Below are 144,179 nucleotides of genomic sequence, written 5' to 3' on the forward strand. Positions count from 1 at the left end.
TGTCACCATTTTCTTATCATTTCAGCTGAATGCTAACACCACAATGTGACACAACGTGGTCATATTTGAGTATAATGTTTACCACGTTTAAAATCTTATTTCAACATGTAAGCATGTCATAAGGTTAGCAAGTATTTGGGCATAACATATGATTTATGTTGATGGTGTAGATAAAAAGATCCTCTAAAAGGAAAATATAGAAAGTCCTTTAATGAGAAAATCTTTTTCTGGTCCATTTATCCTCAAATAAATGTTGAACTATGGCTGGTCCTGCTCCTTGTCTAATGTAACCTGACTATTAGCAAATGAACAGATCCTATATACAGAACGGCGTCACAACAATGAAGTAAATAAAAAAAAATGCAAAGTTACAGTAAATGCCTGTAAATGGGGCCAAGGGAGAAAAGAAAGGCAGTTAGGAATCCATCAGAATGTCATTTTGTCCCTCTCCGCCCATTCAGATAGATATCAGCAAACCTCTCTCCCATTAACCTGTTCACAGGCTGCCAAGAGAGGAAGTAGCATTTGTCACCTTTCTATCAACTCCCCCTGCCTATAGGCACCCACTCACCCTCAACCCTTTCCCCACCTCCTTCTTTGCTCTGTTGGAGTAAATTCCACAAAAGATAATTTCCTTTTCAAATTACAGCAGGCCTTTTCACTGACCCAAGGGCATTGTGATAATGCAGTGTGGGAGCTGAGAGTGTCTCTGATGAGGGGCGAGTGCAAATGCACCGGCCAGCACTAATGTCTTGTCAACACCCTCCTTGGACTCGGGCGGCTATAGGATACTGTGCACGGCCTCAGACTTGCTGAGCACAGTCACATTGTAGCATTTCAGCATGATTAGCTGACATTTGCTTCACACAAAACTTGTTGCAAAGGTACAGTGTGTGCTGTTGTGAATATACCCATAAAAAGGAAAATAAACCGAATTTGGATGAGGAAACCTCAACAGTATGTGTGAATGACTTACTGAAACACCTTGCAGGCCATGATGCATGTGCTAATCGCCTCTCAGTCCAGTCAGGCATGAGAAACACAGAAAGGAGGAGTTGTCAGGAACAGCGAGGAATACTTTGATATTAGAATTCAAGGCATCTACGTCTTGCCTTGAGCAGGATAATCCCATTATGCCTCAGGTCACAGCAGTGCTCACACACAGAGGGAGAGAGGCACAACTCACTTCAAAATAAACTGCTTACGGATGACGAGGATAACACCAACAGCCGTCAGAAATAACATCAAACTCCAACCTAAACTGAATTAGAACACCCAATTTAGGGATGAAAAATACCCCAGATATTGAAAAGAGAGAATAACACAATTAGATTTAAAAAAAAAGTTTTTCCAGCGAGACTTCTACAGTTCATCTTGGCTGTTTTCAAGATCGAGCGGTTTTTCATTACAGTCTGTCAGCTTTCATTATGGAATGAGAAAATCTAATTTTGCTTGGTGTATCTGACAGTTTTTCAAACTAATTCATCCTGTCAAGATAAAGCCCTGGTAAGCCCAGCAGATGGTGTTTGTGTAACTGAGATCTTAGTTTTGTTCTGTGTGCACACTTTGTTAAGTGCATACCCTTTTTGATGTAGATCTAAATTGTCTGTTTTTGTCTTTGGGAACAAAGAAATTTGTCTCCAAAATTGTCTTAATCTTTTTTGATATAAATGTGCCACAAAAAAAAGTGGTTTTTAGTTCTCGTTGGGTTTATATTAACATTTTCTTTCAACCTTATTAATTAAAACAGAAATTATTCAGTAAAAAAGAGGAATACTAAGAATAAGGCTGCAGCTCTATATGGTTGAACTGTATTATTGCACTCATATTGGTCTTCCATTAAAAATAGGATTGGTTTATTGGGTCATCCACTTCCAATAAGATGTGTGCACCTCCCTGGCCTGAGCTAAAAAAAATACCAATTTTATTTTTTATATTTTCTATTTCCGATGGCTGACCAGGGAATTATTCCTGGGAGGAGGAGTGGGAAGACTTTAATCAACAGCTTTAGACCCTTTAGTCTGAAAAACCTGAGATGAAACCAGCAATGGGATTATAACTTTGATACTACAACCCACATCAAAACATTTAATTAGTAGTCGTTTTATTTGATAATGTAAATGAAAACAACATTTTGGGAAACAATTTATCACTGGATAGGACATTTATCAGCAAAGATGTAAAATGGTATTGCTTGCTGTAATTAAATAGTTTGGATTTACATGTTTCACTTTGCTGCTGTGAGCTTCATTAGATGATGCATTTAAATCACACCTGTTATATGAACCTATCAATAGCAGCAAGTTAGCCTAGCTTAGCATAGCACAGACTGTTGTACCAGGGAACTGGAGTCATTGTGAGGTTGCCATGCAACAAGTGAAGACTCCAAGTAGCCATTGACAAAAAAAACTGTTCAGCTCCCTGTAAAGAACAACTTTTCATTTTTCCCAAATTATTTTGATCAGCTCAAAGGACTACTTCACCTGTGAAATGATAATGTGTATATCAACTGCTCAGTCAGTGAAAACCTCCTTTTCCCACCCTCCAGTAGCCGTTTGAATACCAACACTCCCCCGCTTCTAACGAAGGTAAAAGCCAACCATCTGTCAACAGCTCATGTTAGCAGGAGTTAGCTGTAAGCATTACTTTAGCAACAAGTATCTGTCTGCGCATCAGGAAAAATGTAAATGGAAGTCAAGGCAGAGCAGGAAGAGAAAATAAGAGGAAAACCAGAGAAAAGTCTCCAGAAAATAGGACTCACCGCCGTAAAGCCTTGCACGTTTCGAGATCATGTGACTGCTCACTAAATGTGCATAGTGCAATAACAGGCATTTAGGGCACAGATTAGGACTTAGAGGAAACATTCATCCTATTAAAATGTAGTGTTGCAAAAATGATTTTTGAAATAAAATAGAGACCTGAGCCTATAAGCGAACAAGACTGGGGTGAGATTGCATTGGTAACAGGTGGTCTCCGCCAGCACAACAGGTGACTTATCCTCAGTATGTGATCCGTGACCACTGTCAAACTCATCCCATGTGCATCCTGCCCGACTCATTGTGCTGCAGAAAATGAAACACTGAAGTCAATAGCGTTGCACAGAATTGTCAAACAGCCAGCCCTCAGATCCACACTGCGGTTTCCAAACACGCAGAATACATTTCCATTCAACTTTTGTGAAGGTCTTTCATGGCAGAGCAGCAAACCCCAGAGGAGCTATGGCATGAAAAGATCTTTCAATATTAATAGAATATTAGCTCACATAAAGGTGAATGACTGAAGGATTGTGTTTCAACACTGCAGGGGCGGTAAAGTGCAAGGAGGTTAATTCTCTGATCCAAGGGTAGATTTGTATCATTGTTTGTAGATAGAAAGGGTCTTTTCTCTCTTTTCTTCAGTGCACTGTGGTGGATGGCCTAGTCTGATTAATCTTAATGAATTATGCAAATAAGCCTTTATCTCAAATGATTTAGCAATGTTTCTGTATTGTTTTATTAATGCACTTTTGAATTACTCTGTATAATCACGTAGCCTTCCTCAGTCGTTCGCTGTTTGTAATTCATCGCCAGCTCTTTATTAAATCCATGGTGGTCTCCGGTGTATTGCATGCTGAAATGAGAAATTAGTCATTACTGTAATTTAATGATTTCTAACCAAACAAGAGGCAACCTGTATCGCTAAGCATAGAAACACCCCGCACGCCTCCCATTCAGCGCCTGTCCCTCGGGTCTGATCTGTAGGAGCGAGCCATCTACATTTTTGCTTAATTAATTATGTTTAGTGTAAGGAGTATTCTGCGGTGAATGCACTGTTTCAATTACAGGCAGAAATTGACTTACAAAATATAAAATTCCCCATAAAGCAGTGGTGTTTTTGGAGTCTAGACACCGTTAGAATTAAAGCGTTCTCTGCCTCAATGAGTAGATTTATGCAGACTTATCATATCAACCAACATTTCTCTGATAACCAATGGTACACTGATGTTACGCTGATGTTTGTCTTGCAGTGATTAACATGACAGCTATAGAGAAAATGTACATTTCAGATGTGTCTCTTATTAGCACATCAGAGGCGGGGCCACTTTATTAAATGCCATGGCTCCATGTCCCTAAGGTGTAAATGTCACATGCAGGTGAAAAACAAATATATCGGCCTCCTGCCTCTAACCTGCTTCCACAGAGAGGGGGGATGGAGCTGCATGTTGATATCAGTAATGATAGTCAGCACAGTATATATGTGCCAAAATAGATGGGCATCACTCTCGCCTTGGTGAACACAGATGAATAGCATAGCCTAGGCTAAAAAAAATATTTCTGTCTTCTTCCCTTTTTTGTCTCTAAGCCTTTATTGACATGGACTAGCAATTCCTATGGGATTTCTAAATGGCAGCGATATGCTAAAAATCATTCGGTCCCCCACCCACCACCAGTCGATGTTTGGTGATGGAAATCATTACGTTACCACCATAATCCAGCTTTGGATTTCGTTTTTGGAAATGCTACAAACAGGATTAGGGTTGTGTTTGGGGGAGAGCTAATTATGAGTCTCTCCCCGGACCAGATTTCAGATGGCTCAGTGTGAAGTCTGTTCATTTTAAGAAACAGTGCCGTGAGATTTCCCCCTTACACTTTTGAACATGGCCTATTTTTACACTTGCTGAATTTCACATTTTCAGTTCCAACACAACATTGATGTGAGCGCTCCACCTCTTTCTCCTTATTTTTAGTCAAATGATTTGCTTTATCTGCTTATTTAAAGTTTCAAAAGCTCCTGCATATACAGCACTTTGGACGAGTACACAAAGAGCCACAGAACAGTCTGCAAAAACCCAGATTTTACCGAACACTGATATCCATTGAGTTAGATTTATTGAGTTAATATGGACATTTGTAATCAATGGTAGTCACCAGGCTTTTAAAACAACAGATACCATTAAAACATGTTGGCAGAACTTAGCTGTGTTGACCGTTTATCATTACATTTTTTCTGGGTTTTATTGTTGTGGCATCGTCTTTCAAAACAAGACCTGACATCCTAACAAACTTAATAAAAGCCAAACACTTGTTTCAACTCAACAAAGAAAGAAGAGATATCTCCGCTCCATAAGGCTAAAAGGAATGAAAATGCTTATGATCCACTAGATCTTCAACACAGATATGAATCAAGAGTCTTCGGGGCTCTTTGTGGCGAGGAAATAACACAAAGGTTTCACATCACGTGGTTTTGTTTTTAGGGTGATTTTTTTTTTTTCTGGTGTAATCCACAGTCTTTTAGTCAATAAATATCTTCATGTTTGAGCTTTGTAGTCCATAGGAATAAAACTATAATACAAAGAGAGATTTGGTGGGCAGTAGAGTTCAGAGACAGCTACTGTTGATGCTGGATCTAAAGTCAGGAATCTTTTTGGATACGTAGTCTTATATGATGCTCGCCGGGCCTTTTCCTCCATTCGTTCAGTGGAATGTCCGTGATTATTGTCCTTGCTGGTCCCTGTCTCCACCAATCCTCCAAAAACACATGATATCCAAATGTCCTGTGCTGTTGGTCAAATAAACAAACGTCTGGTACCAAACAAGGCTATCCTCCGAACAGACGACTATCGTGTGACCTAGAAGGAGAAAAGAAGAAAAGAAAAGAGGTAGAAATTAGAAGATTGTGTCATGAATGGATGCTGTGGGTAAAGAACAAATTCACTCAAATAGTTTGAGTAACATTCATTCAACACCAATGCTTTCTGACATGAGATAGGGCAGAAACAACTGTGAAAGGAGTGGAATTATTAAACCACTGTTAAGCCATCTTAAATAGCAATGTAGCAACAACAAAAGAAGAACTGCTTAAATATGTCTCAAATTGAAAAATCTAGTCTGCCAGAATTATGGTTTTGTCAATATGAACACATTTTTATATATTTTTCTAAAATACTTCTCTGTTCCATCAACAATCTAAGATTATGCTTCATTTTGTTCAAATAGGGGCTGCATTCTTAGTTTTTTTTAAGATGCAAGGAATGTTATGCTCTAGATTAATTGAGAAATAGTTTTGCTAGAATGCCATCCAATAGTTTATAATGTTCCTTGAGCCAAAATGTAATTTGAGTGACCAACGGTGAAAAGCCTAAAAGTATTCAGCTGACAAATAAGAAAACAAGCGTATATTTACATTTGACAATTCATCGATAGAAAATGTATTTATGGCATTCTGGTGTAAAACATTGCTAAACCACGCCATGTTAGAATGCTTACTAGAAAAACCAAGATTGTAAACACAACTAACAAAACATACTACAAATCAGCAACTGAATATTGTCTTTCTGAGGTTTGCCTCTAAATCAAATAACCGCTGACTCATGTTTCTGCTGTGGACTAATAACTGATAACTAATAATTTCAGCTCAATTTATAAATGTCGCTCATCCAAAAAAGCTCTGGTTTTGGGTGCTGCACTCTTCTGAAACAGCCCATCTGTCTAAATTGTGAAAGGTTCAAGCTGTGAGTATATTCCCAGCTGGTATGTTTAAAATTCAAAGCTCTGTGGTGTAACGTAATGAGAAGAGAGTCAGCAGCTAGGAGTCAGACGTAATGCAAAGAACATCATGCTCAATGGTTATCATGCAAACAGTGGACATATTATTATTCATGATTGCCTACTGCATTCACACACATTTTTATGAATATTAATCCCAGAGATTGAAGGATGTAGTTTGTACGACTCAATTCAAGCACAGCTCTAAAAATACTCTGGGAGGAGGATTCTGTTCCTTGTTGCCCTTTAAAAAGTAGAACACAAGTAACTTTTTGACTTGCCCTCTGATGAAGGAAGCACTATAAATCCGACGCAGTAAGCACACACACACTTCATGCAAGTGTTTCTGTGTGAATATTTTCACATTACTATCATTTAATTAGCAGTTAGTGGGGGGTCACCAGTGGAACCAGCAGGGGCTTAACACACACAACCACTCTTCCAAGAAAAACAATTCTTATATTTGAGGAGGAGAGATGTGTCTGCTGCTTAGAGCTGCAGCTGTAGATACAGTGCTTGCTGTTTTGGGAGACGCAAATTAATTTACACTTCCGAGTGACAGTCCTCAGGAATCATGATGTGAGAGAGCATATGACATTCATATTGTGTTGCTTTGGCTACAGCAGCAGCAGCAGGCTGTAGACAAACATTCATGCATTAAGTAAAAGCGTGTTATATGGTCCCAACATAATCAGATGCCAATGTTTTTGGAGATGGCCTCCAGCATATTTCTGCTGGCAAAAATACTTTGGATCTGCTGCAGAGGCGTTATGATCAGCACCGTTATGTTGAGTATTGTTGTAATGACAGTTTTTATGTACACAGTTTCTATTTTACATAGGTTCACAGCTCTTTCTCATTATATAAAACATAAAAAGTAATAAGATACAGGGCCAGCTTAAAAAGAGGAATTTGAAGGGGACGTATTGTGCTCATTTTCAGGGTTATAGTTGTATTTTGTGCCTCTGCTGTGACATGTTTACATGCAAAAAGCTCTTTATTTTTCTCTTACTGCCCGTGCTGCAGCACCTCTTTTCACCCTCTGTCTGAAACCAGAGCCCAGTCTGCTCTGATTGGTTAGCTGGTCGGCTTTGTTGTGATTGGTCAACTGTTTAGAAATGTCCTGCCCCTCTTAGACTATCACGTACAATGTGTCGGGTACTGGCCAATATAAGAATGAATGTAACATAGTGATGTAATTATGTTACGGAAGTAAACCTAGGAGTTCAATCGAGGTGTTTCAGGCAGGGTGGAGTGTTTGGGAGAGAAACTCCATCCAGCGTCAACTTTGGGATTTTAGCCTTTGGAGACCATTTTCCTGCACAAAACCTATATAACAAACTAGAGGAATGGGAAAACCCTAAAAAGCATAATATGGCTTCTTTAACTTCATAAGTGAGAAGTGTTAAGGATTAAAAGTTGTTGGAGTAACTCCAAACAAAAACAATGCATAGTGCAGCAGGCACAAAACAAGTGAAGCCAAGTGGAGCATTATGAAAACAATTAGCATGCGGCGGTGTCTTAGTTTGTCACTGTGAGGGTATCGATGGGTAGACATACAAAGGGGAATCAGGGGAACAAACAGCAGCTCCTTAGTGTTTGATGCGTAAGCTGCTTTAAGATGAAAGACCACACTTCACTGGTCAGCTGTAGGTTCAAAATCCCATTGACAAAAACATCTAAGACCTTACCTTTGATGGAGAGTTACTGAAGCACATGCATGAGTAGCCAGTACTCAATATTATAGCGTCGTTAAAAATGTCTTAATTCTTTGGACTCCTTTGACATTTTATATTTAAAGATTTGATGCAGTGCCACATGTGCTAACTGCAGGTAAGGTCAGGCTCCTGTGATGTCTTAATGGACTATACAAAACAAATCAATCATCAATAGAGTGATTTAGCTCCTCTTTTCAGGCTACCAATCGACTAAATGTCTCATGCGGTCCTTCAGCCTTTTAACACCAAAAATCACTTTGTTCACGCAGTGTTTTCTGACTGAAAACACAGGGGTCAACAATCTAGCACACAGCATGGTCAATTACAATGACACTTGTCAGTGATTTTAAATACAAAATTAGACATATTTAAGGGCTGATTAAAACCAACAGCAGTAATTTGGTGCTAAACTTTTGACAAAAGTTTTTTTAACAATTAGTTAATTGAGGTTGGATTTAAGAGTCTGTGAGTTCAGCTTCTAAAAGCAAATATGCCCTCTTGTGTAAAATGATGAATACTTTCCTCACAGTGATTAATAACAACAGGGGAGTCTAAATGCATTGTATTTGATGATGTTTAATAAGTGCATCAAAAATATTTTGAGTAAAGGGTTAAAACACAGATCAGAGTGCAGTCATGGCAGCAGTGCCCTCTGCTTTGTTTCATGTACCAACAGACACAGATGGCCAGAAGCAGAAGAAGTCAAATAAAATGTTTTGGATTCACCAAGTTTATCTACTGAACTTAGCGATTCAATAGAAATCCTATTGCACTACTGCACCTATGAGCTGTCCTTAATCTGCAGGTCAGTTACAGAAACAGCCAATGAGCTGATCGTGTAATGAGCGACTGCCTTCATTAAACATGCATGCACACAATGATGTGCACATGGATTGAGAATTACATTTGAGCAAGTCCTTTCCATCTTCCAACAGAAGCGAAGGGAAATCGGCCAAAATAATTCAACCAAAACACATGTTACTGTTCAATAACGACATTCCAAGCTTCAAGTCATTATGCAGCTTGTTACAAATGTTTTACACACTTGTGGTTCAGTAAGGCCTTTATCCAATGTGTCTAAAAAGGAAATCCATCTCAGACAGCTATCCATCACTATCCCTCAACACATTCTGAACAAGCATCGCAGCACCTGTCAAGTGGAATGGCTCCGTGGTCCTTCTGATCCCTGATTGATAGTAAGTGAAAAGCAGGAGCTGCCAGGGTTATAATTCCTGACATTACCAGCAGGACTATAAAACTAGCTGCTCCCGGACATGCAGAGAAAGAGCGAACAACTGGCCTGCAGGGTGTTGAGATGCCTGATTTATTGATGGGACTTCATCATGAGGTGAAACGACACCATCATTTATTATCAACAGTGCCACCGCTGGACATCGAAGAAGAAATCATTTATAGTATTATTCAAGGCATGTACTGCATTGTTAGGTTACACCATTATTATGTTTTTACTTTGAGGAAATAACAACTAAAAAGCTTGCAGTAATAGAATCACAGAGTATAGCAGTATAAGCTTTTTGTGGCACAACAGATTAGCTTTCCAGATATGTAACATAACAATTTTAAAGATATAAAAATAGGAACAGAGTACTATGGTTTGTTGTTTGATGTCACATTAAATCAAGTATGTTTTCTTAATTGGTGTGCCTTCTCAAATCTTGCTTTTGAAGCTTGCTTAAAGGTAGGGTAGGTAATTCACTTCAGAAACACTTTTTGTTATATTCCATGGAATGCTCTTAACATCCCGATAGCAATGAATACATTAAATGCTTTGACAAAAAATCCATAAAAAATGTCATCTGTGGAAGCCGTAGCGCTGTAAAAAGCACGACCAATTATTTTAGCCGGCCCGGCTAAAGTAACTGGATGGCCTACCTGCCTGTCAGCCTTCCATCTGTGCACAAACTTATCTCGTGCCCTCATTGGTCATGTGCACATTCGTGTGTGTTGGAGGAGGGGCTCTGTAAGGAAGTGGCAGATTTTTTCCGGCTGTGTATTTTCAAATTCTAGCGCACTCGAGCTGGTTTCTCCAAAATGACCTACCCCACCTTTAAGAAGCCAGATAATCTACAGTATATAGTCTTGAAAACCTAGAAGCCTGTAATATTGATTAGACATAATCTTGAGACTTGTTCTGATAATGTATGATTTAATTGAACCCTGACTTTATATTAAAGAAGGTCAAATGTATCTTTAATGTTCTTGTTATGTATAATTGTATACGAATTTGAAATTGACCAATCAGAATAGAGTATTCTACCAGTCTGTGTAATAATATATATTTTTTAATAGCTTTATATTTGCTCCTGTTTAACAACTTCCTCCTACTTTCTTACCATGCATCAATGGACAACATTGATACAAATTATTTGTTTGTGTAATCTTACTCAGCAATAAGAACACTTCTGATCCTTCATCGACAAAAGTTGTACTTTGTCTGGTATTTAAGCCAATATATAGGATTCAAAGTTAAAATTTCAAGCCATTTCGAAAGACCCGGCATCAATTTTCTCAAAAAGGAACCGTCCCTTCTTCCTTTTATTACTCGGGTGATGCTAACTGTGCAGGAAGCTCGGGTACAGAGGGCCCCGCTCACACAGGCAGACCCTGGCCCTCTGTGGGAGGCAACAGGGTCACGAGCATGGAGTGAGCCCCGCTGACTCCCAAATCAAAAAAGAGTTGAGGTTCTGACGGGTTCTACTAGCCACCTGGACCCCTGCTTGTCTTTGCTTCTGTTTCTGCTTTCTCGTGGCTGTGTGAGAGGGCATCAATTATTAACCCGGCTAAAATAAAAAGCTCTACTTCGTCCAGGCCAGCTGTAGCCATGAATAATGGAGGAGGCAGCTCAACTACAGGCATTTGGTGAGTCAAACACTGAGCTGTGATGGATGACTAAAAGCCCAATATGACCCCCCCTCCTCTCCCCCGTCCACTTCAGGTCCACCACACCCTGACTCCCAGAACACAGGTCCAGATAACCTCTATTAATATCTGAAGTGTCACAGCTTGAGCCCCCCTGGCCTGCCTCAGCACATCCCGACGATTTGGCTTCCTGGAGGGATTTTTGTTTGTTGTTTGTTTGTCTTTCTCCTGCCTTTGCTTGCCTTTGTGTTTCTTCTTGCTGGCACTTTTGAAGTGATATGCAAGCCTGTTCTGACTTTTCAAAGGCAGGACCCGACTCGGGCTTGCTCTCTCTTTCATCTGAAACCATGAGGGTGCGATGGAGCCACGTGAGCGGGATGCTCAGGTCCCCACAGGCTGTCTTTTTTCCAATTTTACCAATGAACTTGTGTACTTTCACACTGATATTTCAGAGGTGATAATTGATTTTCCAATCGCTCAGTTGTCATGTGCTATATTTCTTATTTCTCACCTCAAGCTGAGGAGTCTCACGATAACATTGCTTCTGCATATATTTTACCTTGATAAAAAAATAAATGTTCAGCTGAAAGTTGATCTCAGATTGTATTAATTACTTACTTGTCACTTCGATTATTATTATTCAAGCGGATTAATCTGACAAATGTTCATTCATCCCTTCAATTAAGATGTCTGTGAAATTATATAGTAGATCCATGCAGAAACAAGACAAATGCCTGCTGTTGAATACATTAAAGTGACACATCATGTTTATTCATGAATCATTTTGACACTAATATTCTGTAGTTTGGTCCTGTGTTAATACAAGCCCAGATCTCAGCTTGTGATGAAAACACTGAAAATATATATTTATTTGTAAGATTATTAAGGAGAGCATTGCTAACATAGAATGGGCACTAATGTATATTCTTGAGTTCTGATCAATTTAATTGTCCTAGCATTTACACGGTGGGTGGCCTAATACCAAAAGCTTGACAGAACAAGTTCATAAATGTCATCAAGAAAAATATATACATTTTAAACAAATGTCTTTAAATTGATATTAACCAGTAGCTAAATGAACAATCTACCAATTCATTATTCAGAGGAGAACTGCTTAAATAGTAGGATACAAGCTAAAAAACCTGATGAGATGAAGTCTTTAGGCAGACCATGAACAGAAGATTTAGCGTCTGGACGCTAATGCTAAATGCTATCAGAGAATCCTGCGCATTGTCTGTTTTCTTTCGAACACAGACAGTAACTTAAAATAGTAAACTGATGCTCCAGTAGTGCATGAAGAATTATTTGGCTGTATCATGCACAGCATTGGATGTTTTTATCGTGTTTATTTGTGAGCAGCTTCAGCATAACATCTTTGTCTGTCCCCCAGTGTTGCCACAGTACTGCTTTGCTCACTTCACAATCTACTTGCCTCTACCAAATTAGCAACTAGAGTAAAAATACAATAAAATGTCTATACTTAAGACTCCTACAACAAATCGCGAGATGTAGCTAAATAAAAAGCAGAACCCCACTCATCCCTTTTTAAGTCGATCGCTTCAAGAAATACTTCAGTGACTCTGAGACCCTGTGAGTCACATCTTCCTCTCCTGCTGCCTCCTACTCTGCTGGTCTATGCTCCCTTGTTTCTTTCTTTTCCAACCCTCCTCCAATATTCTAGGGTCAGATTTCTTAACAACTTTTATCCGAGGTCATAGCCAGACTTTTTTGCATCATCATTTATAAATATCTACCATCAGCCTTGGAATAGTTTTGTGAATTAAACCCACCTTGGTTGTCTTCACTTTGTTTCCTGTACTGCAGCTCCATCCTTTGAGATCCGGCAGCACTTTACATTCCTCCCCGTCCATGCAGGGATGCATCTGGCACCACCACTTCTGTGCCACTATGGATGCTGAGAGCAAAATACAAGAAAAACAAAACAGTTTTAAAAAAATGGCGGCAATTAACAACACACTGTTGGAAAGTGTAGGAATAAGCTGTTTAAGCTTGCTTAATGCTGCACTTCATTTACCATCTAGTTGCTAAATGTGTCTATTTACTATTTAGTGCTGGGTAGGTGTGTGTTCAGAAGCCAGACCATTGAAATACTCTTCAAAACCTAGCTTGCAATTCACTTGGACATAACCTTGAGACTTGTACTGATAATTGTATTTAAACACTGACTTCATATTCAAATTCAAATGTATCTAATCGTATAAGTTATTTAAAGTTAAGGCATAATGTGCAGTGATCTGGTCAGTAATAAATAAAGAACAAAGTCCTTCATTCCTCCTTAACAGCAGTCTCTTAGCAAGACTTAACAACCTCTGAAATGTCCAAATTGACTAATCAGAATAGAGAATTCCACTAAGCCGTGTAATAAGAAGTTTTATTTTACATTTCCTCCTGGTTTCCAACTTCCTCTCACTGTTTTTAGTTATTCACCACTGTACAAGATGGCAATCCCTTGAATGTGTAAACAACAATAATGATTCTGATCTTTAATCGACAAGAAAGAAAACCTTTTTTGTTTTTTTAAATGGCGGCAAGGAGGCAATTATCAACACACTGTTTGAAAGTGTAGGAAGGTTCTGCTGGTAGGAGCAACAAGAGGTGCCTGTGGTTTCTACAGTATACACATCACAGGGATTGAAATCTTTTGATCTCGGAGGAGGTACGTCAGCCCTGCCCTGGTATGTTTTCAGGTCTGAATTACGGGTTGTGGGTCAATGTCAAGCTGATGAGTGTTCTGTGCAGGAGCGTGCAGTGTGAGCAGGGCGAATGTTAGTATGTAGGAGGGGTATTAAAGAGTGCAGCAAAGGTTGGCTTTTCAAGGTCTAAAGTTGCTCCAAGGAGTCCTTAGGGGTGAAGCATCATCCTCAGACATTTCATAAGTGAAACGAGAACTGTCGTAACGGAGGATGCCCCTGTCGGAGCCATTAAAGTGAAAAGGGGAGATAGGGATCGATTCACCTGTAACTGAGGCCACTTTTGACATGATATCAAATGACCTGGCCTGCTGTCTACTCTAGCTGAACACACATGGCGTCGACTCCACACAAAAGGGTGAGTGAATAAACCGGTGGGAGATTGGATTTTTGGAGATTATAAAAGCTTCCAGACACAGGAACAGGGTCACAGAAATCTCAACACTGTATCTTTTTCTCCTTCCCTACAATAAACCTCTTTTCCCAGATAATCAGGGAAATAAGCACCAGAGGCACAGTGACAGGTGTGACAGATTCTGTACCTGTGTCGCATTTCTACCCGAATTAGAAGTCAGTCATTACAGAAACTATAATGAGGATCCTGGCATACCGTCTACACAGGATGGAGCCGCTCTTGTTGTTCCCGCCACCTGTCCAGGGAAGCAGGAGCACTTGACAGTCTGGGATCTCTCCTCGATCTTGTTCTTGTTGCAGCATCGGTGTGCCGCAATCACCTCACAGGTTCCCGCTTTCACATGAACTGGAAGCACAAACACACACAGGGTTAGAATGCATCTGACGATCACTGCGACAGTAACTCCATCTTGTGACAAAAGCATTGACAAAAAATATCAGGGTTATAATGATATGTTATGTGTATGTATGTGTCTTTTTATGTGTTTAATGTACACAAGGGGTAAATGTTTTTGCTTGATTAAGCTTGTGTTATTTTAAATCCCATGAAAAGAAAAAGCCTGTTCTCTTTCTGACTTCACTGTCTACGTCACTTAACTGCAAGTCTTTGTGTTTCTAACGATATATCTTGTAGGATTAATTTATCTTTAAGGTGATGTTATTTCTCACAGAGCTGAGCACTGCAGTTTTTAGAAAACATGACTCAAACAGAAGCAAAAACTAAATTTGTTGGGGACTTTTTTTATATGCGGATTATTTGATATTAAGAGAACCGAAATACAAACAGTGCTCAGGCTCATCACACTGAAGGAACATGTGTGTCTAGTTAATGTGTTTTCAATAGTTCTGTACAACAATGGACATCTATGTCACAGTGGATTAAGAAATGAAATACCTTTTTGACATTCCATTCGAAGACAACTTCATATACACATTTTGAGCATGTTTTATATGAAATCAAGACCTTAAGGCAGGGGTGGGGAACCTCCGGCCCCCGGGCCGTATACGGCCCGCGAGACCATTTTGTTTGGCCCTCGAGGTAATTTATAAACACACGCAAAAAATAAAAAAATTAAAGAAATCTAGACCGCAAAATAATTAAACAAGCGAGTGCCTGTTTTTCCTGGCAACGGTCATGGTCCTTGAACACAACACGAGCCTAACGTGTCATCACGTGGTATATGTCTCGTCTGAGGGAGAGCACCAGAACGCCGCTCCGGGACTTCAAAAAATGGCAGTACCCATAAATCCGTACCGGTCCGTACACATGCTGCAGTTTTTGCGTGGCTGTGTCTTAGTTGTAAGCCCAGTGCCGATCTGTCATACTGATCATACAGTCAATAACGTTGTTGTTATTAGCATCTGGTTAGCTAGCTATGCTAACGAATATAAGAAGCCTTTTCCACAACCAGTGAGGTGAAGGCACATCTTTATATGATCATTATAGTTATCAAAAAATAAGAGAATACAGTAAACAGGTATAAAATACTATATGACAGTAAACAAAAGTTGTTATTAATAAACAAGAATACAGTTTCAAAGGAGAGTGATTTGTAAAATATCCATAAAGAAAAAGTAAATCTGCTTACAGTTCTGTTTCAAATGGGTATTGAGAGATGTTTCCATAGATCTCTTCATGTTGCTCTCAAAGTGCACCAGGTTGATGCTTTCAACTTCAATATTTAAAAACAAATCTTCCAGGGGGAGCAAGCCCCCGGACCCCCCTAGAGGAGGTTAGGTCCCCCCCCACTTAAATCATGTCCACATGGATAGGAAACTAAATACATTTGCACACATCTTGTGTCCATATCTTTCTGTTTGGGTGGTCATGCCACAACCGTGCACGTGCATGCGCGAGTCATGGTGAGATATCTGGATTAAGAGGTTGCTTTTTCTTTGCACAGCATGAAAGAAAGGCCAAATGAAATGGGCTGTGATTTTAGTATTTTTAAGCAGAGGTCAATAATTTGTGTGGCCCTCGGAGGATGTTGAAAAAATTGAAATGGCCCTTGAGAGGAAAAAGGTTCCCCACCCCTGCCTTAAGGACTGGTGCAAAGAAGATGATTCAGTGTCTTGAAGAAGATTGACACCCTTCTCTAAATGTGAAGCTACTGTTAGCTTAGCTTAGCACTAAGACTGTGGACAAAGGGGGGCACAGTCTGGCTGATGGTATTTGAGTAGTGTTAAGCACAGTCTTGTTTCAAAACTCTGATCACAGTGGCTACTTGAAATCCAGGTCACCCCCCCCCGGTGGAGGAGCCTGACTTTGAACCCCAGTGCAGCCCCACCTGTCCACATACCCTTGAATAACATACTTAATCCACTGACCTTGCACCCCCACCAGAGGATGAAAAGAGATAATTTAAGGATTACACTAATGTGGTAATACAACATCAACAACTCAAAAATGACTTGATTAACATCACTAAACTGCTTATCTACGTGAAAGAACATTACAATATCAATTACAAGGACACATATTCATTGCTATTAAGTTAGATCAAACATCAATACTGCCCTCTATTTTATATTCATTAGTTTCTACATAGACTCATCATTCTGAGCACGTTTGAGTATTTACACGTGAGAAGCAGGATTAGAAGGGTGAAATAAATAAATAAAATAGCATTTGAAAAGTTTTGACATTCCTTTCAGATAAGCCTTAATTATGCCTGTAAAGATTTTCAATTTGGGACTTGACTTGAGAATAGATTGCAGTGCGCTTCCATCTTCCCATTAGCTAGCAATCCTGAAATCTCATCTACAACATTAAAAACATTTTGCTTCCAATCAATAAGGTGCTATTCACATTCCCACAAAAGGCAAGACAACAATTGCCGATTGAGTGATTTTCACCGAGCAGAAACGTACTGATGCGCAGCACGCAGGTCAGGCTCCGTGCCCTTGATGTGATTATCTTTAAGCCACCAGCACGCCCCCGATCAAAGTTAATTTAAAAAGTTGGGATAACTCAGATAGAATATTCAAACTTTGTTTAAGAGATAGATGTGCATGGACAATAGGCAATTACAAGAGGTTCAACGGGTGAAGATAATTATTGTTACCTGATTATACGGTAGAATAAATAACATGTTAGCTGTAAGAAAGTGCTCAAAATGTTAACTGGCCGGCATTACAAATCATAAATGAAGACGGCAATGAAATGAGATTTCTCTTTTTCTCCACTGATGTAATGGAGTTACTGTCAGAGATAGCAAAAGTAAACTCAACCTTTACTCAAGTAGAAGTACAGATACTCCTGTTTAAAAAATACTCTGGTAAAAGTAGAAGTACTGACTAAACTTCTTTACTCAAGTAAAAGTAAAGAAGTATGGGCTTCGAAATGTACTTAAGTAAAAAGTACCCATAACTACCAACTGTTTTAAAGAGTAACTGACCTCCCTTTATATTAATAGAACAATAATGTCATTGTTAGCTAAGGAATGTTTCGATGCTGAACAACGGCAACATGACAACGTTTTCATTGGTCCCTCTTCTTTAGAGAAGACCAGGAAATGATGGATACACGGATCATGTTCAAATCAACAGGCACGCAATGACTCTAAAGATATATAATATATATATAACTGATATCACTCAGAAATAACTGAAAGCCTTTAAAATGTTCTTGCAAAATGTTTCGCTTCGTTAGATGTAGCATTGCTGTATTTACGACCACTCTGCTGTGATGTGAAAAGGAGGAGAGACTATGAGCTGGGTCTGGCCTGGGACTCTGGACTCATTAAGGTGCAGGAAGCGGCGGCTTGGGTTGCCCGTGTGGAGAGAGCAGCTGATTAAAATCGGAGCTGCTGGCGGAGGTCGCTGACTCTGAGGCTGGACCCAATACCACCATGCAGGGTGGACAGAATGAGGGTTCAGAGGGCAGGGCGCCCTGGTCCGCACAAGCTGGTAACAATCCATATGAGAAGAAACAACCATGAACTGTCTGACTGCTGTTGGTACAATAACCTGAGTGTCTGCGCTGCAAGACAATGGAGCGGGGAAAGTGTATTAAAACATCGGGAAAAGAAATACACTGAAATAATAAGAGAGGGAAAAGGTACACAAAGACGTGGAATATATTGGGCGGAAAAAAACAATGGAGAGAATAACTAATCCTAAAAGGAAAGGTTTGTCATTTTGCAAACACGTAATGTTAGTGTTAGATGACAAGGTACTACTCCATTGAGGAAGATAGATATTTTAGATTAGCATAACTCACTGTAATTACAAAATGTGTTTATGATTAGGGGTTCTAAAGAAAACTAGGCTAGTTTCAAGTCAATGTATATCCCAAAATGGTATAATTTATTTCACATAGATTCAAAAGATGTAGCGATGAAGGCTCCTAATCAGTGGCGGTTCTAGAACATTTTACATGGGGGGGCAAAGGGGGGGCAAGAGGTCATGCCATGGTGGCATGGGAGGGCAGACAGTACGTGGTATTTTATACTGTATATAACCTATTTATTGTTAATTCATGCCCTAACACAAGTGTTCTTAATGCACAAGAGAAACAAGGTGCCCTTTGAGTCCCCCAAGCTTACCTCAACCATTTTAAATGAAAGGAAACTACAAAATGTATTTTAAAGCAATTAATTAATGGAACAGGTTGTTTTGCATTACAATGTATATTTTGTTTTTAAAAAATTGGTTTTCTTAGTATTAGACAGACATATTTGCATGTCCTCACTAAGCATTATTACATATTAATTTAATATCAAACAAATCAAAATGGCCAATTATCCCAAAATGTTGCTGCTAATACAGTATAATCACATGCTTGTCAACTTTAACTGATCAAAAATCAATTCTGAAAAAATACTTGAATTATCTATGAAATTGCAATATTGTCAGTTTGTTTCAACCCCGTCACGCCATACCATTTACCCTCCTATTAAAATAATGGATCAGTCCGTGTGTGATCTGCATTGAGGGAATTACATCACAAAAGTGTCAGTTTCTTCTCTTACCTATATTTCAGTTTTTGGATTTTCAGATTAAGATTGACAAGCTCAACATTTCAATTTATAATTAAGTACACAAATGACATCACCCATCTCTTCAGAGAGCTGAAGGTGACCTGTGCAGCAGCACATTTCAATCAATATTTGTCAATACTAAGAGCTGCTAGATTGAGCTGCTGTAATGGAACATGTAAGGAGAATAAGAACATACCATGTGGTCCAGCTGGAGTTTCATCTGCCTCCTGATCCCTGCCTCTGGCCCTCTTTCTGACACTTCATCTTTATTCCTCACATACATTTCTTCTTCTTCACTAATGTCTTCATCTCCTCCTGGCTTCCTCCTGCTCTGACCCTCCTGGTCTCTTCATCTCTCTTTTCCTTTTCCTCTTTCTGTTCGTCCTGATCACTTCTCATATGTATTTGTGTTGTTGTTGAATCACTCCTATACTCTGGCCTGCAAGAGTCTACTTGTGAAAAGCACTGGTACAAATGCTTGTATAACTTTACACGTTAGGGCCATGTAGCCTAGCTAATATGTAGCATATCATAAATATAACATCAGAAAGTATTGATCAAGCGCACACAGGCAGCTGTGTTTGGATCCAGTTTTTACGGTAAATGATGTATCCTGGTTTCATTGATCTGGCCTCATTGCTGTGATGTGTAGTTTACGTGGATTTAAGAGTAGGCTATCGCGTAGTTTAGCAAAGTGATCGATCTCCCAGCTAACGCTGTCTGCGTAGTATTTTGAAACGTAACGCCCCAAACAGCGCCCGTCTGTTAAACGCTATCGATTCAAACGGCTGAGTTTTATTAATATTTAGTTTCAAGCTCTCGTCCTTAGTAAAAACAAAACTAGTGGAAAGGGAAATGCTCCCTGGGGAAACTGATCCATAGGTGCTGGGACAGCTCGCTCCCTCTCTACCCAAAGACTTCAAAATTGCAAGAGTAACCCCCCTGCACAAAAAGGGCAGCAAATTGGACCCAGGCAACTACCGCCCTGTTTCTATACTTACCTCCATCTCGAAAGTCATGGAAAAAATAGTATATGAACAGGTCGAAAAGTACCTTGCGGAAAAGAAACTAATCTATGAATTTCAATCTGGCTTTAGAACATCCCACTCCACTGACACATGCCTTCTTTATTTGAGCGACCACATCAAACAAGAGGTGGACGAGGGCAAATACTGCGGCATGGTGATGCTGGACCTACAAAAGGCTTTTGACACTGTCAATCACCCCATTCTGATTGACAAGCTAAAAGCAATTGGTTTTGATAAACTATCGGTGAGCTGGATGCAATCCTACCTGGAGGGGAGAGAACAGATGGTGGAGGTAAACGGTACTCTGTCCCCCCCCCCCTCCCAGTGAGCTGTGGTGTTCCACAAGGAAGCATATTAGGTCCGTTACTGTTCCTAATTTATGTAAATGACATGTCATCAGCATGTGACTGCAACTTGTTCCTGTTCGCGGACGACTCAGCCCTGCTGGTCTCTGACAGGAGCAGATTGCAGGTTAAAAAAACCCTCAGCTCCGAGCTCGGCAGAATCTGCACCTGGCTCGCCGATAATAAATTATCATTACACCTGGGTAAAACAGAGTCCATTCTCTTCGGTTCTAAACATAATCTCAGCAAATCCGACGACTTCTCAGTTGCAGTGGGCGACATTATTGTCACAAGTAAGAAGGAAATTACATACCTAGGATCTATTCTTGAGGCAAACCTCTCCTGTGACAAAATGGCATCCAATGTAATAAAAAAAGTCAATCAAAGAACTAGATTCCTATACCGGATCTCCTCTCTGGTAAACAAAAACACCCTGAAAACTCTGGCAGTAGCACTCATTCAAGGTTACTATGACTATGCTTGCACGTCATGGTACCATAGCACCTCCAAGGCGCTAAAAATAAAACTTCAAACATCGCAAAATAAACTGGTCAGACTACTGCTTGACCTTTCATCTAGAACCCACCTCACCTCTGCCCACTTTGACAACCTAGGATGGCTTAGAGTAGACGACAGAGTACAGCTACTTGCAATGGGCCTGGTCTACAAGATCCACTACACCTCTATGGTACCCATGTACATGTCAAAATTCTTCCCAAAGGTCAAGGAATACCATGATCATAACACCAGAGGGAGCTCCACAAATCATGTGAAACCCAGATTTGGCACAAAAAAGGGGGAATACACGTTTCGCAATTATGCCACATCAAGGTGGAATGCTCTTCCCACAACTGTAAAGGAAAGTAAAATTATACTTACCTTCAAAACCTCTCTTAAAGAGCACCTTCGGGGGAGAGCATTGCAAAACTGGCCCCGGTAATGGTACAAATCTCAACCTGTCGTTCAATGGACAGCTTCCCCCCCCCCCATCTATGTATATACTCGCATTTTAGACTCTGTTACTAACTGTATATCTGTAGACTTGGTATGTCTTAAATGTCCGGTTAGGATGTATTAGAACGAAATCTAAAATGAAAATTGTAAATAAGCAATCTGTATGTAAAAAACCACCTGTATGTAAATTGTAAATAAGCCATCTGTATGTCAAATATGTCTTATATGTCTTAAATGATATGATGAATTGGAAATGGGGGACCCTGATGTAAACAAGACGAAAGTCTTTCTCTGGTCTGCATCCCCTTAACAATTGTATGTTTTGAGCTGTACTGTACTGTACCCAATATACAAGCTGTTAATAAACTTTTCAATCAATCAATCAGTCAAACTCTGCAGCGGTGTGAGCCGCGGTCTGTGTGAACGCCGCTCCGCAGTTTAATGCAGGGCCGTGGCTGTGTTTTTAACGGGCCTAAAATGATATTTTAAATGATTCACTTTTAACTAATGTAATGCTTGTTTTGTAGCTTGAGAAGCTTGTGGAAATAGTGTAGGTTTGTTTTAGTACAGTTTTAGGGAAACAAATGTTAGGCGGCAGCTGGGGGGTAAGGCTCTACAGTGGGGGGGGGGGGGGCAGCTGCCCCCCCTTGCCCCCCGTAGATCCGCCCCTGCTCCTAATATTGTATTTAATTTGCTATACCTTACATTTTTAATACCTGTTAAAAAAAAATGTTTGTTTACATTCATGTTTCCATTATAATTACACTTTTTTCTTTTTTCATTTTGCTATTCGTATTTCAAAAGGTGTTGACTTTGGCTACTTAAGGGTTCTGGATGTTTCTTTGCTGGAAAAAATAAATAAGAACAAAAGGAAAAAGGAATATTTTGTTTTCAACACTTCAGTGGCAGCAACATTATTTTATGAATAATTGAACATTCATTTATTATTAAGAAAACCCTCTGGGCATATTTCAAACAACCAGATGTGTATATTACTGCTATTTGTTCTCTTGCATCGTCAGTCAAACATTGATGTATGCAAACATACCAGAGCTGCAGATGGGCAGGTATGTTTTGCTCAAGGACACTTTGACGGTGGTTGGAGGACCATTGACCCTCTGCTTCTCTGGTTGTAAAACGGTATGTCTAACCAGGGTGACCATGTCTTCACATTACAAACTAAACTCTTTATGTGGGACCAACTGTGTGAGCGTCGTGAGGTCAAACATACATGTACTGCAGGACATGGACTCCCTGTTTTTCTCCTCCATGTGATGTTTGTGTGTTGTGGTGTGTGTTAAACTTTCACAACGCCTGTGATCAATACATTTCTATTAAAGCACTTAGGGCTGTCATCAGTTAGAATCACCAGGTACCGACGTCAGTGTCACGGAGAGACAAAGAAAGGTAAAAGGACAGAGAGCACTAATGAGAGCTGGCATGAGGCCCAACCCTGCAGCCGATCAATAGCACTCTGAAGCCAAGCACTCTGCACTACAATCATACGTGTATGCATCGATCGCTGATTGATAAATAGCAATACGTATCCAGAACCTGCTCATAGCTGGAAAAAAATAAGGAGAATCCCCTTGTTCTGCCCTTTTCATTAAACAATAAAAATAACATGTTTGACATAAATACTAATATATGTTTCAAGTCCAGAACATGCATTAAAAGATGGCTCTCAACATTGAAATTGAACAAGTAGCAGGTTTTTTATGACAGTAAATGTAAAGCATGGTGAGTCAAGTTACCATGATAACTTCTTCTCAGAGTTTTAAAGTGAAACTTGGAGTATTACATTTGCCAAACATGGCAACAATACATGAACACATGCATGTCATCAAAGGGGCTGAAGTAGCTTTGTTTAACAACATGGTCAAATTATTTTAAACAAAAAATATGACTGTCTCCTTTTTCATGCAAAGGTGTTACCACAAACCAAAATGTTATCTAAACTCGACCGTGGTTGATTGAATGAAACTGGTTACTCTCTGACAAGCTGTCTGTTATCTTATTTATAAAACTACTATGTGTCAACCACTGTGACGTACACGGCACTGTGCTTTAGTTCGAAAAAGTGTGGCACATCTGAACCAGAAATACAAACCTGTCATTACTTTTATGAGGAAACAAGGCGTTTATAAATAAGACTTTGCAATGTGTGAATCCTCTGACACAAAAAAGGAAGAGTTGACGGATGCACTCTCTTTTTGATTAGCTTTTTTTAACAAGTCACATTGCCCGCTGAAATTAGTAAAAGAGAACAGTTTCCTTTGACTTTATTAAATATATATATACAGTATATATAGTTATTTATTCACATATGACGTCCTTGCATTTTATTCTCATAAACATGTTTTTAAGTCCCAAATGTCTAATAATTCATCAGAGATTTTGAATTATCTGTTCAAATAGCTGTCTGTCAAAGAGATATGAATGGATCACATAAATATATTTAAAAAAAATACTATTATCAATGGTTGCAGATCCAAGGACAAACTGACACAAAATATGTATTTTTAATATATTAACAGAGTTTTTAAGCTGACTTCTAGAACATCTGCTCCTATATAGGCCACATTTACATTAAAAGTAGGATGTAATTTGTCCTTTAACTCAAAATAAATCCGGTCCCAGCTCAAAAAGCCCTCGAGAAATCCCTCTGGAGACTGAATCTTATGGTGCAAAGCTGGACATTAATTTCTGTTCTGAAACTCCTTACCATTCACTGGGTAAAGTGCTCTCCTGCTTTCTTCCTAAAATAACATCTAAGCCACAGTCTGCCTTCAGTTTCTGCAGAAATCAAACAATTGATGTAACATGCAGGTAGACGGCGTCCAGAACAACACACTGTTCTCACTGTCAGCCGCGTGACCGCCCATATCATCCTCACCTGCCCAGTGGAATGTGAGCTACAGGGATGGAGGCACAACAGGGAAACATGAGAAACAGCAGCACGGCGTTGATTTGATTCCTGACAGCAAGACATCTCTTATCACAACCAACCAGAATCAGAAGTAAACCATGTGTAAAATATAATGCACAGTGTGAAGTAAAAACTTCTTTGCAGCAATGTTGAGCCAATCATGAAATGAGGGAAACTGGATTTGCCTTAGTCAATACACTGATATTTATTGAGAGACAAAACGGCCGGAGGATTAACAAAGCAACTCCCACTGTTCAATGCAAGCTGCCAAAATTAACTCTGCCCACACAAAGACGGAAGCGCTCGAACCTGGTCTCTGAGAAGGGGCGGAGCCCAGAAACGCGGGCCTTTACCCCAATCGATTACAGATGAACAGACAAAGAAACTCTGTCTGAGCGGGCAGTAAACCCTTCCCCCACACAGAGAAAGAGTAGTCACTCATGTGAAGTTTCTCAGGTCAGCTAAGCATCAGACTAAAATATTCCTTTACACACAGGAGGTTTCATGTGTGATTGTGACACGGGGAGGTATTCTGTTAAAAACACTATCATTAAGTCCTAGCAAGAATCTGTCATTGGGGTACAATTATGTATGAATTATTTGAATAGAGTAATTTTGGAGCAACAATTTTGTTCGCGTTGTAACAAAATTGGCAAAAAAAATTACATTTCTGAAACAGCGTAAGACATACCTGGAGATATATAATCTGCTACCATTGGTAAAAAAGTTCAGTTTTTAAATATATATGTTCAATGTGAGACTGAATGTTTTAGAAAAATTGATTGGGAAACACCGTAGCAAACTGCAAGCAAGAAAAACACGCCTTTAAAAAGTTTCACATCACAAAGAATTCATTCAAATTGACATCCATTACTTCTCAGAGTTAGTGTTACATACACAAACTTCCCTGTTGCTGGGGTGCCGCTAGAATTAAATATAAATAATTTAAAGTAGTGATAAAGCCAGACAGTATCACTCATTCTTAACAGGTACAACTTGATCAAAACACAATCAACACTTGATGCGTAGAGGTGTGTCTCCGCACAGTACGTTTGAAATGTAACTACACAGTTAATTGGGCTGGAATATATGTTGGATAAAAAGAAGAAAAAATGTACAGTTGCAAGGATTCAACACAATCAGTGTTGGTGTGAAAATGAAAATGTAGGTGTTAGGTGTGAAAATGTAAAGTATGTAGACTTATAACCATGAAGATGATGCCAGAAACCAGTAGAACATTTATTCTAAGCTAAGATAGCTAGCTCCTTGCTTGATATTTAACACACAGAGACATGAACAGTAGTATCGTGTTTCCCATGTTCTGTGTCTATCTCTATTGCCACTATTCAAGATGTAAAAAGAAAACAAAAGATTAATTGAAAAAAATTAATGTTGGCCAATTACAAATTCCCTTTCTTAAAATTCTGAAATATCCGGTATGATAATTATATTCTATATATATATAATTTCAGCTTAGCATTGTGGTTATGTTTCAGAGCCTAACAACCTCATGAATGATTTTCATATTACACCAGTGATTTATTGTGTTATGTTTTATGATCTACAATGTTATCTGTATGTGCACTAAGGCTGTCACAATATCAGATTTTCACTAGCCGATCATCTTGGTCAACATATCAATTACAAATATAACTTTGTTTGTTATAATTGTATTTTATGAAAGATCAATTACACTCATGTATGTAGTAGGGGTGTAACGGTTCACAGAAGTCACGGTTCGGTTCGTACCTCGGTTTGGGGGAAACGGTTCGGTACGGGTTCGGTACAACAAGAAAAAGCAAAAAAAAGTCCCAAATTTATAATTCTAGGTTTGTTTTTTATTTATTTTGAACAGTAGTGCAAGTTTCAGTTTAAAAATAAGGAACTTTAACATTTTGAATAATTAACTTTATTACACAGTTAAAAACAAACCACAAACAGTACCACACACAATCAGAAGGCCTTATTATCTATAATGGCTGATGTCAAACAAAAAGGTTCAATAAGCTGTAAAACTAAAAAGAATGTCTTGAAAATATTACAAAATAATAAATAAGATAGTGTTACAATCACTTTCAATCACAATCAATAAAAGCCGGGGTCCTCTACTATTGCATAAGGGCGCAGCATAGCCGTTGAAAAACATATGCCAAAAGCTTCCGTTATTTATTTTGGTCTCTCGGCTCTCATGTCTCTTGGCTTCTTAAGAACAGCGGGGATAAGCTGCTGTTGTCTTTTGCCGGGCTCCGGTGATTGGCAAATCTGGGTGATGCCTTCTGATATGATTTAGCATGTTTGGCGTGTGTTACCATTAGCATACCGCACTGCTGTCGAACAACGCAGACACACGGGCCTTTTTTCAATGTCGAGTAAAGCTGCTGCAGAGCCACTATTTCAAGTATACTACGTCATCGAGTGACGCCGAATGCTGGGCATTTAAACGTCAGCATACATGTGCTACCAAGCAAACCTCCTCGACATTGAGGGTGTTTCTCAATGTCGAGGACACTTCCTTGGTAGCACATGTACCTCTGAGTCAGATGCTTCAGAAGTGAGGCAAGAATCCTTCCTAGCCTCGGAAAACGAAGAATTGTGGAACAGGCTAAAAGGTGTGCTGGTGTGCGTCATATGCGAGGCCCCGCCTTAAATGGAGCGTGATTTCCGCCAAAGATTTGGAAATTGGTCCGTGCGCAAAGCATTGTGGGGATTTTAAGACCGCGGAGTCTACAGATGTGCAGCCTCGAAATTTCCCGCTATGAAGTAAGCCGGCCTCGGTAGAATTCCAAGTATGCTGGACATTGGAACAGTCCTTCGGCGGCACTCGATGACGTAGTATGCTTGAAATAGTGGCTCTGGAGCAGCCTTCCTCGACATTGAGAAACTCTGGCCATTTCTCAATGTCGAGTATACCTGCTGCAGAGCCACTATTTCAAGTATACTACGTCATCGAGTGGCGCCGAATGCTGGGCATTTAACATACATTTAAACAGTCCTTCGGCGCCACTCGATTACGTAGTATGAAATAGTGGCTCTGCAGCAGGTTTACTCGACATTGAGAAACGGCCACCCAGTGAAACGGCCACCGTCCTCGTCCGATCCTCCACTCGCACTCCATCGTTATTGTAGTCGACAGGGAACCCTGTTGTTCCCACACAGCTGATTTAAAAGAAGAAGGTGGTTCTTCTAGCTCCTGTGTGTTATCTGAAATCGCAATACTAACGTTTCTTCTTCTTTTATTTGGTCGTTTTGTCCATGGATGTATAATAAGAACTGGATACAGCGTGGGAGGCGGGTTCTTGTTCTTTCCTATGAGAGCTGCTCATTGGCACATGAAAACAAAATGGCCCAACTTTTGAGAGAGCGAAACGTCATGAAAGTATTCATATAATCATATGATCTGTTATTATTGTGCATCCATGGGTAAAGGTAAAACTCATGTAGTACTGAACACGTCACATGAACGTGCCGGGCGGCGCGGTCCTGTGGGTTAGTTGTGCGTTCATAATGCCGAGGAAAATAACTCTCATTATAACGTTATTAGCACATTTTACAACTTGAGGACCGAATGTTTTTAATAAGGGCTATACAAATGTTCATACTGGGTTGTTTATATAGTTTAAAAACAATTATCCAACGATTTACAGACATCTCTTTCCCAATGTTAGTCAATGGGAAAAAGTCTTTCCGGGCCCAGCGACTGATACGGAAGTGTAGTACCGCTGTATGGCCACAACGAATATTTTCCTCAGAGTCCGGCGCACTTCCTGGGGGCTTGGTTTTGTTCTGTTTTCTTCTTCTTCTTCATTTGTTGTTTAAGGGCGGCTGGCAGCTTTTAGGTGCAATACCGCCCCCTGGAATATATATAGTGTAATGGACACTGTCCTGAATGACAGACTTTTCTCCCTCTCGTAAAAAAAAGGCGTATTCGTCGTATGACTGTATGCACCGAACCGTGACATCCGAACCGTGACATCCTAATCGTGACGGTACGGGACGAATACGGATACCGTTACACCCCTAGTATGTAGGTGTTTTAACCAGTTAAGCCCCATACAGCCAGAACGTAAAGAAACTGAAATGACTTAAGAACTGATTCAATATAATATGTGTATTGTTCACATGTTATCAATATGTGATATTCTAAATATGGTCGTTTTACCAGTGTTACAGTACATGAAGAAACTAACATTTCTTTAAGGCTTTAGTGTATCATTATGCAGCCAACAGAAACATTGAAAGTCACCTACTGTCAACCCAGTCTCACGGCATTTCGTGTTCACCAACACGATTTTTAATCTATTGATTCGTGTTCACCAACACGATTTGCCCCTTTTTTTCGTGTTGCACAGCACGATTTGAAAAGCAAAGTATTTCTACTGCCTGCAGCACGTCTTTTTCTCCGGTCGGGTCGAGGAAGACCGGAAGCTGTGTGGTTCATAAAAACATGTTCTTACTCGATATCAAGCCACAGTTATTGCTTTTATTTGAAATCGTATAATTTCGGACTTTTGTTGCCGTCTGTGAGGAAAATAAATGGGGCTCAGAGCCTCAGGATACGGAAATCTGTATTTTTAAAATCTTTTTTTCCTTCTAATTTGTTATTCTTTTCAAAATAACACACTTTTATTTACTCACCAATAACACACAATTATCCTTGCTTTTATTTATTGGTTTAATTCCATAATCTTGGGCTTTTTTGGCGTCCGTCAGGAACTGAATTTCAAAATAAATATAACCGGAAACAGACGTACTATAGGCATTTCGAGCGATTACCCAAGATCCTCAGCTATGGTTTTAAGCTCGCTTATTGGATGTTTTAGCCGCAATGCATGCTGGGATTTGGTGTTTATATGATATGAAATCCGGAAAACATTTTAAAAGAATAAAATAATAATTAATTCCGAGCGCTCTTGCTTTTCTCTTTGAAAGTCATCACATAACGGCATTGTAATACACGGTTCGGCTGCATTGTATATTACAGATCTGCCGTAGTTCTTTATTTATAGAGCCCTGATGAGAAGACCTTTGGAAAAACTGAGAAAATGCCGCCGAAACTGAATACTTGACGTGGATCATAAATATATTCAACAATTAAACAACATCTTCAATTTCTCTTCACACAATACGTCTCCTTGCAGTATCAACACTAATTCGGCTGACTTTTACATTTGATCTAATTCACAGATAGGTTATATTTACACCAGAACGGTGCACAGCTGATATAAAAGGACTGTAGTTTTTAAAGATATTACTGATTTTCTTTGAATGTAAGAATGTAAATACTGAGTCTGAAATAGTATAGCAATATGCTGTAAAATTATGTGAAAGCATGCATAAAACTACACATCTTCAGATGTTGTACGAAAACATAAGTGTCCTACACTAATAATACAACGTTATTATGGCTGTGTGTACCTTGTGTGCACCTCCTAGTGGTTAAAGCACGTTATTTAATTATTGTGTTTTATTTGATTAAAAAAATATTAAGAGTACATACTTTCATAGGAGGAAAGTATAAATATAGAATATAAAAAATCAAGAAGATACTATATGTGATCTCTACAATAAAACAGTTTAGTGCAGAATGTACAAAGATATTAATAGGAGGAGGTGCAAAACAGAAAAACGAATTAACCTTTATTTAAACATTAAATAACAGATTAAGGTCTTCTTTTAAATAAGAAAAAAACTTTGGGGGTATCTATCTACAGATAAATATTAAGCCTGACAAAGTACTTAACGTCTAATATATTCAGGGGTGCACATAACTTTTTTGCCCTGGTTCTCAAAGGAGCACCTGGAGATGTTGCTTGGTGCTCATCCTTAAAATGAAATAAACCGTAACTTTGGAGGGGGTGTTGACTTTATTTGCCAGACACACGGCACATAACACGCAGAGGTGAACACAGAACACATATGCAGTGGTGAACACAAGACAACATTAGCACGACCAGTAATCCTACAAGCTGTCATCACTACCCTCCTGACTGTTCTCCTCACTGTCTTCCTCTCTGTCAGACATGGTAGCTGATGATGTAGGCCTACTTCTTTCTCTCTGGTTGAGTCTGTGATTAGCTGCTTGCATCCACAAGTCAATAGCTGGGTTTGGGTCGAAAGTCTCTGTTGTCATCTTAGACAAGTGGATGTAATCAAATAAGTATGTGAACATAACCAATAACCTACCATAGCCAATAACAAATGAAACTTATTTTATTTGTGTTGTTCATTCATATTTTACCTTAACATTTATTTATTTATGGATCTTTTTTTTATCTCTCCAGTTTTAAAGGATATTTTTGGTTACTGTCCTATAGTATACATTGGAATGATTTCAAACCTGTGTATCCCAATAATTATAAAGGAGTGCCTTGGAAATGTGTGTTTACATAAATTGTGACCAAACCGTTTGAACTTAGACTAAAGTGAACTATCTAAACACTCAGAGTCTTTACCTCACTGAACTGTAGTTATCAGCCTCTCAGTCTGACTGGAGAGGACTCTCCCTCCACATCATTGTAGAAACATCTTCTTCTTATATCCGTTAGAGCAGCTAGCACCAGATTCTAATAACAACAGCCCTAACAATCCTCCCTCTCTCCCACGCACACTCGCATTTTGGCTGTGAGCTGCGGGCGCCAGATAAGCCAACATCCCCCATTTTCATCACTTACAGCGCCCATCGTACAGGGCAAATGAAACGTGTAACCGGGGTGAAAAGGGTGTTACATTTACTTAATTATGAATGTTGTTACATCAAGGCCGAACATTAGGATGAGCGCCAACGGTTAAAACAATGTTTTTCCCTCCCAGAGCTGTCAGCGCAGCGCCTCCACAGATCTGGCGCCCTAGGCGAACATCTATAACGCCAGTGCTACGGGCCGGCCCTCAGTTAATATGCAACTCGCAAATATCTTTCTCTCTCTCTTCTCTCCTCTCTTCTATCTCCTTTCTCCTCTATTCTCCCTTCTCTCTCTCCCTCTCTCAATGTTGGTGCGCAAATGCGCCTTTTTTCAAATGACCCGGTGCTCTTTTTTTGGCGGAGGTGCGCATGCGCACCTGCGCACCAGTTATGTGCAGCCCTGAATATATTGCTTTCCTGCAATGTTAACTATGTTGAAGCACTTATTTTAACTGATATTATACATATGAATTATACTCTTATGTATGTAGATAGAATAAGAAATGTGCAGAATATGACAGTTTAATGGTGGAGGTACACACATATTGATAGATGTCTTGTAATGCACTGTTGAGGAACCTGTGACCCAAGTGTGTCATTCATTGCATAACTACACCGTAGTTGTGTATATGATATGTCAATACACCTTTGAAAATCTTGAAAGGGATGTGCAAAATAGCCATAATATACCGTCTTTAATGAACTATTAGTAGAGAATAACGAGTAATGAATATACTTTATTACTCGTTTCCATTCATGTAAATTGCAGATACATGTTTAGTCTTCTCAAGCACCAACTATCAAATATCTCTCCTGATTGTTGGCACTTGAAAATCACCTTACCTGAATTTTACTCAGGTGTAACTAAAGTCTGATTTAAGGGTTGTTTATATTTCACATAATTAATCAGAATCTGCAAAGTAACTCAAATAAATGCAGTGGAGTAAAAATACCAGGTTAACCTCTGAATTGTAGTGGAGTAGAATTACAAAGTAACAATGAGCTGTCATGTGGGTATTAATGCTGCGCATTATGGACACAAGCGATTTTCACCCATTTATTAATTATATGTTTTACATTTGATAACACCAATGTGTTTAATACTTGCAATTTCTAATTGTGGGAAAAACGAAAACGTTCAGTAGAGACGTCCCATAGAACATTTTGCGAAATACAATAGCCAGCATGTGTAGTTCTGGGGGGGCGTTCGATTCCAGTTTTGGATAGTCTGGCATGGTTTCGTTCCATTTCACACAGCTGTTTGACGCTCTGCGTAACCTTACGGGGACTGTAGTCCTAAACGATAGCTGGGGATTATGGGTAGTGTAGTGTCTTCGGCCATCCTAAACTCAGAAATGTTGACAATCGCAATGATGCGCGAAATGTCCCTTATAGGCCTACGTCTGTTTCCGGTTATTTTTATTTTGAAATTCAGTTCCTGACCCTGACGGACGCCAAAAAAAGCCCGATATTATGGAATTAAACCAATAAATAAAAGCAAGGATAATTGTGTGTTATTGGTGAGTAAATAACAGTGTGTTATTTTGAAAAGAATAACGATTTAGAAGGAAACAAATATTTAAAAATACAGATTTCCGTATTCTGAGGCTCTGAGCCCCATTTATTTTCCTCACAGACGGCAACAAAAGTCCGAAATTATACGATTTCAAATAAAAGCAATAACTGTGGCTTGATATTGAGTAAGAACATGTTTTTATGAACCACACAGCTTCCGGTCTCCCACGACCCGACCGGAGAAAAAGACGTGCTGCAGGCAGTAGAAATACATTGCTTTTAAAATCGTGCTGTGCAACACGAAAAAAAGGGGCAAATCGTGTTGGTGAACACGAATCAATAGATTAAAAATCGTGTTGGTGAACACGAAATGCCGTGAGACTGGGTTGCTACTGTATGATGTGTACTTGGTAATGTAACACTGCAGCAGAATTCTGGATTTATTCACGGCGCTAGGTACATGTTTGTAATCTCCAAGAAACTACAACATGACAAAAGGAAAAGCCACACAGTATTAAATATCAATGCCCTGTTACATAACCTCAGACAGGGACATATTCAGATAAGGTTATTTCATGGTTAGCTACACCACTCTGAGGCTGAATCACCAACATCAGGGAAACACTGATAAGGGCAAAATATGATTCCTTTTTTAATGACTTGGTTGCAAACAGCAGAGAAATCAATAAGCAGTTAATTACAGGCAGGATGTAACTGTTATCAGCTGTGTACACTCATCTTCACGCCTACTCAAGGAGCTGACATCGTACGGCAGAACATAATTACTGAAGTACATGACAGCTTATAAGTTTAATAATTAAGACAATAACACAGCAATTTACAGTCATTTAAAAAACACACAGTAATCAAGAACCTGCTTATCTAAACACCAAGTGTACAGATTCAACAAGCCCTTGATAACAAATCATTGGAAGAGATATCAAGTGCCTGAATATGTTAAAGGGGACCTATCATGCACTTTTGCACGTCTTTTATACATGAATATGTGTCCCCGGTGTGTCAGGGAACTCACCAAAGAGGTTTCTCAATACTCAAATTTCCCCCCCCTGGACTCCTCGGTCCTCCGGTAGTGACCCGGAAATGAATTTCAGCTCGCCATGTTGAAGGACATCTAATTTCTCTAAATGCACATCAAGGACCGAGCATCGAGCATCGAGGAGGCTCTCTGGAGGAGCTCTAACCGAGGAGACACTGATGGGTCCTCCACGGTCCTCCACGGCTCCTCCGCGGATGCATTTCCGGGAACGGTGGAGACGCACGGCCGGACTTATCTCAGCCAATGACAGCTCTGCATGCATCCCCTGGATATTATTTTAGAAACTGCGTTCATCGCATCGCGATGAACAGGCCTACTCTCTTTATTTGCTTTAGTTTAGTTATATCTACAAACAAAGAGTCGATATTTTTCTCAGACCATTTAGTGCTTCACATAATAAAATACACAACGGCTGTAGCCTGATTATGCTTTAGGAGCTGTAGGTGTGTGTGGTACAGTGTGTAGGTGCGTGTTGTACAGTGTGTAGGTGTGTGTGTTGTACAGTGTGTAGGTGCGTGTTGTACAGTGTGTAGGTGTGTGTGTTGTACAGTGTGTAGGTGTGTGTGTTGTACAGTGTGTAGGTGTGTGTGTTGTACAGTGTGTAGGTGCGTGTTGTACAGTGTGTAGGTGTGTGTGGTACAGTGTGTAGGTGTGTGTGTTGTACAGTGTGTAGGTGCGTGTTGTACAGTGTGTAGGTGTGTGTGTTGTACAGTGTGTAGGTGTGTGTTGTACAGTGTGTAGGTGTGTGTGTTGTACAGTGTGTAGGTGCATGTTGTACAGTGTGTAGGTGTGTGTGTTGTACAGTGCGTAGATGCGGCGGACAGACGGGTCTCAGTTGGTTTGGTGTCCTATGCTTACTTCTAATACTTATACAACTTTTGGCAGTATCCAGTCTCTGATTGTGTTACGTTATTATGAGAGTGCTCTCATACTTGTTTGATTCTGAAATTGTATATATTTATATAAATATGTGTGTGTGTGTGTCTGCATCTGTAGCCTGTTATTGTCTCATTGTACCGCACTGTCAATGAATCAAAGTAAATATATAAGTCATCATGAACACATCTGTCCATCAGACACAGGGCCTGCTGCTTCCCCTCCTCTCTCCTCGGTTCCCCTCCTCAGTCCTCCGCTCGCATCTCCTGTGGGCGGGACTAAGTATTGAGGATAGGAGTCGAGGAGGGGAGTCGAGGAGGGGACATTTAAGAATTGAGAAACATCTCAAGTGTCAGAAAACACAACCCTCTCTCTTTTCCTCCATACCCAAATCTCTAAAAACGGGGCTGCAAAGGATCTGATACAGATTTGAAAATGCTCTGACGTCAGGAACGAGGAGCTCCGCCTATATGGCTAACTCTCCACCTATCAGGGGAATGTGGGGTTGGGCCACGGCCGGCCATTGCCGCTCGAAAGCGCTGGTGGTACATATGCCAGGCCTGTAAGTGGCGCTGAAGTCTGCCACAAAAGCAGCGAAGAAGACTTCCCGCGCATGGATGCCATGGCTGCCCTTCTGTTTATTCTCCGCTGTGGCTCTTTTTCTCCCTCCCCGAGGCAAGCGTTTGCTCCTGCTGCTGTTATTCAATGCAATCCCTCCCTCGCTGTAATTCTCTCCGGTAGTCCACCAGCAGATGACAAACACACACCTCTCCGCATGTCCGTTAAAGTTTAAATCTTCCGGACAAAATTAGAAAAGTGCCGGTCAAAGATCTTCTTTGTTATTTATTGAGCTTTAAAACAAATTAATAATGACTCTATATAATCATAAGAATAAAAGACGGAGGACGGAGATCTCTTTTTCTCCCCCTCTTCTGAGAGCCCAGCAGCTGATCTCAAAGCACGCTCCCCTCTCCTGCAGGGGGGCGTGGTCAGCTGCAGCTCATTTGCATTAAAGCTACGTCACAGAATCAACCCCTGCAAAAACAGGGCTGGAAAGAGCAAATAGAGAGAAATGAGGCATGGCTAAAATGCAGGATTTTTGGTATTTTTAAAAAATATATATATGTATATACTTTATATAGGTATGGCCCTACAATATATTGTTCAAATATAGCATGATAGGTCCACTTTAACTTCAGAACAAATGTGATTTCATGACCACCATGTTGACATGCACAGACGGATCTGCCTGATAGCAAACACACTTCTTTATCTACTGAGGCATGAAGCAACAAGTCCAGCTTCAGTCGGCTTTCACCACCGAAGGACAGAGAGCTAAATATACAGTTTGTTTCGTCATGTTTCAATCCCGCCTCATGTAGCGTTCTGCCAGGCCGGCCATTTCCAGTCGGCAAAATGCAGAGACAGATCAAAACTCTGCAAACAGAGTCACATCCTGGCCACCGGCCCAGACCGCAGGAACAGCAGCAGCCATAAAAAAAGGTTTTAGGCCATACAATCGTACTGTGTGCTCCAGATCCTGATAACACATTTTGGACGACTCCAAAAACCTCTGAACACAGCTAACTGCAGCATATTTTCCAGGTAAAAAACTAAACCTGTGATGCTAAATAACCACAGCTGCTTGTCTCATACAGCCAAAGTACTAATTTAAATTAAATGTGCGAGTGGGGTAAAAATAGTTCCAGGTAAAACAATTCAAATGGTTTGCTGCCACATTAAAACATCTGTTAATGTGGCAATAAACACACCACACATACTGAGGTAATGGTTTATAGAACTCATTCCTCTTGCCTGGTGAGGAAAACAAAGATGACTCTTGCCAGTATTTAACGGGATTACCATATTTAGAAAAGATGGACTCATTTCCACTCAGCTGTAAACCATGCAAATAAGCTCACATCTGAGAGAGACACTGAAGCAGTAGTGCAGTGTAAAAGGGAAATGTCAGTATTTCTCAAACTCATGATATTCTCAAATTCTGTCTATTAGGAATATTGGTCAAACATTTAACTCTAGTCCTATATTCTAGTACTATGGCAAATGTTGACTTTTGCAAAAACAATGTTAAAGGACAAGAAGCACAAGGCATAACAAAAAGATTAGGAAAACCTTTATATGGGCCATTAAGGAATGAAATGCAAAACACATGTTGTGCTTTAGTTAGGTCATGGAGCCAGGGCTAGTGTTTAACCTCTTTCCTTCTCTTACTTGATCATCCTTAGAAATGGTCATTATTTGCTTAGCAGTGGTGTGTTATATACAACCTCTGAAATGTCCAAATTGACCGTTAAGAGTCAAGTATTCAAGGCAAGGCAATTTTATTTATAAAGCACCCCTCAACCCAAGGAAATTCAAAGTGCTTTACAAAAATGAAAGATATTTAGAGCATTAAGAAGTCCAAGCCATGTAAAAAAAAAAGAAGAATTACAAGGTTGACAAGCACTGTAAGTTACCGTTAAGGTTGCCAACAAGATTCAATCCATAAAATGTTTGATTCATTTAAATATTTCTATACATCTTTATACAAACTAAATATATATACATTCCATATTTATATTCTGTTTATAAAATTGAGTTGGCCTCAATCACTTACACTGTGTTGCATTGATGTACTTAGATTGAGTATGGACAACACATATTTATTGGAGAAGAAAACCTGCACACAATTGAATTGAGTTCATCCAATTAGTTTTTTTTTCGAGTGTTGCAATGCATTTTGTATACTGTGTTTTTTCCTATCCTTCAAAAATCAAGATCGTGCTACTTTCAATTACTTGAATACAGTTTGAGTATTACTTGCTCATTGATCTTTATTCTCACAGGTCCATTTTCTGGTGGCGCAATTTCTTCTACTTGTTAATCTTTAGCTCACTGAGAAGGATCTTTAGAGAAGGAATATAGAAACAGATGAGTGGGCACCCACACTCCCCGGGTGCATGCTTTAGCAGTTTAGATGAAGTCCACGTCAGTACCATTCATCTTGCTGCCAAGATGTTAGAGCTCACCACTGACTGATCAATTGGAGTCCCTCAAGGAATCATACAGCCTTATAAGTGAAAGGCTACTGAAGTTATTAAACCCAGGGACAGCTGCAGCAGAGAGGAAGAAAAAGACTTAAACACAGACTCAAAGCCGTCTGCAGAGAAAGTGTTTTCTTGACATGGTTACTCATTCTCTAGACACTCGCTGAAAATGTAATAAGGGATGTTCAGACACACCATCAAAGAACCATTATAGTCTTTTTCTCATTTCAACACGTGATTTTCTGGCACTTTTAGCGGAGAACACAGTATGTGCATTTTTCCTCATCTCATATAAGCATAGCGAGATAGAGTATGATAAGAGGCTTTTTCCTACATCTTTGCTCATGATCTCCTGAAAGGACTTGGATAAAAAACACTAAGGCCTTTTCTCATTTCATCAAATCCACCTACTCGACTCCTCGGTCCTCCGGTAGTGACCCGGAAATGAATTTTAGCGTGCCATGTTGAAGGACATCTAATTTCTCTAAATGCACTTCGAGGACCGAGGATCGAGCGTCGAGGAGGCTCTCTGGAGGAGCTATAACCGAGGATACACCGATGGGTCCTCCACGGTCCTCCACGGCTCCTTCGTGGATGCATTTCCGGGAACAGAGATGTTTCAAAGAGTCGTGACGCACGGCCGGACTTATCTCAGCCAATGACAGCTCTGCATGCATCCCCTGGATATTATTTTATTAACTGCTCTCATCACAACGCGATGTTTACAGAGAGAACAGCTGTGAGGTCCGTGCAGAAAGCAGAGCAGTGTGTAAAATATATATCACTCAGTATAACAGGCCTACTCTCTTTATTTGCTTTAGTTTAGTAGATATCTACAAAGAGTCGATATTTTTCTAAAACCATTTAGTGCTTCACAATAAAATACACAACGGCTGTAGCCTGTTTTAGGAACTGTATGCGCGTGTGTGTGGTGTAGGTGTGTGTGGTACAGTGTGTGCGTAGATGCGGTGGACAGACAGGTCTCAGTTGGTTTGGTGTCCTCTGCTTACTTTTAATACTTGTAAATAAAACTTTTGGCCCGTCATTTATTTACCTCATTGTAGCGACCAGAGAGGGGAGAGGGGGGGGGGGGGGGATATATTATTATATGTTACTTGTTAGACGCTTTTATCCAAAGCGACTTACATACTCAATACTGTGGACAATCCCCACAGGAGCAATTTTGGGGTGAAGTGTCTGAGGGACACAACGACATGCTGACTGTAGTGGGGTTTGAACCTGTGCTCCCCTGATCCCAATACCAAGGCTCTATCCACTGCGCCACACGCCTCGATATATCCAGTCTCTGATAGTGTTACGTTATTATGAGAGTGCTCTGTTTGATTCTGAAATTGTATATATTTATATAAATATATACATATATATATGTGTGGGTGTGTGTGTGTCCGCTATCTGTAGCCTGTTATTGTCTCATTATACCGCACTGTGAATGAATTAAAAGTAAATATATAAGTCGTCATGAACACATCTGTCCATCATGAAGACTTCCTGTCATCATTAATGGACGTCTCTTTAAAATGACCGCTCAGAGGAGAAGATTTCTCATTTCTCTAACCGCCTGCTGCTTCCCCTCCTCTCTCCTCGGTTCCCCTCCTCAGCTCCTCCGCTCGCATCTCCTGTGGGCGGGACTAAGTATCGAGGAGGGGAGTCGAGGAGGGGAGTTAGAGAAATGAGAAAGGGCCTAAGTTTCACATTACTGTCTATTACATTAGGTCTCCCTTGAAAAAGAGATCATTGATCTCAATGGGATTTTACCTGGATAAATAAAGGTTTTGAATTGAATTGAATTGAGGATATGGAACTCCACAACTGGACAAAGGCAGCTAATCGCAGCTTTGACTTACAATCAAGCTTTAATCACCATTTGATTTTAAGGACCACTACTAGATGAAGTGTCTTGCTTTTCCCTTACTTAAAATGTTCTTGTTGTTATGACACTTTGGAGAATAATGAACTATTGTCTAAATGTTTTGTTCTGCAAAGGAAAACCTAACAATTATCCCCCTGGTATCAATCTTATTTGGCAGAAATTAGAAGCCCCCTCTGTGCGGTTTTATCTCGACTCCTGTTTTCTAACACGTGCAATAATATCAAAAGGATAGGAAAATAGTTGTCTTTCTTTTATTGTTTTTCCGCTGAATTTCTTTGCACACAAGGGGGTCAGAATATATTTATTGAATTATTTTCTGTGCTGCCGGGATTTTATTGTTTTCAACAGGATATGAAGATATGACAACATTGATTATAAGGAATGTAAAAACTGCCATCTAGTTTTAGAGTAAACTGAGTATATCTTTTTGAAATGTTACTTTTATTGCACAACATTAAACTTACATGGGCACATTTAGAGATGCATTAGTCATACAGTAGGTACGTGATTTGAAGACAAATATTTCCCAGAACTGTCTCTCTCTTTCCAGAACAAACACAGAGGCTGAATGTCACGCATGGCTGAGGGGAACTCTCAGTGACAGAAAGCTATGGTGCTCATGAACAAACTTTTTTAAGGCAATTTCATTTTGACTAAATTGCTTTGCCAAACATGTTCCGTTGGAAGTATAATTCATCACTGGTTTACGTTTTTCACAATCCAGGAGGTCTAGTTGGAATTTTGGGCAAGAGCAACTAAACCAGCTACAGTATGGAGCTGGTCATATGTGTGGATGGGTGGGATTTCGTTTGTGTCTAATTTGTTTCTCTCGTCTTGGACACATGGACATATAGATCATGTATAGCCTACAGGCAAAGCAAATGTATTAGGAACCCGAAAGAGATGTATGAGCCTGAAAATGAGAAAAATATGTTCCCTTTAAGTTAGTAGTTTTCAATTCATAAATGGTATCTCTTTTATATCCTTTGTTTTCAGTACCCTATATAACATAATAACATAATTCTATATCCTGCCTGACAGTGTATTTTCTAATCAAAATGCTCCATGCCTCGTCTCCCCATGAACATGTTGGTCTCTACAGAGGCAGACAAAAGAGAAGCCAGAGATGCTCTTCTCCAGTCTCTGGTCTTTCATCTGACATGCACACATGCTGCTTTTCTGTCAAGCACATGTCATGTCTTTCTTTAAACGGCTGCCGTCTCTGCTCCCCAACTGGATTCTCATGTTTTTCATCTTGAGCAGATTCCACTGATGCCTTTCACAGTGTGACAGGCACAGTGTCATGAAACACAAAGCATTGGTTGAACTGCAATAGGGTATGAGGGTCCCCCGTTAAACTGTACATTTCTGTAAGAATGACAGAGCAGCAATGATCTGAAGCACAGACATCATTAGACAGAGCAGACGACAGACTGCGTTTACAGTATAGAAACCATCACAGTCTGAAAAAAAGGATGGCTTGCCTAAAATTACTCATAACTGAGGATCAGAAATGAGTCTCCGCTATATTAGGCTGTCATGTTATTTCATTAGCAACGCTGCTAACTGAGGGGTATATTTAACCAGCTGCTCTAAATCAAACGTCGCCCTGGAAAACAATATCTCGTTAGTGGCGAGGCAGCCATCGGCACTGATCCCTGTTGAATCGCGTGGAGCCTGAGGACACTATTAAGGGCATCTGACCTGTCCACCCACTGACAGCTCAATAAAGATGTTCCTTTTTTTAATAGACCAGCTTCCTGGAAAATATGTCGACAAACCTTTTAAAAAAAGCCATTTGAGGAGAACTCCAATGGTTCCACCCATTACATTTTATGCTCCAGTCCATTCACATAAAGTTGATGCTCAGCCTCAGCTGCTGTTTTTATGGTGCGATGTGGACACTCGGCAATGCACTTCATTCCTGAGGAGATGTGAGCCAGAAGGCAGGAAGTCATGGAGCGCAGCAGGAAGATGGAGGCATGCAATTGATGGACTGCATTTTAGAAGCTTATATTTCACTTTATTCAGTCAGTAGCCAGCCTCTAGTGAATAACTACCAGACCAGCGTAGCATTACTTTAAAAGGAAAAAAGGAAAACTACCCAAGGCTGAACAGCTGACGAGTTTCTCTCCGACTTGCTTTTCAACATCGCCTGACTACAAATGAGCCCTCATAAATGTCTGTTGCGATTTATATTATCAAACTGCATAGAAAATAGGTTTCGGGGGACAGTTGTTAAGGAAAATGGATTATATTTACGGTTGGAGGCCGCAAATCTGTAATAGTAAGTACAAGGAATTAGCGTTTAGAGAGGACATTAAACTTCTCCGACATGTTCTCAGACATCTTGAAATAATACTAAATGTCAATTTAGAGACAGATGTCAAGCTGTTGGAAAGCCTTCATCGGTTTAATGACAACATAGCTACATCAACCAGCCCTCAGAGGGAAGAATACAATCCTTAAGCTTCATTTCCATGTATGTTAACTTACATGTCTCAAAGCAAGCTGTTCAAATATTTCTTTGCTTGGAATTTATTTATCTAATTAAGATTTTTTAAAGTCTGACATTGTGGGCATCCTCAGAAAAATTAAGACAACAACGCCCCAACACAGTTCTTTGTAGATTTGTAACAGTAGACCCTGTAAACATGTTTTTTTCGGCTGTTATGACTTTTATTTAGAAAATGAGCAGTATTATAAGTATAAAGAATTAGCTATTAGCCGTTCCAATATGCAATTGTCACTTTAATGCTTAAGAAACATTTAAAACCTGATGATTCTGCAGTTAGAAGAGGTGTTTTCCTCTATGAATTCTTTGTGGATTTGTAGATATTTAATCGTCACCAAATATAATGCTACCTTCAGGGTGCAAGTCACATTGAATGTAAGAACATGGTTATGTATCATTCAGTGTGTTCAGACTCAACTTAGTTATACTTATGGAGTGCTATTTTGTTCTCCTTTAGCTGCTGCACGCTCAGAGTAAAGTTATCTCCTCGTGGTGGGAAGACCAAACAACATTTTGTTCTAGTTTCTGCCTTACATTTATGCTTTGGATTAACCCAATACAATAATTATCAAAACAAACACAACTTAGACTGGTGAGAAACATCTATTTTGACGTGTGTTAGCATTGAATCATATCTGTAGCGCATCTAATGCAAACAGAAATTACTTTTTTCTTGCTATTATGGTCATACTGAAAATGAGACCCAAGTTGATTTTAAAGATTTTAAAAAACGATTCCTGGGAATGTAGTTTGTATGGATCCAGTAGAGGTAAAAAGTAGTCACATGTGTTACATTGAGGCTTGTCAACACAGTACTGATATATAATAAATCAACTATTTGCAACTTCTTACCAGGAACATCCCATAAGGACATACATACAGTGGGGCAAAAAAGTATTTAGTCAGCCACCAATTGTGCAAGTTCTCCCACTTAAAAAGATGAAAGAGGCCTGTAATTTTCATCCTAGGTACACTTCAACTATGAGAGACAGAATGGGGGGAAAGAATAAAGGGTTAGGGTTGAATGAATGAATTCCTCGGTAAAATAAGTATTTGGTCACCTACAAACAAACAAGATTTCTGGCTCTCACAGACCTGTAACTTCTTCTTTAAGAGCCTCCTCTGTCCTCCACTCGTTAACTGTATTAATGGCACCTGTTTGAACTTGTTATCAGTATAAAAGACACCTGTCCACAACCTCGAACAGTCACACTCCAAACTCCACTATGGCCAAGACCAAAGAGCTGTCAAAGGACACCAGAAACCAAATTGTAGACCTGCACCAGGCTGGGAAGACTGAATCTGCAATAGGTAAGCAGCTTGGTGTGAATAAATCAACTGTGGGAGCAATTATTAGAAAATAGAAGACATACAAGACCACTGATAATCTCCCTCGATCTGGGGCTCCACGCAAGATCTCACCCCGTGGGGTCAAAATGATCACAAGAACGGTGAGCAAAAATCCCAGAACCACACGGGGGGACCTAGTCAATGACCTGCAGAGAGCTGGGACCAAAGTAACAAAGGCTACCATCAGTAACACACTACGCCGCCAGGGACTCAAATCCTGCAGTGCCAGACGTGTCCCCCTGCTTAAGCCAATACATGTCCAGGCCCGTCTGAAGTTTGCTAGAGAGCATTTAGATGATCCAGAAGAGGATTGGGAGAATGTCATATGGTCAGATGAAACCAAAATAGAACTTTTTGGTAAAAACTCAACGTGTTTGGAGGAGAAAGAATGCTGAGTTTCATCCAAAGAACACCTACTGTGAAACATGGGGGTGGAAACATCATGCTTTGGGGCTGTTTTTCTGCAAAGGGACCAGGACGACTGATCCGTGAAAAGGAAAGAATGAATGGGGCCATGTATCGTGAGATTTTGAGTGACAACCTCCTTCCATCAGCAAGGGCATTGAAGATGAAACGTGGCTGGGTCTTTCAGCATGACAATGATCCCAAACACACCGCCCGGGCAATGAAGGAGTGGCTTCGTAAGAAGCGTTTCAAGGTCCTGGAGTGGCCTAGCCAGTCTCCAGATCTCAACCCCATAGAAAATCTTTGGAGGGAGTTGAAGTCCGTGTTGCCCAGCGACAGCCCCAAAACATCACTGCTCTAGAGGAGATCTGCATGGAGGAATGGGCCAAAATACCAGCAACAGTGTGTGAAAACCTTGTGAAGACTTACAGAAAACATTTGACCTCTGTCATTGCCAACAAAGGGTATATAAGAAAGTATTGAGATGAACTTTTGTTATTGACCAAATACTTATTTTCCACCATAATTTGCAAATAAATTCTTTAAAAATCAAACAATGTGATTTTCTGGATTTTTTTTTTCTCATTTTGTCTCTCATAGTTGAGGTATACCTAGAATGAAAATTACAGGCCTCTCTCATCTTTTTAAGTGGAAGAACTTGCACAATTGGTGGCTGACTAAATACTTTTTGCCCCACTGTATCTTACATCTTTCTAACATTTATGTATGACTCCTCCGCCTAAACTCACTATCAACTCAGTGGGTGGACGATGCTCTTTGATGTCTGCACGCCGCAGGAACCGTCCTGACATCAGGTTGTAAAAATATCAAATATGTTTGATAGAGACTGCTCAGATCTGTCTGGGAGTCAATCTCTGTGGGTAAGAGTGAATATGTGAACCCTAAAATACCCAGGCAACCCGCTCTGATAATCACTTCAGAGCCTCTGTGTCACCACCTTTACATAAGTTGCTGCAGTTGTTTAGCGAACTTGACGGTGTCGATGAAACCCTTCCCTAAAAAGCTCAATACGTTGAAATGTTTTTATCTTTGCCTGCATTTCTTTTTTGTCCTCTATCTGCAGGCTCTGAGTCTGCACTAACATGTCTCCTGCTCCTCTCAGTTCTGCTGCACCTGTCTGCTTCTGTTTCCATCATGACTCAGACACCCTGCATGCTCCTTTGAAGCTACTTAAACGGCTATGATACATTCTATAGGCGTTTACTGTGTGTGTAACACTCCACAAAACACTCAAAACATCGTAGAGCATTTAGGGTAACACGACTCCACTTCTGCATTAACATGTCCCATTCCTGTTGCCTACAGTCGGCTCATTCAGTATGTGTGAGCTTGAAATATTCCATGAAAGTAGACATCAGAAAAAACAAACATGTAATCTGCAATTCCATGCTGGGATGCATGTCGCTACATTTGCAAAAATTGAGAGGATTAAGAGAATTTTGATGGATGCAAGCTCAAATATGCTTAGTGCTGGGAGCAGTCCAAAGTAACATTACATTATTATCCAGCATTCCCGTTTATTCATATGTTATAACGTTCTCTCTGGTTTAAGTGTTACCCAAATGTTAATGTTGTTCTTTGTCTATGGCATGTATATACTTTTTCTAAACCCCTACAACATATTTATCCACTTTTCTTTAATTGCATTTCTATTTTTACTGTATAAACATGTTTTCCTCAACGTAAGCATAAATCCTCCCATATGTTTTTTCTTGCCATTTTGTCATCATCACACAATATTGTAGCACTTTGAGGAGCAACATCCTCAGTAAAATAGAGAACATGACCTTTTGTACAGCAATATATTAATACAATGACTTATTTAAGATGAAGTGCAAACTCATCCTGTTTCTTTTCTGACCTACTCAAAAAGTGAAGGCTAATATCCAAAATATGTATATTTTTTTATCCAAAGTTCTGTGTTTTTATCATATTGAGGTTGGTATTCTGAGAATATAAACTGCAAACAATGAGAGACATATATAGTGCATTGGATATGTGATTAATGTTTATTAGCTGACGCATTAAGCATTGTTTGGAAAAAGCCCCTGCCTTTTGTAAATCCACATTTGAAATAGAGAGAAATGTTGATGGATGCTTGGCATTTAATTATATAAAAGAAACAACAATTATGGTTGTGTAAAGAAAGCACAGTAATAATGTGAGCAGTGACTTATTGGTTTTAATTACCTGCCTCTACCGCATTTATGTCAATCTAATGTGTTAGGGTCTTTGTCTTACTGGGCAAACGTGCGTTGAAATATGTTGTCATAGCAAACATTAAAATAGACTTAATCAAAGTAAGAAGTAATGCCTTTAACTCATTTGTTTATCATTGGCAACACAACCAGAGTGAAGGAATAATATTCCTCTGTATGATATATATCAAAATTAACGTTATGGAGCAACATGCATCAAACAGCCGCTCATATAACACAGTCGGTGGAGCGGTGAATCACCAGTACTAACAAATTAATCGCTTCAAATATTCTTCCACACTTTAAAGTTTGAATGGTAACAGAGATGTGGCCAATTTAAAGGGGGACTGTAACTCCCTGTGTTGAGATTCAACCAAGCACAGCCCATTAACAGCAATACAATTGACTAACTTTAAAGGAGGTTGATCTAATTGCTGGGTAAGGGCAGGCTTTTAGTTTGTAAGACCCAATTACCACCATGCTGTTAGCCCTCCTCCACTAATTGCATGTATCAGCTCAAATCGTTATCACCAGGCTTTCTTACGATTCTATCAGAATCCGAAAATCCTCATTTCTTTGAGTTTCAGAACAGCTAGAGGTAACTCATAATGTGGCGAGGGATAATGGGTTTACATTTAAGCTGTAATTAGAGAGGAAATGGAGATAGAAGACTGCTGGCGTATATGATTCTGACACAGTATGGGTCCTCCTATCGGCGACAATAAAACATAAAGAAAGATTATACTTTAACCCACCTGCTGTTAGCTTGAAAAACCATATTAGATGTGAATTAACCTTGGGCTTTATTTTGTAGTTATTCGTTTATTTGTCAGTGACAACACAGTAAATTTGGTAACAATAGCTTGACAAAGTAGTGCTTGTGAGGTTTCAAGTCAAAGCTATCTTGAGATCTCTGTCCCCGGTTACACTTTTCTACTGAAACACGCTGATGTCATCGTTACCAAAGGCACATCAGATTGCTTGTTTAATAGTGAGTTTCTCATAGATGATCATAAATAAATTGCAATATTTCCTTAATATTGCATGTATTACACAAGTTAATTTGTACATTTGTGTATGTCAATATAGGTCAATATGTTGCTATAATGTCAATAAAAGTGGGCATAGTTCAGAGATTAAGTACAAACTTGGTTTTTTACAAGTTGCGCCAAAATTGTGGTAAAATATTTAGGTTATGAACAAGGCTCCGATTATCTAAACTTGTCATTCTTACCAGGATGTATTGTATATTATCATATACCATCTAATTTAATTAAGAGATCCTATCTAAACAAATGTTTTATATAAAATGCCTGTTGATTTAGTTCACACAAGAAATGCAGGATGTATAATATTAGATAAGCAAGATTTAGTTGTTTGTTAGTTTAAAACAAAATTGTGTTTATTGGCACAGATAATTTGGTAATTACATGCACTAATTTTAGGATATTAACAATAACATAATTATGGATTACATGAACAACAATTGCCTGTCAAAAACTGGTATTGGAAATTAACTTTAAAAACAAAGCAAAAAACAAAACAGCTGAGCACATATAGACCCAGAAGTCCCCTTTAAACTCTGCAGATGAATAAAATGACTATTCTGTTGTTAACCACCATAACATTCCCCACATGATAACAAGAACACGCTCAGGAGCGAACTTTGATTTCCTGTTAAGCATGTGAATACAACTATTGACATTCTCAGAGCACATACACTCTCCCGTGCTCCGCTGCCCCCCCCCCCCCCCCCCCCCCCACCACCCCCCACCACACACAGAGGATACAACCAAGGCCACACGCAGGCACTCATGGCTCATCTATACAGCTGCCATTCAGACGCGTATAGCAGAGGACGTTTGATGGTTTTCTAATCTCGCTAGCTGCCACCGGGAGATGGGGCGAGCTGACCCCTGTCATCCCCACGGTGCATCCCAAACAGCCCCGCCATCTCCATCTCAATCGGCCTCCCCCCGCTATCTCTGTCTGCCATTGTGTTGTCCACCTGCTCTCCAAATGTCAGGACGAATGCTCTGCAGCGGCAGCGGCATCCCCCCACGTCCCCGGGGCGGGGGTGACCTGCCCCTGCCGCCGCTTGGTATAATGTCATGCTATCCCTGGGCATTGGGTCCACGCTGACCTGCTGTGTGCGATGTGCAGCAGAATGATGTATGCTACCACACAACAACAGAGAGACACTGCGTAACAGGGCTCATTACAGGAGGAACTGACGCTCCTGATGAGAAATAATGAGGTAGAGAAGTGTGGGTCCAGTTGGCTAGGATCAAAATCTTCCCCCAAAATGTTTCCTCATGTCAGCGAGCTGACAAATGAGGCACTAACTGACCTGTGGAAAAGCCACTAAATATAGGCTTGTTTTGCAGTCAGGCTCAATTTATCTGATGCTTTTTCTCCCCTCCTCCGTTGCCCTCTTTTGGTCCCTTTCTTCTTCATAGTGACTTTGTGTTCTGATTCATACTTGTTGAACTTGAACAAAAATGGTTTAGTTAAAAAAGCAGAGAGCCCTTGAACAGGAAAACTCATACAAAAGGTCAGGCATATCCACTTGTGTGGTACTGCTTTGCTACATTGTGTCAGTTTTAGGGCTTTGTAGAAAATGCTATTAAAGAGAAAATCTGAAATCGCTTAAATATACAATGTTAAAGGTCCCATGTCATGCTTTTCTGGTTATTAACTGTCCCCTTGTGTGTTATGAAGGTTTTTCTGCATGTAAACGGTCTGCAGAGTCACAAACCCTCAAAGAACACCCTGTAGCGAGTAAAACTCTAACACAGAAAATACCTCTCTATGCTGCCCCAGAACGCCTCGTTGGAGATTTCTCATTTTCCATTGTTTTCTTCCTGGTTCTGTGATGTGTGAACACCCAAATCAACAACAAATTACCGGATTGGCCCAAATGGACCAATCCGCGGAGCCCCTCACACACCAGGATCCCTTGGCTAACTAAGGGAGTCCCCATTGACTTGCATAGAGCTCCCTGAACGCTGGTAATAGACGAGTTGGGATCGCGGAGAAATGCTCTCCGCAGACCCATGCTCACAGCGTTATAAACCTTTTTCTGACTCAATATCAAGCCACACTTATTGTGTTTACTTCGGCTGTGAGTGTTTGTGTGTGCTCAGGATGAGTTTAGCTTGTTCTCGCTGTATCGACGATCCGGAAATCTGTCCGCTCCTCGCAGCAGCGGCGAGCAGCAACAAGCCTCGCAACGAGCCTCGCAACGAGCCTCGCAACGAGCCTCGCAACGAGCCTCGCAACGTCCCGACCAATCAGAGCACACTGGGCTCACATGGGAGGGGGGGGGGGGGCAGGAGCTCCAACAAGCCGTTTAGGACAGAGAGTGAATACACATACTATACAGAGATGCTGTATGAGAAACCATGTGATTTTGGAAAATTGCACAATTTAAATCTATTCTAGTAGACCTCAACAATGGAAATATGATCAGTAGAAATGGCCATGACATGGGACCTTTAAAGCCATGCAGTATTAAGATAAACTTATTTTTGCAGTTATTCTGCAATTTCACATTTAATATTTGCTCCATTGTTCAAAACACAATGACTTAATCTGCCCCAAAGCTATCCAAAGCTATCCAAAGTTTGACTGTTACTATTATTGTTATATTGCTTTGAATAACAAAAATAACCTCATTCTTTTGACACTAAAGAAATAACTCTGCTGCAGTCTGGTTTTCATCAAGACCCATCAAGCATGAAAGGCTCTCTTCGCAGGCGTCCCCCCTTCAGGCAGCCACAGGGAAACTATTCTAATTGATCTAGTTATCTTTTTTAATGTGACTCATCTTAATAAACCTTTTCCAAAATAATTATTTAACTGGGACAGTGATGAGAGAAAATAATGTTATCGCGTAGGGAAGAAAATAAAAAAGTTTAGGTTGGATTCTGCTATTAATATTGGCTCCAGAGAATCAGTTTGTTCTTAATATGAAACACTGAAAATGATCTTGCATAGAATACAAAAAGCTTTGAAATCAGCTTGAGAATGAGTTTTTAAAATGTCTCTACCATAAGCAAATATGGAAATATTCCTGAATTCAAATGAGAGCCAGAGCCGTTTTCATCTTATTATTAGGGCAGCACAACCCCTTGTGTGCATGTGAATATAGAACAGGACCTTGATTTAAACCCAACGTAAACCTTAGCTCCAAAGTCATTTTGACTCCAATTTGTAAAGCTATCCATGACCCGTGTGGCTTAATCCCTAATATTTAAAAAATGCAACAGAGTTTACGACCTGTAAACGGCACAGCTTAAAGCGTTTTGATTTCAAAGAGGGAGCTGCTGCCATGATGCATCACCAAGCCTCGGCAAGGAATGTGTTTTTCGCGCCTGTTTTCCTCTCTACCACATTTCAGTGTTTTCCCTCGCGGACACTGGACAACAAACCACAGAGAGCTTGATTTGGGGTGTTTCAAATGAGACAGAGTGAGCTACTGTTGAGAAAATAAGTATCCTAGTTTCCAAATAGCTGAATAACGAGGCCGATGTATGACCTGGTCACATCATCAGTCTAAATCCTATCGACAGGAGCGAAACAAATTGCACAGCCGAAGGGTACTTGTTATCACGCTCGCTCCCTTTCCAGACTGCTCTCCTCTCACCCTTCTTCTCCCTCTCCACTCTTTCATGACTAGCTAATGAATGCAGATGGTGCTCTGGGGGATGCAGTGGTCTTATTACAGGGGTTATGTGTGCGCGCACTGAGCTCAGCATGCTCCAGTCAGGCTGTGGTGAAAGGTTCAATTGCTTTGGCGAAGCCCCCACCTCAATAAGCAGTAGGGCTAAAGAGGTTTGTTTACTGGGCCCACCTTGACTTGACCTCCGTAGCCCAGGGACAGGCTGCGTGATTACCTAAGTGTCAGTGCAGCCCGGGGAGAGCGGGGCCGGGTCCCCTCTCACTGCCTCCTAATAAATCACAGGAATAAGCGCACAAACCACAAGCGCGGGACGAATGCAAAACCAAAGAGACAGCAGTAAGCCCGGAGATTAAATTGTTTATCCAACACAATACTGCACTTTCAGTAAACAATCATCAAATATATTCAATAAATATTGAAGGAATTGATTAGAGTATCACATGAGAGGGTGAGAAAAACATGTGATTGCCTGTAAATGACCTCAAACCAAACCGTTCACGCTGCTTTAGCACCCTCTTATCTTCTGAGAACGCGTGATTTTGGAGCTGCAGCACAACAACAGGAGCGAAGTTTGATTGATGATTTTGGATGACAAGGCCTGACTCAAAATTCACATTCCTAATTTCAAAGGTTTTGGAGGCGGTTGGGGTCATCTCTCATATTGTACTTCAGGTGTCTTCACTTTTGTTACTGAGCATGACACACGCACACACACAGACAACCTCCTGATGTTAACCTTCCAAATCTGCCATTTAAAGGGGCCCTATTATGCTTTTGGGGGGTTTTCCTTTCCTGTTGTGTGTTATATAGCTTTGTGTGCATGTAAATGGTCTGCAAAGACTAACATCCCAAAGTTCCTCCCACTCTCTGAGCATATTTTCTTGGAGAGCAAAATAGAGTACATTCATTTCTCAAGTGTGTGAAATGTAAGCATGGAGTATAATCTTTCTACAGTATTTATAGTATGAATTTGTTAGCGAATAAACAAAATAACAATAACTTATCACTTACATATATAACCTAACTCATAAAACATTTATAAAAACCTGCCATTTCCTGAAGTCTCTGCAGGTGAATATGAAATGAAGCTAATACCTAGTCAAATTATTCTGCAGCTGGGGAAGTCAAACATTAAGCTGACAGAGAGTTAATTATACCGTCACAGCCGTTCTTCTTCTGTCTTGGACTGGATTTGAAATACACCTTGACGAGGCACATGCTATGATGCAACTCATTTAATATATTATGCATTCCTTCCCTGTGCAGCTTACCCTGCCACAGCCCTGGATGCTGATGCCCTATCAAAAGTATTTGGCTGGTCATGTTGTTTTCTGCCAACATGGAGCTGTTCGCCTGCAGCCATTGGTTGCTGCTTATCCTCCAGAGGAATAAGGCTCATTATTTCAATGTGTGGTCACAGTTTCTACCGATACGCCCAGGGATCGGATCATCTCTCCTTTAAGGGAAATCACTTTGAAAGGTCTTGTCCCCTGCCCTCCACACACAAACACACACACAGATGCATGCACACACTTACTGTACTGGTATTTCTTTTTGTTCTCCTTGTGATGCTTGAGATCACACGACTGCACAAAACGCAACCATACAGTAAATCTGTGTTTCGCTGCTGAGCAGAGAAGCCAAGAAAGCTCGGCTCATTATATCCGTTTCTTTTGAAAGAGTCAGTGAGGTGAACTGCCGACTACATATGCGCCTGACCTGGGCTGTAAAGAATTGTTTACTCAGGTCAGTGAGAGAAATATCACCCACCAGAATCATCCTACGACTGTGTGACGATTAACTGATACACTATCAGCTGTATTATACTTTTTAGGATGCATCTTACAATGTATTAAGTCAATACATTTCCATAACTGTATTAGGTTAGTTGAAAGCAATAATATGAAGTTCATCATAATATTTTTATTTAACCTGTATTGCTTTCAACTAACTTAATACAGTTAGGTGAAATCTGTTGCCATAATACATTTAATTCAAGTTAAAGTATTTTCAGTGTACTGTCTTATTGTGAGGATTTATTGTTCAAGTAAAAAAAAAGGCTATAAAAAACATAATTCTATTTTTAGGAGCTCTTTCCCACATTGTTTTAATAAATCCCTCTATGAAAGCAGTAAATAGAAAGAGGAAAGTTGCTTTAATGGCTACAAGACTGAGGGGTTTTAAATCCCTTGAAAAATGAATGCATACATAAATGTAGATATGCAGGGACAATCAATGAGTAATGCTCTGTCTTCCCTCAACAATTTAAAGTCATTAAAGTCTATTCAGGAAGACACTAACAGGATAATGTCAGTGTATAATTCTATCATGTATTTGTTGTTCTTCCTGCTGGTGTATTTGCCACAGTTGGATGCTCCTGCTTCCCTGGAAGTCAAAAGCTGCCATTGTTTTTGCCAAATACATCCTTTTTCCTTTAGACTTTTCATGGGCAATGACTGTAAATGGGGACAATAAGAGTGAAAACAATTACAGCAGTACTTGTCTTTAATCCTATGCTTCCCCAGTCAAGCTGTTAGTAGCAGACTTTGGTTGTTATGGGCGACATGGAAAACAAACAAAGACAAACACATGCAGTTTTGTACCTATGTGGCTTCTGTGTGACGATGCCAGTCCCCACAGAGACACCATACAGACGGTCAGCAGCAGGGCCCTTCTGCACACGCTCTGTAGGTCCCTCTCCCGCATTCTGGAAAACAAAAAGAAGACAAATATAATCAGCGGTGAGCCATATCTGCATCACACACACACACTCAGATGTTGCACTTGGGTTCATGCCAGCAGACTCCCAGAGCTTCAGCTTGGCAGTCCGAGGTGGTCAATTATGATAACTCCTGAAATCACAAAGCTTCAATCTACAGAGCTCTACCTCCACGCCTTTTCTGTGTCGAGGTTAACCTGCTGAGGGCCACACACAACAAGGTTGTGAAGCAGAAATGTGCAACATCATGCCAGGAAATAATAAATAACAACACAGCGACAGCCGTCTATTGATATTGCATACAAATTGAGAAATATCTCTTATAAATGGAAAATGGGAATGAAATCCTCTTTAATTGTCACAAACATTAAATAACTTAATGCTGTTAGCGCCACACATGAAATTCCATTCACCAACAAACCTACTGTACAACCTGGATGAATCCACATAAAACAATCTTTAAAAATGAATCTTGTTGAAGTATAAATCATTTATCACCCCAAATATTTGGTCTGTGTTGCTGACAAAACAGAGTGATAAGGTACATTGGCTTATAGCCCAATAAAATGTGTTTTAATTGTAACTACTATCTGCCATGTTTTAATGTTTTAATTGTTATATTAGAGAGTATGTGTCCTGACTCCTGTATATGGAAACACACCCATACTGTATGCACAATAATGACACTACTGAAAAATACTGTGAAATGTAAAACTCAAACCACATTACTGTGAAGTAAAAACTTCTTTGCAGCAATGTTGAGCCAATCATGAAATGAGTGAAACTGGATTCGCCTGTCAATACACTGATATTTATTGAGAGCCTGAGCGGCCGGAGAGTTCACAGCATATCACAGTTCCCTGCAAGATACCAGCAAACTCTGCCCAAAAGCGCCAAGCACCCCTCTATACAAAGAGAAGAGGAGGGCCCTAAAACACGCGGGTTTTCCTTTAATGCATGCCAGATGTCGAGACAAAGACTCGTTGCATTGTAAACCCACATGAGCCAAGCTTCTCCCCCACAAGACATCAGATGACCTCTTGACCTGTGTCTTCCTGAGAAGCTATGGATCACATTACAGGCAGGAATACACTTCAACCATATTAAACAGATTCCCGAGGACAAATCACTAAACTCTATATACTTTAACAAGACCAAAATATTCCTTTACAATTACTAGACGGTTTTAATTGAGTTTAAGATTGCGCTATGTTGCAGATGATTTTATAGAGTTGGAATTTGTGAAAGACAGCTTATCCGTCCCCTGAAGTGTAGAAAACCAAAGAAGGTCAAATGGATTTGTTAGATCCTGACCAATCCTGTCGCTGTGTCAGGGATAATTAATCGTTCTGAATAATTAATGATTACCACTGCTGTGCTCGGCCAAAGTACCTCTCTCATTTTGGAAATGCAGATATCCTTCTTGTTATTGTGTGTTGGCTAAAGGTATTCTCCAAACTCAAAATAAATCCTACAAATAGCTATAAGCAACAAATACAACTTCAGATCCTCTTACTGTTTACTGATCCTGATTTACATTCAGTCCAGAACAAAAGACAAGCAGTTTAATATTGCAGAAGGCTCGGACAAAACCCTAAAGCTGGAATCAAAAAAGGTTCATAAGTAGCTTTTCACCGCAAAAAATACTTATCTTAATTAATTGCCTTAAAAAAGACTAAGACCGCTGTTGACTGAGTTCAATAAAAAGCAGGAATGAGTTCTAAAACCTGGAAATGGGTTAGCATGTTAGCACTTCTGGATTCTTCATCCTAAAAAGTCAATGTTTGTTTTTTAATGGATAGCTAGAGAGCCCTATTCATCTAACTTGTATCAGATTTGTTTCACTAATCACAGTGGGACACATTGAGCTAAGGGAATAAGGCAAACTAAACATAAATGAACAATGTTGTGTAGTTTTTAGGCTTTGTAATATTTATAGACCAATATTGGCGCTGTAAATAAAAGCCCAATGTTCAGACTTTAACTTGTGTGCAGAGAAAGCCTATTCAACCAATAAAACTATATGTCTTTCATGAAGCAGTGTGCTTTGTGGCTTCCTTGTGAGATTTGTTCTGAGCAGTGTGAGAGCGTGAGACAGAACCTCATGCCAAACATGAGAGAGATGGCAACCGTGTATAAACTCACTGCAATTCATAATACCAATTTAGATCTGGAGACAGCAGGAACAAAATAAGTGTGTTTACTCTCTCTGTCTCCCTCTCTCATCCTGCTACCTGGGAGGTGGGTAATGCCGTTTGTGTTGCCTGTCTTAATGTGCGCAGCTCAGTAATCTTCATGTACTTTCCGAGTGTCCAGTAACACTCTCCACCTCCATCAACGAGCAATGCAATTAGCAGATCATCTTACCGCCAACAGGGTTGGCCTCCTCTCTGCTGAGGAAGCAGCCGCAAATCACAGCACTGCTTTGAACTCTGTTCCAGTGCAGATACTCAAATTAGTGAAATGCTTGGTTTCATGAAAAGATATCAACTCCTTGCTTATCTGGCAGAGGCTCGTAGAGGAGACGAGGGAGAGGTTTTCAGCAGCGACTGCCTTTGTACTGACAGCCAGCGCTGGGTGATGCTGAACCAGACGCTCTGATTCTGTACAGTATCAGACAGCTGACGTAATGGGGATGTTATGAGAGCCCAGACTGAAAATAAACATAGACACAGTGTCTGAAACATCACCAATAGATTATTTAACGGACCATTTGAAGACTGCGGTTTAGATTTACGCTTGCTTACATTTAGTAAGGTGTTGAAGCCAAACTTAAAGGTGGAGCCCTGAGGTGAGGCAAACAAGCAACGACAAAGAGAGCTGACATATGTCAATCAGAACAAAATTAGTCTGCAAATACACACTTATCTAAGCCTCTATATGCTCTAAAAAACAACACAACCACCACGGCAAATTATTTACAAAGGTAAATATAGTACAAGACTCTGTATTTATTAAGAGGTTTGAGTTTTTCCAGAAGTAAATACAAAAAGAAGGGATTTCTGATGCTGAATGAGTCGATCTCTAGTGCACACATTTGGGCAAGCTACATGTAGCAAACAGGGATGTAAACAAAGGAATCCTATAAGAATCGGCTCTGCAAATGTTTTATGAGAAAGGAGATGGATTCAGCAAATGTATTAGGCCTCAACGATAAACATAATGCATTATGCTGAGAGACCGAATGAAAAAAGACTCTGCGTCTTTAAAACAGAATCACACTTGGCTGTAATGCTTTAAAGATTGGGTTGCCTTCAAGCATTGTCTGGCTCCTGCAGAAGATTGCTTCTCTAAACAGATACTCACTGCAGCAGCCGTTGTGAATCAAGATGTTCTCTTGACTTTTTGTGTCTGTTCATTCGAGACTAACCAGATTAATTACCTCCCACAGTTAGAAAACTAATTTTCACTTGCACTCCCTGTAGTCTACACCGACGCATAACACCGCCAACGTGGGACCACATGAAGTGGTAATATGATTAAATAGAAGATTTCTTTACTTTGGTAAAAAGAATTGGGAGCTGCGTTTCAAACATGCTCCTTCAATGCGAGTCCTTCTAACAGTTCAACCAAATTCTCTTACCTTTCATTTCTCTTTCCTGTTTATCTTAAAGGTCACCTGTTATGCAAAACCCTCTTTTTCACGTCTTTTATACATAAAAGTTTATCGCCAAAGTGTTGGGAAAGTTTCAGGAAAAAATATTCTCTCTCTTGTTGTCCTGATCCATTTATATAAAAACCTGTCTGAAAATAAGCTGATCAGATTTGGCCACTTTGTTTCGGGTTGAACAACCATTAGCCAATAACCAACCAAGGTAACACCTGCCCACCTTATCCCCTTTGTCCTCCTACAGCTCCATTGTGTTTTTTTAACCAATCACTTCAAAGAGGGGCGTGGCCAGCAGCAGCTCATTAGCATTTCAAGCTACAGACTCAGAATCAGCCCTTTTGGAATAGGGCTGAAACAGAGGGGTGTATGGGATGCTACAATGCATGATCTGTTTGGTATTTCGAGCAAAACACTTCAGAAACATGTTTTGTACATATCTGAGTCCTATAATGTATTGTTGGAAAAGAGTATAATAGGGGACCTTTAAAGAAGGAATACACATTACGCATATTTCCGCTTCTGTAAACAACAACCACACGCCCCCCCATATACTAAACGAATACATCTGCTGTGACAGCTGAACTCCAGAAATAATTTGAATTTCCGTGCTGCCTGCTTGTTGAAAATGAAATGTCTAATAGTTATTTTGTGACTGTTTTACTCCAAACAAGATTTAAACCTACTGGAACATCTTATACCACAACTTCCATCTTGTGTCTGGCAGTGTTCAGGTGGCATCTTGGAGCTGGTTAACAGGATAATTATTCCACCTGATGGATGTGGTACTGAGACCAGGTGGCTCATCAGAAAATGACCTGATCAGGGTAAATCTATTTTGTGAAAGTTAAGGCTGATTTTATACAGTATAAACACATTTAGGGTGATGATGAGTTTTCATGCAGTTCGGATACTCTGTAACTTTCATGAATGTCAGCAGGTCTAAACAACTTCTCCAATCTGTGTATATATGGTCTGAGAGTACATAAGATGATTTTCTTTTTCTATCAACATATTGAGATTTAAATATAGGTATCTGCAGAGTAGTGTTGTAGTCAAGACTAGCTTAACCGAGACCAAGTCATGACCAAGACCGGAGTGTAGCAAGACCAAGACAAGACCAAGACTTTTAGAGGTCGAGATCAAGTCAATACAGGGCGAGTGTGTGAATGGGGTGGGGAGAGGTGAGGGCAGCCTGTTTCGACCAGTTCCATGTTTACAAACATTGCGCCGCATGAGCGCAAAGATACGGAGTCTTGCGAGTGCTTCAAAGTAAGTCAGGAAAATCCCGTTATTGGTTGCATTTGAAACAGGGCGTTTTACATCTAATCACATCCCCAGCCACAGCCGTGGTCTTGAGGGTCTTGAAATAAATCTTGAGTCCTATTGGTCCGAGACTGAGCCAAAACCGAGTACAAATGCAGTCGATTCCGAGACAAGACCAAGACCTTAAAAAAGTGGTCTTGAGACCAAGACCGGTCTTGAGTACTAAACCATTACAGCAGAGTATGCCCAAGATTCATATTAAAAGCATCTTCAAAACATTCACATGTATAATTTATGTCACATTCAGTATTGTCCCATGGAAACTAAAGCAAAACCTCCTGTGTACTGTAAGTGTAAACAGTAAGTGCTTTATACCAACAGTAAGTTCTACCATTATGTAATATCTGCAAGGTCAGCCGTTTATCAAACTGCTACTTTGAAACACTGCCAATTAAACTTCACAATGAAGGCAAATTATCTTTCAAATATGTAGTTCTTTCTGGGGCTTTTCAGTTGTGAGTTGCTTCTCCAGTTCTTCACTGCATTGTGGGAGAAATGCTGCACACTAAATTAAACTAATGTTTTTGGTTTGTATAATGTCTGTTTTGACAGAACATAGTAAAACCTGCTTATTATCATGTGTTTGTGACACACTGGGAATATTTTACTAAAACTCTCTTTTCCTAACTTTTTTCTTGTGCCACGAAGAAGATTCCAGCCTAGTGACAAGACCTCAACCTTTTATGGCTTTTATCCACCCCATTATACCTTTTACTTATGTGGTGAATGTGGTATGTGTCCCATTACCACGGATTAAACCATTAGTGGTAAATATGAATAGTATGAATAATATAATTTTATGAAATGGGCTAGGCTGATTGCACCATGAATATCAGAACAGCTAAGTGGAATATGAAAACCACAATTTGCTTCACTGAGTGACTTCACAAGAAACCGGTGCCGACTAAATGTGGCTTTTACTCAAAGATGCATCAATTAAGGAAGGGAATGAAAGATGACAGAATAAGTGACTTGTCTCATTTTGATGAGCAAGTTAAGGAGCCACTGACTTTCTCTGAAATGTCTACACTGAAGTATCAAAACTACCAAATGGATTATCATGAAAGTGAGTACAGAATTGTATATTTCCCAGAGGAAGAACAACTGACTTTTGTGATCCTTTCAAACATATTTGTATTCCCAGAAGGATGTATTGTGAAAATGTTGTTGATGCTAAACTTTTCATCTAGCGCCATCATCGGGACAACATTTGTATTTTTCAAAACTTGTTTAACGTGAATTTGATAAAAAATAAATTAAAAAAATATGTACAACATGAGAATGTTTGAGAAAGCCTACATTTTTACTTAATGAAACACACAGCAAACATATAAAATACAGACACACAAATATACTTAATATGTGTAGGATGCAGCATTGGTTTTTATTAATGTATAAATCCATTTTAGATAAGCTTCCACTGTATACAGTATATGTGCCAGATTTGCCCCAGTTTGTGACTCTTACAACCTCAGATCCAGTGCCTGGATACGGTTCCAGGTACCTGCTGTGTGGACTAAGGCTGGGAAAAGGAGTCCTTTGTCTTGGAATGACCTTCAATCAAGCCTAAAACTGAGGGCACTTGTCTCAATAGCATGTTTTAAATTGAAGTTGTCTGAAGTCCTTACCACCAGCTGCTCTTGCAGCAATAAGTAGTGTACCTTTCTTACTGTCCTAATGTGCACAATGTAGTCACTGCTTTTTCGTCTTTTGTTTTCTTAGTTATGTTCTCTGTATTTTATATGTTTGTGTAAATGTGTTATGTGTAACGTTGCTGCCTTCTTGGCCAGGTCAGCATTGAAAATGAGATTTTATCTCTATGCTTTTATCTGGTTAAATAAAAAAAAAATAAAAAAATACAGGCAAATTGAACTAACATAATTAACACTTTAGCTCATATTGAGTTCATCCTGGACAAAACAAATTGTTAATCCCATTTTTTATTTGTCTTCTGTTTTATCAGATCTAAATCTGGATTTAGATTTCCTATGGCCAGTTTTTTTTAGCTCAATATGCATTTTAGCATTGTCATGCTAACAGGCTCACACAATGACAATGCTAAAATGCAAATTGAGCTAAAAAGACTGGCATGACAATGCTAGCATTTAGCTCAAACAACTGCCATTTCAAAGTCCAGCAACATTCAGCCTCCGGCATGGCTGCAGCCTCTTTCGTTTAACTTTGTCCACTTTCTAATTTAAGGATATTCAGCCAATGCTAAAAAATATACTGTATCTTGCATGCTATTGGCAAATATGTGTTGCATAGCAACTTCAGCAAAAATAACACTCCTTGCAGCCTTTGATCTCCTGCTCTTTCTGTTATTAGTGAGTCTCACAGATGTGGTGAAAAAAGCCATGTCTCTGATTACTGCCTGACGGATAGACACAAACGAAACGCAAATGTGTGAACACACACACTCACACACACTCACACGCGCAATCTTTCACACAACAAACTTCCCCCTGAGCACCTATTGCCTTGCAGCAGTGGTGAGTAAATGGGACTACGAAGACAGAGGAGTGTGTTTGCAGCTGATACATGACAGAGTGGACGAGCTCGAGGTGGCTGCTGTGGTTGGAGGGCAAAACAAAAGCAATGATGCTGTTTGTGTTTGTGTTAGCGTTGTTTACCGCTTCTCTAAATATGGCACACGGTTGGTGGTATACCAGCAGTCATGCCTCGGGTCTAACGTTCCCTCAGTTGCATAAACAGTTATTACCCTGACACAGAAAACATGGAGTCTGCTGAAAGGAAGTACATCAGTTAAGTTCAGTAACATCTTACAGTCATGTGACTATGCTCTAAGAACCATAACCAGCTTTAAAGTCTTTCATTAAATCTTCTAACTTTTCATCATCACACTATTTATCAGCTTCATCAAATGGAAGTATTTGTGATGACTTCATCATCTTTACACATTTCTAATGAATTCAACCGGACATAGGTAATATCTTTAGACTGTTTGGGATCTTCACTAGAATTAAAAATACAGTTCTGTGGTTTCGAACAATGTTTGGCTGCACAGCATGATTTTATAATGACTGACCTTATTTCACCACCACTGCTTAAAAGGTTGATGCAGCAGACTATGATCTAAAACCATATAATTGCTTTGATGGTCTACATAAAAACTCTCTGAGAGGTAAACGCATACATACAGTATAGGAGTAGATGTAGGGCTGAAAGTAATTATTATTGTCAGATAGTCAAGGTGTCATATTTCCAAACGACTGTCCAAACCCCAAAATATATTTAATTTACACTGACAAAGAAAAATAGGCAAATCATTAGAAGAGGCTATAATATTGGGAATTAGACATTTCTGGTTTAACAATGAATAACCTTTATCAAAATAGCTGCAAATTATTATTATTATTGTTTGTGGAGTTAGATAGGAAAAGAGGGGCCAGCAAGGACTCATTATTTTGCTCAAATAAGCCAAATATTCTGCTATTAGTTTCAGCTGTAGTTATACATGTAATGTAAGTGCGATCCATGAAAGTAATTTCTATCTGATTGATCAAATGAAAGAACATCAGCATTAATCATTTACAATTAAATCAGTCAAAATCAACGTTTTCCCCTTTAAATACTAAAGCAATATAACTACATTATTGAAATGAATTACCTTTCCTTTGATCTACAACTTATGCAGAACTGTGGTTTGAATACAAGTGTCCCAACTGTTCAGCCTTTCATTGACCTTGTGGTTTACTCACATGTTATCAAATCAATTCAATGCTTATCAGTAAATGTGTTTTCAATAAGTCCAGCTAGCCTGAGGGATGTTAGTATACTGTAGCTATAGGAAATCATTTTATATTGAGTAGTTCAGTGCAGCAATGTGTCCAAACACACTGCATACTCTTTCATTTGGATAAATGGCAGGGTATTCCAACAATTTATAAATCTAATCTCCTTCAGTCATTTAATCTGCATTAATACAAGAAGTATACAGGATTAAATCCTACTGTTTCACATCACTTGAGTGTTAGGACAATTAGGAAACTAACTTTATCAAAATGTCTTGAATTGAAGTAGAAGTCATAAGTGTTTAATAAGACAAAAATGAAAACCTATTATGAAGAAGATCATAGAGTCTATGATTTGATGGATCTGAGATAGCTTATTTAAAGCAGGGGTGAAAGGAAATTATTTCTGGTGATGAAAATGAGCTCTTCTGCCATCCTCTCCTGACGTTCTGTTCGCTGTTTTAAAGCATGTTCCCTGATAATAAGGTTAAGGTGAATTACGTATAAGTCTTGGAGGCAATGCCAATCTGTAATGCTGCTGGAGCGACTGTTTCACTGAAGGATTGTAATTAGTGGTGCACGATAATTATCGGCCCGATAATTATCGGTCCGATATTAGGAATTATGACGTCATCCCGATAAACCCGATAACAGTATTAATAGCCCCGATAATATACAATATATTTTTTGGGTAAAAAAAAATAAAAAAATACTGCGGTGTGGGTGGATTGGGATGAGGGGCGCTTGTTTTTCCCTCGGCTCCTCCCGTTTTGCCAGTACTGTGGTATTAGTGGTTTAGGAAGAGGGGAGTTCTTCACAAATCCAGCGCTCCCTAACTCATGCCTGGCTGTGACGTAAATGGTGTGCGACCGTGAAGCCAGGACAGTAAACAAACATGTCGTCGGTAGTATGGGACTATTTAGTTTGCTTGCTATTTGTATTAACAAATGCAATGCAGAAGTTCCACGAGGAGGGAAAAAGGCAACGAGCTATAATACTTCCAACCTGATTTGTCACCTGAAACATCGCCATCGCTACGATGGTGTGTTAAAAGCGTACGAAGACGCCTGCGCTGCTAAACTAGCGGAGAATCCAAAGCCAGCTGCAAAGGCCCCGGGGCTTTTACCTATCGACGAGGCTTTTGAAAAAGGCAAGAAGTTTGCCAGAGACGACCCCAGGGCTAAAACGATCTCTAACTTCATCATAGAAATGATGGCGCTTGACGAGAGTCAAAACTGTTCTTGGCTTTGTTTTGTTCATAGTAGTAATGCTCATGTCATTTGCTCACTACTAGTCTTTTTTTTACCACCAGGTGTGCAAAAACTACAGATACATTTAATATATATATATATATATATATATATATATAATATTATTATCGGTTATCGGTATCGGTCTTGAGAAGCAGGAAGTTATCGGTATCGGTTTCAAAAAACCAATATCGTGCATCCCTAATGTTGTAATTGTAATGACAGGATGAGCGGGAAAGCACGCTTCTTAAATCCCGAGATGAATGGATTGAGGGTCGGACCATTTCCATAAAGTGATAGAATTTTCCCCAAGCCTGTTTTTGTACCCACAAATCCTTCACAATCCTACAGGTAACTCGAAACAAGACAACGATTTGCACTGCCATTGGAAAATCACACAACCAGTGACAGGTGAGCATCAGGCAGCCTGGCAGCGACAGCTTTAACTCAGCAGGCTACCTGACAAAATGATAACTTCTTGCATGTAATCAAATGAGCAATTAACACAGAAGCATATGGCTCAGTTGGCAGTGCTTAACAGCCAACTGAGTTTTAGGTATGTAAATACGACAGCATTGCATTCACGCTCATTTGTGATTTCCTGTGCTGCCAAAAACGAAAATGAATATAATTAAAAGTGTTCAACATGCAGGCAACACAGACACTTTTAAATGCTTTCATCCCATTCACTACGAATCAAATATTGACATTTCTCGCAACCATTTTCCAAATCCGACCATATATTCTTAGACATTTCCACACATTTCTTTATAGTACACAAGTTTGTAGAAGCTCTTTGGAAAGATTCCTCCATTACAAGTTATTATAATACAGAGAAGAGTTCTGAGTTGATCAAAATGTCGATATATGCTCATCTGAGTCACCTTATATTGTTAGACCTGACTCACAGCAAGATTTACAAGAAGGCGTTTTGTGGACTTTTCCCCCGTTATTACTGTTATACAGGGTTACTATTATCTTAATCACACTATAATTGAACAACAATCAAGGACAATGTTGTAAAGGTCACTGCTATATGCATTCAAGATTGAAATAATACATTATTAAGGAAGTAAAGGATAATTTAGATGGAACAAATATCTCATTTATATTCATGTGTTGTGATTGTATCATTATTTGTTGTTGCAAATTTTGTGTGTGGAATTTCTGATTTTATTGTGTACCCCAACTTGTGAAACCAAACCCTCACCTTTGACCATACTGTGTGGGGCAGAAAAGAAGATGTGACTTTTCTGAGGCCAAAATACATCAATATATTCAATATTATGTGGCAAAAATAGTCCTTTAATAATCTTTTCTACAAATCATTTACAGTAAAGCTCACATGACTGTGCTCCAAGGGACAACATAATTAGTTTTATAAGACCTAATAGACGGCAATATCTACCAATGGTTCCTAGACATCTGGAGAACAAATGACCTTCCATTCAGACGTTCATTCTAAATGGGGCATTTGCGGTTATGAATGTGTGTTATAAAGATAACTGCTGAAAAAAAGAGATCTCCAATTATGCTGTACAAAAACTAGAGCTTTATAGTTACTTCTGGTTCAGTAATTTTCCACAATCAAACTCGATGTGACACGCAGACCCCCACCGTGTCCAATACTGACGGAGAAAATTGGAGTTATGAAAAGCAGCAGTACATTTAGTGGGCAGAGGTGGAGGCCTGCTGCCGTGTTCCAGCATTCACCCCCCCCCCCCCCCCGCTGGGCTTGGTGTGGTGTTATTTTTGGAAGCAGTGGAGCAGAGGAGGCCGAGTACTTTAAATCCAGAAGCCAACATTAGGCTGGGACCTGTTGGAAAACATCCCCCCCAGGCGCAGTAACAGAGGTCAGAGCAGCTGTAGTCCCTGTATCTTGTTCTGTCCCTCTCTATCTCCCTATCTCCCCATTGTGGTCCACTTGCTTCTGACTCATCCTGTGTCCTCGCAGCATGTTCTGTGCCACTGGACACACGGCAGCGCAGCGAGGATCAGATAGCTGTCCTGTTGCATCACCGCGCCGCACAGGGAAACACAGGGAGAGTCGGACACTAGAGGTCTAAAAGATGCTGCTGGCACAAGAGCACTTTTTTACATTCACTCACATTTTATGCAAATGAACAACTAAACTGCATTCGGCAAACTGTACAGTACGTCTCCATCCAAGCATCACAGTGAGGGTTGGATGAAAAATGTATAAGGGAGGAATACATTCATGACATACTGTACAGTTATATTCATATTTCATATTTATGAGTCACCATTCAGTACTTTTTTTTACCATGCTACAAACAAAGAGATGTTTTCTCCTAAATTATTTAAGTTGACAGAATTACTTTTAGGGAAATCAAAAAATGACCACTGTTAAGCATTTATTAAAAAAAAGTGTATAAACAACTAATCAATGGACTATGGAAGGTAGTTGCATGCAGAGGTTATCACATTTGAAAGTGTAAATGTATTTGTCCTTTTGTAAAGCACTGAAAACACATTTGTTATATATATTTGTATATTTGTCTGAAAGTTCCAGAAAGAGTCTTTTGGCCTTTTGAGTTTTTCGTCACAATACTTTTTCCAAAGTGAATAATGCATTTTTTTTAACATGAACACATTTGTATATCTTATAATTAATGTTTAGTAGCACACTGGGATTTGTTAATGATTGTATTTAGATGATTACATACAATTTACTTTATGCCGTGTTTCCTTAAAGTGGACCTATCATGCTATATTTGAATAATATATTGTAGGGCCATATATAAGGTATATTTATACGTTTTCTTTTTCAAAATACCAAACAGATCATGCATTTTAGCCATGCCTCATTTCGCTCTATTTTGCTCCCCTCCACCCCTGTCTTTGCATGCGCTGCAGCTGACCACGCCCCCCTGCAAAGGAGGGGGCCGAGTTACGAGCGTCATGTTACCATGCTCTTACCATGCCACGGCAACCTCTCATTCCCCTGATTGGTGGAGAGTTGGCCATATAGGCGGAGCTCCTCTTCACTGACATCAGAGATATTTCAAATCTGGATCAGTCTGTATCAGATCTGTTCCAGCCCCGTTTTTAGAGATTTGGGTATGGAGGAAAAGAGAGGGTTGTATTTTCTGACACTTGGTGAGTTCCCTGACACACCGGGGACACATATTCATGTATGTTTTTATGTAACAATGACATCCTGTCTAAACATCAGTCAGGCTTCAGAAAGCAACATAGCACCATCACTGCCACAATGAAAGTGGTAAATGATATTACGAGTATTTTAGATAATAAGCAGAGTTGTGCAGCTCTATTTGTTGACCTATCCAAAGCTTTTGATACTGTCGATCATCGCATTTTAAAGCAGAGGCTGGTCAGTATAGGCATGTCCAGCCATGCAGGTTTGTAAACTACCTCTCTGAAAGATCCCAATGTGTTCAGTTTGATGGGCTGTCTTCTGAGTGGTTAAACATCACTAATGGTGTTCCTCAAGGTTCAGTTTTAGGTCCGCTATTATTCTCTATCTACATCAATAGTTTAGGTGAAAATGTCGAAGGAGCAACCTTACATTTTTATGCGGACGATACCGTTATGTACTGTGCAGGTCCCTCGATTAACGAGGCTGTTGTTAAATTACAGGCTGTTTTTAACATTATTCAGGCTCAGCTCTCTGAGCTTAAGCTTCTTTTAAATGTGGATAAAACCAAGGTAATGCTCTTTTCTAAAGCTAAAGCTAAAAATACACCAGAGACTGCTTTGGATATTGTAACTACGCAAGAAATACAACTTGAAGTGGTTACCTGTTACAAATACTTGGGTATCTGGTTTGATGACTGTCTCACTTTTAAACTTCATGTAAATCACCTGCTTAAAAAGCTGAGGGTTAGGCTAGGTTTCTTTTACAGAAATAAGTCCTGTTTCTCTCTTGAGGCCAGGAAAAGGCTAGTCACTGTGACCTTTTTACCTGTGCTGGATTATGGTGATTTGTTAGATATGAATGCACCTGCCAATTACCTGAGCAAGTTAGATGCTGCGTATCACAGTGCACTGAGTTTTTGACAAATTGTAAAGCACTTACGCATCACTGTACCCTGTATACCAAGGCGGTTATGCCATCACTTACTGTACGGAGGCTCAGTCACTGGTACTTTTTCATTTACAAAGCCATGTTGGATAAACTACCATCTTATATCTGCTCCCTGATCTCTCTGCGAATTGAAAGTACTTATTGCCTGAGATCGCATGCTGTGGTTTTATTAAATGTGCCAAGTGCTAGGACTGTCTTAGGGAAGAAAGCTTTTAGATGTGCAGCTCCACTAACATGGAACAGTCTGCAAAAAGAATGGAAAATTACCAAGCTAGTACCACTACATGTTTTTAAAGCTCGGTTGGATGCTACAAAATCAGATGCTGTTGGTACCTGTACATGTGGTTAAATATGTAAATTGTAATCCCTGTACATTTTGCTGTATGATGTCCTTTTGCTGTTCTGTTGTTTATGTGGACTTTTTATGTATAAATGATATCCTGTCGAAACATCAGTCGGGCTTCAGGAAAAAACATAGCACCATCACTGCCACAATGAAAGTTGTAAATGACATCACTGTAATCACTAGTTTTTTAGATAATAAGCAGAGTTGTGCAGCTCTGTTTATTGATCTCTCTAAAGCGTTTGACACCGTTGATCATCGCATTTTAAAACAGAGGCTACTCAGCATTGGCTTGTCCAGCCTTGCAGTGGGGTGGTTTGTGAACTACCTCTCTGAAAGGTCCCGATGTGTACACTTTGATGGGCTCACTTCTGAGTGGTTGAGCATTTCTAATGGTGTACCTCAGGGTTCTGTTCTAGGTCCACTTTTATTCTCCATTTATATTAATAGCTTGGGTGATAATGTGGAGGAAGCTACCTTACATTTTTATGCGGATGATACTGTGATGTATTGTGCAGGTACCTCAGTTAAGGAGGCTGTTGTTAAATTACAGACTGTTTTTAACACTGTTCAGACTCAGCTCTCAGCGCTTAAGCTTCTTTTAAATGTGGATAAAACCAAGTTAATGCTCTTTTCAAAAGCTAAAAAGTCACCAGAGCCTGTTTTAGATATTGTAACCATGCAAGGAAAAAAACTTGAAGTGGTAACCTCTTACAAATACCTTGGTATCTGGCTTGATGACTGTCTTTCTTTTAAACTGCATGTAAATAACCTGCTTAAAAAACTGAGGGTTAGGCTAGGTTTTTTTTATAGAAACAAGTCCTGTTTCTCTCTTGAGGCCAGGAAAAGGCTAGTCACTGTGACCTTTTTACCTGTGCTGGACTATGGTGATCTATTTTATATGAATGCGCCGGCCAATTACCTCACCAAGATAGATGCCGCCTATCATAGTGCACTAAGGTTTGTGACAGACTGTAAGACTTTGACTCATCATTGTACCCTGTATACAAGGGCAGGGTTGCTTTCACTTACTGTACGGCGGCTAAATCACTGGTATCTTTTTATTTATAAAGCAATGTTAGGGAAACTTCCGTCTTACATCTGTTCCCTGATCTCACAGCGTATTGTAAATGGCTACTGCCTGAGATCTAAAGCTGTGGTTGTATTACATGTGCCAACTGCTAGGACTGTATTAGGAAATACAGCTTTTAGATGCGCAGCGCCGCTAGCATGGAACAGTCTACAAAAGGAATGGAAGCTAAGCAGTTTGATTCCATTTCATGTTTTTAAAGCTAGGATAGACGCTATACAATCAGAAAATATTGGTGTCTGTAAATGCTACTAGTATACAAACTGTAGTATCATATAATGTCCTTTGTTTTCTGTCATGTTTGTATTAATGTTTGGAACTAATTGAAGCAGGTCACCATTGTAAAAGAGGTCTATGATCTCAATGGGTTTTATCTGTATAAATAAAGGTTTTGAATTGAATTGAATTTAATGTCTTCTTGTGGAACCTACTGCTGCAGGTCTCCCTTGAAAAAGAGATCATTGATCTCAATGGGATTTTACCTGGATAAATAAAGGTTTTGAATTGAATTGAATGTATAAAAGACATACAAAGGTGCATTTTGCATGATAGGTCCCCTTTAAAATAGCTTCCAATTCAATTATAGTGTGTTTAAAACATTAAACTAACTTAATTACTAACTAAATCCATATTTCCTCTCTCATTTTAAATAGGAGAATTAAAGTAAAGGCAATTCATTTTCTTGTTGTAAACAAGCAGTCTTATATTTATTGTAGGATCAACAGCTCCAGTTATTAACCATGATGTATAATTCAGGTTACAGTTTACTTGAGGATTGGGTTTTTTTAATTGAAGACTTTGTATAAGTGAGGATATTTTTCTAAAGTACTAGCAGAGCTGAACAAGAATATTAATTTGACTCCATATTCTGGTGTTAAAATTCAGTAGTGGTTGCAATACATTTCCCTCACAAAATGAATGTTTTGTTGGCTCTCTTTGAGTAATTAGCATTTGAAACATCTAGCTTGATGAATTTTCCGGGTTATTTTCTTAAGTTATTTTCCCCTCAGCACTTCTTTTGTCGTCTAATATTGAGTCAGTCACAACATGCTTAAATGAATATTCAGAACCGTGGAAAGTATTTTGACACAAACTGAATGTGTGAGCCAGACTTAAGCTGTAATAAGATCAAAGTCATGCTAAGTGGATCTTCAAGCTTTATTTCCACATTTCATCCAACAATGTGTCTGCTGAAGCAGAAAATTATTCTGCCGCTTTAAAGCAATATAAGTCACTCTAGAATAAACACACACCATTAATCTCCAACAACTGAGCAGATAAGAACAACCAAGAAATGAAGCCCAAGTGAAATGAGTAGAATTACTAATGACTGCACTAAACCAGCAGAGCAGCAGAGCTCACATTGCTCCTCAATGATTTGAGTAAAAAGTGAAGAGGGAGACATTTTGAATGCTGCTCTCTCATCTCCTCCTTCCACATAAAACTGAATTGATCTGGAAACAGTCCTGATGCCTCTGCACTCTTTCATTCCTGCGTCCTGATTGCTCCCTGCAGCCCTCTTGTTGTTGTAACGTCAATTTCACCTTTATTGGATAGTAGACACAGCAAAAAATCAGAGTGTTGAGAGAGATAGAGGCATGACACTCAGCGAAGACCGACAGCTGGAGCCATGCAGAGGAGACTTTGAGACGGTGTGGTAACAATCAGGACATTCAAACGTCTTTTTATATTCTTTGTAGCTTTGGATGTATTATTGGATTGAGAGTAAGTGGCAACTTATAGTATGAACTGCAGACTACACTAGATCAGTTTAATGATGGCTTTGCTATAATGTTATCCAAAACATTTTATTCAATCTTGTATAGCTATATTTGTCTCAGAATTGGTGTAATAGTACAAAGTAGCATGGATGGAAATAGTAAAGTACAAGTAGCTCAAAAGTGTACAGTACTTGATTAAATGTACTTAGATAATATTAGTATTTTTACTTAAGTATAGAATCTGATTACTTCTTCCGCTAATAAAGGTCAGTTTTGGACCAATTCCTAATCCTTCTGAACACTTGCATGTGGACTGGATACATGAATACATTTGTATCAAATGAACTTAAATGTATCAATACCTAAGCTTATTCACAATCTTTCCATGTAACTCGTGAATGGTATTGTAGAGCCTGGACGCAGTGGTGAAAAGTAACAAAGGATTATTACTCAAGTACTTGGACTTCACCTAAATATTTGTTCTGCTGTGCAACCTTTGTAATTCAACACAAAATGCGACATCTTTAATAAATAGTGACTTTACAAATTGAAGTGGCCCTTTTATACTTTTTATGGTTTTCCCTTTCCTAGGTTTGTGTGCATGTAAATGGCCTGCAAAAGCTAAAATCCCAAAGTTCCCCCCTGATGGAGTTTCTCTCCCACACACTCCCCCCTGCCTCAAACGCCTCCATTGGACTCTTATGTTTCCTTCAGCATCATAGTGATTGGCTTGCGATCCAACACATTGTGCGTGATTGGCTTAGTGCAGGGGTGTCAAACTCAAGGCCCGGGGGCCAAATCCGGCCCGCGACTTCATTTCATGTGGCCCGCAAGAGCTCTGAAAGAATGTAATATGTTTATTATACGGTTACATGCCGATTTACAGATGCACGATGTCCATAAACGACATGTCCCACAATGCATCTTAAATTTGCCTTTTTTCTTAGAATTTGACTTTTTCTTAGAATTTGACTTTTCTTTTTTTTAATTGTTACTTTTTTTTCAAAATGTGGCTTTTCTTTTTAAATAATTTTGTGACATTCTCACTGAAGAGACTTGCACTTATTTGCCCTGGACTTCTGCTTTCAGACGTAGTTAATTATGAAGTTTTTACCCTATCCGATAATAATCCAATGCAGAGGCAATAATGTAATATAATACGTTATTTTATATATATTAAATATTTATATATGTATGTTTATATAGTCTTAAAGTTACAATCGGCCCTTTGAGTGCAACCATAATGCTGATGTGGCCCGTGATGAAATTTAGTTTGACACCCCTGGCTTAGAGGCAGGACATCTCTAAGTGGCTGACTATTCACAACAGAGCAAGAAGGCAGTATGAGAAAAATAAAGCACTTTTTGAGCCTTAAAGCATGTAAACATGTAACAGTAGAGGCACGAAATACTCATTTGAATATGAAAACTGACCAAACATTAATGGATTTTGTAAAATAGGATTTTTTGATGTCGGTACGAACATAAAAAAGGGATTGCTAATCACCGTAGCCTACAACACAAATGTTGAGGGGCATAGAGCAAAATAATTGGTCAGCTGTGTTTCCAAGAACTCACAGCAATAATTGAAGCCTCTAGAATGGCCTATTCTGACAAGTGATCATCTAAAAACATTGTATAGAACCACATTTACTAGCTTCCTGATATAATATTTATTTATCTTGAAGTAAAAATGGAAAATAAGGCCTTATTTGAAATACGTTTGTGAACCCATTGTTTGAATAAAGTTATCTGTTTTCCCTCTTGATGGCAGCCTTCAGTAAAAAGATGTGTACAGATAACAAAACCTAAAATCTATCCTCTTTCCTTGCACATTTCAACTAACACCCTAGAATCTAGGGCTGTGCGATTATGGCAAAAATCATAATCACGATTATTTGGGTCAATAATTGATATCACGATTATTTTGACGATTATTCATTGACCATTTATTGAACTTTAAAACAAATAATATTTTACCAATAAACAAGATCAACAAATATGTTGGAGCACACTTCCAAAACCATACTAAACATATATTATTAATATGATAAATAAAAATAAATTAGACCAAAATAAATGAAATCAAATATGATGCAGTGCACTGTCACAACCTACTGAAAACTCCTTAACATATAGCCAACATTTTGGTAAAACATATTCAACATATTCCACTCAGTTAAACGTTGAAGGCTGGCCAACCGTCATGGTCCAAAAGTAACAGGAAATAAATGTTGAACTACAATTTAAGACCAAATAAAAATGTTTAGGCCACCATGGCAAATGCTGGTAGGGCTGCTCATGTCATCTCTTAAAGATTTTTTGCAAGACACACCAGCCTGTTTACATGGTCTGGTTTCAGAGATGAGCGCAGGCAGGTGACAATATTGCCACCTGTACTGAAGACCCTCAGCCACGCCCCGACACAGCGGTGACGCCGGCCAATCACAAAGCTTTGATGCGTTCAAGTGCATTATTCTGGCACAGGAAGATTATGTTACAGGACATTAACGATAAAACAGAATATTGTTGTTTTATTTTTAGACACATCTCGCGATCGACTGGTTGGGCACCCCTGGGCTAGACCATAGGTCCGTTATGGTGGCAAAGTAGTCAGCTGAAGCCACATCTCTCTCAACTTCCCCACGGCATTTGTCAAATAATACCGAATGAAATAATACCGAGACGGCATCGCGTAACGCTTGTCCAACGTGTTGACAAGTTGCTTAAAGCCCTCGTTGCTAACAGTGCTAACTGGGCACATATCTTTAGCGATGTGAAATGTAATGGCACCTGTAATATCTCTGTGTCTCTGCGAGCTCGTCGCGTAGGCCGTTGCTTTGTACAATGCGTCCTGAATCGATGACTGTGGTGATGTTGTGGATGAAGTCGAGCGGCATCTGCTTTTTGGTCTGCTTTTTGTTGTATTATTGCCCGGTCGTATTGCACTTTGTGGTTGTATTTCAGCTGATTAAAGAGATTGGCTGTGTTAGCGTGTGGTGCCAACACAACCTGGTAACAAATCCTGCACTGTACTTTGTTTTGCTCCACGTCGGACTCCTGAAAGCCGAAGTACTTCCAAATAGTGGAAATAGTTGTACCCTTCTTTTTAACGAGTTGCTGCTCTTGTTCTGACATCTTCGCTTGCGCTGAAAACTCACAACACATGTCACTCCCACGTGGCCGAGTGGGCTTTTAGGCAGTAGCGTGGCGTGGGGGGAAATGTAGGGGAAGCCCATTTTTGGGGTCGGGGGGCGGTCAATAACGTGACCAAATGAGTGATTACAGCGCCCGGTATAATTTGACACACATTTGTATCACACAGATGCAGGACTTGCACACGCCTGTTATCTAACCGACAGGTCCGCACGCACTCTCCAGCTGAAACTCTCTCCTTATTAATTTAAGCATTTTACTTAGGCTATTAATGTATGCAGACAATCACACAATCTGTGATTTTTGGATTTACCGTGCCTCTCAATTGCCCGTGATGGGTTGACAAGGTCGATGAATCCTGAAGTTGCCCAAGGATTGTTCAGGGAGCACGAATCCTTGTCAAAAAGAAGACATGGCCAGCAAAATAGACGCTGAAGTTTAGCGCTTCCAGTTAGCCACTCCGTGCGGACATAATTGTCCTCATTGAACGTCCGATTCTCTCCCTTTTTCCTCTGTGTACACACAGCTCGAGTGCGGGCATTGGCCTGTCATCTGATTTAATGTTTAGTTGCTGCTGTAGCGGAAGTTTAGTAAAGTTATGTTTGATTAAGTACGCCAAATCTCCACCCTCCATAATGCTTCATTTGCTTGATAATTTCTAACGGCGGTGATGACAGTTACAGTATTAAAACTGATGTTGATGTGATTTGATTGGATGGCAGTGTCCAATCAAATCGCCAGCCAGCGGCGGCTAGCTTCCCTTGGCATGGCCCTGACCAATCACAGGTTGGCAGGGGCATCACGTGGGCCTCATCTGATTGGTCAATCCCTCCATTTTTTTTCACCAAAGGAAGCCAGATTCGGCTGGCCTCCTCTCGCAACAGTGAGTGCAATCTACTGTTTCACCATAACATCTAGAGGGGCGCTGTTTGTTTCACTCTTTGTAAAATACTCAATGAGAATGGGGGAGAGCAGGGGCGGATCTACGGGGGGGCAGCTGCCCCCCCCACTGTAGAGCCTTGCCCCCCAGCTGCCCCCCTAACTTTTGTTTCCCTAAAACTGTACTAAAACAAACCTACACTATTTCCACAAGCTTCTCAAGCAACAAAACAAGCATTACATTAGTTAAAATTGAATCATTTAAAATATCATTTTAGGCCCGTTAAAAACGCAGCTATGGCCCTGCATTAAACTGCGGAGCGGCGTTCACACAGACCGCGGCTCACACCGCTGCAGAGAGGGAGCGAGCTGTCCCAGCACCTATGGATCAGCTTCCCCTGGGAGCATTTCCCTTTCCACTAGTTTTGTTTTTACTAAGGACGAGAGCTTGAAACTAAATATTAATAAAACGCTGCCGTTTGAATCGATAGCGTTTAACAGACGGGCGCTGTTTGGGGCGTTACGTTACAAAATACTACGCAGACAGCGTTAGCTGGGAGATCGATCACTTTGCTAAACTACGCGGTAACCTACTATTAAATCCACGTAAACTACACATCACAGCCATGAGGCCAGATCAATGAAACCAGGATACATCCTTTACCGTAAAAACTGGATCCAAACACAGCTGCCTGTGTGCGCTTGATCAATACTTTCTGATGTTATATTTATGATATGCTACATATTAGCTAGGCTACATGGCCCTAACGTGTAAAGTTATACAAGCATTTGTACCAGTGCTTTTCACAAGTAGACTCTTGCAGGCCAGAGTATAGGAGTGATTCAACAACAACACAAATACATATGAGAAGTGATCAGGACGAACAGAAAGAGGAAAATGAAAAGAGAGCTGAAGAGACCAGGAGGGTCAGAGCAGGAGGAAGAGGAGGAGATGAAGACATTAGTGAAGAAGAAGAAATGTCTGTGAGGAATAAAGATGAAGTATCATAAAGAGGGCCAGAGGCAGGGATCAGGAGGCAGATGAGACTCCAGCTGGACCACATGGTATGTTCTTATTCTCCTTACATATTCCATTACAGCAGCTCAATCTAGCAGCTCTTAGTATTGACAAATATTGATTGAAATGTGTTGCTGCACAGCTCACCTTTAGCTCTCTGAAGAGATGGGTGATGTCATTTGTGTACTTAATTATAATTAAGTACTTACAGTATGCAGAATTCTGAGTATTCTCTGAATCGGGTGCCTTTTGGGTCTTTATATCTTTGAAAAATGAAACCAAAATGTTTGGTCATAACATCTGGTAGTGGACTACTTACATGTTCCCACCTCAGGCACAAAATATAAATAATTACTAGGAATTTCCTTGAACAAATGTAACAGGGTTGAAGTTTTTGACAAAAAGTAGGCATGAGACCTTGTTTAGCTAAGATATGGCACCACATGGAAGTCAAGGACATTACAAAATTGTAATATTTTGCAAAACTATTGTTTATTTTTGTAATAAACAATTATTTACCATTATTAATTCATACAACATAGTTGAAATGTTGAGCTTGTCAATCTTAATCTGAAAATACAAAAACTGAAATATAGGTAAGAGAAGAAACTGACACTTTTGTGATGTAATTCCCTCAATGCAGATCACACACGGACTGATCCATTATTTTAATAGGAGGGTATGGTATGGCGTGATGGGGTTGAAACAAACTGAGGGACAATATTGCAATTTCATAGATAATTCAAGTATTTTTTCAGAATTGATTTTTGATCAGTTAAAGTTGACAAGCATGTGATTATATTAGCAGCAACATTTTTGCGATAATTGGCCATTTTGATTTGTTTAATATTAAATTAGTATGTAATAATGCTTAGTGAAGACATGCAAATATGTCTGTCTAAGACAACCAATTTTTTTTAAAACAAAATATATATTTAATTTTACATTGTAATGCAAAACAACCTGTTCCATTAATTCATTGCTTTAAAATACATTTTGTAGTTTCCTTTCATTTAAAATGGTTGAGGTAAGCTTGGGGGACTCAAAGGGCACCCGATTGTTTGTCTGAACACCTTGTTTCTCTTGTGCATTAAGAAGACTTGTGTTAGGGCATGAATTAACAATAAATAGGTTATATACAGTATAAAATACCACGTACTGTCCGCCCTCCTATGCCACCCTGGCATGACCTCTTGCCTCCCCTTTGCCCCCCCATGTAAAATGTTCTAGAACCGCCACTGGGGGAGAGACGGGCCGGCAGCAACACACAGCAAAGGAGAATTATCGAAACAAAACAAAGTGTTCTTATTTATTTATTTAAATTATAACTACAATCCGAAAAAACAGGGGAAGCCTGGCTTCCCTTGGCCTCCGGGAGAAAACGCCACTGCTTTTAGGGAGGGGCGAAGCACACCCAGCTAAATAATCGTATTTTGTCAATTATGCTGTTTTCATAATCGTCGCAAGCCATAATCGTAATCGCGATTAAAATACGATTAATTGCACAGCCCTACTAGAATCTCTGCCAACAATAAACCAAAGTATGACAATGCAGCTCCATTAGTCTCACATCCAGCCGAACAAAACTTTTCCTGACCTACATTCTGCTAAAACATTCAAGTGTTTTGTGTGCGTCTCTCTGAAGTGTGACTGCTTCATAATATCACCACTTTATTCAGAGATGCACGTCCCACCAGGTCAATTTCCACTTTAAAGCAGAGCTGTAAAAATAAATAAGATTCTAATAAAGTGGGATACTGGCAGAGTAAATGGGACAATAATGGCGCCTGGAATCAATAAGCTTCTTGATTGTTCTCTGTTGGGAGCAGAACGTTTGTGTTGTTGTTCTCAGAGAAGAGATTCACTTGTGTTCAGCTTATAGGAAAGCCATAGTCATAGAACCACTTAAATAATGAGTCTCCATGATGCTGCTGTTGCTGCTGGACTATCTGTTCTGCATCATAATAAGTGCAGGGTCAAAAAGCAAAACTTAGATATACTCTACTGCACCTCATTAGCCCTGCGTAAAGACAGCAGGATGTGCCAGAGCCTGTAAAGGGAAACCATTTAGGACATGGGCCAGTGTTCATGTGGCTGCAAGACAACGCTGTAAAGTCCACCAATACCGTTCAAAGATAGCAAGTGTGTGCCAAATGCATTATTTACACTGAAGCAAGGCAGGGTTCCCGTTCCATTTGCTTCAGCAGAAGTAGCTTTGCATGCATTCATAAATAATAAACGCGGAGCACAACGCGTGGGAACGATGAAGAGCGAGCATAAAGGGGAGCCCAGTCACACAGCGTGAAAGAGAACAAGGCTGCTTAATCTGGGCATGGTAAAACGCTGTCCATGCAAGTGAGTCACTCGTGAAGAACTAAACGCCAGATGACAAAATGCAGACAGAAAAAACAAACAGGGGCGAGCACGCTGCAAAAAGGAAAACAAAATGTGCATCTCTGGCGGCATTTGGGCACACCGCCACTGTGCTAAACTGATCTAATCAGCGTCTGACAGGAAGAAGAAAGCAGAGAAGGGGCGGCTCGGGCTGAGATGGATATTTCATGTATTATAGCGTACATTGAGAGGCTTTCACTGACACTTATGACAACTAAGCTGTTATACACTGAGACATGGTCTATTGCATGTTTTCAACTGCCACTTATCTAATTCTTGCTTTAAGCTGCTGGTGAGAGCTCCACACAGGCTGTCGTGACTGGCGCCATAAAAAGGAACGAACCGTAGGAATGGGATTAAACGTCAACCCCGACCCCTCTCCAATCTAGCGAGGATTTGCGGAATATTTGGATTCATTTTTCATAAGAGAGTAGTTAATAAAAGTTGTTACAGCCGATAGCCCTGAGAGAGCAGCGGCCGTAATTGGATGTCTAACTGAGTCCCCTGACATGTTTGGACAAGCTAATTCTCAGAGCAATTTAAAACTTTAGTTTTGCTTCATACAAAGCTCCAGTAACACAGTCAAACACACAAAGTAAACATGTGCTGCTCTACATAGTTTTCTTTGGGGCGGGTGGGGTTAGCAAAGGTTGCCTTTTTGTATGTTTTATTAGGTAATTGTGCTGATGTATAGTAAAATAGACAAAGATCAAGGTAAGTGATGATTTCTTTATGACATCACAAAACAAGAGGAAATCCTTGAACAAATATATTGTTCTTTTTGTATTCTGTGATTCTCCTATACAGTAGCATACTGTATGTGAGTGGGTGTGCAACAAATCTTGCTGAAAAGGTATTTCTTTCCGGATTCCTAGTTAAAAATGTATTTAAAAAGTAAAAAAATTATCTGGACCTACCTTCCACCAGTTGGGAGTAAGAACATTTTATTTTTGCCCACTGACAGTAGATAAGACATCCTCAAAGTATTTAACATTTAATTTAACATCAATAAATGAAGCGCAGTCAGGTTTGAGGAAGTAGTTAGATTCCCAGAGAGACAGAGAGACTAACTCACTTCCAGGAACAGTTTTCATTTTATTTCATGGTATTTCTGATATTTGGTTCTGATAGTGAAAAACACAATTCCACACACACACACACAATGTAGATTAATATGTTGTTAACTTACACATTACTACTGCTGGTGCAGACATTTTGGGCAGATTACTTGGCCTGTGGTATGCTGCTTGTGGCTTTTTAAAGGACCGCCCACAATTGTCCCCTAGTAGCAGTATATATATATATACACTTATCTTGCATCATACAGTTTGACAATGTGAAATGGGTCCCTTTTCAATACACTTGCATGCATAATACAGTAGTGATACAGACAGCATACCTTATGCTCATCATGCATAATTTGTTTCATACGTTTATATATGTATATTTGTTTGGGCTACTGCGGAGCGCATCAAGCAGACTCTTCACGCTAACGAAGGATCACTTCTTCTTCAGGGCAGGGAAGGCTACACAGTACGCAGGCTACTGTCCCGCAGCTGTTGCCTCTCTGTTGGACTCCGGTAATGCACATTACTAAAAAAATTGCTTTAAGTGAAACATTCGGGCTTTTCAGAAAACATCCGGGGCGTGAGCCCAAGTAGCCACCCCCTAGCACCGCCACTGTGGCACTCTATAAAGTGTTGCAGTGATGCGTCCTAAAACCCGGAAGTAAGCTCCGCTCGGGTTCCCTCGACAAAAAAGCAATGGGATTTCTCCATAGGATTTTGGAAAATAGCTCGAAATAAGGTCTGTGGAAAACGAACCTGTTTCTCCAAAGTTACCTACCCCACCTTTAAGTGATTTAATCATCAAAGTTAGGCCTAAGTAACTTTCAATGTGGTCCGCCGTGCCGACTGAATTCATTTTTAATTGTTACTTTGCTGTGGGTGCCCTGTCATGAATGGTGTTGTTTTGTGTGGTAGAGGGCATTTATGGAGCACTCGAGTCCTGGACTCGGACTCGAGTGCAGATTTTCGGGACTCGTGACTCGACTCGGACTCGTGCACTGATTGACGCGACTCGGACTCGTGAATTCTCGCGTACGCTGACTTGGACTGGTGAATTTTTCCCCCCACGATGACTCGGACTCGACTTGTACATTGACGCTCTGACTTGGACTCGGACTCGAGCAAGTTTTCTCTGGAGTCTGATGTCCCGAGCTGAATAAGGGCGTCAAATGACGGCAAGACGGCCCCCTGGCGGAAACGCTGGTCAGAGGGCCTACAGTAGGTATAAAAGTCACGGCTCGCCACTGCTACTAAGAAATAACAACATCCGTTGAAATCATGGTACTCCTATATCCAGCTAAACTTGATGAAACAATCTATTCAGACTGTTAGAAAGGGAAGATATGAATTTAGACTAATAAGAGATTGATGTAATTTACCAACTAAAAGTCTTTAAATTCTGGATGAGAAATAACAGTACTCCAGTGTTTCCTCAACACAATGAGCAGCATTAGCAGACTGTGTGAGTTCCCTCCATGGCTGAGGATCTGCAGTGTGGGACTGCAGTGTGTTGGCCGGGCTGATGTATTCTGGGGGAAGGAATGAAGAGGCAGAAGAGAGGAGCTAAAAGAATCCCATTTCAAACCAGAGCCAGTTTAATTTTTGACATGCCTGCTTAATTCCCTTTTAGAGTCCCTTCAAAAGATTTTGTTCTGCACTGCTCCTTTGTGCCATTCCAGCGGGAAGTCTTGTGTTTGTTTTTTGCGGGCACTCTTCAGCCTATTTATGCAAGCTAATTTAAAGTATAAATGAGGCCGCATTTTTCGATAGTGCAGAGACAATTGCAAGGGGGAATAAAGTTTACTGTTTATTTGTTTCACCTAAAGTCAGTGGAGCGAGGATGCCGTGTCTCCTGTGACTCGAGAATGTGCTTCTGCATATAACTACAGAATTCAATGAAATCCACAAGGCGCATTATATAAAGTTTATTTTACTGTAACTTTATTACAGTTAAACAAACATGGACTCTCAACAAAATATAGTTTCAGGTCACAGGTCAAAAACTCAAAGCTGCTAATATCACATAATAAACACTGACATAAGATCCCATGTATCAAATATATCTATAAAAAAGTAAATGTATCTAAAGGCTGACCTCGAATGATAACCCTTAAGCTATTGACCATAATGTTTAAAGTGGACCTATCATGCTATATTTGAATAATATATTGTAGGGCCATACATATATAAGACATGTCTGTGAAGGTTTTTTTTCAAAATACCAAACAGATCATGCATTTTAGCCATGCCTCATTTCACTCTATTTGCTCCATTCCAGCCCTGTCTTCACAAGGGCTGATTCTGTGGCAAATGAGCTGCAGCTGACCACGCCCCCCTGCAAAGGAGGGGGGCGAGGCACGAGCATCATGTTACCATGCTGTTACCATGCCACGGCAACCCCCCATTCCCCTGATAGGTGGAGAGTTGCCCATATAGGCGGAGCTCCTTGTTTCTGATATCAGAGATATTTCAAATCTGTATCAGTCTGTATCAGATCCGTTGCAGCCCAGTTTTTAGAGATTTGGGTATGGAGGAAAAGAGAGAGGGTTGTGTTTTCTGACACTTGGTGAGTTCCCTGACACACCGGGGACACATATTCATGTATAAAAGACGTACAAAAGTGCATTTTGCATGATAGGTCCCCTTTAATATAAATATTTAACTAGATCACTATCGGCATTCCTTACTTTAACTAAGTGTTCTGAATTGCTTTAACATTGGTTCATGGACGTTTAGCAGGCATCAAGGTATGTTAATAAAAATCATAACATGACATTATGGAAACCCAAACAGGGTAGCTTTACATGTCTTCCAAGGGCTGCAATATTTAAAAAAAAAAAAAAACTAATTCTGATTATTTTTGACGAATATTGCAATTGCGAGACTTTTTAAGAGGATTTGTACCAAACAAATCTTTTTTTGTATTAAAGCTGTGGAATTAAATGTGTAGGCTGAGAATTCCTTGCAGCACCACACGTTAAATTAAGATTATCTTGTTTAGATATTTTCACACATTTTGTCTTTACCAAATATTATACTTACTACAATTTGGATTGGTGCATTCCATTTTGCAAATTACATTAAATTACAATGACTTGTGCAGCTCTGCTTCCAAAGCCCTGCTTAATGCGAATAACATTTGTTTGAGACTGGAAGGGGATGTCACAAACTTTATATTGTGTTTACATTTTTTTGTTTTAATGTGAAAATGCCAATTGAGTTTATTCTATGGAACAACAGGGATGATATACATACTGCCAAGAAACCATCAGTTCGGTAACTGTCACCACCCAACATAGCGACAGCATGAACCGTGACGAGGATGGTGGTGGGTTTGAGTCTAAGTAACAGAGCTGGTAACCTGCAGCTCACATGCTACTCTTCAGTGGTAATGGCCTCTTCCTGAGCATGTCAGTGTGTTGGCACGGCGATGGTGCGGGCGAGTGGGAGGAGCCCTCGGGTCATCCATATGGTGCGGGACTTTCAGAGTGAGGTATGTTTATGTTTCGACACGGAGGTACACTCTAAATGTGTAACTTGTTCTATCTTTTCTTTTTGAGAGTCTGGTTTTTAGTTTTGATCTGCTTACCTGAACATTTCATTTCCCTAGTTTGCACTTTTTACCCACTTGAAAATGGATAAATGGTGTTTAAAGGATTCACTGTGCCACTTTAGCCACTCAATAACAAGCAATAAGAGCAGTAGAACTGCACTATGAGAGGGCAGATGCCAAGGCCCTATCTCGCAATGTTAATGATAGTGAAAAAAGAATGTGTGTATTCGCCCTGCGATTCAGGTATTCATCACAATTTAATGGGTTCTATTTTGGCCCGTTACCGTTCCAATAAAAATTAGACAAGTCGTTTTTACATCATTGTAGAGGGAAATAATGACAGATACATTTTTAAAAAACAAGCAAAATCTCTTAAAATTGGTGCACATTTGAACAAAATACACCTATAAAAGCCGTTGTGTGTTTCCGGCTTTCTTTCTTCCCTTTTCTTTCTTACTTTGCCTCGCCCTTTTCATTCCGCTGCATCGCCTCTTGAAGCACCTTCCCTGTCATTTCTCTCTCCAAAGTATCTAAATACCTTCTGTTCTCCGGTGTGAGGGAGACGGCTCCCATCTTATCTTACAAGCCCGTTCGATGGATTGATTAATTCATCACTTGGAGCTGTTTTTAATTACAGTGTCAAATGATCTTTTAATGGACAAAGTGAAATATATTACATCGTTCTATATATAAGTGAGCTTTCTGTGCCTAAGCCAACAATCCCGGTCTCCTGTGGCCGAGGTCATACAGGATTACTGATATATGAAACTGTATTCGGAGGCATAAGCAACTCTTAATTAGCTCCTGCCTGCTCACTTATCACCGTCTCAGTCTAATCCTACAGCGAGGACAGGCTTTCAACACCACTTTACAAAGGACATTCACTTTAATGCCCCGAGTGTTAATCAGACGGAGAGATACAATTATAATACTGATAGTAAAATTATGAAAATGACTTGTATTAAATACCAGTGTTGTTCACTTTTAGTAACGCAGGGAGGTGCTCAAAGTGTGCACCCTTGACACGGAGGTGGTATAATTGGCGGTGCAGCTGCCAGCCTGCAGGGCGAGCTCAAGGCCTCAAGGTTGAAAACTGCTTCCATTGCGTTTGGCCCGAAACAATAGCACAGCACATATTATAATGGCATTCTACCTAACGTCAGGTGAATGTTGATATGTGCTGTGCTCTCAGTTTCACTGAGACTCTTTGAAGGCTGTTTCCTCCGCTTTGTAGCCTACTTTATTCTGTTAATGAAAATGTCATCTCCAGATCAAGGACAGAGACTCAATTATATGTCCCTCCACAACACATGTCTAGACAATCTTATATCCTTTATTCCTTTTTGTTTACCTCTTACTTTTTCCTTTTTGGAATGAGGAATCAGAGGAGGTGGGGCAGGAATGACACTTTCAATAAGAAAGATTTACGGATGCTATCTGACCCAGAAATGTGAGGAATCCTGCAGTAGCTTTGCCTTCAACACTCCCCTCACAGAACACAAAAGTTCTGTTTCATAAAATATGTCTTTGTGATCACCGACGTGACAAGCAGCCTTAAAATATTGAGGAAACCTGCCCACGTTTTTGACATGAATTATGCTCCTAAACTATCCCGGGCACATGCAGACAACCGTTTGTGGTCCCGATACACCACGGAAATGTTGTTTATCACAGCGTTGGGCCTTGTAGGTCCCATTAGCATTGAGGGTGAGCTTTTTCTGAAACATAAGAGACATTGAGTTTCACTGTAAACAGTTTTGCTGCATTGATGTGCTGTAATAGTTTTGCTGCATTGATGTGCTGTAATAGTTTTGCTGCATTGATGTGCTGTAATGACTGCAGCAATCTCCTGAGCCAGGCGGCTACTATTATGAACACATATCAACACAGTTAGTGACATGGAAACATGTAATCTGAGCAACATGGAGAGTGTTTTGTCAGACAACAAGCTCTTAAAGAGGAAAGCTGCCGCTGAGCTGTCACTCAGAGCGGCTTTTAATGTTTAAACACCCCCTTCTCTGACCTGAGAGCTGAATTGGCTCAGCAGGGGCTTCGGTGATCATCTGCTAACCGACTTGCATTAAAATATTACCTTACACCACATCACCACTGTGAACAACACTGTCCATGCAGCCGAAGCCAATTTCCACTCGATTCCTGTTTCATATCCCCTCTATCCCTTTTAACCACACTTAACACTCTTTTCCACTTAGTGTTGCCCGTAGTCAGCGAGCCCCCCGAGGAACGAGCCATGCATGTATGTTGGGTGAGGAGGGGAGTGAGGGGGGGAAAAGGCTATTAAACAAAAAATCAGCAGTCCACTTTGCCTCCAATCTGTGCACGGCTCTCACTAATTCCTCTAACCACTACTCTCGAAGCGCTTTCAGTATTAGTGCCTGCTCGGCCGGTGGTGGCGGCTCTACTTTATACGTGTGCTCTTTTTAATGTAAGCCACCGGATTAAACACAGCTCTGGGACACAGAATGGGTCGCGCATTACGAAGGGCCTGATTGGCCCACATTGAAAGGATGGATTTCGGTGAAGAAGGAAAGTTAAATCAATTCAGTTTGCACACAGTGATTTTTAAGGAAGAGCAGAGGGTTGGGTGTAATAAATAAATGTTCACATCCTCTAATCGATTTATTTGTTGCTGTGTCGGCTTTTTATTGACTGGAGAAAAAACAGAGTTATCCCGGTTTGAATTCATTCTTCTGTGAAAAGCAATAGCTAGCACAAAGTTGCTATAAATACATATATAAAGTTGATTGTTCAAAATTGCATCTGGGCCGACATTTCTCTGGTGGCCTGAAGCCAATAGCATGCAGTGCACATGTAGCAACAGCTGTGATCATTATGTTACCAGCAACAGGGAGCCCTCGGGTCACTGCACACACGTCTACATGCCGGGGCAGAAAGGTTCTAACCAGTCCGATGCACACATTATTCCAACACTGGTTACAGAATAAGACAAATTGAGCATTTGCTAAACCCCACTAATTATATTTCACATGGAGGGTGTTTCTTTTTAAACTGTCTTTCCAAAACTAAAAAAGACTACAGCTAAATTGTAATGAATGGATCAAACTGTGTTTATCTGCTACAAGGAAAGCTGCATTTGTTAGCATGTCTATTATATAATATCGTTAGCATTATAGCATAATTGTCATAATAAGTCATTTTTTGGCCAAATTGAGATATCTGCCTAACTCTACTCTCCTAACACTGCTGATTCACTGTGCATTATCGCATATATCAGAATGCTTATTACGTTCCAAAATCACAGTCATCTCTTTGACTTAGGCTTTTTGACACTAAATTCCTTAAAATATGACTCAGGCAACGATGCTTTGAGGCTAATGATATGTTTATTCAGTATGTCGGACTCATTGATCCTTTAACTGACAGAGGTTTGTGCAATCTAACTGTACGAAGTAGTGAGAAATCCATGGCGCTGACCGTGGTGCTGAAGTGGCAGACCAAGTTATGATTTAGAATTGTAACTGAGTCCCGACCATCTGTCAGTTTTTTGATAGATAATCTATAGCTGGGGTTAGGTGGGAGGTCTGCTAATACAAATGACATAACCGAAAGCAGTTTGCTAGTTGTGGCTGAACAAAACCAACCGAGACGTCTTTCCCCCCTGTTGAAAATAAACAAATCTGACAACAATCTAACAAATGTGAATTATTAACTGGTGACAATGCTGGCTTTTGCCTGGGACATGTAGCTTCAGACCAATGTTTAAGATTCTTCTGACATGGTTTGAATGCGAGTCAATGGAAGACATTGAAAAGTCATTTGAAGACGGTGTCTCATTTTGCTAACGTTAGCCTTGTAGGTCAACTACAGCTATGTACAGTCACTTCAGATAAGTTCACTGTTGTTGGCAAAAAATGACTTAAAGTTAAGAGTTTTACTTTGCCTGACATCAGGGACCCATTGTTTACAAAATTACTAAGAATTTCGAGCGCCATTGCTATATTGTAAACTGAACACTGTGAGAACAGACAGAGCAACTGAAGCAAACAGTCCTCAAAGTGTACGTTAACATCTATTAGCTTTGCATGCAGTGATGCAGTAAACACGTTGGCAACACAATAGCATTGCTGTGATTGAACTGTCAACAGTTAACATGATCAATCATTTGTTAAATAACACCTCGAGATTGTAAAATAGGTTACAAAATGAAGTCCTTCAGCAGGAACAGAAGGTGAGTGTTAAGTTGCGTACCATGGGGGAATGTGCTGATGGTTTCACTGCAGAGTGGTGACAGCTGATCTGAGCTGAAGGGAAGTCAATGGAGGATTATTTCGACATGTGTTTTTTTAAATCGCCTCAATGATTGACGTCTGCCTGGGAGCGTGATTTGAGGAGTAGATAAAGATGACAAACATCATAGTCCTTGTCAGTGTGTTTTAATGAGATGCTTCAAGTACTGAAAACAGATCCTTCTATCTGAAGGACCTGCGCATTGTCCTGTCTAACGATTTGCCCGAAAAACATTTCTAAAATATATAGACGAGAGTGAAGGATTAAAGCCAAAATTGTAACCCTGGCAACAACATTCAAAACAAGTGTGTTATTAATACTGTCATCAATAAAGGTAAACCTGAGCCTCTGCTTTGTTTATTGTTTCCCTTTGATCAACCTTCCATTGTGCGACTGAAATAGTCACCGCCGTTTCACAATTTCTTCTTAAATCCAGGATTTATTTTGGCCTGTGACTTTGAATGTTAATACTTGATTACAGCCTGTATGCTAAGTGGATTGTATAAGCTTGCTAAGTAATCTCAGAGGTGTAAGCACCGCAGCAGCACACTCTCCCTGCTAACGGATGCTAAACCTTCAGTTTATCCAGGAGCTTATTTACCATTTTGATTCTTTTTTTTACTGAATGCATCTTAAAATATTGTGGGCTTTACCTCACAATGTGCTCACACAACTTAAAGTAAAGGAGGTGTTTTACTGTAGCGTGTTACTTATTTTCCCTGTTGTGTGCAGAGGAATCTGGGGAGCAGTTTGACATGTTGCTGACTGCTGACTCAAAAGCTTGTTTCCCCCCCGCTCCTCATTTATTGCTTCTCCTGTACTCCCATATATGTTTTCGTCCTGTTGTATCCTCTGCCTCCTCTCTTCCCTCTCCTCCTTCACCTGGTTTCTCTCTGGCAGCTGTCTGTTCAGCTACCTGTGAGTACAGTATCACCTTCCAGAGAGGGTTGGTATAGCAGCTCACAGAAATAAGCCTCTTTTCTGGGCTAGTATTTTTGCAGGGAGAGGTGCAGATAAGAAGGAGAGAGGCCTGCTTTTTTTCATTTCCCGGGAATAGCAGAAGCACGGCAAGGCATTAGCATGGATCAAGTGAATAATCTGCCGTCATGAATGTAAAATAGGCTCACAAGATTTCATGCTAACCATAGTGCAGATTTGCTCTCTTTGAAGAGCGAAATATTCCAGTAATGCCTACAATATAGTCTAAATGCTTATTTCAAGTGCATGTTTGTGTTTTTCCATTCTTTTATCAAATTTCACATTCACTTCCTCTCAAATCTGATCAAAGCATCCCGACCTACAGTATGTCTCAGTTGTTGTCTTCTACATTCAATTTTCATGTAAAACAAAGCAATACAATCCTTTTCTCTCATGTAAGGCAGCCAGACACTTCTTCTAGAATATCTTCGGAATAATAAAGACACCCTTTACACGACCCACAGCACATGTGTATGTATAAGCAAACTGGATTGAGGCAAGTCCAAATAACAGTAATCACAAAAAAGGAAGGGAAGCAGGATAGTCAGATTAAAATTAGAAATTATTTTCCCATTCACCGATCATTTAGCTTCAAATTAGATCAATTAAAAAATAATATTGACATTTTATAAAATTAACTTAAATAATCAAGTAACGTTAAATTAGTTGATGAAAAAGGAATTCAGGGAGCAAAAAAGTAAAACAAATTATTTTTTGGGGGGGGGGGTTTAAGATATATTTTGGGCCAGAGAGTGCCTTCATTTGAGATGCAGAATTGAAAAGGGGTGACAGAGGGGGTGACGTTGCCTGAAATATATGTGCATGCTCGGGAGTTGAAACCGCTTACTTGGCAGAGGACATGACATAAGAGCTATTGGGCGGGCCAAAACCATCACGTTTTTTTATTTTATTTATTTATTTAGATGACGATACCTCAGTACGCATTATTTTCTTCAGTTTCATTGTTTGTAAGAAAACTGGTCGGATCCCATAGCATTTAATTAGTCTCAAAACCTGCATATAGAACAGTATTTATGTGCAGAAAAGCATCTTTGGCCAGGTGCAATTTTGTGCAAAAAAATACAGCATGGGGCTGTGACGACGAGGCACGCTCAACCCTGCCCATGCGTTCGCGAACACTCAACACTTCCTTGCCACAGAAAGGTTTAAGGATGTCAATTCACCACACTGGTTATGAGAGTAATGGTGAAAGACCATATTTGCACTAATGTCAAACTATTCCTTTACGTCCACATTTCCCTAGATAGAGCACTTAATTACTGCTTTCAGGTGAGCCGGCAGGTACATTTCACAAAGCCTCAGTTCCAGCAGTCTAATTTGATTTTGGCTCATTTATGTTTCCATAAAATCCTCCTCAGATCGCTCTAAAGGTTTTAAGACTCAGAGATTAGCAGGCCATTCGAGTTAAATACCTGTGATGAGACTGCCTTGAACTACAAGCCAAGACAGGCACAGATTCCTGGCACGCTCACTGGTCATCTCTCAGAAGTGGAGCTAAGTAGCGATCTGCTATCGACATCCTCCTGCAACCTGAGAGGCTTGTCATATTGAGTATTGCTCAGCTGTGTTATGCTGCATTATCAAGGACAACTGAAATGTGTCGTCTAACAGACAAACAGCACAGCAGCTCAGACCCAGGAGGAGAAACTGAAATTACAAGAACTAAAATAGCCTGCATGCTTCAGTTGTTGTTACATTCAATTATTCCTGCAGTGGACATTTTATTTTTCTCCGCTTGTTTTGTAATTCTTATGTTCACAAAAAAACATATATGTACTTGCATGTCATTATCTCCTACACACACTGTCCCACACACACTGTCACATGACTCACACACAGGATGGAAATCTAACACGCAGGCATCTGGTGTGTGAAGAAGATGACATCTTTCTCACATCTGCCTCCAACAGTCTTATCCCACAAACACACACATGCTTTACTGCACATATCAGGGCCAATTAACAGCTACTGACACACACATCTGCACAAAGTGAACACTGGGTATCCAGATTAAGTCGGCCATTTTTTGACCAGACAGCCTGCTACATTCAAAATGGTGAATATTGATTTGTCTATTAGAGTCTGCATCCTTCTTTTCTTGTCCATGTCACTTACTGTGATGACTAACCCTCCTCTGCTTGTCAATGTGGATGTGTTGCATTTAGGTGAGGTGGGAAAAGTCTGTTTCACATGTCAGGTAAAAGCAGCAGACGAGGATGTAATGTAACTGCTGGTGGTACTTGAGTAGTAATAAAAAACATTTAAAATAGTACATTTAAACTAATAATATGTAACTGCAAAATGTTTCCTTTGGAACTGAAGAATGATGAACTAAAATCACTTTGTCAGGGTTAGGGAAAGACCATGTTTTGCAGCAAAAAGTCACCCAGGAGAGACTGGCTGTAAATTCTCCAGTCATTAGATCAATTATTTATATAAAAATATGAAATGCAGCTTAAACCAAGTGGTTTATTCTATAGGGCAACATCGGGGTTTGAATGGGGATCAAATGTAGATGTGCCTTTAACCTGCATCTGTGTTAATGGACAGTAAGAGGTTACTCCGAAGGTTGCAAAATAGAGGGATTTTTGTATCGACGTCGAAATGAAAATGCTCTTTTTCTTAATTGACGGTGGACCTCAAACCAATAAGTGTCATCATCACAGTGTCTCTTCCCACTGCATATGTACAGTCTCATGATATATCAACTGTTAGAAGCTTTAACCTGTCAAAAAATATCATTTATTTTGTAAAAGGATTTGCTTTGTACGCCAAATCCTCCACCTCATCCATCTTTCCCTTGCAATTAAATTCCCTCTTAATGTAATGAATAAAGCCGATAAGTCACATGTAAGCGTATTTTTGTCGGACATTTAATTAATTTAACAACAGCGCTCATCATAATTTAGAATTTGTCTCAACTGTATCCTTTCATATCCCCAACTCTTTCATGTGATTCAGACACAGATGTCAGACATATCACACACACATTCAGAAACACACCAACATGATGTCATCACCCAAACATGCTCATACTGTAAGTGACAAGACAAGTGGGTGGTGTTTTGAGCGCTGCTGGAGACAGTGTGAAGCCTTCTTATTTGACTGGTTAATGAATTGGCATAAGCCCCCTGCGTCCTCTGCCAAACAGCAGAGAGAATCAACAATGCGGCCCGGCATCTGTTCCTCAGCCAGGAGGGCACATTCCTCTGTGATCCTTTTTTATTTTTGTTCTCCTTTCTATTTATTCATCATCACTTTTTCACGATCTTGTTTTTCTCCTGGAAGAGCAGTGTGTTTCTAATTACCACAGGGCTATTCATTACAACTGACACCTTCCACATTGCACTGCGGAGGTATCTGGAGTGCAGGAGAAAATGGGGTTTGCCTTCACACTGTGTTCTTCTGTATTGATGAAAAAGGAGATAGAAGGGAGGAAAGCTTTTATCTTTTGACAAAATGCTATGCCGGGGGAATGAATATCTGCTTTTATTGTCAGACTCTCTTCTGTGTGAAGAACCTGTTAAAGGGAGTTGGTCTTGCTTGAGAGAGCGCGGAGAGAAAGTTTGATCTGCAGCGAGAATAAGCTGGAGGAGATGTTCACGTTACAAATGACGTCGGAAAGATGAATTACGCTGCAAAAAGGATCAAACCCACAGGAAGCATAACATCTACACCATCACAGTGAAGCAGCTCTGCATTTCTATTTCTATTTCTGCTACTCTGCCTCAGTGTCACCCCATTTACCAAGCCAATGTCGGAGTAATACTTTGTGGTAACAGTGGCGGTAATCAGACATCCGGCTGCCTGCCTCGCTTCTGGCCAGAAATTAAATAAACATATTTAAGCAGCCCCCAATGATGTGCAATATTTACCTCCTGCTAGTTAAAGCATAGCGAGTACAGCTGTCGACAAGGCTGATATTGCAATCACACAATCAATAGCGTGACGTGATTGCTTTTCTGAGAGAGTTAATGATTGTTGGTTCTGTGGTACGCAGAGCTGGACCAAATGGATTATCAAACAGTTAATAGCTCGTCTCAACGTGTTTGCATCAAAGTTGACTGTTTTAAAGCCCACGCAATAACAGAAATGTTCGAAAGGTGATTGAAAAACTCAGAAAAGAAGAAGATGGCAGAATGCAGTCACCTGAAAAGACACTCGTCAGTGACAAATGTTGCATGTTTTATTATTCTCATTTTCAGGTTCATGTTTGTATATACTGACATGTTTCCATGCTTTAATGTTTAAAAATGTCTTTATTTTTCACCTCTTTTCACCCTCTGTCTGAAACCAGAGCCCAGTCTGCTCTGATTGGTTCGCTGGCTTAACCTCTTAGAGATGTCCCGCCCCTTTCCCATCATGTATAATGTTTTGGAGCGCTAGCCAACATGAGTGTTACGTATACTGTCACTATGTTATGGAAGGAGCCCAATGGAGGCGTTTCAGGCAGGGGGGAGAGAAACTCCCTCTGGAGCACACTTTGGGATCTTAGCCTCTGCAGACCATTTACATGCACAAAAACCTGTATAACACACTACAGGAAAGGGAGAACCCCAAAAATCATAATAGGGCCCCTTTTAAAAGGATCAAAAATGCAAGAGGAATTTAAACATGACGTGACATGCTAACATGCTCAAATTCAAAATGTGAACACAATGGTAATCAAGTTTGCTGGGAATGCTTATAGTTGTGCTGACATTCAATAATTGAACCATAATTTGAGCTTCATCCTCTAGGACTAAATGTCCATCCAGTAGTGGTAGAGCTTTCTCAGATTTAAGTGTTGACACTCAGACCAAAAGACCCTCCTTGGCTTCAAGGCATCCAGCCGTGCTACCAGCATGGCTTCAAACTAAAAACTACCATTGTTTTTACGCTTTAACTTCTAATGGAGTTCCTGACAAATGTGTAACATCTGGTCCTCACAGCAGGTTAAGAATAATCATTGTTAAACACTATTTGCCCAGATGCAGTTTAAGGCAATTAAGCTTGGGCGCAACAACTGTCCCAGGCCGCTAATGATCTTTTTTAATATGCAGTCTTGTGCATTATTGTTTTCTCTACTATTCATTTAAAGAAACTTTTATCAGTGGGAGAACAATTTCCCTGCAGAACCACACAGAATGGATGATGACTGTGGTACATTTTTTACATTGTTATTTACTAATTATTCAACAACTGGGGATGCACCAGATGGCAATTTGGTTTTAAGAATGAATGAGAAACCCTAAAAAGTTAACAATTCCAAGCTGCACTATTTCCTGTTTTTCAGTTTAACTTCATCTCGAAAATCCCTGTTAGCAGCGATGTAACAAAGATACCTGCAATATCATCTCTGGGCCTTTTGTTTTGTCTGTTTATTTATTTTGTTGTGTTTCCTGGCAAAATAAGTTATGGACATTTAGATATTTGCAGCTGCAATGTTTTATAGAGTACATATTTGAATGTTGCACAAAATGGGCTCCTTCACAAAAAAAGAGCAAAGGTTTCTGTTTAGATTCACCTCCTACACAATATGGGACCATTAGCCCATAATGCACTGCAACCACAAGATACAGTATATGGTGATATGACTAAAGAGTGTGACTGTCACTATCCCTATTATGTGATCACGGTTGCTTTCTCCACCCACACATACAACCCCTCGCCTGGACTTCAGTTCAGCAGTGAAGGTGTGAGCTCTGTGCTCGACTGTTTGTTCTCTTCAAAACAAGTTGGGAAAAAAAGTACACAAAAGTAACAAATGGGCATTCCTGCATTTACAAAACCACCTTGAGTCTCAGACTGCAGATGAAAACATGGCAACGTTTTGAATGTTGATGAGGGGCATTTACTTGCACTCTAAACCTTTAATCAGCTGATTGAAGGATGAACATTTGTCATGAGAATACTCATTCTGATAACTTGTATTTGTGTCTTCCAGCTCAAAGACTCGAAGGACATGTCCTTCTCTCTTCCATTGGTTGTAATTTAAGAATGGTCTATATTTTTAAGGAGTGCATTTCTCAGTAAAACCATTACATCTTTGAATGGGTGACATTTCTTAGTTCAGAGAAAATAAAATGAACTCAATCCCATAACAATAACATTTGATTAAACTAGTGCTTCAGTACTAAGGCACAGCCGTAAATGTATAATAAAGCAAGGTGCCCTACGCAGGTGCATCTTTTTCTTATTTGCATTCTGGGAGGAGAGCTGGGTGTTGTACTTGTTGTTGTCCTTCCCGCTTATTGCTTACTCTGAAGCACATACACAGGCCCCTTCAAAACAGTTTGAAGCTTTGAGAACTATGAAATGAAATGTGAAGATTGATGCAATTCTCATCTCTTTTTTACCAAATCATTGTAAGCATGGGTTGCATATCGATCAATTGGTAGAGCTGGCAGCCCATGTGCTGGAGGACCGTGGACCATTTGCTGCATCTCATCCCCTCTGTCTCCGTTTTAATTCTGTCTCCACAATAAAAGCTCTGAGATTGTTGGCAAAGCCTAGAACAAAAATCATTCTAAACGTTTGAAACATATGTGCATGCACCTCTTAACTCCACTTATTTGTTTATTCCTCACGAAACCCAGCGGCCTCTCAACTAGGTCCTCTGGATCCCCCCATTTTGTGAGCTACAGTGAAGTGAGCAGATATCCTGGCCAAGAGTCCATTTCCATGCACTGCTCCTTGTTCACAGTCTGACTAGCAACCAGAGACACACGATTGGAGTTGTGGGAAGACGTCTACCAACACATCGCTGGACAAGACGCCAAGCTAATTTCAAGGTTATAAAAAGATAAATCATAGCTGATAAGATCCAGATTTGCAGAACATGGAGTGCTACCGGCATTGAATCAAATATTTAAGTATTTATATTTACTAGAGAGCCATGTGCTATGTTTCCCAACACTTCCATGTATTATGTTACGCTTAGCTGTACCCAGTTTTATGGTTCACACACAGACATGCAAATAATATCCTCATTGAACTCTCGCCAAGACAGTTGTAAGACTCTTTCACAGAGAGTTGAATATGCATTTCCAATGTTTAATATAGAGGACATGTAATTAAGTTCATGGGTATTGTCAAAGTCAACAATCAAATTCTGAAGGGGCAGCCAAAGCACACAGAGCTAAATATCAAAGTTGACATCGAGAAGAGCAATCATTATTTTCCTTAAAACACATTAGCTCACTTGAACTGCGCTTACTTCACTTAGTTTAAAATGAGCTCGGAGAGAAGGGTAATCATTCTTTTATAGGCAAAAAACTGGATGGAGATATAAGCTTGGCTCCAAGCTGCTGGATCCCTGGTCGGAGAGTATGAGCCAGCTCCGAGAAGATCACCAGGGAACAGTAAACGCAGTCAAGCTGAGACTAGAGGGCCACGTGTGGAGCCTCTCCGAAAAGACAGGTGGGAGCAGCCGGAGGAGTGATACTCGAGAGGGCACACAAAGAGGCTGACAGAGCAAAGAGGGAGAGAGGAAGCATGCGAGGTGAGGCAGGAAATGAAGAATTAAACAGACCCGGGAAGATTGAGTCTGGGAGGAAGGTAGAAATGTAGGGATGAAAGCGTCCAGGATTCAGGAGAGAAGGAGAAAGTCTGGCTGACTTGATGTATTTTAGAAACAATGGAAGAGACAAGAAGAGAGTTTAGATTAGGAAAGGAAGAAGAGACACAGGAGAGTTAAAAAGTAAGGCAGGGAAATAAGTGGAGAAAAAAATAAATGTACGCCAGAAAATCTGTTGCGACAGAACGAAGAGTTGGAGCTCAATTATCCACATTTCCTGCTGCTTCTCTCGCAGCCTGGGATCGGACAGCAATAATATATCACCTCTCACAGCAAAGTAATTTGTGTTTGTTTGGGGCGCTCGTTTCAAACGAAATTTAATTTCACACCATTATTACACACAAACTTCCAAGCTGTTAGCACGTTGTAAACATTTGATTACAATTAATTGAGCAGTGGGGAGCGCTGTCAGAGCATGCGTCGGCACAAAAGATCTTTGATGTTGTTGATGTTTTGGAAAGATTGCTTTGAAACGCTCACAATTACTTGGAGAAATGATGTCATAACAGGCTAATAATAACAATAATCTAGCACACTTTCTCGACTGCCTGCACCAGGATCTCTGCTGGAATTGTCCTCTGTGTTTGCAAAGCCGGAGCAAACAAGATGCTGGCACATACAGTTCCCAAAGACACACATAAGTTATATTGAAAATAGCTGTAGCGAGAGATCTAATGCATCTACGGCTGACGGGGGCCAGATCAATAAAGCTTTTGGATATTTTAAGAAAATGACTGAGGAGGCACGCAGACAGCCCAGAGCTGTGCTGGGGCTTTAGCGCAGCGGTGTGTATTTAGAGAGCTATTCCTGAGGGGAAGGCAAAGAGCAGCAAAGCTCAAACAGAGCCTCAGAGTCATTATTTTTAGTCCTGTTTGCTGTGGGCTCGTTCGAAACGCCCTCTCTCCTCCCCGGGAATAAAGAACAGCAGCACAAGAAGAGAAATGGGAGAAAAAAAACCCGGGGAGAGCGCAACACATCATTATAAAATCAGATACAACCATAATTACAATAACTCCGTTGCCTTTTTCTACATTTGTGTAAAGTCATTATGGTGCAAAGGTGCATGCTGGAAGAAGCACCAACAGGCGCTGGAAGACACGTGCAGGGGATGTATCGGACTAAAACATTTTCCACATCCAACTACATTTGGTTCTGTGCGCTGGTGGACTTTTACAGGTCATTAGAGAGGAGAAAAAGGTCTGACAGGGGCGCTGTGGGATTTCAGGGCTCCTTAATCAGAGCCCGGCTGCTCTCCCTGCAGGTGTGTAGGTCTGATATGCACATATATGAATCTGAAGGTTTGCATGAGGCAGTGTGTGTGCGTGCGCGTGTGTGTGCGTGTGCGTGCGTGCGTACGTGTGTGCGTGCGTGCATGTGCATGTGCGCGTGTGTGCGACACCGGAGTACCAACGTCAGGAACTCCTTCTGGTTGGACTAAAAAAGAAGAGAGCAGGGCCAGAGATGACATCTATGATCTATCACACTCGGCCACCTGCTTCCCAAAAAGAAGGCCATTTAAATGCCACATCTGCTCCGGTGCACCGCCAAGCATCGACTGAAAAGGGACAAAAGAACAGCCAAAAAACACCCAAAGAATAGATCAAATACTCCCTATATATATATATATATAAATGTACTGTCGCACACAGAGTACAGCCTGCTCAAACAAAAGGAAAGAGCTCTCACTAAATCCTCACAACAATCTGAGAAATGAAGAGAAATGTACACATTTGCAGCCCACAGTAACCACATGGAGCCACTGTGCATGTGCAGCTGTCGTGTGGTGTGGAAAAGATAACTTCAGAGGTCACTGAGGTTGGACAAAAAAAAGACCAGAAGCCCATTGGTCACAGAGCAAAAATGAGTCCCAACTAAATCTGACCAGCTGCCTGTGTTTGGTTGGCTCACTGTGTGAACTGGTGTGGACCAGAGGCTCATGGGCTGTGTGCTGGGTACCAACAGGAAATGATGCAAGGTGTCTTCAGTTCTGCCTCTGCCAACAGCTATGTAAGTTATCATTACATCTTATTACCTGAAACACTACATGTATATATAAACTAAATATATTATCATTATTGTCTATCATAAGGAATTTCGATATGGTTTGCGATATAAATGTAACTTGTCCCAGAAATCTGATATTTTACTTTAGACTATAATATTCTTTACTTTTACAGCGAACCCACCCTCTCTGCCTCGTCTATTTGTTCTTCAGTCAGAGATATCTCTACTTCCCATTATGTTAGCCACAGTGGGGTTCCCTGTGCTGTATATGTGTAAGTGGACAGTGATACCGATAGTAAGATGTAAGAAATTGTTGCAGGCAGCATAAGTGTGGTCATAGAAAGAGCAATAGCATGCTGTGTTGAAAAGTTCAAATTATAAAGAAAGCTAGCAGAGAGGACAACATTGTTAGAGAATATATTACACCCACATTATATCTACAAAGGCTGCACTGCCTTATGAAACTGGAGTAACATTCACTGAAAGAATAAATGTATATATCTGCCCCTTTGTTGACAGCTAGTGTGCCTCACAGATTCAAGAGAGATATTGTTCTCATTTCTCATTCAATATAACAAAGTAAGATCATATATAGAATGACATTTACTCTAATTGACTGTACTCTACAGACAAGGCAGTATTACTTAAAGAGGCCCTATTGTGCTTTTTGGAGTTTTCCTTTCCCTGTAGTGTGTGGTATGTTGGTGTGCATCTAAATGGTCTGCAAAGTCTAAAATCCCAAAGTTCCCTCCAGAAGGAGTTTCTCTCCCACACTCTACCCCCCTTCCTGAAACGCCTCCATTACAGTCCTTTGTTTACTTCTGTAACATAGTGACATCACTATGCAACACTCGATTCTATTCAATATAGTGTACGTGATAGGCTAAGGGGCGGGACATCTCTGAGCGGTTGACCAATCACAACAGAGCAGACTGCTCTGGTTTCAGACAGAGGGTGAAAAGAGGTATAGGCAGTATAAGGAAACATGTGACAATAGAGGCACAAAATATAAATATGAACCTGAAAATTAACATAAAACATTAAAAAAAGAATCCCTACCCATTAATGTTTCATAACATTTTCTTCAGTTTTTTATGTTTCTTTTATTTTATAGCAGAGGAGTGTTTCTTTCTGCCTGTATTGTTGAACATTGGATTTTGTGCATTAGGTGCAAAATCTGATGTTTAATAATATATTTAACATAGTTGAGAAAGTCTTCTCTTGACCAACACTCTTCTACCTTTGGCAGAACATGGTGTGTTTGTGCAACAATCCCATCACTAAAAGCAAATGTACACTACATTATTTTATTTTCTGCTACATGAATATACGTTTCTCTAAGTCCTTATATCTCAATAGAACAATTACAAAGATAGCAGTCAAAGATTAATTAAGTAATGGCACCTTGAATTCTTGAAGAAAAAGAGATGTCTCTGTATTTGTTTGAGCTTTGGTATACAAATAAGTATCAGGACTTCATCTTTACATAAATAAACTCAGTATGTAATTAAGACAATCACAATTAGGAGGTTTATGATCAAAGAAATAATGCGAAGTGATGTGCAGTTTCCTCTGCCAATTATCTGCGTTAACAACCACCTGCTTTTCTGTTTGTGGGTTTTCTTTTTTCAGTGTTTGTTATTGCTGAACTGCATGAAAGTATGGTGAGATCACTTTTTGACCCTGTTTGTTTAGCAAGGGAGGCTGGCTCTGGTTGGAGGCTGCGTGGGCTATTTTAATGAACTCCCTGCTTCGGAGTGATGAATAGGTGTGTCTGCGCTCAGTGTCTGCACCCCTTCAGAGGGCTCAACTACCAGGGTGCTCGTAAGCAGAGCCGTGCGCTTCCCCCACACACGCCTACATACACACAATATGCATATATGCAGTGTAAATGATTTTTGAATAAAATATATATTTCATTGTAGAGCGCAGTTACCCGCTCAGCCCCTCTTTGTGTGCTCTTTGCTCTCAACGGCCCCTGAGCCCCGCCCCCTCCTCTCTGCAAGACATTTCTGAAGTTTGAAACCAGATGTGCCGGAGAATCACTTCACGAATGGTTGGTATATGCATACATTTGTCCAAAATGGATGCATTCAAGTTAACTCTGATAAGTTAGTCTCTCTGTTCGTATCACGCTGTAAATCGCGGAGACCCAGCTCTTCAAATAAGTTATTAGCTAACAAGCATGAAAGGAGCCTAGCTAGCTAGTTGCTAGCTGGGTTGTCGAGGTTAGCACGCTGTGTAACATTATAGCGCTCCTAACGTTAGTCAACTACCGACTGCATTTAATTCTTTAACTCTGACGTATCATTTCTATTCTTCTGTGCCTCATTTCTGTAATTGTGAAGCAAGCAGCAAGCATAGACGCACTGGATTTGATCCAGAGTGGTTGAATATGCCTCCATTTAAGCCATGGCTATACCACACACAGCATGGTCAATTTGATGAATGGGCTGAGCCTCCTTGCGGGCATCGGACTAGTTATCCCCGTTTCTAGTGTCAACTGTGAACGCGATTTCTCGGCGATGAACAGAAAAAGCATCACTTTGAAAAGCACAACAAATTATTATGTATTTTCTTTATTAGTTCAGTTTGTGGTATTCCATTTAGCTTCATCCTCAGGTGAAAACAGACCTCCGAAACCAGCTCCAAGGAGAACACCTGGCTGCCTGCTTGAAGATCTCCATAAATGGACCCTGTCCTGAGGCCTTCCCATAAGATAGGGCATTAGAATATTTGTTCAGGAAGCCCCGTAAAATCGGATGTCAAGACAAAGGGTGCAAACTTTGCAACAAGTAGGCTGCAAAGTTTGCACATTGTCTGAACATCTGAGCCAAATTGTATTTTGTTTGTTTGTTAGACATCCTAGTGGTGGTGTTCCAGGCGGGATTTGAACTCGGCACTTAGCCCTCAGTTACTCCAGGGAGAATGTAATTAAATGTAAATGTATGTAATCTAATGTAAATCACTTTGGAATAAGGCATCTGCTAATTATATTTTTGGGAGAATAAACCCCACAGATCCTCAACTCCGGTGTGGCTCACTCATTTACAACGCGGGAGGGGGGGGGGGGGTGCCCCCACAAATAGAATCAAATTCTGTGGGAAACACTGATATGTAATGATGAACAAACAACAAACACGTATCCATGCACATGAAACAGATGCACACAATCAGTGCAGCAGTATTCTTGGAAACAAATCAAAAAGTGAGAATCCTGGTGGATGACAAACGGTGAAAGATGAAGAGACAAATATTCATCAGGCTGAACCCTACATCCCATCAGAGGACAACTTATAAAGAAAAAACTACAACAATAAAATAATGAAGTGTAAATCTGCTTTAGTGATGGGATTCTTGCACAAACACACTATTTTCTGCCAAAGTTAGAACGGTGTTGGTTATTCAACATGAGACATTTATTTTGGTTTGTAGTGGGTAAGGGTCTCTTAGATAAAAAATGACATGTTATGCTTATTTTCATGTTAATTTGTATTTTGTGCGTGTACTGTGACGTGTTTTCATGCTTTAATGTTCCAAAAGCTCTTTATTTTTCTCATACTACCTGTGCTGCAGCACCTCTTTTCACCCTCTGTCTGAAACCAGAGCCCAGTCTGCTCTGATTGGTTAGCTGGCCACCTCTGTTGTGATTGGTCAACCACTGAGAGTTGTCCCGCCCCATAAACCTTTCACGTACAATGTGTTTGAAGGCTAGCCAATACACACGCAAGTGTTACATAGTGATGTCACTATGTTACAGGAGTTAACAAAGGAGTCCAATGGAGGCATTTGAGGCAGTGGAGAGAAACTCCCTCTGGGGACCTTTGGGATTCTAGCCTCTGCAGACCATTTACATGCACAAAAGCCTATATAAACTCACTACAGGAAATTACAACCCACACAGTTGTAATGAAACATAATTAATTTCTTTATGATTGATGTACAGATAATTGTTCTTCTCTCTTTACCTTTAGTTATTGCTTATTCATTCATCAAATGGCAATTTGTAGGTCCGTTGGCTCAGATGTTTGCATGTGGGATTATGATTGGCGACGTCATGTTTCTTTATAGCTGTGTAATTCATGAAAAAGGTAACTAGTAAAATGTCTGTGGTTTCAAACTCGCTTTTTAAATTTAACAAAAAGGAAAACTATGGTGTATGTATGCATTATAACAGTAAAACAAATGATCATTTTCCTTCAGGAGTAGAGACTCACTAGAATGACTGAATAGAACAAAATAAATAAGTGTTTGGACAGACTGCTGGACCCTGAGGATCTGATGTTTGTGCTGCATGGTGATGTACAGCAGAAGGAAAAGGCTGAATGTATTAACCTTCATTTCTTCATGGTCGACTTGATGAGCAGGTCCCCTTTTGTTATGAGATGCTGCATACACCATAATGCCTGGCAGGAAGAATGAGCAAGAGACCCATGGACTACCATCGCGGCAGTCTTTATTTTTATTTATTTTCTGAACACATGAAAGACAGCTTCTGTAACATATCACAGTTCATTAGCAGTGAGCCGGAACCGTTTCATTTTCCTCCCTTTTCAGTGGAGATGTATTCTTCTCCTCACAGCGGTCAGGATGATGTTCTGTCAGATTCTTACAATCGTGTCATAGAACATGCTCTTTGGAAAGGACGTGCTCTATCTGCAGCCTGCTCTTCCCTGGCTTCACTCCCGCACTGTGAGGGGGAAATGCCTTCACAGGCCTCGCTGTAATGCAAATGTGTGAGTCCATGTCCAACTCTGTAGTCCCAGTGGTGCCCAAGGGGCCTCCAGGGCAAGATCTACCTTATCTTAATACAGAATTACTGTCTGTCAAGTCTCACACCATTAATTCTTCGAAAGATCCACAAAGGGATAACTGACAAGCTATCAACTTCCTCTCGTCCACCCTCTGTCTCTGCCTCACGTCTTATAGACCTCGTTTACTGATAATAAGCCACACTGGGGGGGAATTGCCCTTTTTAATTATCCAGAGGATTATGAGGTTTTCCCAAATGTTAATTCATAGATCGCAGCTGTGGATCTTTGCATAAGGAGGATTATATTACCCCTCCATTTGGCCTCTGTTGCTGATGGCTTACAGCTGATCTTTGCACACCTCATTTGACGGGAAAATAAGAGTCTGAAAAGCTCTGCATGAGAGCGTGATTAAGTTCCGAGACCCAATTAGGGAGTAAATGCCAGAAAACACACAGTTACTGTAATGGCACAAATGAAAAATGGAATCAGCCAGGAATTCATTTTGATTAATAAAAGATACTAATGTGTGATTTGATGGTAGTTAGTCAAACTTGTTCATCACAACTGACAGTGTTGGTAAAACTATTAGTCTGTAAGCATTTGATTAACAGTATTTTAGGAGCGGATGGGGGACGGTTTGGGACAATTCACTGACTCGTAAAAAAGTTGTTTCCGATAGTCTTGTGTAATCATCTAAATATACAAAAAGCACAACAGAGACGACTATCTATTTTCTACATATAGTATTGTCTGACTTCGATCGAACGTAGTGGGCAAGAACTAATATATACTGTACATGACTCATATACCCATAAGACCCATTACAAAGCACTGACTATAGGCAACGGTATGATAAATACAGAAATACCTTCTACACGCTGACTTCAATGTGGCCTGAACTTACATTTAAAGCTTTTCTGAGTCTATGCTCCGACCACGCACATGGTTACATATCAGTATAGGTTTAGAAAAGATCAACAACATTCACAGTCTCATTAATTACAGCTGCTTAGCAGAAGTATACCGGATTTCGAATCACCCACATGTTCTATATACATTCCCCAAATCCAACACTGGAGATTTATTTATTTTCTTCTCTTTAATTCTGTATTTTTTTTCTTGGCTCGCTTAGCTGCTACTTTGTCAACGAATGTGGGAGACAAAATAATTGCCTCTATATTTCCTGAATTGATTTATTGCACAGTTCATGGTCAGGCTGGCATCCATGACAGGCCTCTGTACTTTGTGTTTCAGGAGAAAAAAAGGATTCAAGAGTCAAGACCCTTTGACTCTTTTTTTATGCAGCTTGTTATCAAGGTCAACTGGCAATCAAAGCAGAAATCACAAGAAGCAAGCATGTTTAAAAAATACAAGACAAATACAAAATTAAATGTATAAAGGCTCGCAACAATTTGAGACGCAAGATGATTTACTGTACATGAAAGAAAACAACAGATTTGTTCCTTTTTCTCAAATCTTGGTTTTATTTAAGATGTTGTATTTGTAGTTTTATCTCTTCAGTCCCCCAAAATTATTCAAAATAAAGTGACCATCCATTGGGGATTTGCTTCAGGCATTTGTGCCTTTTTAACAAAAATACTAGTGCTGGTTTTTAAGGGGAGGTAAAAAAAATGTTTTGTTCATTATTGTTACAAAATATTAGGCTGCATGCTACCTTAAGATGATCATATTTTAAATCAGATGATCTGTTTTAACTGTATTGGTTCTATTTTCCCGTTAATATAATCAAATAAAACAGCCCTCCTATATGCATGATGTTTCATGACAGTAGCGGAAATGATCTATTAACTATAGTGGATTTAACTTCCTCCGCTCAACAAACTAAACAATATGGTTAACCCATCATAAAACGCCAGGAATAAAATCATGCCATCCTTGAGTGTGGATAGCAACACCAAGATCTTTATCCAAAGATCCAAACCAACAATAATTAATAATAATGAATGATAATTTGCAGCACGCGTGGAACTGAATATCACTTCTATATAATATAAAACCACCTGCCTTGGTCTAGTCTTACTAGAGGTAATTGAACTGAAAATGGCACAGATGACCAACAATATATAAAAAGAGCACCTACTTCCACAATCTGTTCCAGGCCAAACCTCTGGGCTGCATTCAAAAAGCTCTGCAGTCACAAACATGACAGATCACATGTTCAAAACTGCAAAAAAAACTGTGCACAACTCAGTAAAAGGTCACGTCGTATACATTTGTGTCACTGCTGGAGGATCCACCATGAGCATTTTGGATCCAACAACTTTCTCTCTCAAAATTGTTGGTATTTCTCATTTCTGTCACTGGCGGAGATAAGGTATGCAACTGTTTCAACTTGATGAAGTACAATGATTGTCTGTACCCAGCTGTGTTCTTGCAATATTGTGAGGTCCCGAAAGAATTAAGGATCAAAGATCAAACTAAAATAATGTGTTTCAGTCAAACTATCCAGTGTTCTGATCTTTCAGCATCCTGTGAGGAACTACCTGGAGCTAAGGGCTTTGTTGAGGGTCGTATGAGGCGACGCAAAGGTAACTCTTTTGCAGAGGTCAGGTGGGACCAAGTCATTGTTTTGCAAGTCCGAGTCAAGTCTCAAGTCTTTGCGCTCAAGTCCGAGTCAAGTCTCAAGTCTTTGCGCGCAAGTCCAAGTCAAGTCTCAAGTCAGGATGGGCAAGTTCAAGTCAAGTCAAGTCCTAAACTTTGACAAAACGAGTCTTAAACAAGTCATTATGTGCTTTTCACCAAATGTAATGACATCGATCAACAGAATAATACTTAATAATAATCAAACTGCTCTTTATTAGTCACATTAATGATTTAATAATCAATTTCTCTCTGTTGGTAAAGTAATGTGTTTTTTTCTATTTTAAGAGGGATCAGTAAGGTAAGGCTACCATGACGGTTTGATTCAGAAGGAATTTAATGTATAAGATCCCTGATGTTGAGGTAACCAGAATGTTTATTTCCACTGTGTACATGTTATAAGGGACCCACAATCTATCTTTATGCAAGGGATAATGTGCAGCGAGGCGGTCTCTATGGAAAAGAACACCTGAATCTAGATCCCTCTGCAGGTGGTACTTTAACTATATTTTGATGCTAATACTTTTGTACTTTTACTTGAGTAACAGTGAGTGTGTCCTCGCATATGATTGGACGCATGGTGGTCCAGCTAAATAAAGTCCCGCCCCTACCTGCATGGATTCGCAGAAAGAGTTGCAAGGCGGCTGAAGATCCTGCTCTCCGTCCCCGACTATGGAGTGGCAAATAATCCTCGGATCCTTTTTACGGACTTCAGGGTCTTCTTGAGTCAGGTCATTGAAAGAGATCCGGATCATACCAAGTCATTTGAGTCAAGCATCACTAAGAGCGTAGAAATCCTACCGCGGCTATGCTCGTGCACATGATGAGTAGGGATCTCTGGATCTGCTATGCAACGGTTAGGAGCCGTAACTTACGGCTCCTCTGAGTCCCCACGAGTCTGCAGGAAGTTTTACTGATCCGCATCCCCTCCCCTGTGCCAAACGATAACTTCTGGGGAAGCTATCCTACTTGTCTAAAGGTGTAGGCAGATGGACGGGGCTATGTTGTATGTTATTTTACATGTTATAAGGAGAGTAGCGAGGACGCAATTTATAGTTTTAATTTGTACGTCACCACCAGTTGTCGGACTCAAAGGACTCAGGTTAATGGAGAGGGGAGACTCGTCACGACCAGCTCATTTCTAGGATCCGGGTTAATGATCCGGATGAATCAGGACTCGCCCAATCTCTATCCCCGACGGGAGGTCTGCTCTTCTAGCGGCAGCTCGCTATCGGCGTGTTGTGGAGAGCCCTGAATTAAAATTATCAAGTCACCTCAAGTCAGAAGGCTCAGTCCAAGTCAAGTCCCGAGTCATTGGTGTTCAAGTCCAAGTCGAGTCGCAAGTGTTTTGTGATTTTGTCAAGTCGAGTCCCAAAGTCATCAAATTGGTGACTGGAGTCTGACTCGAGTCCAAGTCATGTGACTCGAGTCCACACCAGTGGCGGCGCAGCAGAGATTTTCTCTAGGGGGTGCTGTGGGGTAGCTTGACGTTTCATAGAGGGTGCTCAAACATTAAGGGTTTCCCATTAATGCACCAGCGCTACAGTTGAATTTTCTACTGCAACACTCCCCACACGCACACAGTGCACCCGCGACTGTTATAATGAAGGCTTGATAATCAGCTCACGGCATATAGGTGTAAGCAGGGGTAAAGTGCTATTGTTACAAGTGGGGAGTGGACCTCACGTCCTCCTAGGAGGGTCCTCACCTCCTCTAGGGTGGTCCGGGGGCATGCTCCCCGGGAAGATTTTGTTTTACATATTGAAGTTAAAAGCATCAATCTGGTGCACTTTGAGAGGCAACATTAAGAGATCTATGGATACATCTCTCATCACCCATATGAAACATGAAACTGTAAATACAGATTTTCTATTTCTTCATAGACATTTTACAAATCACTCCTTTATCAAACAAACCGTTTGAGACCCACTGAGATAACTAGACTAAAGTTAACTATCTAAACACTGAGAGAGTCCTTTACTTCACTGAGGTTATCTGAGACTCTCAGTTGACAGGAGAGAGTTCTCCCTCCACCTTGTTGTTGAAAAAGCTCCTTATACCCTTAGCTTGGCTAGCTAGCACCAGTGCTAACCACAACGATCTCCGGTAGATACCCACCGATGCGCGAGCTCTCTCTCTCACTCGCTGGCGCAGCACACAAAATAGCCGTGCCACACACACACAGAGCAGAGCTTGAATGAAACACAGAGACCCCGAAGTAAGCTACTTGTACTCACGACTCAGGAGGCCTATTTGGTGCAGAATCCCTCTTGCTTTCAGGTGGTTTGATTGAGTGTCCACACGTGGACGTTAAGGACTAAAAAAACGATAATGTTTCACTTTGATTGTTAGCAAATCATTTGGCGCTCTAGCTAACAGGAAGTCACTCAAGGTGTTCACAAAGTAATTTAGCTATGGTAGGTCAAAATCGAATGGGTGCTGGCCATTGGCCTAATCATATCACCTGTGTTGGCTTTAGTGTTTTGGTCAAACATTTGTTTGTTTCAGATTTGCATTGAATGTAATCAATAATTTTCTAATTTAATTTAATAAAAATAATAATAATAATTTGCGAATTTAAAAAAAAAACAACATATTTCTTGGGGGGTGCTTTGGCAATCCTGAAGCACCCCCTAGCTCCCCCCTGGCGCCACCCCTGAGTCCACACCTCTGCTCTTTTGTGAAAAAATATTATCTTAAATCCTGAAGTGGAAATGCTGCAATAGCAAAAGGTTGTATCACAATTGGAGAGTATTTATATGAAAGAGAGCAAAAAAGCTGAAGGCTTCTTTTTGACAGACAACGTGTTTCTTTGCGCTTCTCCTGACTAGCTTAAGTAGAGTTTAATCGACAGATGGTTTATTCAATCTCCTGCAAGTGTTTTTTGAACGTCCCTGCCCTTATACGAAAACTGTTTCCAGCAGGTTCTATACAAAACAAATCATATGGTGCTTCAGGGTAATGATGATTTAATCCTCAATGTTATTGCATTGTTAAGCGCTAAGCCCGGAGCTCCCCCAGACATTCGGCCAGTGAACGGTCAACATCTATCTTTTCAAGGCCCTTTCCAGTGGCTTCTCATTTGCCTCCCACTGAAAATAAGATGGGTGAACTAGATCATAAACTCCTGTTTGCAAAAGATTATCTTGCCAACTTCTCTCTTTAATGTGTAGCAAAGACAGGCAGCCTTTCTTGACATGATTTTGCAGTTCTTCCTAATTTCATCTTATTTACTCTTCATGTTTGCTCACCGTGGTGAATCTTCAGTTTAATGACCTCTTGACCTTCCTTTTGGGTGCAGAGGAGGTAACCACCCACATGCTGCGCTGAATGATGGAGAATACGAGCCCACAGAAAGGAAATGAGGACAGAAGTTCAAAGATGGAAGGACAGCATAAAAGAGGAATGTATGTTGTCCACTTACACAATTCTTGACTCCTGGTCTGGCCGTGAACTTGAGGTTTCCTTCTGATCTAAACCCTTGTCTAACATAGTTTTCATTTTTACCCCGGCCAGTGGGTTGAGGACACCTATGGAACCTTTTAAGCAAGACTTGAATGACATCATTCTTTCTGTGAAAAAAAACCCTCACGCCGTCCGTGTGAGAGAGGAACCGACGACATGCTGGATTTGCAGGGAGAGCAAGCTGAGAGTGAGAGTGCATCTAGAACCTCTGGCGTCAACTGAGGCATCAATTAATAGAGGCAGCCTGGGAATTGTGTCCATCCAGACACACTCTGCACCGGGAGCCACGGGAGGCCGGGCCAGGGCCACAGACGACTTTGGGACATGAATAATTGAGGGTCCCTGTTTTAAATGTTTAAATGAATTAGGGCCAGGGAGGATGTGTTAAGAGATGTACAAGAGGGAGGGAGAGAATAGCAAAAATATCTCCATTATGTCTCCAATCATGAAGCAGAGAGGTGTTCTGTGGCGGCAATAAAATGTGCTACGTGTCATTAGTTGGGTGACATAAGTGCATGCTAAGTCCTACATAATAATAGCTTTGACATTCTGTCGAGTGAGTGCAGCGCTTGTTTTGTCAGGGATTTAGACGTAATTATGTCCATGCAGTAGCAGCATAATATATTGGCCTTATTTTGAGACAATTCAAACACATGCTCTTTCTTGCTCATGGCTTGAAGTTGGCACAAAATGACAGCCTTATTCTGTGAGTGTGGAAGCAGCATGGAAACGATATTAAATGTCTACGGATGTATAGTATTAAAGACAGACACTGGCAAAAGGCCAACCTCAATACTGGTGCAGCGCAGTGGGGTTTTCCTTTTTCTTTTTGTTGTGCATTATGACATTTGTAGTTCCATCCAGTAGTAATGAAAAAAGGAAACAAACTCTTTCCAATAAGGCATCCACTCTACATGTACAATCTACAACTAATTATTTTATTGAATCTTAATAAATACTTTATTAACAGTTTTGAGATGAATTATTATAAGGAAGAAAGGTGGAAGGTTATTTGAAAAATCTGCCTTGCTGCTTCCCTCCTCCAAAATGTCAGTTTTTGTGTCTTTAGCTAGCTCTTTGTTTCATCCGGACGACCTCATTTGATGACCTAATTTTTTTTAAAGTGAGACACCAGTGAGCATCTTTTTGACTTTGACTGCAAAATTGAGTTGTTATACACTTTCCAATGATCCATCACATGTACAGTTATTGATAGTTAGGAAGAGATCAATAATTGGATTTTGTACCAGATGATCTTCAGTCATTTTTCCCAGAGGGTAAACGGTCAAACAGTTTCCCTTGTGAACTAAGGAGAAGCTACAAAGACATTTTTTTGGAGGAGTACAAACACAAGTTCTGTTCAGCTCTTGGTATCCAGTTTTATCTGGTGATAAATGCAAAATTGAAATCAGTTCCCTAAATGATTCGAAAACCCTCTGGTTATGTCGAAAACATAAGTGCAATATAGCCTATTTAATTTGTACGAATGCACAGTGTGACACTGCAGCAGCTGATATTTGTACCAGCCAGTTGTCGGCAGGACACAGCGAGTAAACAAAACCAAGTGATTGGCAGCCGTTCCGCTCGACAGAATCCAGCAAAGAAACTCAAATTGGATGCAAAAACCGCACACTTAGATTTCTCCTCCCAGGTGGGAGCTCCATGCCCATTGTTTGTGATTTGTCTCCAGTACCTTAAACTGGGGAGTCAAAAACGTTTAAACTGACAGTCCCAGTAAGACAAAGTATGTTGGATATGGGCTTGCACTGGTTTGTACATTTGTAAATGTTCCCCTGTTGTAAATGTCCCCTCTGTGGGACGAATAAAGGTATTCTGATTCTGTTTCTTGTGAAGGGCAGGCGATCATAAAGACGAGGTGAAGTCAGGCTCTTTGGATGTGGGCGACTTCCTCTGAGCTGCCAGTGCATAACTGCCTCTCCTCTCTTTACATTTCTTCTTAATTCTCACCCTCTCTCACGCTGAAGTCCAAAGCCCAAGAGAAATTAGTCACCCTGCACGCAGTGAAGAGGGAGTTGTTGTGTGTGGGTTTGATCGTGTGTTTGAAGGGAAGAGAGAGTGCAAGCAAGACGAAAGAGAACAGGGAGGGAGAGAGAACAAAATTGTTTTCCATCCCAAGGCTTATAATTCTGCCTTATATCTGAAAATTGATGCTGGTCTAAAAAAAGAACATCAATCTAAGCATCAGAAATGTTCTGCAGTAACAGGAAAAGCCTCGCTGTGCCGTTTCGGATACGGCAGTGACAACAGGGAGGACCGAAAATGATAAGATAATCCACAAGAGCCACAGAGCTTAAGACATGGTTACACAGACTCATACAGAGTTAGAAACAGAGTGCTCTAACGTGAACATGACCCTACAATACAACATGTTACTGTTACTACAATGGTTAGGTTTCCGGATTTTTCTCTATGCCGTCTTGTTATTTGTGAAAAACCAAAGAAGTAACTCCATTAGACTTCCCAACCATTAACGTAGAAGACACCTTCGAACCTGCCTGAATTAATGACACCAGTGACATTTGCTTACAATGCAGCCTGTGCACACACAAATCCAGTATCAGTCAAAATAGGAAATTAAACAGTTGGATGTCACCTAGTAAACGTGTATTGCAAATGTGATGTCAGCATGCTTGTTTTTACCTTTAACAAAAGCACTGAGTGGTCAGTATGTCAACATTTGGCTACCTGCGGACATCATTTCACAGCACTAAACTTACATAGCAGTCAAGCATGGACAGCTAATGCTAACTGGCAGTAAACAGTAGTAGACATCCCTCAGTTTGACTCATGATAAGGAATTTTGTTGGAAGATGCAATTTCCCAAGAATAATTCTGATAAATTATATTGTAGTCATTCTTTCGACCTTTTGATGCCTCCTTTGATACAACCTTTAAAAGACCAATGACACTTAAGACATAGGACTTTCTTTCAAATGGATCCAAATGTTTAACTCTCAAACTATCCTGCCTCAAACACATACTCAACTATGTTCCCTTCCCTGTTTGCATTAAGGTAAAACTACATTTACATATAATACAAGAGCACAGTTGTATATTCCTAGCGACCAATACTGAGAAAATGTGACTGACAAATCAAAATGCAAAATAATAATTAGGAGTGAAATGTTCCGTATGTATTTATAGCGGGAGATAGAGGAGGCATGTTTGAACGGATAAAAGAGGCGCGTGAACTGCAGCTAGCCTTGAGCTAATTATATCATGGTTGAGAGATAACTCCCAGATTTCTGTTTCTCATCATTTTCATCATGTACATAAGATCAAGGCTCCGATGCTGGCTTCTGCACAATACATTTAATGACATGGGTACATTTCTTTTGAAGATAGGAGCCTGCTTTGAAGGAGAGTCCCAGCTCTTCTGCTGGGATCTGATGATGGAGAAACCTGACCGGCCTCCGCATTGGGTCACAAAATCCAACCCGCCTCCTTTTGTTTGTGTGATGAGAGGCGGGAGGGCAGAAGAAGGACTCATCAACATTATCAAGGCAAACAACAGGAGGAAATAGCACAACTTTCAATAAGATAAACAAGCCTTAAAAAGGAAGCAAATGGAAAGACCTTTGACAATAATTGCCAATTTCATTGAGTCCAATTTGTTTAATTATAATCACAGAAGGATTGCTGCTGTCCTGCCCTCTCGACGAAGAAATAACAAGCATAGAAAAATAACAGGCTCATTTTTAAACGCCCGTAATTGCAATTTTCTACCCAAATTACAGTCTAATGATTACAGGCACAAGGTGGAGTTTGACAACAACGCAAGAAAAGAGAAGGACAAAAAAAAAAACATATTGCTAAGGACCCTCAGGCACCCCAAGAGAGGATAAGAAAAAATATTCTGCAAATGGAAAATCAGAGCTCCCTTGCACCACTAGGAACCAGGGTTACGAAGTGGGTTTCTTAAAATCTGCAATCCCCAGCCCTTTCCCTGGGCCAATGGTTAGGGGCTTGGAGAATTGAGTTCCTCACTGCTGTGCTGGAGAAGGAGTTGATGGGAATTTGGCGCAATGGCAAAGTATTGAGAGTGAAAGCTGCCAAACACTGAATACCTCCAGGGAAAAGAAACAGAGTGATAGATTAAAGGAGGGAGAGAAGGGGCTTGTTGGAAAAGCCTGATGCACGACAAAGCTGAAAAGCACCTCCAATGAAGAGTACATTCCTAAGCTCATTGTCCTCAGTGTCCACTTGAAGAGTCAGCTGGAGGAATTACCAAACAGAGTCACATGACTCCTCTACTTTACAGAGGATGGATAAACATTTTGGCTTAGAAAATGTGAGTTTGCATACATGAGACATCCCTACACAAAAAGTATTCTTGAGAGCAAGACGAACACATTTCAAAAGATAAAGGATTTTTTTTTAAAAAGCAGAACTGTGAATGGAAACCTGAAAACACTTCTAAGGATTGTTAAAACCAGCTTGGATATCCGGTGCACGGGGGGTGAAAAGACGATAAACAATATGTCTAAAGATATATTTCTTTCTGATTTTATCTAAAATTGACAGAGATTCTGACAATGTATTCATTTAAACTGAAAAGTTCAATCTATTGTGGGAATGTTTCCTTTATATGCAAGACATGAGTGGGTTTGCTCGGGTTAGTACAACAGAGTCTATGAACTTTACATGATCGAGCCCATAGGATCAGTTTGTACTCAAGTCATGCATGCTGAGCAACCAACAGAAGGAACTGATATAATACAATGACACACACACACACACTCCCACGCACATAGAGCATTAAGAAATACAGACGCCTGGGCACACATGCAGGATGCACCCACACAAACCATTCACATAAACACTCAGGAAAACACCCACTTTTCCAAACACTGTTGCACTTCAGATGTACACACACCAACACACACACCCTTTTTCTCTCCCTCTTTCACACTCATGCACACCCACAACAAGACATACAAATAGCAAATCAGCATGAATAAAGAAGAGGTGCAGTTGTGTTTCACAGCCTAATCTCTGAGGAGAAAAGACCTTGCCGCATCGGCATGGATCAGCCCCGGCGAGTTTGGGACACTGCTGGTTTCCAGGAAACCAATTTATTTGTTTATTGTCCTGGTGTTTTGTCGGCGGTTACAGTTCATTGCAGCCAGCCCATCTTGGCCATGCTCCTTTAAATGGCATCTATAAAACATAAGATGTGCTCTTCCCATGTCCTCCTCCTCCTCAGTACATGACGGAGCTGCACACGAGCGTAACAATGCTGCATTCGTTCGCTATGGTAGGCTTTGAATTTTCCTTTAAAAACCCAATGGATACACCCCGGCAGCTCGAGCTGGATCTTTGAGAGGTGGAACAAACCGTGCTTTCTAAACACATTAGCCTATGAACACCGCTGAGCAGCAAATCTCAGGGTGCTGAAATCGGGTGTAATCATGTAGATAGATGGCTGAGTTTTTTATTGTTCCACTAAGTCAAATCTGCAAGGCTGGTGGTGAATACAGACTTTCTGAAATGATGCAAGACCTCAGATGTGTGGTGCTGCATTGCTCTGTTCATTGTGACAAGACACTGGGCTGTGACATGTGTATGTTTTCTGAATATATATTCGGCATGCCCACGCTATGGAAACCGGGTGATGTCAGTGTTACATGGAGACATTTGGAGGGACTTTAGTCTCAACAGGCAATCTGAATACTACCACAGGGCTTCGAATACATACATACATAAGTGCAAAAACTCAAATGTATTGTTTTGTCTCATGCCTGCAAAACACAAGCCAGACTCTCATATTATGCCCTATTGATCTGACAGCATGAGCAGGAAGCTGCCGGAGAACACAAATACTGCCTGGGGTGGCTCCTTAAAACTAGAGACAAGCCTCTTATCCCTGGTGTTCTCTTCCTCTGGAAATCACCTGGTGGCTCATGCATATCAAGTACTCTCTACAAGCCTCCGTCTGCGCTCTGCCTTCACCTGGATCTGCTTTTTGTTGCAATGTCTGCAAGGATGTTGGCTTTTAAAAAGAAAAGCACGACTGAGATTGCAAACTAATAGGTCCTACCTCTACATCTGGCTGCAGAGATGCAGTGCCACATAAACGGCATGAGCAACCATTTTTGATTCAACACTCCTTTGGGAGTATGCATGCCAGCAGTGACAAATGGCAAGGTTATGGTGGCAGGATGTTTACAGGTACAAAGACAACTTTATTCTAAGCCTTTAGCTCCATAACAAATTCCCACTTTTCTTTTTACAACAACCACTGCAGAGCGCACAAATCTTTTCCAGTGTTGCTATCAAATACAGTGTAACTGTCACAGGGATCCCATCTCCAGTAATCCCTTGGTGGCCTTTGCTCTGTCTGTCAGCAATACCAACCAATAACACGGCACAATAAAACCCTCCAGAACAACAGTGGGCTGCAGGCAGCTTCAAGGGCTACTGACCGATCTATAAAACAATATAATGGGTTGCCTGTCAGTGAGTGTGAAAGGGAAGATCTACGCCTCCTTTGACTCTCTGACGGAGGGGACTTCAATTAATCACAGCAGAACTTATCAGCCGCATTAGGAGTGTAAGGTTATTACCATCCCCATATTCTGCAGGATGAAATGCGATGATAGCACTAATTGAGGGATATAAAGAAAAACAGCTGACCGCACAACTTGTCAAGGGGATGAAGGGCAGATAAAAGAAGAGGGTCAACAGAGATAGGTTGATATGGAATGGAAAAAAAGGCAGAGAAGGGGGGGGGAAGTGGGAGAGTCAAGAGGGGAGGGGTTGTAGAAATAGAAATATTCACAGTGGTGTGTAAGCATAATCATAAATATCTACAGTGTGTGTGCAGAGCAGCTGGCAGCCAACATAAGAGGCAGTTTTCATTAGGGACTCCGTCCATGTCTTCTTAACGTAATCCAACATGATAACGGCATTGTGCTTTTCTTAAGTCACAAACAAGCCGCTTATAGCTAGAGCTGCTTTTCATTCATTTCATATTTAAGTTGAGGGGACTGACAGTGATGGAGGACACAGCCCACAGCGTACAGTCAGCTCCAGGTTACAGTTTAACTGTGAGGAACCATGTTTGTGTTAGGGGGTTACCTTACAGGTGAAGCTTGGATAAAGAAATATTATGCACTCTTTTGTGGGGGCAAAAAACTGGAAAACTGAACACACTAAAAACAGATTGGATGTATTCTACTGCATCACATTGCAAGAAAAGACAAGACGATAGATAGATAGATAGATAGATAGATAGATAGATAGATAGATAGATAGATAGATAGATAGATAGATAGATAGATAGATAATGATAAGAATGAAAGAGGGATTATTACATGCCAGTTTTTACACAAGATTATTAGTGTTAAATCCAGTAAAGGATTTGTTTTATTCTTCTTATCTAAAGCCATGATCAGACATTGTCTTGTTTGCATGTATGCTGATGGGACCATGCACACACACACACACACACACACACACACACACACACACACACACACTCTTTGCCTTAATATCTATGTTTCTATGGGGGGAAAGGAAGTTGGTTTTTAAATGTTCACCCATCTGAGTTTTTTTAGTGCCTTTGTGCACCCAAAAAAAAATCAGCCACCCAGATCCCTCTGAGGGGAACTACTTGTGTGTCTGATTTAAGCAGCCAATGACTGTTTCATCATGTTGCTGCACAGATCTGATCTTCTCTGAATGAAAACAGCATGACGCTTTACATTACCCAGCCCACAGCTACACCTGTACGCCACATTAAATCATTAGTTCCTCACAAGTTTATAACTATTAATCTAAGGGAAGCAAACGATCATGGAATCGATACGCTTATTTTATTCTAGCGTTTGGATGATTGGCTATATCGCAGTGACACGTGAGCTGTTTGAAATCCGCATTTAAATAGTTTGAGGTCAATTTCCCAACGTTGTAAAAGCCACAGAGATACATTAGTGTACACAATACATGACAACAACATGTTTTAAGGGTAGGCTATGTCAACTTACCTGTCGTTGTGCTGTCAATTAATCCCCTGAAACGTCCCCTTCATTTATTCTCCATTGTCAACCACAAAAACCAGGGAGCTCTTCTTCACAGAAATGCCATTTCCTCGTCGTTTCAAGACGCCCTCGACAACACATTACCTAAAAACACTAATATAATGTCAGAGCTGTACGGACTCTCAATTCCCGAGTAAAATAAGAGGAAATTGGGGCTGGTGCCTACTTGCAGGCGGCGGTCTAAAAGTCTATAAAAGTTGATGTTCCTCCGGTTTTGACTCACAACTTCCTCCCGGCCGGAGCGGCTCAGCAGCTGGACAACACGCCGGGCCGTCACTCATACTTTCTGGATGATTATTATTTTTAACAATCCTCCTTTTGGGTTGCAGTTGGGTTTTGGCAACGTCTTCGTGCAGTTAGAGAAACGGATTTGAGGTACCCGAGTGGATGAGAGGGAGCAGCCGGATCATGTCAGTGTGCAGAAGCTGTGGGGCTGTGTCGGTATTTTAGCGCCACCCAGTGGAGCTCTGCGGTGGGGACAGGAAGGATCTCACCCAGCTCCACATGATAATAACCGGATGAATGGGCTTTCTCAAGAAAAACAGCTCACTATCTATAACTGAGAAATCAATGTCCCTTAATATGGCTTCACTTGAATTTCCAACGGTAATTGTTGCTTCCTACGTTGATTAATACATGATCTGTATCAATGTCCTCCTCCTATACTGAGAAAATGCATTGCAAAAAAAACATTAATGTGAAATGGTTTGGAAGTGCATGATGAAGCTATCTTTTACAGATATATTTTTTTATCTTAACAAATTAAAATAATATAGAACAAAATAGTGAAAATAGGCCACATTTTAATGTTTAACGAAGAACTTTTAAATAAGTTGCTAAATTTGCTAGAGAGATTGTGCACAGCAATATTTTTAACCAAATATCAACTGCATGAGCATGCACAAGATATGCACATGGCACACATAAGAAACACTTTGTATGTAATATGTTATCTCATTTACATACCATAGATCTTACAACTATGAAATTAAATAGAAATGCGTCCTAAGAAAAGTTAGACTTTCTTCTTATCTTAAAAAATTAAAAGGATTATGACTTCCCCTTTTTCTGACCACTCTTCCTCCCATAATCATTTGTGAACAGTCCCTTTCCACAGAAGAGCTTGTATGTGCATTAGGCTCCTGCTCACCAAGGTTATCATAATACATCTGTGTGTCTCTGACATTCAACTTCCGCTCTCCTAAAACATTATTGCCTGGTCTGAAGGCTTCCCCTCAGTAATTGCATTATCAAATCTCCATTTCTCTAGTCTGTTTAGGCTGGCCCTCCGAAAGACAGCAATGTCTGGAATAATCAATACCAACCTTTGAGATAGCCTGTGGAGATGCGAGGCAAGCATTTGGGTTTGGATTTGATTGATTTTGGACACCCTCAGAGAGTGTTATCATCATAAAGCCAACGCCATCTAACTCATAGACATCTCTGCAAACACACACAAAAATGCAAGCAGAATCAAAGGGCAGAATACCCAAATCCCAGGGGACCGAATACAAAAAAATGTCAGGCTATTATCAATGACCTGGCAGAGCCATTACATTCAAAGCAGATACGTGCCACATTGCTTAATCACTGGCTATCAATAGAAAAAGCTGCTATTTTGATTGTATTGACATCATTCATATATGATAACCAAAGTCATTCTGCCTCCTTCCCTCCCTCCCTCCCTCCCTCCCTCCCTCCCTCCCTCCCTCACACACACACACACACACACACACACACACACACACACACACACACACACACACACACACACACACACACACACACACACCCACCCACACACACACACACACACGCACACACGCACCGAGAAAGGAGATGACCTCATTAATCTTTAGTGCATTGTATAGACCCATCCTGTCATCCCTCTGACACTGTGGTGTGTGACACGGCTCTGCTCATTAAATCATATGACAGGATGAGGTCAGCCGTGAGGAAAGGTGTCTCAAGCTGTGCGAGAGTAGATAAAGTCTGTATAGCCTCTGTGAGGGAGCTCAGCAACAAATGTATGTAGCAGCTGAAGTGAATCACGAGGTAATCCCGGTTAGTGAGCTTTATGTGTCAAAAATCTAATAAATAAGTATCTGCTTTGGTTTGTGTGGGGGGGGGGGGGGGGGCGGGTGAGGAACACACATGAGCTAAGTGTGAGGCGTCATGTGCATCTCACAGAGGATACAACACTTACTGTAGTTGGCACCGTGCATTGCACTCATCATCCCATGCTTGTCAGCCTGTAATTACTTTCTCTTCACACATGAAACAATAGATGTGGAGGGCGACATTGATTGTGGTGCTTTGGCTTAAAATAACAGCACCCTGCAGGGAGCCCTCTGCCTGAACCCTCACTCGCCTTCACCGCAGAAGTGTGTTTGAAGACAGTGGGACGCCTACCAGAAAATTGCAAGAGGAAAAATAGGAGACATAATGGCTTCAGGAACAGAGCTGGCCATCAATAATGCAGAGGAGGCAGCGGTTAATGCCCCCTTTAATTCAACAGGTCTGCAGACAGCGGGACAGTTATTCTTCCTCAGATGCTCGGTGAGAGGCAGCTTCATCATGCTTTATGGCTTTGTGTGTGGTCGCACTGCCAGGTCTTTCCCCCGACCTCAATCCCGATTGCAGCCATTAATGGGTTTTCATCAGGGGCCCTTCCTAATGGAGTTTCCAACTTCTTCAACTCGCTCTGATGCCAGTGGGGAGCTGTAGCCACAGAGAAATAAATAATGCCCAAAAAAAGTCAGGATATATGAACTCGATTTAGTTCGAACATTGAAAGCGTCGACAGCTTTAAAAAACAAAAATGTAGCACAATCAAAACAGCCAATGTAACACTGCAAACATTACCATATAGAACATATATTGTCTTACAGGTCGAACATTCAAGTTTGACAAAAGTTAATAAATCTACCATCAAGAGGAGGAATAAAATACTTTTATGAATGTTTGTCAAAACGTTGTCACCTACTGTATGAGAGAAATCCTTAATACATGGGAAAACAGATTGGGTCAAATAAAATGGCAAACTGTTTGTTCTCTAACTCATTTAAAGAAACAAGAGAAAGTCATAACCCAGATGCTAACTGTTCGATAAATCTGGTGAGGCTGCTCTCTGTTTTTATGGCCCTGAACTGTGGAGCAACCTCTTCTTGGATATTAGAACAACAAAAAACTCCCTTAAAACTATGTTGTGTCCCGTCAATTATGTTAAGTTTTGTCATGTTATTTTAGTTTATGTTCCACTTCCTGTTTTATTTTGTACTCACCTTGTCTCATTCCAGGTCCCTTTACTTCCTGCTCTGGTTCCTTTTCCCGCCATCGTCAGTGTCTGCCCCGCCCCTGATTGTTTCCACCTGTGCCCACTTACCTCATGTATATATTGTCCTGTCTCCCCTTGTTAGTTGTCGGTTTGTCTTGTTTATTGCTCCAAGAAGCCAGATCTAAGCCATTGCTTTAAGAGATTCAGAGTTTTGCCTTTTTTCCCTCCATGAGAGCGCTTTACTTTTGTCAGTTTGTTCTTTCCTCTAAAAGAGTGATTTTGTTTTCTGCAAGTAAAGATTATTTTTTCTTCAAACCTTTTTGTCTCTGGGTTGTGCATTTGAGTCCTCCAAGCTATTGAGTCAAGGTTCCTAACAAACTATATTAAAAGTTTGTATTGTGATCCAACTTTTTTTAAATTGTAATTTTTTCTATCATTAGTTATCTTCTTTTTCCTTATTTTCATCTCACTATTGACTGAATATGTGCTTGCAAGTTTTTATTATTGTATATTTTTAATATACTAAATAACAGTGTAGGATGAAAATGTATATCTTCAATTTAAGTAACAGTACCATTACATTACATTAAAAACTGCATTGTAAAACTTCTACATTTAAAATTCTACTCACTGTTTTGCTGTTCGTATTGAAAGCAAAATGTACTTCTAAAGTTTTAAAGTATCAAATGTATCTTGTTCTGCAGAAGACTGACACCTGTACAATACCTGTAAGCTTCACCAGAAAAAAAGGGAGACAGGATACAAATCTTATTAAAATGAAGATGCTGTGTATATCTCACTGCAGTGCATTCATTTTGCATGGTCACACAATGATAAAGAAAGTCCAGCGGTGTTTTTTGTCTCTGTTCTTATTGACTACATCTTACATGACATTCTGACTTTATACTACAGATCTGATATTATATCATAGAAACAAATTCTCCCGTTGCTTCACCGTTTCTCTTGGATTCAGAGCAGCCTCTGAGAGAAAAGTAGTGGGTCATTTATCAGCAGAGAGATTAAATCTTCATACACTGCTTCTGGATGTTGAGAGTACTTTATCTTTGAGAGCGGAAATGTTTTTCTTCTTTTTTTAAATCAATTCTTTATTGCAAAATAAATCATTTCATTTCATTTTATCACTTGCCAGCAGGTGGAGTTGGAAACAGCAAGCCATAAAACAGCTGTTATGTTAAAAAAATGTGATAAACAGACATTGTGTTATCAATCAATCAATCAATCAATGTTTATTTATATAGCCCAATATCACAAATGTTACATTTGTCTCAGTGGACTTCACAGTTTGTACAGAATATCAGTATGACAATACGACACCCTCTGTCCTTAGACCCTCACATCGTACAAGGAAAAACTTCCGGAGAAAACCCACAGTTTAAAGGGGAAAATGGGAGAAACCTCAGGGAGAGCAACAGAGGAGGGATCCCTCTCCCAGGACGGACAGACGTGCAATAGATGCCGTGTGTGAATTGAAAAGATAATACATTTGCAACATAGGTAGTCCAAATAATTAATAATTAACACTCCTGCTGAGTCACAGAATTACGATATGTCAGTGATAACATGCAAGATAGACAAAACTCCCATCTGTCGTTAACAAACACAATTATTTTTGTGAGCCCCTTCTACAGCATCACAGCTCCAGTTGATTTCAATTGGTTCTCATCTTGTGAAACTGTAGCTCCATCTACTGGAGAACACACATAGGTACAAACATCTCTGTGAAATGAAAAAAACAAAACAACCTCATCACTGCATGAAACTCAGCTTTACAGTCATGTCAATAAAGCATAGAAAGTGTTTATAAACTATAACCTTAGTGAAAGTACTATTTCATACAAAACAGATTGCTGTGTCCTTGACTGTAGTATAATTGAATAAATGGCAATGCATAGTTTTCTTCATATCAAAAACAGATTTAGTTTTGAAATTCAGGGTTGTTATGAAATTAGCAATACCACACTGTGAAAATATTCCATTACAAGTCAAATCTTAATGCTCTCCTCATAGCATCAAAAGGAAATATACTGCAAAAATACAGTCAATCAGGGAAATGCAGTATATACTATGTTGTGTATTTTTATAGTTTATTATGAGTAAATCTACTTTCCACAACTGCAGCAACAACATAGTGGAGAAAAAAGTAAAATATCTTGCTCTTGAATGTTGTATCATAGAAGTACAGTTTATAGTAGAATAAATACAGTACCAGTCAAAAGTTTGGACACACCTTCTCATTCAATTGTTTTTGTTTATTTTATTATTGTTCTACTTTTTAGATTAATACTGAAGACATCAAAACTATGGAATTATCTAGTTAACAAATAAGCGTTAAAAAATCCAGAATATGATTTTTATTTGATATTCTTCAAAGTAGCCCCCTTTTGCCTTGATGACAGCTTTGCACACTCTTGGCTTCTCTCAGTCAGCTTCATGAGGTCGTCACCAGGAATGCTTTTCAATTAACAGGTGTGCCTTGTCAAGAGTCAATTTGTGGAATTACTTAATGTGTTTGAGGCCATCAGTTGTGTTGTGCAGAGGTAGGGTTAGTGCCCTATTTGACTACTGATGTAATCCATATTATGGCAAGAATGACTCAACTCAGTGAAGAGAAACGACCGTCCATCATCACTTTAAGAACTGAAGGCCAGTCGATCCGGAACATTTCAAGAACTTTGAATGCATCCTCAAGTGCAGCCGCAAAAAGCATTGAACACTATGATGAAACTGGCTCTCATGAGGACCCGCCCGGGAAAGGAAGAGCAAGAGTTACCTCTACTGCAGAGGATAGATACATCAGAGTTACCAGCCTCAGAAACTGCCAATTAAAGCACCTCAGATTAGAGCCCACATCAATGATCACAGAGCTCAAGTAGCAGACAATCTCAACATCCACTGTTCAGAGGCCTTGCGTGAATCAGGCCTTCCAATTGCTGCAAAGATCCACTACTGAGGATGAATAACAAGAAGAAGGGAATTGTTTGGGCCAAGAAACACAAGGATTGGACATTAGAAAGTGGAAATATGTACTTTGGTCTGATGAGTCCAAATTTGAGACTTTTGGTTCCAACCTCTGTGTCATTGTGAGACGCAGAGGAGGGGAGCGGATGGTTTCTGCATGTGTGGTTCCCACCATGAAGCATGGAGGAGGAAGTGTGATGGTGTGGGGCAGCGCCATATAGATAGAAGAGTTACGACAACGGAAGTCCAAAAACAGTTATCGTCACATGGTTCATGTAGACGAGGATCGTTCCCCGGAAGTTCATTGCGGGCAATGTGAATGCATTGATAAGAGGAGATAGAACTACGATTTTTGGTAATTATTAGTGAATAAAGGTTTTGATTTGCAATATTTATACTGTGAGGGATTAATTTTGTCTTTACTTAAGATATCTGACCTTTCGGCCCGTTGACGTTTACGACGAAGCCGAAGTCTGTTATCTGTCTTAAGGAATGGGAAGTTTCATGACCGTTCATGAGTTTTATGACCGGTCAACTCTCGGTCACAAGAGCCATAAAGTCAAGTAAGTAATTCAGTACCTCCAGGTGGTCACTACACCTTCCCACAATATGTGAGTTGACTCTAAGTGAAGCGAATTAAAGGTCTGCCAAGATGAGAAGGGATTCAGAATTGACATGGCAACCCACCGGTGCAGTCAGAACTTTCTGCTGCTGTGATTTGTGATATGAATTCTCCGGCCGATGCTTATAATAAACTGCCAGTGTTTGACATCAGAACTCCTGCTCGTCCCGTGTCTCTCTGAGTCCTGACTCTCCATTGCTACAGAAGTTTCCCTTACATATACAACAAATCGATATGTGTATGTATTTACATCAATATGTTTTAAAAAATAAAATAGAATTTGCTAATATTAGGATTAGTGTGAACAACTAGTTTACATGTTAGGCTAACAGTGCCTTGGTTAAAGAGCCTGTTGCTGTTTATTTATAGCTTTGAATTCTTTAAAACCAATATTATCTTCTTAAACTTGTATGGTAGTCAGGAGCATCACTGTCTAATGTTTATTGATACATTTAGAGGGAGGGGATCTAAAGTAATGCTTTAAAATTCAGATTAGATTAATTTCTACCATTTTCTTAAATTCATGGTAGTTTCAGTAATCCCATGGTAATTGAGGACACAAGTTAAATGACTAATGTCATCTTTATGGCTTTCAGAAAGGACAGGAGACCGACAGGTGACTATCAAAGGACTAGCAGCAGCAGCAGCAGCATGATGATGATGATGATGTTAAATGTGTTGTTTTAGGAACATCCATTGCAAATACATGGAATTCAATAAACATTGAATAGCATATCATGTAGTTTGTCTGTGCCTTTTCCTCCGTGTTGTCCTGGTTTGCTGTGCTGCCTCCTAGTCACCACCATGGTTTGCTGTGCTGCCTGGGGATGCTCAAATCGCTCCGAGAAAGGAGTACGAATGTACGGCTTCCCCACTGACACAGAGTGGAGGAAAAAATGGCTGGCTCAAGTCAGCAGGAGCAATTTCACAACCAACAGCAAAAACATATGTGATGTAATTATATACAAACACTGCATTTGCACTTTTTCACAAAACGAAAACCACACCATTGGGAAAGCTTAATGTTTTGTTTAATACAAAAAAACAGGGAAAGGCTTGAAAAACAGAGTTGAGACTCAGGGTGCAGGGTGAGGGTCTCAGTGCAGGTATTCAGGCTCCATTGAATCCCCCTCTGGTTCTTGTGCTGAAAGAGGGAGTAACAGACAGGAGAAAGGGTTATACACACCTATATAGCACACCTATTGGATGGGAAATTGCCTTGGGGAGATAAGGTGTTTACTTATATAAAACAGTAGTATTACACTTACCTTGTGTTTTCACTCTCACTTAAGTCCCTCTCCCTTTGCCATCAATCCAAAATCAGCTGAGCTGCAACATTATACAGACAGGTAATAATCAACATAATCACAAGGACACAATATGGCTCTGCTAAAAACACTCACTCTTACACGCACCAAAGTTATATTTATCTAATATTTAACTCCCTCCACCCCCGCATACAATCCCGTTTAGAAGCCCCTCTTCTTTAATTCAACAACGTTGGACCAAATAGACATTAAAGATTAAATGCAAAGCTTTTTGTATAATTGCCAGTACAATCGAAATCATATAGCTACAACACTATCTAAGATATTGCAGTATTAAAATCGGAGATAATATGAGTCTGGCAATGCGCAATATTAATTTTGTTCAACCCCCAACACCAAGTCCGACGATTTATTTTCTCCGCCGCTCCTCCGCAAGATGGCGGCGCGTGACGTCAGATGTGCCAAACATATTTCCACCTGGCTTATCAATCACAGCGGCTTCCGCCGATAGTACAACTAGTTTCGTCTATCATGTCTGATTCTGAGTAGACTATAGACTAAAAGCTTTAGGAATCCAAACTATAACATATAATAAGTACCCTGTATCAAGATTGATGCAAAACAAGTGGAATTTGACCTTTTTAGAGAGGTTTAGAAAAATAAAGTCCAGGCGCTCTGAGTGAGCCTCTGAATTAGCCCCGAGCGAAAAATGCTCGCAGCGGCTCACAGCGGCTTCCGCCGATAGTACAACTTAGTTTCGTCTATCATGTCTGATTCTGAGTCGGAGGCCACCCAATATCTGGAGTATGTTGTCGACATCCAACCATATCTATACGAGCCTCTGATGTCGAAGAGGAAATACAAGGAAACGTCACCTGATATCACCGATGAAAGTGCTGATGGCGATGATTCAAGTTCGCCATCTGAGGAAGAGGCCGAGGGTGCTGAGAATTGGTGTAGATGTGGAAACTGCCAGACCATGCCTACAAGCCGAGAAAACAAGTGCTGCCACAACTATGGGAAAGTGAAGGAAGAGATGGGAGAAGAAGTCTGCATCACCGACTGTAGGACGTTCGAAATGTTCCGTTATGAGTGGAGGAGCGATGAATGAGCTGCAGATAAACTACAATGCTAACAGTGAATTAGCCCCGAGCGAAAAATGCTAACCTATCACTCCTAGCGCCCTTATTACTTATCCTAGCTCCACATCCAACACATTGTTTATGATCGTAAAGACACAGAATCTAACGGTGCCCACCTCTATAAGCAATAAAACTGCAATTCCGTTATCTGCGTTATCTGCTGTGCTCCGTGCGCTTTGAAATCTAATCAAAAGTTGTTTACCTCAATTATTTGGCGTTTCTGCATCGCCCGGCTCTTTCGTTCTTTCAGTGGTTTCTTGTGCTGAAATATGGAGGGGACGGCTCCGGGTTTCAGCCTCCGACGTGCTATTAATGCTTCTCCACCAACAGACTTCATGATAGCAGGATCAACGTCGTATGCATCACACGCGAAGTGGTCAGAACACAACTTGCTCCATTTTGTCGGTTGCCATCCAACACGATTCACTAAAAAAATCCATTTTTTGCGGATGATTTGGTCTTTGGGAAATGCATGTAAAACTCTCCCAGATCCCGCACCGTTCGTACAACAAAAAGCTCAACAATAACCCATGTTAATTCAGTTTTCTTTTCGAAAAACATGTGACCGAGACTGCCGAGTCGGGATATTTGGTCCAGAGACTGTTTGGCCACTATTACGTCACGCGCGCGCGTAGGCTGCTGGGAATGACATGTCAGAAATTCAGACGGCTTTGGGTCGAGTTTTGGATCAATAAAAAGCTTTTTTTGGGTTTATTATCTCGATTTAAATAAAATAAAAAATACAGGCAGTCTTAAAAACAAAATTTCTATAAAAATGTAGCATATTTGGAAGCTTTGCATTTGATCTTTAAGAGAACGGAATTCTTATTATACATCCATGTCCACGATCCGCCATTGCTGTAAAAAAGTGGTCCATTGGAGTGAACGGAGATGACGTAACTCTCAGTCGATATGGCTCTGGTGTGGGGTAGCTTTGCTGGTGTCACTGTTGGTGATTTATTCAAAATTCAAGGCACTCTTAACCAGCATGGATACCATTACCACAGTATTCTGCAGTAGCCAGCAAAATATAAATCATATTCTGGATTTGTAACACTTTTCTGTTTACTAGATAATTCCATATGTGTTCTTTTATAGTTTTGATGTCTTCAGTATAAATCTACAATGTAGAAAACATTTAAATTAAAAACTTCGAATGAGAAGGTGTGTCCAAACATTTGACTGGTAGTGTACATCAAAAGTAGCCTACCTTCCAGCTATAAACAAATACACAAAATGCATGAAACAGCTAAAAAAAAAAAGGCAAAATACGACTCTTTCCAAAAATACAACTAGAACTAATGCACACGTCAAAAAATGAGGATCAATTCAAATAACAAGTAGCCTATACAGGATATGATATAACGTACAGAATAAAAGCACAGTTGACATCCTTACATCAGGTGGTGATGGTGGTTGGAATAAGCAGAATTGGGACGATGGATGTTTTGTTTACCTGGTAACGGTGATTTCTAAAAGCAAACACAATCAATACTGCTGCAGCCTCAGTCTTTAGTGCTGTCGGCTGAAGGATGGACTGTGACCTCAGATAAAACTGATTATGCAACATAGTTACAGGCCACTCTTCCCCTACCATTAGTGCTGCTCCTCATTCAAAACAAGGACTCTGAGGCTAATGCCCAACTGCAGCTCTTTGTGCTCGGATTGACTCAGTGTTGATGCGTAGTCAGGGGAACATGGTGAACTATGCTTACTGGGCCTATTCAAAAGTAGATGCAGATACTAGTGATCAATCATTGCACTCTGGTACATAAAACAGGCACTATGTTTTGGACATCTGCCACCATGTCTCCAGTTTGTTTGCTCTCCAGGACAATAATCAGTACATTTTTAAGAAGGCACCCTTTTTAAAGTGTTAAGTGCAGTATACTATTAGATAGATGCTGAATTTGTGACAGATCTGTGTGTTGACAGAGTCACATGTATAGCAATAAACTGGTCATGATGACGAGGTCTTCTTTAGCCTTAACTGGCGTGGTTTATTTTCATATGTGCATCGCACCACTTGACCTGCTCTCCATGAGAGCTAGAGAGAGAGAGATAGAAGGGGAGGGAACAATCCCTTATACCTGACGTCAGCTACAATAGCTGCGCCTCCTTACGCCTATAGCGCCCTCTTACTGTGGAACAGTTATAATGCAGTTACATGCAGACATATTAATACTTACACTTAACACTCCCACTTATGAATGACATGTATACTGTACAACTTTTCCAAGAAAAATAACAGTTCAAAACATCAAAAGAACATGGCAGTCAATATTACATAATAGGCAATATTTTACACACCGAACATGACCCCTGCACATTTTTTCAATTTCAGTTTGGAGACAGGCTTGGTCATAGCGTCTGCAACCATGTCATCTGTAGGACAGTAAACCAGTGTCATCTTTTCTTCTCTGATGACAGATCTAATGAAGTGATATTTTATATCCACATGTTTACACCTCTGTCGGCACACAGGGTTTCTGACAAGTGCAATGGTTCCCTGGTTGTCTTCATAAACAACAGTTTTCTTATATACATAGGTATCCATTCCTTCGAGTAGTTGTTCCAGATAAATACATTCCTGTATTGTCAAGGCTAGAGCCATATATTCGGCTTCACAAGTTGAGAGTGCCACTGTGGGCTGTTTCTTTGTTTTCCATGAAACCAGTGAGCTGTCTGTACCCATACTCACACAATACCCTGTGGTACTTCTCCTGTCTGTGGCGTCTGCCGCCCAATCTGCGTCACTATAGGCTTGAAGCCCTAAGCCCTCGCTGCTCTTCCTGAAACAAAGCTGTTTATCTGCTGTACCTTTAAGATAACGGAAAACATGTTTTGCTGTAATCCAGTGCTCTTCGGTGGGATCAGCAAAATGCTGTGATAACTTACTCACTACAAAACATAGGTCAGGGCGAGTACATGTTGTCAAATAAATGAGGCTGCCTACAGCTTCTCTATACATTTTTACATCCGTCAATTTTTGTGCATCCTCATTGTAGTCTAGCTTTTGATCACATGGTGTTTCCCTAGTTCTACACTCCTGCATGTCAAAACGATTCAGGATCTTTTCCACATATCTCTTCTGGGATATTTTTACACAACTGGCAGACTGTTCGAAGTCCATGCCTAGAAAATGTTTTAACCTGCCCAGGTTCTTCATCTTGAATCTGGTGGAGAGCATACCTTTCACCTGCTCTAAGTTTCTAGTGTTGTCTGCTGCGATGATCAAATCATCCACCCAAATCACAATTATCACTTTTCCTGACTCTTTTGACTCCTTTGTGTAAACACATGGGTCTACTGGGTTCTGTATGAAGTGGTCTTCAATTAGACATGTATGAAGCATCTCGTTCCAATTTTGCCCAGACTGTTTCAGGCCGTAAAGGGATTTTTCTAGCTTGAACACTAGCTTCTCTCCTTTCTTCTCGTAACCTTCAGGTTGTTCCATATATATGTCCCTATCAATGGGTGCGTGCAGGTAGGCTGTCTTCACATCCATCTGGTGTAAAATCAAGTCGTCGTCGGCTGCCTTCTGCATAACTACCCGTACACTGGTCAGATTAGCTGTAGGGGAGAATGTCTCACCGTATATTCCTTCCCTCTGACTGTAGCCTTTAGCTACAAACCTGGCCTTGTACCTGTCGTGCCCTTCAATACCCTCCTTGATTGAGTACACCCACTTGCCTCCCACTGTCTGTCTACCCTTGGGTAACTTTGTTAGAGTAAAAGTATGATTGTCTTCCAGAGACCTCATCTCCTCATCCATCGCTCTCTCCCATTTTCCTGACTCAGGGGATATCATGGCCTCTTTAAAGGTCTGAGGTACACCACTCACTACTCTGTAGCAGTAATCTATGCTGGTAAGTGTACTGTCATCCTCGTCACTTTCTCTCTGGGCATAGTCTTTCAGATACTTTGGGGGTTTATGTTCCCGGGGGGGATATCTCCCACTGCATGAGGCATGTGACGTCACCCTAGGGTGCTTCTCGCCATCATCCTCCGGTGGCTGTTGACCGTCTGTCTGCATGTCTGTGCTCAGTACACTAGGCTGTGGCGTCTCTCTTTTCTCACACCCTACTCTGGAGTCCAGCTCTGGCTCCTGTGTCTCGTTCTCACATGTTGTCTTTGTGACAAACTTTACTAACCTGTGCTTTTGCACTTTCCCCTTACCGGGATAATAGACTAGAAAAGCGGGGCTGCCCTTGTCATGCCCTACAAAAAGTCCTTTCTCACACCTGGACTCGAGTTTTCCTCTGTCCTGTTGGTAAGCATAACACACGGACCCAAACGTGTGCATCCTGGCTAGATCACACCTTTTTCCTATCAGTGCTGTATATGGGGTGGTGCCCGTGTGCTTGTTAAAACACCGATTTCTGGTGTAAGCTGCTTCTTGGACCGCATAATGCCATAGACTCTTAGGTAAGTTACCGTCTATTAGCTTACACCTAGCCATTTCGAAAAGAGTGCGCCCTTCCCTCTCAGCTATCCCGTTCTGGTGCGGGGAGTAAGGACAGGACGTCTCGTGTCTGATCTTGTTCCTTCTCAGCAGTGACTGAACTCTCTATTTGTAAACTCTGTTCCGTTGTCGGACCTCAGGCATTTTACGCTGCCATACGGAGCTACATCTGCAAGGAATTTCTCTGTGGCCTGAAGTGCGTCACTCTTTGCTTTGAGAAAGTAAACAAACACTGCCCCTGTATACATATCTGTGAAAGACTGCATATATTTAAAGCCACCTATGGACTCATTATTTACTGGACCGGCTAGATCTGTGTTAACTAGCTCAAGTGGTGTCTTTACTTTTTCTGTGGGACCTCTGTTCCTTGTTTGAGTGAACTTTCCCTTTATACACACATCACATTCTTTGTTAGGTCTATGCTTTTCACCGTTAATGTGCATGCCTACTGTTACCGCCTGCAGCTTCAGTATATCCTCGTAATTACAATAACCCATGATCTCATGCCATGTCTGAATATCATGACTGGCATTACACACATCATTTTCATTACATTCTGTTTGTAGATAATACATTCTCTTGTACACCTCAATGTTAAATCTCGTACCGTCAGGCTCCACAAGAACATTGTTACCTTCATTGAAGAACACCGTGGCACCATTTGCAGTAGCAGATTTTACGGAAAATAGTTCTTGGGGGAACGAGGGTATGTAGAGGGCGTTCTTCAACGTCACTGTACACCGGCGCCCCTCACTGTCTATGAGGCATACCTGTGCGTCTCCTCTCCCGTGCGCCAACCCGAAAGTGCGCTTCCCGTCTGCCAGCTCCATGCTGTGTCTCTCCGGCTCGAAGGTGCTGTCAAAGTTCTTGAATCGGTTCCTGTCGTTGATAATGTGGGACGACGCACCCGTGTCCACGATCAGTCCCTTCCTTTGGGCCTGCTGCTGCTGCGCTGACCGGCTGGCGTATGCTGTCTGCGCCCCGAAGGTGAAGTCCTCTCTTCCCGCTGCTCTCCGGGCGTCGTCTCGACTCGCCTCACGTCCACCGCTGCCGCCATCTTGTCCACAGCCGCCATCTTGCACGCGCGCGTACCGAGCGCTCTGTTCGCGCTTCTTTCTACACACTGTCTGCGTGTCCCGAAGTTTTACAGAAACTACACCAAACAGTTTTTGTGCAATAGACCTATCACTAAACCACGCCCCAAATAGAATTTGTCCAATAATATCACAGCGAAAATCCCTCCTAGCAGAAAACTCGGACATCACCAGAAAAGCCATTTGTGGGGCGCATCAAACCAAAACCAGACGTCTGTGATCGAAACCACTGTGAAGAGTTCAGTTTCTATGTTTATTATCTAGCTAATATCTGATGGTGAAACGCTGTGCGTGGGGTATCTGTAATTCGGACACCAGGTACCCTGAAAGACTGGATGGAGGAGTATATTTCGTACCTTTTCCGAAGCCCAAAAAAAAACTCGACAAATGCAAGCTGTGGATTATGCTGTGTCGTCGACCACATACACAACTGAATGTGAAGACAATTACCAAGGACACTTATGTTTGCTCAAAGGTAAGGTCAATTCATAAAGACATAATATTTGACCGCATGTATTAGAAACGTAGACCAAACTATTAGTTTGCTAACGATTGACTTTGACTGCCAACTAGCTAGCGTATATCCAGCCCAGCTAGCTAACGTTAGCTGCCAACTTGTTAGCCAGCTAACTAGCTACAGTGTTATCAACATCAACGTTTGCTGTCTGACTTTTCGTCCTCGCTAGTTAGCTGGTGTTTTTAGCTAACTTTTGCTAACTGTCTTTTCACCTCAAAGCACTTCAGAGATGGGAAGCCAACTCTGGAATATCCAGATCCCATCCGGGCTCTCCTGTGTGCTGCTCCGAAAAGACACAGACCCTCACCCAAAAAAAGGTAACGTTAGTCAGCCAGGTGCATAACAGTGAAAATGATGACCAACAAGGACAGTTATAGTTATAGATTTAATGTAGTGACCACCACTGCTAACATTGACTTGAACTCCCACCGCGGCCATTGTCAACAGTCATTCACGGGCGGCTTTGTTTGTCCGAGTTTTCAAAGGGGGCGTGGCTTAGCGATAGGTCTATTATCCTTTCGGTGACCCTTTTCTCCACATCGCCAACACGCCATCTCCGTCGGGGGTCCGGCCTTTTTCTTTGGCGCTGCCCGGGCCTTCATTACCCTTTCTCCCGCCTCCTCGGCGACCGGGTCTGAGTCTTCTGAGGCCTGGAAGTTCTGCAACTTGGCCTTGAACTCCCCCAGCGACATGTCCGCTGAACCGTGCGTCACCAACAGTGTGAACGGTTTATACATCTCCGGTAGTCCCCTCATAACCATCGCCATCATTAGTCCATCGCTCGGTGCTTCTCCTGCACTTTTGAGCGCCGTGATGATCTGCTCCGCCCTGATGACGTATTCAGTCACAGTCTCTGTGTTAGCTTTATTCAGCGCGGTCAATGTTATATACAGGGATACAATCCGGGGCCTACCTCTGCCGAAGTAGTGTTCTCTTAACACTTTTAGACTCTCTCGGCCTTTGTCCTTTGTGTCCCGGAATATCAGCCCCAAGCTTGTGTTGTCTAGGAGTGGTGCTAGTTCGCAGTATGCGTCGGCGTTCAGCTTAGTATCCAGGGCTCGCGCGGCCTCCGTTATTTCTCCCGTGAGGCCCGTCAAAATGGTCTTTTTCAGCCCCACTCCGTGCATACAGCACAACATCCGCTCTTCCCAGAGCTCGTATTCTTCTGCCCTTCCGTCAAACGTGGGCCACTTGCTTCTGCCTCTGGTCGCCATCTTTTGATTGTAGCTTAGCTGCCCGTTAGCTTTGCTTTAGCGTCCCGCGGTTTTCCCGCCGCTAAACTAGCCTAAACTTTTCAGCTAACTAGCTATCGTTATTTCGCTCTTCCGTGATCTGGGCCCATAACCTGTTGACAGAGTCACATGTATAGCAATAAACTGGTCATGACGACGAGGTCTTCTTTAGCCTTAACTGGCGTGGTTTCTTTTCATATGTGCATTGCACCACTTGACCTGCTCTCCATGAGATCTAGAGAGAGAGAGATAGAAGGGGAGGGAACAATCCCTTATACCTGATACCTGACGTCAGCTACAATAGCTGCGCCTCCTTACGCCTATAGCGCCCTCTTACTGTGGAACTGTTATAGTGCAGTTACATGCAGACATATTAATACTTACACTTAACACTGTGGATTACATTAAATGTGTAGTTTTACTTTATTTATTATCCACCGAGTGGACGTATAGAAAGGTAAAATGTAAAACTACAAATAATAATACTCAAGTAGGCTACCTCAAAGTTTTACATATGTAGGCTACTTGAGCATGTAATATGGTGACCCTTGTGTCATTTATTAAAACATCCGCAGTTGGTGTTTATTAGAAAGTGAGCCACTCACTGAAGTTTACCAGTCATTCGAAAATCAATTACTCAACAATCTGAGAGATAATGTTCCTTTTGGGGTCTTTTCAGAATAATTAAGAGGTTTTTTTAGCTTTGATTAAATGATTCATAGTCTTTTTTGATGTGTTAAAGTAAATCTTTTTGAGTTCCCTTTATTATTGTGCCAATGAATAATCTACTAGGCTACATATGGTAGCATATCTGTCTAAATATGTCCTTGGCTGACTTTCACATAAACATCTGCTAATCTTTGTGAATAAAGCTGCTAAACATATTTCTTGTAGTTGATATTTTTGGATGTGTGTGATGTGTTCACGGCTGGCAGCACATTCCAGTGTGAAGCCCTGCCTTCTGAGATGAGTTATCAGCCGGATTACAGGCTGCACGCAGCCAACGAGGGCTTTATTCTGTTTGAATGAGGAAAACATCGTGTCTGCCTGCCCGAAAGCTGTCACATGGGGCCGAGGAGGGGTAGAAAAAAAATCGCTTCCTGAAATGATCCTCACCGCTGGATGTGCATGTTATTTTCTCTCAAACGTAACATCGCATCGCGTTTAATTTCCTGTCCGGAGCTGTTTTGGTGTCGGTGCCGATGATGATCAGTAAGGTAAAAAACGCCATGTCCAGCCTGGTGGGAGGCATGATGCCGCACGGACACCACCACCACAACCATCACCCAGGTGGCGGGCACCCCGGCGGACCGGACAGCTTGCCGCCGCGCTTCCCCTACGGCCGACCAGATTTCTTGGACCTCACCCCGGAGCTCCTGCAATACTCCACGGAGCACGCTTCACGGCCGGTGCTCACGTTAAAGAGAGACAGCAGGCTTCCCTGGAGGTTGGGATACGCAGAGTGAGTAGCGTTCATTGACGAGATGTCCCTAAAAAAGACATTCACCAAATATTAGGCTTATGTTTATTACCCCTGAGTGTCAGGCCAGGCCCGTGTTGCTGCAGCCTCAGCAGCTGTAAGAGCACTGCAGCAGCCAGATGATGGCCAATATGGCCTTTTGCTGTTGTACAGTTTCCAGCTCAGAGTTCCTATTTGCAGCAGTGTGTAATTAGTGAAAACGCTCCCTATCTTACAGTGTCGTTTGTGAACAAGGATATTTGACTACAGGCTTCTCCTCAAGGCGAGTTAAAGACTTGTGCTAGACTGTCAGAGGGCACAAAAGTGAAAGCAGGAAATGTCTACCTGCTCATACTAACAAGTCTGTATGTGCATTCTCTTACATTCACGTCCTGTGTGATGCTTCCACTTTCCAAAAATCCTCTGAGAGCTCCATTTTTTCAATCGTTTGCCTGTGTGTATTCACAAAGAGCCCCTGAGCTTGTGGTCTTATAATGTCAGTTGTTTTTAACTTAGTCTAGGTCTCCAATGACCATTCACATTTTTTCATTTAATACTCCAGGATGTTTCATAATTTGTCTAAAAAAAAAAGGTATTTTAGTGACCATTCACTTTTATTCATGAATGTACAGAAAGTAACGCTTTACTGCAGGTGTGTTTACACTCCTTTACACCTCCAGTGCTCACACAGTTAGAAACAGATTAGCACCATTTCATTCACACTGTGGTCAGGATCTGCTGTTGGGGCGATTCCAGCTGAGGTAAAGCACTTTCACATATTCCACTCTCCCAAAGGAGGAGGGAGGAGGAGATGTGAAGGGCTGAATAGCTCCAGTCCTACAGTAATGTGGGCTATACCCCCTGCCTGCCTCGATTTGGGAAAGAAAATGATGATTCATGCAGAGAGTCTCAAGGGGATGGGGACGAGAAGTGACGTCACATATGGGTCTCTAGCTGACTAAGAAAGGTCAAATAAGGTAGCCATAATGCATAAAGGGAGCTCAGTGTGTACGTCATCATTTATTGTCTGCATTCTAAAAAGTTGCCGAAAAAACTGTAATCAAAGCGTTAGCAGTGCTGTTTACTACTCAACCTAATCAGCTGATCTGATCATGTGTCAGCTGTCAGTGTAAAAATCTAGAAAAACAAGACCCATCAGCATTAAAGCAACACAAAGTGAGCGGACAAAAACGAACATAAAAGTAATCACACAGCAATGTGACTGAAAAGATACGTAATTGACAAGAATTACCACAGCATTAATGCCAAATTACTGCTGTAATCAGGTTGTAAAGATTGTACACTTGGATGAATGTACGGCAGTGTTTATTGAGTGGTCGATTGAGTGAGTGATTTATTTACTCACAAGGTTTATACGGCCTTGATAACACTATTCTGATTCACCAAAAGGTGTCGAATGAAGTGCGATGTGCATGGGCTGATAAAAACGGGGATGATTAAAATGTGCAGCCTCACCCAAATCTCACTAATATTCTTTACAAAGCTAGATTTATCTATTGGAGCATCTATCAGCGTCATCGCATTTGTCTGGTGCTGTAATGAGTGGGAACAACAACAAAAAGTGGAGTTGGATGCCGTCCAGTTGGACTTTGTGCAACTTCTCCACTTTGGTATCACTTCATTAGTGTTATTATCGTGGCATTGAGGATTTATTGGTCTTGTTGTTGTGTTTGTCTGCACAGTTTTCTGGTTTGTTTTCACTAATCCAGATGTATCTTGTATGGTAGTTAAAGCTTTAAGCATTGTTGTTGACTCACAGGCTCAAATTTACGAGAGCCCCACACAGGTTCTGGATGCTCATAATAACGAGTCTAATTGATGCTCTAATGCCACTGTATAACATTGTGTCAGCATTAACAAGTGAGTGCACTTACGGTAAGCCGCTGAAAGTGCTTTTGTCAAATGGCTATTTAATACAATTGAATATGGAGTCAGGCTTTTAGGCGCAGCACTAAGATAGTATAAAAGAATGTGAGGATGCAGAGACTCAGTTTGGAAATCTATACATGGATGTCATCTGTTATTCAAGCCCAGACATGTGTGGGGACACATTTTAATAACTCATACTATAATATCTTCCATGAGTTCATATATTATTCATAATCATTAGTATCTATAATATAATAACTATTTGGGATCCTTTAATGTATAATGTATGAATAAACAGAAGTTAGACGTAAAAGTACAGGACAAATCATTCAAAGCCCTTTCCTGACGTCAATAAACAGATATAAGAAATGGATGACTTTTTAACATAATTATTTCATGGAGAAAAACTTTGCACACGTTGTAGTTGCAATAGGTTTTAATTGCAGTATCTACATTATGCTCTAAGCTATTTTCAAGTTACTACAGAAGCTGTGATTACTGTAATAGGAATTGTATTTCAGCATTGCACTATGTGCCTCACAAACATGACGAGCAACCTCCTCCCCATGAAAAGGAATTCAGACTATCACTCCTTCTTACATGCTACGTGAGAAGACATCGCACAGGCCTGCAGTGTTTGTTTAGCTGCTCACCTCCACCTAATACAACATAGCTTAGCAGCCACCAGCGATTCATCTTTTAAAACATTCACATTTCCCAAATCCTCTCAAACTTTCCAGTCTATTACCCTTAAATGTGTCTGTCGATTAAATAGATGCATACCACAGGACAGACTCCTCAAACCAGTACAGAGTTCTTGTTTTTTTGTATCCATTTTAACTACTAGTTATTCAAAAAGCATCATGACACATAAAACCACACATCAGAACAGCCAATAATTCAAAAAGTAAAAAAATGTTATGGAAACAATCAACTACCCAAATCTAAAAGGATTATTCTATAGGTGTAATCATTCAGATGAACCATTGGTTTGCGTCTGACTGAACCACAAAACTTCATCAGCGTGTATTGAGTTGCAGGGGTTGATAAGACATGAGGTGAATTGCAACATTTTCTAACCACAGCCGTTCTTTTTGCTACAGAATCTGGCTTATTTTCCTGAGAGAAGATGTCTAAAAACACCACAGACATTTTCATCACATTTATGACGAGAAAAGGCCCGTCTGCTGCAATCATAGATTTCACTGGAACTCTCAACTTCCTCTTTTGAGCTTTCCTTGCCTAATATAAAAAATTACCAAAGTTGTTTCATGTCACAAGTTATTGAAACATATGACCGAAACAGAGATATGCTAAAGAGTTATGTCACAATTTAGAAATGCTTGAGCTTCTGATTTTGAATCACATCCTCCCACGCCACAGACATGGTGTTCAATTATAGCTCATTGAGCGCATGTGACTGCTTTCAAAACAGAGAATACAGCTGATTCTTTGCTGTGGTGGAGGTGAAACTTCATTACACTGCAAACATGTAGACAGAAGGCATTTACTTTCATGTTCAACCTAGTCTTTTCTTAAAGGGGCCCTATTAAGCCTATTTTCAGCTTCATTTTTGTATTTTGTGCCAAAAATAAATAAAAGTGCTTTATTTTTCTCAAACTGCCTGTGCTCTTTTCACCCTCTGTCTGAAACCAGTCTGCTCTGATTGGTTAGCTGGCTGAGTCTGTTGTGATTAGTCAACCGCTTAGAGATGTCCTGCACCTTAGCTTAATGTATTGGAGGCCTAGCCAATAGAAGCGCGAGTGTTACACAGTGATGTCACTGTCGCAAGTAAACAAAGGACTTCAATTCCACAAATTTGACATTTAGTTCGATAATATAAACTTAATTTATACAAAATATCCATCCATCTTCTCCCGCTTATCCGTGGTCGGGTCGCGGGGGTAGCAGTTCCAGCAGAGAGCCCCAAACTTTATTTTCCCTGGCCACATCAACCAGCTCTGACTGGGGGATCCCAAGGCGCTCCCAGGCCAGCGAAGAGATATAATCCCTCCACCTGGTCCTAGGTCTACCCCTTGGTCTCTTCCCAGCTGGACGTGCCTGGAATACCTCCCTAGGGAGGCGTCCAGTTGGCATCCTCACTAGGTGCCCGAACTACCTCAACTGGCTCCTTTCGACGCGAAGGAGGAGCGGTTCAACTCCGAGTCCCTCCCGGATGACCGAACTTCTCACCTTATCCCTAAGGGAGACACCAGCCACTTGTATCCGCGATCTCGTTCTTTCGGTCATGACCCATCCTTCATGACCATAGGTGAGGGTAGGAACGAAAATGGCCCGGTAGACAGAGAGCTTTGCCTTCTGGCTCAGCTCCCTTTTCGTCACAACGGTGCGGTAAAGCGACTGCAGTACCGCTCCCGCTGCTCCGATTCTCCGGCCCATCTCACGCTCCTGAAAGACAGCAGCAGGTGAAAGTAAACTCGACCCTCTCTGACACACAGGTCATAAGCACAGGGGCACCCACTAGAGACTCAGACATTTCTATTTATAAACTTGAGATTGAAGAGGTCGTGAAGTGGTGTGAGGCGCACAACCTGGTGTGTATTATCTCGATGCCCAAGACAAATTTCTCCTAAGGGAGACAATAAAGCTCTATCTTATCTTATCTTATCTCCATTGTTCCCTCACTCGAGAACAAGACCCCGAGATACTTGAACACAAAATATGTTTACCCTAAATGCCACAATGTCAGACCATTTTATAGAAGAGTCACTTTATAGGACACAACTTTATAAATGGTATTGTGTTTGCCTTTTGTTTGCTAGCTCAACTTACTCCTAGACTCTAATGGTGGATGCATCCAATAACAGCCAATAAAAAAACATAATCTTTATTTCGTGCCAACTTGTGGCCTTGGCAGAGAGTTAAGACGACGAGCAGGGGACTTTAAATTATTCTCTGTCATTAGTCCATTAGTACAGGACACTTAGGAGCCTGTCTCCTGCTTTCAACTGATTAGACAGTGAAAGGGCTTTTTATAATCCAGATTTGGGAAGCAGTTGCATTCTTTACCTCATTTCTGCTGAGCTGATATCAGAGCTTTGGGCCAAACAGCGACCATTTTCCACAGTGATTTTAATCAGCTCGGCGGTTCAGAAAGTGAGAGGTCAGAGGTCTTATTTGGATGAGATTTTTACTCCAGATTTCCTTCGTCTCTTTTGCGTGACTGTCCAGTTTTTCCTCTTCCGCTGTCACTGCTTGTCCCTCATATTTACCCTCTTTCTCTTTTCCCTTCCTTTTAAAGATCCTAGAACTGGTGATGAAGTACTAATCCTTTCTCTCAGAGTCTTAATGACAATACTTGAATTACTGGAATGGCTCGATAGGCATTATGCCATATTATCCAGCTAATGTGGCTTTTATCTATAATTGAAAATGACAATGTTATGTAATATGCCAGCATGAGGTCCAAACTGCAGCCTTTCCAAGTCTGCCTAATGTGCAGCTTAAAGGTCCAAGCCAGCAGATGTGTGTTTGTTTAACTCCAGTCAGTACAGATTGCAAACACTACAGCTAACCATTTTGAAAAACATGCTGTTGTGGTTTAGATGTGTGTGTGTGTCTTCCCAGGCAGACATTTCCGTTTACTTAAAAAACGAATGAAAAGGAAAAACTGAGATTATTAATAGTGCTATGAATAAATGGTGCAAAGAGATTATCATTGTGTATATTAACATATAGCCATAACATAATCTCCTTAATCCGTATAGGAAAACACAAGTCAAGCTTTATTAAAAGCCTGATTATTGTTTTCAATAATGTACTGGAATAATTTAATAATGTTCTGTTGAAAAATACATCCAGAAATCTAAAAAAGTGTATAATGCACTAACATTTTTTTACATTGAGATAGTTTGAGCATACATTGTTATGAAATACTATTTCTCATAGAGCTACGTAGATTTTCTGCAGCTTCACCACTATTGTTGTGTTCCGCATTGGTCCCGCTGGTGAACACTGCTGCAGTCCATACCAGGCTAGATGATGCTGCCAGAATATGCATTACTCTGAAGCTATTATCCTTTGCAGGAATCAGCTCATAATAAAAACACTTAATCCCTCCTGCAAATTCCCTCTGGGACATGACGGCATCCTGTCCCGCATTTTTTCCCTGTCTTCCACTCTCTCCATAATTTTGGCTGCAATTATAATTTCATGTGGTTAGAGGTAGAAAACACTATAAATCATCTGACTCACTTTGCTCTCTCTCCATCAGGGTGATCAATGCGGGGAAGAGCATGCTGAACGAGGACCAGGGCTGTTGTGAGAAGCTGTTTGTGAAGAAGCCGAGCGGCAAAAACCGCAACTCCTCCCTGCTGGAGGACAACGGGGTGAGCGAAGAGACAATCTCCTTCACATCAGAACAGGAGTGTGAGATGAACTGTCTGGCAGCTCCAATCAACAATAATAAAAACAGTAGTGCATTGAAATCATATTAGCATGATTGTTGTTATCTGATAGACACCAGTGGTGCATTTTGTATCATTTTGGTATTGAAGTCCTTTTTCACTTATTATACCACTCATCCAAATGTCTGACGCTCAACGGCCAAAGACTTAAATCTGTAGTTGGTTGGGACCAAAATCAAAGCTAAAAATGGACAATCAACATGATTCTAAATCAATGATAATGAAGCAACATATCTGCAGGATGTATAAATAGGCAACTGATTGCTTACATCTTAAAAATATTAACTGAAAAGATCTCTATATGTTGTCACTGCTCACAAGTGTCCAAAACATTGGTTGTTGCGGGTTTAAAGTGCAAGATCAAGCTGAACATTGACGTATTTTGTTAAGCACACAATCCAGATAGTGATTCCTTTTCTTGACATAATTAAACTAGTGATAAAAGATGTTTTAGATGTACTATCAGTGTTTCCCCTAGGATGGAGTCATAGCAGCGGTGCTAAGGCACGCGGGCCCAGCTAAGTGTGAGCGTGGAGCGTGTGGAATTGTTTTAGTGTGTGTGCGTGCGAAGTGCGCCCCGCCTATATGTTTCTGGAGCCTCATCCCAATACCCCTCCTCGACTCCTCTCTTCCCCTCCTCCGAGACTTGACCCGGAAATCGATCAAGACACACCATTTTGAATGACGTCCCAATAGCTGAAATGCACACGGAGGAGTCGAGGAGGGGTGAGGGAGGAGGGGTGCGGGAGGAGAGGTGCGGGAGGAGACGAAAGGGAGGATACACGCGAGCAGACTATGCGGAAGTGTTTTCATTACTCGCGTATAAAAGCCCCGCCCCTCACCTTCACAGCTGGTCGATTTCAACAGGAAAACCGACAACTGGAAGATGAGTGGAAAAGCGTCACATAAATGTATAAGTGCTCACAGCTCCGTGGGAATTATTATGTGCAATTCATTTCTAGAAGGCTTTCACATTACTATAATTATATTTTTATTTAAATGTAGGCTACATTTTACACCAAAACGGAACACAAAAGCAGGACCAACCATCATTGAATTCCTTGACTAACAAGAGAAAGATTCATTCATTTAAATAAATATTTAACCAGAAATGGGCCGGTTCTAAAGGGTTCTTCAGTTAAGCCCGATGAGAGGGGATACAGCTGTGCACATGTCATCATTAACAGACGTTGTTTAAGAGGGACGTTTGAGTGAACGAGGACATCCCAATTAATACCTGAGGACTACTCTGTCCTAGCGTCACCTCCTTGTGTCCCTCGCTCGCATCTTACGGAGGCGGAGCTAAGATGCAAGGAAGGGACGCGAGTGAGGGAAAGGAGGAGTCGAGGAGGGGTATTGGGATGAGGCTTATGTGTCTGCCAGCACAAGAAAGGCTCTTGAGGCCTAGTACGTACAGTGGCAATGTCTCAAGATTTAGCAAAATACACGTTTATTGAACATACAGTGACACAAATAGTGTTACAAATAGTTGCCGCGAGAGCTAGGGGGCGCCACTTATTATTATTTTAATAACATTTTTTTTAAATGCGCTGTCGCTATTTGTATATAGGGGAAACACTGACTATGCCTCTACGCAAACACAGACACACCACAACCAACACACAGACATTCCCTTTAGTTGTACATTAATTACATCATCCCTTGCTGCACCCCTCCCCATGTGGGTGTAGCATTAGAGCAGTTAGCAGGTGTCTTGTTGCTGTTCATCTGTTAGTCAGTCACTCACGCCAACTCTGCTTGTAAACATGCCAGCAAACACAAAGATGGTAACGCCCATCATTACTCATTGCATCCTGTTAGATCAGTTCATTAGAGTCTCTGCATCACTTGTGTTGATCATTTAAAGAAACATCACAGAACCCTTGTAGCTCAATATTACTTCAACTTTATGGGTTTTGCACATTTGTGTTCCATATTTTATTTTGCCATATTCATCATAGAAGTTTTGTTTTGCCAGCTTTCCTATAATATTTAATCTAGAGTTGTTGCAACTCTGGTTTAGTGACACCTGAAATGAACTAATCCTATTGCTTAGCATTAAAACATATCAAAAGAATGTTACCATCATATTGATAGGGTCTTTACTTTTTCTATATTTCATTTGTATCACTACATCTATTCTTTACAACATAGACTTTATACATTTGTATGTGTTCTTCCAGGATGGTACAGGAATCCCTATGCACTACTTCGGCGTTTTTGATGGACATGCAGGTTCTGGAGCCGCTATCATGGCCTCCAAGCTTCTTCACCGCCTCATCAGAGACCGTTTGGGAGAAATCTGCCACCTGCTGGAGAATCCCACCAGTGCACCTCCTATCTGCCTGGCCAAGAACGGCAGCCCGTACCAGGCGGACTCAAAGAAGGGGGCGGCGCAGGATACAGAAGACCCCGATGCTGTCACCGACTCGTCAGTACGCTTTCACATGGAGAAGGTTGTCAGCTTGGAGAGTCTGGTGATGGGAGTCATAGAGACCGCCTTCTCACAGATGGTGAGCAGATGTTTCACTAACAAACTATGTGAGAAAACAAGACATCATAGCTGCTAGAGGTATTTATGAACATTTTATATTTTGAAGAACAACAGTACTGTTTTTTAGAAGATGAAATTATCCTCCACTTTGATCAGGATTTAAAGGGGCCCTTTTATGCTTTTGGGGGTTTTCCCTAGTGTGTTGTATAGGTCTTTGTGCATGCATATGGTCTACATCACTATTTAACACTTGCACTTCTATTGGCTAGCGCTTCAACACATTGTACGTGTTGCTAAAGGGCAGGACACCTCTAAGAGGTTGACCAATCACAATAGAGCCGGCCAGCTAACCAATCAGAGCAGACTGGGCTCTGGTTTCAGACAGAGGGTGAAAAGAGGTGCTGCAGCACAGGCAGTATGAGAAAAATAAAGAGCTTTTGGAACATTAAAGCATGGAGACATGTCCCAGTAGAGGCACAGAATACAAATATGATTAACATCTCAAGAACTTTGAATTAATAACCATAAAATTGGGAAAGACATGTTGCTAAAACGCTAAACTAAGAAGGATAACATGGTAAACCATAACCATCGTCATTCTGAGCATCTCAGAATTGATCATGCAGCCTCACAGAGCTGCAAGCATTGCTGCAGATTCAAACTTTTTAAACCTTTAGCTCTTCTTGTTTTTGGATAACTACAGAACACTTGAGGATTGCATTTGGGCAAATAGGCCAAATCTCCTCTGTCTCATCCAGTCTTACTCTCCTCTGATGCACCCGCTGTCTTGTGTAGATGATAGTAATAACCCACAGTACAGGTAATGTATTCCTCAAAGCCTCCTTGTTTCTCTCCATCAGCAGGGCTGTTTAGTTAGGATGAATATTCATGAATAATGAGCTATTCAGGGTGATGAGGCAAAGTGGGCTCTT

At 40.6% G+C, this 144,179-nt stretch overlaps 2 protein-coding genes across 2 annotated transcripts in view; one reads left to right on the forward strand and one right to left on the reverse strand.

Moving 5' to 3' along the window:
• Positions 1–4,849: 4,849 nt before the first annotated feature.
• On the reverse strand, positions 4,850–116,802 carry si:dkey-238f9.1 (chemokine-like protein TAFA-2). The gene is made up of 5 exons (XM_034205771.1): positions 116,328–116,802; positions 53,326–53,429; positions 14,444–14,593; positions 12,913–13,037; positions 4,850–5,608 (listed from the first exon to the last, which is right to left on the reverse strand). Exons 2-5 carry the CDS (start codon positions 53,426–53,428, stop codon positions 5,597–5,599), a joined length of 390 nt encoding a protein of 129 aa, XP_034061662.1. The 5' UTR covers position 53,429; positions 116,328–116,802; the 3' UTR covers positions 4,850–5,596.
• A 17,119-nt stretch (positions 116,803–133,921) lies between these two features.
• ppm1j (protein phosphatase, Mg2+/Mn2+ dependent, 1J) overlaps positions 133,922–144,179 on the forward strand; it is a 16,276-nt gene continuing 6,018 nt past the window's right edge. The window contains exons 1-3 of the mRNA XM_034205818.1: positions 133,922–134,439; positions 140,561–140,675; positions 142,937–143,266. Of these exons, the coding sequence (XP_034061709.1) occupies positions 134,180–134,439; positions 140,561–140,675; positions 142,937–143,266 (705 nt within the window). The 5' untranslated portion in view covers positions 133,922–134,179. The remainder of the gene's footprint in view (positions 134,440–140,560; positions 140,676–142,936; positions 143,267–144,179) is intronic.

This window comes from Gymnodraco acuticeps, unplaced genomic scaffold, assembly GCF_902827175.1.
Source record: "Gymnodraco acuticeps unplaced genomic scaffold, fGymAcu1.1, whole genome shotgun sequence".
Classification (NCBI taxonomy): Eukaryota; Metazoa; Chordata; class Actinopteri; order Perciformes; family Bathydraconidae; genus Gymnodraco; species Gymnodraco acuticeps.

Coding starts and splice junctions, on each gene's coding strand:
- si:dkey-238f9.1 (XM_034205771.1), bottom strand. CDS start 53,428: ATGCGGGAGAGGGACCTACAGAGCGTGTGCAGAAGGGCCCTGCTGCTG. Junction 14,594..53,325: donor GTCACACAGAAGCCACATAG/GTACAAAACTGC, acceptor TTGTGCTTCCAG/TTCATGTGAAAGCGGGAACC. Junction 13,038..14,443: donor GGCTCCATCCTGTGTAGACG/GTATGCCAGGAT, acceptor TTTTGCTCTCAG/CATCCATAGTGGCACAGAAG.